Source organism: Gossypium hirsutum, chromosome D10 (assembly GCF_007990345.1).
Source record: "Gossypium hirsutum isolate 1008001.06 chromosome D10, Gossypium_hirsutum_v2.1, whole genome shotgun sequence".
In the NCBI taxonomy this organism is placed as follows: Eukaryota; Viridiplantae; Streptophyta; class Magnoliopsida; order Malvales; family Malvaceae; genus Gossypium; species Gossypium hirsutum.
In genome coordinates, this window is record NC_053446.1 from 20,376,382 (window position 1) to 20,520,560 (window position 144,179).

At 33.0% G+C, this 144,179-nt stretch overlaps 3 protein-coding genes, 2 long non-coding RNA genes, 2 other non-coding genes and 2 pseudogenes across 9 annotated transcripts; 3 read left to right on the top strand and 6 right to left on the bottom strand.

Annotated features, from left to right (window-relative positions):
- Window positions 1-23,236: 23,236 nt before the first annotated feature.
- LOC107916072 (protein LURP-one-related 10) lies at window positions 23,237-25,888 on the bottom strand. Of its 3 annotated transcripts, none has more exons than XM_016845242.2 (4): window positions 25,595-25,888; window positions 25,159-25,445; window positions 24,834-25,079; window positions 23,237-23,491 (listed from the first exon to the last, which is right to left on the bottom strand). In XM_016845242.2, the coding sequence occupies exons 2-4, from the start codon at window positions 25,438-25,440 to the stop codon at window positions 23,351-23,353; spliced, it is 669 nt and encodes a 222-aa protein (XP_016700731.1). In that variant the 5' UTR covers window positions 25,441-25,445; window positions 25,595-25,888; the 3' UTR covers window positions 23,237-23,350. The 3 variants fall into 3 exon arrangements, with proteins under 3 accessions (XP_016700731.1, XP_016700730.1, XP_040958109.1); XM_016845241.2 differs by having other exon boundaries at window positions 25,617-25,884; XM_041102175.1 differs by lacking the exon at window positions 23,237-23,491 and adding an exon at window positions 24,493-24,631 and having other exon boundaries at window positions 25,617-25,884.
- A 41,587-nt stretch (window positions 25,889-67,475) lies between these two features.
- Window positions 67,476-72,339, bottom strand: LOC121222168 (uncharacterized). The gene is made up of 2 exons (XM_041102176.1): window positions 72,133-72,339; window positions 67,476-69,725 (listed from the first exon to the last, which is right to left on the bottom strand). The coding sequence occupies exon 2, from the start codon at window positions 69,123-69,125 to the stop codon at window positions 67,629-67,631; it is 1,497 nt and encodes a 498-aa protein (XP_040958110.1). The 5' UTR covers window positions 69,126-69,725; window positions 72,133-72,339; the 3' UTR covers window positions 67,476-67,628.
- On the top strand, window positions 71,476-72,566 carry LOC107914560 (uncharacterized). Its single transcript, XR_001688924.2, has 2 exons — window positions 71,476-71,997; window positions 72,333-72,566. It is a non-coding gene; the product is annotated as an uncharacterized lncRNA (long non-coding RNA).
- A 12,192-nt stretch (window positions 72,567-84,758) lies between these two features.
- LOC121222046 (protein TIC 214-like) lies at window positions 84,759-88,964 on the bottom strand (annotated as a pseudogene).
- A 525-nt stretch (window positions 88,965-89,489) lies between these two features.
- On the bottom strand, window positions 89,490-90,417 carry LOC121222048 (protein TIC 214-like; annotated as a pseudogene).
- Window positions 90,418-90,776: 359 nt separating this feature from the next.
- On the top strand, window positions 90,777-90,848 carry TRNAT-GGU (transfer RNA threonine (anticodon GGU)). Its single transcript has one exon. It is a non-coding gene; the product is annotated as a tRNA-Thr (tRNA).
- A 1,971-nt stretch (window positions 90,849-92,819) lies between these two features.
- On the top strand, window positions 92,820-94,789 carry LOC107914559 (shikimate O-hydroxycinnamoyltransferase). The gene is made up of 3 exons (XM_016843501.2): window positions 92,820-92,966; window positions 93,173-93,583; window positions 93,673-94,789. The coding sequence occupies exons 2-3, from the start codon at window positions 93,173-93,175 to the stop codon at window positions 94,570-94,572; spliced, it is 1,311 nt and encodes a 436-aa protein (XP_016698990.1). The 5' UTR covers window positions 92,820-92,966; the 3' UTR covers window positions 94,573-94,789.
- A 4,356-nt stretch (window positions 94,790-99,145) lies between these two features.
- LOC121222786 (small nucleolar RNA R71) lies at window positions 99,146-99,253 on the bottom strand. The gene has a single exon (XR_005920157.1). It is a non-coding gene; the product is annotated as a small nucleolar RNA R71 (small nucleolar RNA).
- A 1,592-nt stretch (window positions 99,254-100,845) lies between these two features.
- Window positions 100,846-101,650, bottom strand: LOC107916149 (uncharacterized). The gene is made up of 2 exons (XR_001689402.2): window positions 101,503-101,650; window positions 100,846-101,169 (listed from the first exon to the last, which is right to left on the bottom strand). It is a non-coding gene; the product is annotated as an uncharacterized lncRNA (long non-coding RNA).
- Between the last annotated feature and the right edge of the window lie 42,529 nt (window positions 101,651-144,179).

Below are 144,179 nucleotides of genomic sequence, written 5' to 3' on the forward strand. Positions count from 1 at the left end.
TAAATGCATATATTAGTATTAACTTTATCACTCTAAAAGAAATGAATATGGAAAATTCTCTGAGTGGTGAAAAGCCTTCCGATCGAGTCCCGTTTGCCTGATGATCGGGATATGAAAAAAGTCTGGTTCAAAGGGGTTGAGGGTGTTGCTGGTGATGATATGATTGTGGAATCAGATTTGAGGCCGAAGGTGTTTTGAAAATAGATGTTGATTGTGGAAGGGGTTGCTGATTAGTGGGAGGAGAATAGAAGTGATGGGAGTGGTAGTGCTAATGAGATAGATCTTATGGAAGGAGATGTCAAAAAGTCGATCATAAATGGAATCCTGACTATAGAGTTTTCTAACCGAATTCAGTAGATCTTCTTTAAGGAAATGGAGACAATAGTAGTGTTGAAGCTGTTAGGGCGAAACATTGGATACGCTACCCGTCATAATTGAATTAGTAACTTGTGGAGACCGTCAAAATCATTTCATGGATATCGAGAATGGGCATTTTCTAGCAAAGTTCCTTTGTAGTGAGGATTTCAACAAGGTTATTTCACAAGGTCCACAGATTATTTATTGTCAATACCTTTAGTATTCAGCTATGGACCAAAATTTTTAATCCCAATAAACATTACCCGAGTGTGGGTTTTGCATGGATTACATTTCCAGGACTTTCAGGATTTATATACAAAATGAGCATTTTGGAAGCGGTTGGGGATTTAGTAGGCAAAGTGGCAAAACTAGACCTTAATACGGATAGCAAGACCAGAGGTCATTTTGCTAGAATGGTCGTCTTTATGGACCTCGACAGGCCGCTAGTATATTAAGTTTTGGTGAATTGAGAGTTACAACTGGTGGAGTATGAAACTTTGCCTACAATTTGTTTTTCTTATGAAAAATATGACCATACGAAGGAGATGTGCTTTTCATTGGTGATGACAACAAACAGTGAGAAGGTACAAGAAAATGGGGAGTCAAAGTCATCTAAATCGACTAACAGTGGAGAGGGGTTGACGTACGGCCTGTGGGTGGTGGTTGAGCGCAAATCTTGACGGGGCCAAAAAAATTTGTGAAATCATAGGGAAGGAGGTTCAAGAAAGGCAAGTTTAGGGTTAAGATTTAAAGTATTAAATGATTTTAAAAATTGGATGAAGGTGTCCAGTCTATGGATATGGCGGTTTTGGGGGAAGCTGTTGCAAAATTAAAGGGACATTCTAATTCCAAATTGAGGAGTTTAGGGAAAGAATCTTCAGGATTTAAAGAAAAAGATATTGGGGGTTTGGTGGAGTCTAATGGGAGTTTGGGCCACAACTTTTTTGCTAAGGATTATAATCCTGTTGGGAATGGTGGTGAAAGAAAGAAATATGTGGGCCAGTTTATGAGTGGGGGTAGGTTTGGTTTAGTTAATCTTAACGCAAGCCGATCCACTAAGGTGGTTAATGGTTCTTAGGTGGGCCTGCAAGTGGAAATGGACAACTCAACGAGGGAGGCACGAACCTGGGCTGCAGGTCAAATAATGCTTAAAATACTGTTATGCAATCTGCCGCACGAGATAATAGCCCAGGTGCACTTCAAACATCCCAAGAATCTGTCCTGATAGTTTTAGACAAAAACAAGTAGTTGGGTAATTGTTTCAAGGATACTTCCGATTTTTCTTCTTTTACAAATGGGTCTCCTATGACTACTACACATATTAATCCTACCTGTGAAGAATCGAAAGAGATGATGGTGGTCTTAAATCGAACGATTCTTGATCCAAGGAGGCATTTAGTAGTCGTCTTTAAGGAAAATGCTAATCCTAATGAAAATAAAGGCTCGGGTGGGGGTGGTACCTCTAGTTCTAGAAAAGGAGTTTTTAATTCTAAGGTTTAAATTTTAGGTGATAAAAGCAGTTCGAGTCGTATTGGCAGAAGGCTCAACTGTACCATTCGTAACCATGGAGATAGATTCAAATTAGTTGGTTCTGCCCGTGTTCTTTTGTCATACTTTATGAATTCTATGGTTATGTTGATTTCCATTAAACTGGACACGGATATTGGTAATGGTCCAATGGTTTCAGAAGGAATGCAAAAACCAGAGTTTAAAAGCTTGATATAGTAAGGTTGGTTCTTTTCCTTTTTTATTTTTTCTATGGATTTGACTATATTTTCTTGGAATTATCAAGGATGTGCTAGTTTGAAATTTCCCTGCATTTTTCATGAATACAATAGAGAGCATAAGCCAGGCATACTTAGTTTTTTAGAGACAAAGGTAAGTTGATCCAAAACAGATAAGATTATTGCTATATTGGGTTTTCAATTTTCTCATCGGGTGGAAGCTATTGGATTTTTTAGAGGCATTTGGGTAGGTTGGAAGGATTTTATTTCAATTGAGATTTTTCGAAGTCATTCTCAATTCATTTGTATTCGAGTTATTAAGGGGAGCAATTCTAAGCATGTTTATATTGTTTTTGTTTATGGAAGCCCTAATATGCAGAAGATGAGGGTGTTAAGGCAAGGTATTAAGTTTGTTATCCCGACTGGTAATACTTATTAGGTTGCTATTGGTGATTTCAATACGTTACTACCTATTAGTGATAAGAAAGGTGATCATACTATTGGGAAGGGTTGTCCGCTTTTTAATGATTTTTAGAGGTGTCCAAGTTGCAGGATTGGGGTTTAAGAAGGCTTGCTTTCACGTGGCAACGGGGTGTACTTCTTGAAAGACTAGATAGGGCAATTGGAAATGACGCTTAGATGAGAGCTTTTCCAAATTATGTTGTGACCCATCTTTCGAGGATTAAGTCGGATCATAGGTCGTTGCTTCTTTCTCTTAAGCCGAATGTTAATAATTCGAAGGGACTCCCCTTTATATTTGTGGCAGGTTGGGTGAGGCATCCTAGCTTCTCGAATTTTGTTAAGAAAAACTGGTGTTTTCAGTGTAACATGGTTGTTTCCTTAAATCATGTTACATGTAACATTAAAAACTGAAATTATTCAGTTTATGGTCGTATAGGGATCCGTAAAAGGAAGTTGATGCAGAAATTGGCAGGTATCCAAAGAGCCTTAAAAGATTCTAATTCTGCTTATTTAAGTCTGATAGAATTACAATTTAGAGAGGAATGGGAAGAGTTTTTTCACCACGAAGACCTGTTTTGGAAGCAAAAAATGAGATGTGACTGGCTACATTTTGGGGATTGAATACTAAGTTTTTTCATTCTCTTACAATTCAGAGAATGAAGGACAACAAAATTTCAGCCTTAAAGAATGATAATAGGGACTAGTTGTATGAGGATGAAGATCTCCAAACTGAGGTAGTTAAGTTCTTCTAAAATTTGTGTGGTTTAGGGTTTAGGGTTTAGGGTTCAGGGTTTAGAAAAAGAACAAGTTCTTTTCCAAAGGGGTAGACGAAACTTTGACAACGCATCTTTGTAATTTGTTTGGCTTTCGCAAAGTCCATAACCTTGGTACTTACTTGGGAGTTCTACTATTCCATGAAAGGGTTACTATCAGCTCTTTGATATTTGTGGTGGAAAATGTTAAATCTCAGTTACAAAGATGGGATACGAGACAATTGTCTTTAGCTGGAAGTGCCACTTTAGCATAGTTGGTTCTTCTCTCTATTCCCAGCTATTTTATGCAGTCAATGATGATCTTGCAAGAAATATGTGATGAAATTGAAAGTACTATTAGACAGTTTATATGGGGATCGATTGGAGGCAGCAAAAAGCTGGCTCTTATTAGCTAGAACTCATTATGTCAGCCAAAAGCTTATGGAGGTCTTGGGATTTGGAATCTAAAGGATCATAACACATCATTCCTATTGAAGTTGGGTTTTAACATTTTAACAAATTCAGAGACTTTGTGGGTCAGGGTCCTAATATTGAAGTATAGAATGGAGGATGGCCTACCCCAAAGTATCACTCGTAGCAACTATTATTTTCTCTAGAGATCTCTATCTAAGGTATGGCTTTTACTTTGAGAAATGTCTTTTGGTTAGTTGGGGATGGTAACATCATTTGATGTTGGAGGGATAGTTGGATTCTGAAGATTTGGCCCTTAATCAATCTTGTTCCAGCTAGTGCAAATTTTTATTCTGATTGTCCTCTTATGAAGATGGTTACAGAAGAAAGAATGTGAAATTTAGAGCTCTTTCAAGTTTGGGTGTTAGAAGAAATTATTGGACGTATTATTAGTATTCCACCTCCACAACCCTTGGCGGATCTTGACAAAATTGCTTGGGTTGACACCTTTTCAGGTTGGTTCTCTATTAAAAGTGCCTATTGTATGATTAAGAAGAGTACGTGGAATTCAAAAGAGGATGTTTGGAATCTGACTTGAAAGTTTCAAGGTCCTTAAAGGGTTTGGGTTTTTTTTTGTTGGCTCTCAAATAACAACTACTTACTTAGGAGGAGCAGTTAAAGCGTGGAATTGGCAGTGATGCAATATGTTTGTTTAGTGGACATGAAGTGGAGGATGTTAATTATGCTATTAGAGATTGTGGTGCAACGAGAGATATTTAGTTTCAGATTATCCCATCCCAAAAGCAGGCCCTTTTCATTACAAGTAATTTACAGGATTGGCTTGTTTCTAATTTAAAAAATGGTTATGATTTCTTTATGGGGAATGTTGATTGGTCGTGTTTCTTTGGTATTGTTGCTTGGCATATTTGGAAGAATAGGAATATCTCTATTTTTCAGGGTGTGTCGTGGAGTGCTGAGGAAATTGTCAAAAATACGTATAGTTGGGCAAAACAATACCTTGCTGATTGTACTGGGGGTTCGGTAAGACAAGTCTCAATTGTGGCAACAAACGAAGCAGAAAAGTGGATTCGATTAAGATTAGATAGAGTTGTTAAGTTGAACATAATATGTGCTGTCGCAGGAGGTATAGTGAGGGACCACAATGGGAATTGGATTATTGGTTTTAATCATCGTTTGGGAAATTGTTCAGTTTTTTAAGCTGAGTTATGGGGAATGTTTTATGGTGTGTTGTTGATGCAAGATTTTCTTCATCATAAAGTATATGTGCAGACAGACAACATGGAAGTTATTAGAGCTATTAAAGATTCATTGTCGAAGAGTTCAAATTCTACTATAATCAGACGCAGAGTTTAGCTTTTACAAAAAATGAAAAGTTGGTCTATTGAATATATCCCATTAGTAATTAAGGGAAGAATTCAGCTCAGAAGAAAAAAGAGAAGCAGATCTATTCTGTAATACCCAATTTGTACCCGGCCTGTACCAGGTAAACAAACAAATAAAGACACAGTCCAATTACAACAAAATAGGCCCAAACCAAAATAAAACACAGGCCCAATTGGCGGTGGCCCAAAATCGTCAGAAACCCTAGGGTTTCTAATCTTCACCAGCGCCGCAGCCAAGCTCCTCCATGCGAACTGGATCTCTGCAAATCTTCACCTGCAAGCATCAAACAACAAAAAAGGAAAGGAAATCAAATATTTGCAGAATCAAATCAAACAGATTCATATTTTATTCTTCTTTTGGCTATAAAAAAGCCATCAGTACATTGTAATAAGGGGATCCCCAAAAAATCAATAAAAAAAGCAAGCATTTTCACAACACAAACAGGGAATCAAACAATCGAACTGAAAGGTTTATTTTTAGTTTCGATTCATTTCAATTTATTGCATTATTATTGTTTTTTATCATTATTTGCATACAAAATGAAATAAAATAAGAAAAGAGGGTAGAAACAACCTTCATTCAAGTCCGAACTGCTGTGAACGGCCAAGGCAGTCATCTCCGATGAAAGACGGCTGGAAACCGAAGGGTTTCATGGGTTTTGGAGGCATTTTTGCTAATCTTTTGAAGATTTCGGGGTTAGATTTGGGTTTAATGGCCCCAATAGTATCTGATCTGAAGTTTTTTCCCTTTCCGGCCACCGCAGACGGCGGTGCCGTCGCCGGATGCCGGTGGCCGACGCGGTGGCTAATGATCGGCCGGTGACCAGACCTAGGCCGGAGGACTGGGGAAGGAGAGAGCTTTTGAAAGTTTTTTTTTTGTTTTTTTAAAGGGGTTTCAAATGAATTTTTTCTTTTGAGAATTGGGGGTATTTATAGGGTACCAAAACGGCGTCGTTTTGGAGAGCCCCCAGACGCTCAAAACGGTGTCGTTTTGGGGAGGCCGATCCGGCTCCGACTCGACCCGACCTAGGATCCGCGTGTTTTTTTTAGCAGAGGGGTAAATTACGCTTTTAGCCCCTCCGCTTTTTAATGTTTTTACAATTGAGTATTTTTATTCTTTTAAATTTACCCTTTTATTCATTTTAAAATTCAATTCAATCCTGATTGAACGACGCCGTTTAGGGAAGTAGGGAAAAGTTCCCTTTCGGTCCCTCAATGTAATACACGCGTTCAATTTGGTCCTTCGGTCTCCATTTATTTATAGATTTACCCCAAAATTCTTATTTACAGTTTAATTTAATCCTTCCTTTATATTCCTTAAAATTAATTAATTAATAATGTAATTTTTATATATGTATATATTTTTTTACATACGCATATTTATATTTATAGTATAATTTAGTTATTTTTATTTTATTCATATTTTTTTTATAATCTATATATGTATATATTTATTACTTATATATGTGCCCACGCACATATAATTTATTTATTTATTATTTAGTTTTTTTTTAAATTCTCAATTGTATATATTTTTAAACACCTATTTTATAATATATATATGTTTATATACTTTTCTTTATTTTCACAAATATTTTATGTATTGTATATATAAATCCTATAACCCAAAAATTTATTTGTAAATTATATGTATATTTTTAATCTTCATAATTTCCATGTGTATATTATATGTCTTCTTATCTTTATTTATTTTGTTTGCTTTCCTCATTCGTGGTATAAATGTGTTTACATTTAATATTTTGCATGTCATGGATTATTGTTTTTTATTTCGTTTATTTATTTATATTATTTTTATGCCATTGATGTATTTATTATTGTTGTATTTATTATTATAGCATTTATATGTATAATATAACGTTACATCATCATTTACTCAAATTTAAAAATAGAAAATTTCCAAGATTGAGATAACGCTCGTATTTAGGATTTTCAAGGAAATTGAGCCCTAATGTATTGGGTTCCGATTTTCTTCGTTAAATCTAACAATCGGGCATTTCTCATTAATCAAAAAATAAGAACTCATTATTGGGAATTCAACACGTTGTGTCCTAACGTATTGGACATGACGCATTGATTTCTCGAAATGAAAGTTTTTCTAAAAAATCATAAAAGAAATATTCCGAGTTTGGGATTTTAGAGGAATCGTACCCTAACGTATTGGGCCACGATTTCTTAAATCTTGAATAAATGGCTATTCTTTTAAATTTTTATTACACGAGTATTCTGGCCTAATTCATTTTCGAGGAAATTAGAATGTCGTGCCCTAACGCATTGGGTGTAGCATTTTCTTTCTCTGAAATAATAAGGGTCTTAATATTTAACGTTTTAAGTTTTTGCTAATGAATATATTTTTCAAATTTTCGACATTAAGACATTAATTAATTAACTTGGTACCAATTTTTTGGGCGTTATGAGGGTGCTAATCCTTCCTCATACGTAACCAACTCCCGGACCCGTTTTTCTAAAATTCGTAGACCAAAGTCGTTTTTAGGTGACCCAATCACACTTTAATAAAAGATTGGTGGCAACTCCCAATTTTCATTTTTTTTAAAAAGTCGACAACCTAAAAATTTTGTTTTTCAAAAAAACGGTTTCGACAGCTTGACGACTCCGCTGGGGACATAAAGAGAGTCGAGCCACAAAGTTGATTAATTTTTGTCTTATGGTCGAGAAAAATATTGTTTTTAAAAAAAAAACTCATGACATCCTTTCGCATTTATTATCTTATTGCTTAAATTATTTTGCATTATACATTACATGTATTGAATAATTTTTACCCTCTAAGTGGGAGTGAGAAGCTATTCCTTCGTGAGGTTTTCACCTCCGTATAGGATATTGAATCACTTTCGGGATACATCGGTACCTATGCCTTCGTGAGATTTGCATCTCCGTATAGTCATAGGGAAAATGTGTCCCCCTGAACCGAACTTGATCTATATGATCCTATAATGGGTGAGGATTAAAGAATTTGCTGGTTCGGGTACCTTTACTTTAGAGCCAAACCGCATATAATGAGCCTTAGAAGCTTGCCTTAGGTAGAACTACACTAAACCCTAGTAAATGTCCTAATAGACGTTTTACTCTTCTTTGATTATATGCTTGTATTGGATACTAACTCTTGTGCTTTATTTTGTTTGCATGACATGACATTTCATTTCATTATAAAAGGCGTCAGTTCAGATTCGGTTGCTAGATAGAAAACTTGACATGAAAAAAGGGTTTCTTGGTAAAGTGGAGGACAATGCGGCTGTTCGAACTTGGTCTGAAACAATGCAGCAAAAAAAGGGTGATAGCCTGGCTGATGGGTATGTATCGGAATTATGGGATTTTACTCGCATCAGTGTGGCTCAAAACAATTTGCAGGAGTTGAAAAAAATTTGGGATCAGTGGAATAATGAGGTTAGGCAGTTATTTTACGATAATTATGGGGATTTGCCTTATTTGCTTGATGTGAAGGTAGACAAACATTTGTTTCGAGCCCTCGCCTAGTTTTGGAATCCTGCTTACAGTTGCTTCACGTTTGGGAATGTCGATTTGGCACCTACGATAGAGGAGTATGTGGCTTTACTCCGATGTTCAAAGTTTCAAGTGGATAGAGTCTACTCAAGAGCGGTAAATGTGCCAACCTTCTCAAAGAAGCTGATAGGTATAATAGGGATGAGTGAGCAATGGGTCGCTGCACGAGTTAAGCAAAAGGGGGACAACAAGTGCATTCCTTGGAGGAGCTTGAAGGATGCAATTCTCACCCACCCAGACGTAAGAAAGAGGTTAGATATCTTTCCTTTAAGTATATACGGCTTGGTTGTCTTCCCTAAAGCCTTGGGGCATGTGGACAAAGCAGTCACCGATTTATTTGATCGGCTTGATAAGAAGGTTACACCGATTCCGATAATTTTGGCAGAAACCTTCAGGTAATTGAGTGCATGCCGAAAGACGGGTGAGGGTAGATTTATCAGATGTACACAGCTTCTACTCGTATGGTTTCACAGTCACTTTTGGAAGGTGGATAAAGTTTCGTATCGGGTCTTTTCTGAAAATTATTCACCACTAAAATAGATAGTTGCTACGCCGAGGAGGGATGACATTTCAGAGGAAAATAGATGGCAATTCTTCAAAATCTTCAAGAGGAAGATGTTCAGTGGAGAGCTCCTTGGTTACTTCCAGATGAGATTCTATATAGGTGTGGTAATTTCGATTGGGTACCTTTATTAGGTATTTGGGGAGCTGTCAGATATGCCCCATTATTGGTGCTAAGGAAATATAGGTCAAGACAGTTTATACCTGCGACCCAAGGGATATCTGATTGTGAATTTTCATACAAAGATGATGGTTATAGAAAGAAGATTCAAGAAATGTCCAATGCGTGGAAACAGACTCACCGAATGAAGAGGTTAGCTGTGGGGCCGATGACAACTCCTGAGTATTATGGATGGTGGACTAGGAGGATTAATGATAACACACCTAAGTTAAATCATGAGGACGGCCAATCAATAGAAGAGCATTTGCGAGTCATCCCTTCGTAAATGGAAATTGTAAGACAAGATTTTGAAAGGAAGAACGCGGATTTAGAGAAAAGGATAGAGCAAATGGAGACGGAAAAGACGAACTTGAGATTGGACATACACGTTCAGAAGCTTGAGAATGAGAGGTTGAAGAAAGAGAAAACAAGGCTGATGAGAAACTGGGCAGTCTAAAGACGGATTATAAAAAGTTGCATTTGTCAATAAGAACTGCTGGGCTGGGAAAGACATCAGAACAGTGGCGAGCAGAAATCCAAGAAGAAAAGAACAAGGCCGATAGATGGGAACAAAAATTTCAAGAGATGCAAAGGCAAAACGAGGCTTTAGAAAAGAGTTTTTTAGAAAGCCAAAAGGAAAAGGGCGAGTTAAAGGATTGTGTGATCGTGTTGGAAAGATCTCTTCGTCAGTATCGAAGCCAAAACTCTACGATAGAGTTGAAAGCAAGCCTGAGCAAGATTGAAGAAATGAAGGAAAGAATTGAAGAGCTAGAAATGGTGCTGCAAAATTGTGAGATCCAGATCAAGCACTTAAAAGTAAACGAAAGTCGTAATAATGAACAGTTCCACCACTTTCAGAGTCAAGTTAGGAGCAGGGATCATCTTATGGAGGAAGCTGTGGTTCATTCGAGAAGTAGTTGATTACGTATAGACTTTAGCAGTACATGCTGACATGCTTAGTATGAAGTATGAATTAGAATCGGATCGGGGGCAAGAATTAGCTTTGTTACTTAGGAAGATTAGAGTTCTGGGTACTAGGGCAAAGTCTTACTTGTAATTCGCTTTATGTAAAGAAATTTACTTTCTAGTAAGGTTTTCTTATATGGAATTAAATCAAAATTGACGTCTTTTTGCATTCATACATTGCATTACTTCATATACATTTAAAAAATTAAAAGATTCTAATTAATTTAAGTCAATCCTCAGTTAATCTGGAAACCAACCAATCAACCGAACACCGTTATAGTACCCGAGAAAGTCAGGAGGCATGGACCAAAGATTGGAGAGAATAAAGTAAATACAAATACAGATGCAAGAGCAATTGACTGAGTTTCAACAAGAAATGAGGAATCAGATGCTAAAATTCTAAATAAATATGAGCCAGCTAACCCAGTTATTGGGTAAAGGGAAAAGCCTAGTGGCTCACTTTGGGGATGATAATGAGGACCCTATATATTCCCCAGATTTTACCTTAATAAGTGTCCAGGCCTAACCAGATGCATGTCCACAAGAGGCACTCTTTACTATCAGATCCCGACAATATCTGACTGGTACATCGACACCAGTATATCACCTGAAAGACTCAAAATCCAATCCTGTTGCTCTTGACAATTCATCAGAAATAAAACAGGCGAAGGTAGAGCACCCAGATACTATAAAAGCCTTAAGGAAGAAAGGGAATAAGGGGACAAATGAAGGCAGATATAACAAGGGCCACTCAAGACCAATCGTTGTGGGCCGGCTAAAGATAGAAACCACCAGTCATCAGGGTCCTTTAAAGCAAGAATCATATGTGAAGCCAGGTACTGAAAAACTCCAGTTCACGCTAATTCCAATGTCGTACAAGGAGCTGTATCAAAGCTTATTCGATGCGCATGTTGTTTCTCCTTTACATGTGAAGCCTTCACAGCCTCCGTATCCCAAATGGTACGACGCAGGTGCACAATACGATTATCATGCGGGAATTACGGGGCACTCAATAGAGAATTGCATTGCCTTCAAAAAGCTAGTTGAAAAATTTATCAACATGGGTATTGTCAAGTTGGATGACTCATCTAATGCAGGAAATTCACTACCCAATCATGATTGATAATGGTATGAATGCAATATATGAAGAGGTGTTGAGAAGTGTTCACATACGAAGACACAATTGAAAAGGGACCTTGTTAGATGTCTGCCCTTATAAAATATGGGAGTGTTCTAAGTAATTGGATTACGGAAGAAATCTCTGTAGTCTTTAGAGCTTGTTTAGAGTAATGTTCAGAACATTCTTGTTGCTTTTAGCCTAAAAGCGATAGGCATTCCTTTGTGAAATAGGCTCATGTCTGAACATCATTATTCTAATAAAATACATCTTTGCATTTGAGCCAATATTCTTTCATTCTTTGCGAGTAATTATTCTTTCATTCTTTTGGATTTTCTTCCACATCATTCTTTCATTCATAATTATATTGTACAAATAATCATTCGTAAATTCACACATTCTTTTGTATATTCTTTTGCAATTACTATGGGTCCTCAGATATCAATGACATGAGTGACGCTGCTACTGACTAAGAATCTCCTTCTGAGCGAGACATGTGTTTAGAAGGATCTCATAACTTTGAAGATGTCATAGATCGTAGCCTATTTCTGGACCTGTTAAGGATGGTAGAACAAGTCGGAAAATGGATCTCACCCTACAAAGAATTATCAGGATACATGACTTCTCCTTATGTGAGGCATGGAGGTCATTTGGTCAATCTCGCCAAAAGAGTCTGACGATCATCAATTCATCTTTGTGATCGTCAATTACTTTACTAAATGTGTGGAAGCTACTTCGTGTGTCAATTCTTGAAGAATCATATGGAACGCCAAAAGGATCATATCTGACAATGTATTAAATTTGAACAATAGCACAATATCAAAAGTTTGCAGTCTGTTCACGATTAATGCCATATTGCCCAAAGAAAAGATGGGGGAAAAAAAACTCTGCCGGGGCAATGACTTTCTCATGGACCCATCGTGGTTTTGCCTATTGAAGACAAGATTCTTTCACTCTGAGTTTTTAGATCTAATTGAAGAGGAATGTTCAAAGTTATCCATCATGGTCAAATGCGCCAAAAGAAAATGATGCGAGCTCATAAAAAAGGTCCGCCCTAGAGAACTCCTTGAGAGGGACCTGATATTGAAGAGGATCTTTCCCATACAAAAAAAAATTTATCCAAGATGGGAAGGGCCTTATGTTGAAGGCCTTATCTGGAAAAGTGTCGATTTTGATCAGAAGGGATAATAAGGACATGCCTAATCCTATGAGTTCAAATTCAATCAAAATCATTTCGAAAAAAAAAAGAGAAAAAGAAAAGAAGAAAGAAAATGGAGAGGCCAAGGTGAAAACCCGCAAAGGGCGTCTTGAGACCAAAGGGGATTTGAGTTGAAAACCCGAAAAGGGCGGCTCAAATATTGATTAGAATGGGGCAAGAGGTGATCAGAGTAGTTCAAATTTTGACTAGATAGGGGCATGTGGTGATCTAGTTATACTCGAACCAACAGGAAAGAGTAGGCAACATTTTGAAGCATCGACAAAGTACTGTAGATCTCTCAAACACATGTCAAACTCAGAAGGGTCTTCAGAAAGTTTGTACAGAGAAGTTCAAGCTGCGATATCTGGGGCACCCAATTTTCATAATATTTATATTGAATACTTCATTCATTTCTAAGATACATATTCCCAATTGATTTCTTTGTTATCCTTCTTAATTATTTTTGATAATTTATTCCTTTTGAGCTATGCTCAGAACCAACTTTATTCTTATCCATTGTTAACCAACTTTATTCTTATCCATTGTTATGACCTTTTTGCAAGCATGTTGCATTGGAATAATGATTAATGGACCAATAAAACTTTCACAATGGAAGTTTTGCATATTACTCTAGAAGTTTCTAGATAATACAGGAACTTGAAGTAGAACTATTGTTTAGAATGCACCATGTTTAAGGGTTGAAAATCTGAAAAGGAGGGGTCTAAATTAGGACTTTCTCTTTGGATTTTGTTGTCAAAAATATTGAACAAAATGACAAGATGTCATGTGGATAAATAAGCAAATAATGATCACCAGACAATAGGAAAAGGTTTCCTCGAGGAAGAAAGCCTTCATTTGTGCATGAGTCTTTGGTATGATACCTTAGGAATAGTGTAAAAGACTAGAAAGATTTAGATCCTGTATCCTTGAATTGTGATAGGAAAGGATTGAAGAAAAGCCATATATTTCTACCCTTTGGTTACAGTGGGAGAAAATGTTACGAATTTTGGCGTCCCAGTGGATTGAACTTTAAAGTTCACAGTGGGGGGCAGCCTGGCTAAATGTTTCTTTAGAAAAGCCAGTCAAGCGAGAAGGTGTAGTAGCACGTCAGTCACAAGGCCTTAATAAACTTCGAGTAATGACAACTTAAGCGGGATCATTGTCGGAAAAATAAATTTTGCATTCATGCAAACACCATTCACACATGTCTAGTTAGGAGCATTTGATGCATTTTGATCATGCCATCCTAATCATTATGCAAAATTAGGAGAACAGATCAGTGAAAATAGCAGATCTTGCCTTCCTGCATCGACAGCGAAGCAGATCGAAGATGGCAAGTCTTATCTCCCTGAAGTTGCAGTGGAGCAGATTAAAGCCGATAATCCTATCTCCCTGAAGTTGCAGTGGAGCGGATTAAAACCTCAGATCTTATCTCTCTGAAGTTGCAGAGAGCAGATCGCAACTAGTCTTATCTCCCTGAAGTTGCAGTGGAGCAGACTAAGTAAGCAAGTCTTATCCTCTTGAAGTTGCAGTGGGGCAGACTGAAGATGGCAAGTCTTATCTCCCTGAAGCTGTAGTGGAGCAGATTAAAGCCGATAATCCTATCTCCCTAAAGTTGCAGTGGAGCAGATTAAAACCTCAGATCTTATCTCTCTGAAGTTGCAGAGAACAAATCGCATCTAGTTTTATCTCTCTGAAGTTGCAGTGGAGCAGAATAAGTAAGCAAGTCTTATCCTCCTGAAGTTGCAGTGGGGCAGACTGAAGATGGCAAGTCTTATCTCCCTGAAGTTGCAGTGGAGCAGATTAAAGCCGATAATCCTATCTCCCTGAAGTTGCAGTGGAGCGGATTAAAACCTTAGATCTTATCTCTCTGAAGTTGCAGAGAGCAGATCGCATCTAGTTTTATCTCCCTGAAGTTGTAGTGGAGCAGACTAAGTAAGCAAGTCTTATCCTCCTGAAGTTGTAGTGGGGCAGACTGAAGATGGCAAGTCGTATCTCCCTGAAGTTGCAGTGGAGCAAATTAAAGTCGATAATCCTATCTCCCTAAAGTTGTAGTGGAGCGGATTAAAGCCTTAGATCTTATCTCTCTGAAGTTGCAAAGAGTAGATCGCATTTAGTCTTATCTCCTTGAAGTTGCAGCGGAGCAGACTAAAATAGCAAATTTCATTCTTTTCAAAAGATACAGGGTGTAAGTCCTATCTCCTTGAAGTTGCAGTGGAGTGGATTGAAGCACCAAAGCTCATACATCTGAAGAAGCAGAAGGTCAGAATGAGGCTGAAGAAGAAGAGTACCAAGGTCTAGCACAACTGGGCAAAATTGGGCATTTTTAAAGTCTTTGCTCCGCTCCCGTTTCACGACAACGAGCAAAGATAGACAGCTGTAATACCCAATTTGTACCCGGCCTGTACCAGGTAAACAAACAAATAAAGACACAGTTCAATTACAACAAAATAGGCCCAAACCAAAATAAAACACAGGCCCAATTGGCGGTGGCCCAAAATCGTCAGAAACCCTAGGGTTTCTAATCTTCACCAGCACCGCAGCCAAGCTCCTCCATGCGAACTGGATCTCTGCGGATCTTCACCTGCAAGCATCAAACAACAAAAAAGAAAAAGAAATTAAATATTTGCAGAATCAAATCAAACAGATTCATATTTTATTCTTATTTTGGATATAAAAAAGCCATCAGTACATTGTAATAAGGGGATCCCAAAAAAATCAATAAAAAAAGCAAGCATTTTCACAACACAAACAGGGAATCAAACAATCGAACCGAAAGGTTTATTTTTATTTTCGCTTCGTTTCAATTTATTGCATTATTATTGTTTTTTATCATTATTTGCATACAAAATAAAATAAAATAAGAAAAGAGGGTAGAAACAACCTTTATTCAAGTCCGAACCGCCGTGAACGGCCAAGGCAGTCGTCTTCGATAAAAGACGACCGGAAATCGAAGGGTTTCATGGGTTTTTGACGACCAGATTCAAAGTTTTTTTCCCTTTCCGGCCACCGCAGACGGCGGTGCCGTCGCCAGAGGCCGGTGGCCGCCGCAATGGCCGACGATCGACCGGTGACCAGACCTTGGCCGGAGGACTGAGGAAGGAGAGAGCTTTTGAAAGTTTTTTTTTTTTGTTTTTTTAAAGGGGTTTCCAATGAATTTTTTTTTTAGAATTGGGGGTATCTATAGGGTACCAAAACGGTGTCGTTTTAGAGAGCCCCTAGACGGCCAAAACGGCGTCGTTATGGGGAGGCCGATCCGGCTCCGACCCCACCCAACCTAGGATCTGCGTGTTTTTTTTAGCGGAGGGGTAAATTGCGCTTTTAGCCCCTCCGCTTTTTAATGTTTTTACAATTGAGTATTTTTATTCTTTTAAATTTACCCTTTTATTCATTTTAAAATTCAATTCGATCCTGATTGAACGACGCCGTTTAGGGAAGTAGGGAAAATTTCCCTTCTGGTCCCTCAATGTAATACACGCGTTCAATTTGGTCATTCGGTCTCCATTTATTTGCAGATTTACCCCAGAATTCTTATTTACAGTTTAATTTAATCCTTCCTTTATATTCCTTAAAATTAATTAATTAATAATGTAATTTATATATATGTATATATTCTTTTACATACGCATATTTATATTTATAGTATAATTTAGTTATTTTTATTTTATTCATATGTTTTTTTATAATCTATATATGTATATATTTATTACTTATATATGTGCCCACGCACATATAATTTATTTATTTATTTATTATTTAGTTTTTTTTCAAATTCTCAATTGTATATATTTTTAAACACCTATTTTATAATATATATATGTTTATATACTTTTCTTTATTTTCACAAATATATTATGTATTGTATATATAAATCCTATAACCCAAAAATTTATTTGTAAATTATATGTATATTTTTAATCTTCATAATTTCCATGTGTATATTATATGTCTTCTTATCTTTATTTATTTTGTTTGCTTTCCTCATTCGTGGTATAATTGTGTTTACATTTAATATTTTGCATGTCATGAATTATTATTTTTTATTTTGTTTATTTATTTATATTATTTTTATGCCATTGATGTATTTATTATTGTTGTATTTATTATTATAGCATTTGTATGTATAATATAACGTTACATCATCATTTACTCAAATTTAAAAATAGAAAAATTCCAAGATTGAGATAACGCTCGTATTTAGGATTTTCAAGGAAATTGAGCCCTAACATATTGGGTTCCGATTTTCTTCGTTAAATCTAACAATCGGACATTTCTCATTAATCAAAAAATAAGAACTCATTATTGGGAATTCAACACGTTGTGTCCTAACGTATTGGATGTGACGCATTGATTTCTCGAAATGAAAGTTTTTCTAAAAAATCATAAAGGAAATATTCCGAGTTTGGGATTTTAGAGGAATCGTGCCCTAACGTATTGGGCCGCGATTTCTTAAATCTTGAATAAATGGATATTCTTTTAAATTTTTATTACACGAGTATTCTGGCCTAATTCATTTTCGAGGAAATTAGAATGTCGTGCCCTAACGCATTGGGTGTGGCATTTTCTTTCTCTGAAATAATAAGGGTCTTAATATGTAACGTTTTAAGTTTTTGCTAATGAATATATTTTTCAAATTTTCGACATTAAGGCATTAATTAATTAACTAGGTACCAATTTTTTGGGCGTTATGAGGGTGCTAATCCTTCCTCATACGTAACCGACTCCCGGTCCCGTTTTTCTAAAATTCGTAGACCAAAGTCGTTTTTAGGTGACCTAATCACACCTTAATAAAAGATTGGTGGCGACTCCCAATTTTCATTTTTTTTAGAAAGTCGACAACCTAAAAATTTTATTTTTCAAAAAAAAAACGGTTTCGACATATTCTATACCCGGTAAGTATAAATACGCAATGGGGGTTGATCCTATTTTTTATGAATGAACGCTTCCCTATTTGTTTGTCATTCAAAGGACCTATTGGTAAGAATTCTCTTTCATTCATTCATTCTGTCTTTCTTTATTTTATGGCCTTATTCTATCTATGTATAAAATATGAGGCCAATATTATTAAGACCATTATTACGCTTCCAGATCAAAGTGAAATATAGTATTTAATTCTTTTTCTTTCCTTTAATGCCTATTGGTGTTCCAAAAGTTCCTTTTCGAAATTCGAGAGAGGAAGATGTAGTTTGGGTTGACGTATAGTGTGACTTGTCAAATATATTGGGTCATATGGGATTCCCCCGTTCTCTATAAGGAAGATAACAAGGAAGCTGATTGTTGATGGTCACTAAACTAACTATAATTACGACAAAGGCAAGCGCACCTATCGAACAATAGTATAACTTTGGTGAGTAGGGAATATCGTATCCACGAGGACTAAAAGTACTAGTAATTACTGTTTTTCTATTATTTAGTCGATAAATTGAAGTGATTTTTTTAATCTAAATTTACTAATCTAATTTAACTACGAACGCAACAGAGAATGAAATGGGAAAATAATCGAAGACAACCAATGAGAAAGATAATAGCCAGGAAATAATCAACCTAGACTTCACTTATTATTCTGAATCTGAATTAAATGATTTATTCATTTGTGTCTTTATCCGTAGAAATCCCTAAATTATGTTTATATCTCTTTCGAAAGTAAGAACAACTGACTCTAGGTTGATTAATTGAACTCCTTTTCTAATAATAACCCCTATCGTCGTATTAACTCAATCTATGAATTCCCCTATTAGATTTGACTCTAATCCGGTAGATTTATGTCGTCCTATTTCTAGGATTGCATACAACTCCACTCAATTATGTAATATCTACTCTTAAAGAGTGACTTTTGCTCCACTGAAATAAGCACATTAAACTTGAATTAATATCTTAGAAATATTAAAATATGAAATAAGCATTCATAATTGAAAACAAGAATCAAGTATTTATCGCATAAATTAGAAATTAAATAATAAGATTCATCATAGGTTTCATATTCCCTAGGTATCTAGGGGATTTAGTTCATAATCCTGAATAGAAACATCTCAAAGTTAGGATAACAACAAGACATAAAGAAACTCAATAAAACTTTAAAAGAAATTAAATGAAGATCTTCGATCTTGAAGGATATCCGCTTCCGAGTTGATTACGATAGCGTTCTTCGAGTCTTTTCTTCAATCTTATCTAGGTGCCCCCTTAGATCTTCTTCTAATTGGTATTTATAGACTTTAGAATGCTCACAAAGCCTAAAAATTGAGTTTTTCCGCGTATTTTGGAAGTAGGGTATGATATTGACATAGGCTAGCACATGAGCGTGTGGACAGCCTGTGTGGCTCACACGGGCATGTGGCCAGCCCGAGTGGAAATGCCCAAGCCATGCGGATCTTGAAAACAACTTTAGTTATCTGATTTTGGCTCGTTTTTCCTTCCTTTTCCTCTCAAATACTCTCCTAAGTATAAAAATATGAATTTAATGGATTAGGAGCATCAAATTCACTAATTTACATAATTAATCATCCAAAAATGCATCAAGAATGAGATTAAAAATATGTTACCTTTATGGTTTATCAATTGTATTGCCAAAATGGAATTTGGTAGAAGGGAAGGTTTACAAATATTTGCAATCTCTCCTTTTGAATATTTATAGTTTTTGTAAAGTTTCTTAATTCATTCACCAAAAAAAAAAAACTTTATCACTTTAGGTTTAATTACAATAGTGTGGCACGTTATTAAAAAATCTTCCTCGATCAAATCATACTGATAGGGGCAGCGAATAAGATCATATTCAAGTTGTTCAAACGATGAAAGAATTGAATCAAAATGGATTTAAGCCCTACCTGGGATGTAAATAACCTAAAACAAATTAAAGTACCAAGTGAGTAAAAGAGGCAGCAAGGTAGCGAATAAAAATATATTTAAGAATGGATCTAAGGAAGATAATGAATATCCAATGGAATTTTGATGATTATAAGTTGGATCTAGAATGAGAAGAGGATTTTGATCCGTTCTTAAAAGGAACAAAGCTACCAAAAATCAATCAACAAGTCAACAATGAGATTCGGTCTAAACAAAATAGAAAACAAAGGAAAATAATAGAAAAGTAGAGAATAGAGTTTGGTTTGAGAAAAGAGATGAGAAACAACTGAAATCAGGGTTTCTTGATGCAAAAGAAACATTATTGAACAGAAAGCAAAGATAAACCAAATCTTGGAAAAAGAAAACCAAAACAAAATGTTATTTAATCAAGATTAAAGCAAAACAAATCAACAAAACACATAGAAGCAATCGATTGAGAGAAAATGGTAAATTTCATCATTTTGATGTGGTATTGATGGAAAACAAGAAAGAACCAAGCTTCTTGAAGGGATCTTGATCTGAAAACCGAACTACTAAGGCAGTTTTCAGCTCGTACCTGACCCAATGCCAACTACCTATAACGCTGATTACTTTGGAAAACTATCATGTTTGGATTGGCAAATTTTGGCAACAAATATGTCTAGGTTGTGATCTTCTTGATTGATTGAGATACTTGTCAGCCCATCCTTTGTATCCAATCAACTCATGTATGGTATCTTGAAGATTTTTTGGGATTGGATCGATGCCATTTATATATCTATAACTAAGGAGAAAAATTGAATCAAGTCTATTGGAAAAAAGATATCCTTAGCTAATGGAAGACTTATCTTTGATATTTATGTTATATGTATCTTACTTATTTCAAGGGCTAATTGACTGTATAGAAGATGATATGTCAGCAAGTCCATACTTAAATAAAGTACGAAAACTTGTATAGGTTTTGTACATGAGCTGAGAGCATTTATTTTGTTTAGTGAGGAACTTAATTTAGGAGTGCATGTTTTTGTAATAATCAAGTGTGTGACTTGATTAAGAGTCCTAACTTTTCAAGGGGAAAACTTAGAAGGGATATGTTTAGATCTTAGGTATAAAAGTGAGAAGTCTAAACTATTTAGTGTTTGAGTTTGAGTTCACTTGTTGTATGAGGAGCTAATATAGTGAATATTCTCTCTAGGCCGAAGATATAGGGAAACCAAACTGTGTAAACATATCTTGTCTTATTTAGTTTTCTGCACTTTGCATTTCTTGTGCATTGAACAATTGGAACGACCTTGGCACCACATTTGACACTGCTTGTTTTTGTTAACAAATACCAATTTTGACCCAACACAAACAAAAAACAAAGAATTAGAAGGAGAAGAGAAAAACTGAACAAATTTAAAAGAAAGATATAAAAACTCCAAATGGTTTGAGAAATATCGATTTCTTGATGTTTAAATTGTGTTTCTTGCAGGAAAATTCTAGGATTTTGAAACTTTGAAAGGATATGGAGTATTAGAAAAAGGATTAAAATAAACAAAATCAATATTTTAAAAGATATTAAGAAGATGGATAAATTTTGAATGGATAATCTCTGACAAGCTTGACAATTGATTCTAACCAACCTCCTAGTTCGATCACCTAGTAAATTGGAGGACGAAAAGATTCCCATGGCTTCAAGAAAAACCAAGAATAAAACATTTCTAAAAATCAAAAGAAAGATATATTGCAAAGATAAAACTCAAAGAGTTGAAAAAAACACATTATTCAATGAAAGTGTGCATAACAATGGGCGACATATGTTATATATAGGGAAAAACTAGGATAAATTTTAAGTCCTAATGCATCTAGGATTACTTGCTTAGTAGGTAGCAAGTAAAAACCCTAAGTTTAAAACATGAAAAATAACTAAGTATAAAACTAATGCCTAATAAAGCATGTTCGGCCAGCTTTAAAGTAACCACGGAATGGACAGAATTTGACATGATAAATAGTCTTATTAGGCTTAAATAAAATTGTTCATAAACCCAATTAACACTTAAAGCTTTAAAAGAAATTAACTAAGTCTTAAAAGTTACAAATCATTATAATCACTAAATTTGTGACAAACGTGAAAATAAAACAAAAAGATAAAAAAAAAATTATTTCCTTATGTGTTTGTCCAAATAATTAAAAAGTTACCATATCATCCTCCATATCAACATAAAATAAGAAAGTAAAAAAAAAAAACTTGTAAAAATCATAAATGAGAACTTATTTAACTAAAAACATGTAATAGCTTTAAGTACTTGTATAGTATCTTCAAAAAAGTAATTGTTTATTATATTAAGCATTCTTTTATTATTAAATACTAGTATGGTTCCCATGCTTCATTTTCGATTGATTAATTGTTTGTATTAGTAAAAATTTGAATGTTAATATATGATCTAGGTTCTTATATGCTTCATACCTTTGAAATTTAGTTTCCTTATTTTATTTTCTGAAATTTAGTTATTTTATTTTTCGAACTTAAAAATTTAGATTTAGTTGTTACCACCATTAAAATTCTTTAGCTAAATTCAACGACGTGATATTTAAAATCAAAAAAATTACATTGTAGTGATGTAATAAAAAATTATGTGGAAAATGCTTATGTGATTTTTTTCTTAAAAGCACACATTCGAACTCGTCATAATACAATAATTTGTTGGTTGGAATATTGTTCCTAAAAAAATGGATACATCATTCTAATTGAAATAGTTAACAATAGTAACTATTTATGCTAATTAACGACGTTATAAAAGTAGAATGATCAAATTATGCCAAAATTTGAAGTATATGGATTTAATCCAAGTTTTAGCATAGTATAAGAGCCAAAATTGAAATTTGACCATTGTTTTATAATGTAAAAAAAAATGCCAAACTCAAAAGATGTGCTTGTCTCTAAGACCCTTGGGCTTGTTTGGTTTGCTTGAAACTGGAGCGATAGCTCATATATTACGTAACTATCACATGAGTTTCAAATAAAAGCGTATTTGGTAGCCTTGATAAATAGTAAGGTCATATGAATTTTTTACTTAAGTTGGGTGATAGCTTTTTAGCTTTCACCTATGTGAATGTATGTTTTAAACATCACTCATCTTTTCCTCAACTTCAATTATTTTTGTTTCAATTTTATCCTCATCCAACAACCACATATTACAAGTAAAACTATTCAGGGGTCGAGTGACCCACCCGACTAAGTCGGCCCAGCCCACCATTTCTTATCCTTGAGTTGACCCGACCCAACCCGAATTTAAATTAAATGATTTTAATAATATTTTACTTAATTTTAATTATAAAATATATAAATATTAATAAAAATATATTTTATTATTTTATTAATTTTAAACAATATTATTTTATATATTTAATATAAAATTTAAAATATATAAAATTAACAATTATATAGACAATTTATTTTATTATATTAATATTAAAATTATACATTTTAATAGAATATTAATATATTAATATAAATTATATATTTAAATATTTTGTTATTTATATAAATATAGTTTTTAATTATTTTAGTAAATATATATTATTATTTTTACAAAGAAATAATATTAATATATTGTTTTTAAATAATAATACTTTTAATTTATTATTTTAGTATTAATATAAAATTAAATATTATAATATTTTCATTTTTAATATTTTATTATATTTTATTCTAAGTTATATAAAAAATAAAAATGTTAAAGATAAGATAATACATTAACAAATAATACTTATGTTTTAACTCATAGCAAGCACATAGTGAGAAGAGTAATAAAAACAAAAAACAAAAACAAAAAAAAGGAATACAAATACGAGAATCAAGATTTGCAATTGAAGGTAGGATGAAAATTGAGGTTGAAGTTCAGTCGTAGCTATTTCGATTTATTTCATCAAGAATCACCACCAGTGCAACAACGAATGCGTAATCAACATTAGGGTATGCTGTTATTCCATAGTTGTCTGCGTTAATTACGAGGCTTTTCACGTTTTGTTTTCTTTGCATCTGCATTCATATTAATATGCTCACTAATACTTATCCAAATAATAACATGCTTAATAGTAATAACATAAAGTTAGAAATGGCGCTGATTGAGTCAATTAGTTCGCTAAAGCGTATTATCCTCCTATTTATGGGTTGGGGAGGAACTATGAGTAATTCTAGACATTGTGTCAAAAAGAGCAGATATGATCAAAACATATAATGAGTCTTAGTTCGCTAAAGCACATTATCCTCCTATTTATGGGTTGGGGAGGAACTATGAGTAGTTCTAGACATTGTGTCAAAAAGAGCAGATATAATCAAAACATATAATGAGATTATTAAAAAAAAAGTTAGAAATGGTAAAAAAAATATCTCATCTTTATCCGGATTTTAGGGAAAAATTAGTTAATTATCCCTTATTGACATGTCTATAATTAGCGCTATTCAGAAAAAAAAACTTGGTTTTTAAGTTTGGGTATATTTCAATTACTAATTTAACTATGTTTTGTAGTTGTTAATTTTTATTATAATTATTTAGATATATTATTAGAAATTATGATTGAGCTTAGAAAAAAAAATTGTGATATACAAATAGTGTTTAGTAGGAGTGTAAATGAGACATTAGTGCTTGCAAGCTATGCAAATTCGGTTCAAAAAATATTTTGAACTCGATTTGGTAATTATCGAGCCGAGCTCAAGCTATCGTTCGAGTAGAATTCGAGCTTAGTAATACTTGATTTGAATGGCTCGTGAGCCTTATCGAGTTTTTCATATTTTCATTATTATTCTTAATATATATTATTAACCCTAAGCTTAATTATTGCGCTGAGCTAAGCTTGAGCTTGAGTACAAAAATTGATAAACGAACTTAACTGAGCTTAAAATAAGATGTTTGATCGAGCTCGAATCAAATATCAAATTCCAAAATTTTAGTCGAACTCGAACTTAAACTTGGTAGTATTCAAGCTTAAATCCCTTATGTTTAATTTTATACATCAATGAATTAAATAATACAAAATATCAAAAGTAAAAGTAAATAAATTCAAATATCTGTCGAAGAGTTTTTAAAATTTTCATCGGACACTTAAATAACATGGGTTGAAACATTTTCATCCACTTCCGCTAAAGATAAAAGGGTGACATAGATTAAACCCATGTCATCTGAGTTAAAAAATAAATAAATTAACCACCGTCCAAAGTAAGCCTTTGCAGTATTAAACTTTGTGTTAATATATTCAATTTTGTGCATAATCTTTTGGCTCTCTGAGTAATATTGATTTTGTGCATAATATTTGGCCTAAAAGGTGGATATAATTAGTGCTTTAGTAAGAAATGATTAGGATTGGAATAGTAAATTTATTACCTGTGCAATAATAGCGTGTCCTGCAAAAATAGTGCAGCTGCTGTCGCGCCAACCCTCTGTGATCTTGAAATCAGGCAGTGATTCACTGGTATTGGATGCCAAGAAAACATCTAAAGTCGTAGTCGTCGTAGTCTTCGTCCTCATCTTCAGATGAACCAAAGACGATTTCCTCACACTGAAAAGAAAATCACTTGATTTGTCGCTTTCCCCTCTAAAAACTCTCCATCTCCTATGAACACTCAATATCTAACCAAAGAACACCAAATTTATATTCACTGAATTTGAATTCACATATTGTCCAAGAAAATGGGAACCAAACCTTCACCTTCTGTTTGAGGGAAACGAGAGGATTTCCAGCAGCGTCAAGCAAAACGCGGCGATCAGGAAAGCTGAACAACTTATTTTTAACCTTGAAAATAGGGTTATCATTAACGTCGGTGATATCGAAGTTATTTTCAGCAACCGTAAATACCGTGTGTTGTATTTTAAGATCCACAGGGTATGGGGCAATGTACTGTTCACCGATCACCACAATGGGGTTACTCTCCGTCGTATAGGCATTGGCCGGTGCCGTTCCTGACGCTGGCCCTGGAAGCTTTCCTCCCATCGCAGCTGCCATTGGATATCGAATATTATCTCTTATTCTTACAGGAAATTAAAACAGTGAGGAAATTCTATTGAAAATTTGGTACGGGATTAACATTTATTTATGCAAAATATGTGTACGTGCAGATTCAATTAGATTTCTGTTGCTATATTACATGTTTTGGTTCAAATTCTTACGCCAGCTACTGCAGTTTGTTCCGCATGAGAAGAAGCTTGCCGGCCATTTCATGTTTTTTCCAACGCTTTCACCTACTAAAATACAAATTTGGCTTAACCATTTTTCTCTTCAATGAATAGAGTAAAAAGGTTGACGAATAATTAACTCTCTTTTTTCCCCAAACAGACTGATAAGCTAACTTAAGATAATTATCTAACAATAAATGAAGATTGAATGGTGGTGATGCTGCTCTTCCCCTCTCTAATTTTAGTGTGTGGTGGGTATAGACCGATTGTGTGTTTTCTAATATTGATTGTATTTCTCCGAAGTTGTTTCTTTGGTGGGAGAGAATGCGTTTATTGTGTTGGAATATAAGGGCTTCGTCTTGGCCCTATAAGAAGAAATGTCTTTCTTGAAACAGTGTAGGTTATTTTGGATCCTTGGGGCGCTGTGACGTGGGCTGGTTAGGTGAATTCATTCTTTTCTTTCGGGGTATCTCGTTTAAGGGCTTTCTAAGAAGGATGGTGGTTTGCTTCTTGGGTGGGCTGTTATGTGGTCTATCCGGCCAGTGAAGGCCTTGTCAAACAATGTGCCCTTGTTAGAATCAGTTTAGAATTCTAACCAAACATTTAGAGATGACAAAACAAATCGGGAATTCGATTGTGTTAATTTGTGATAATTGTCCACCTTTTTACTCTTTATTCATTTAAGACAATAGATATTTAAATGATGGACACCAATTCAAAGTGCATGACCAACAATTGAAACATTATCTTGGGAATATTGATCACAAGCAGGCAGAGACCATTAAATTGGTCAAAAAATTTTAATTCTTATGAAATTTATTATGTAGTTTTATTTTTATTTCAATTTTGTTTCTATTAAAGTTTGTTTTATTTTTTAATCTTATTTATTTATTTTTATTTTTGCAGAATAATTAGGTACCATTGTCGACGCATTTGGGCTTTATTGTCAAAATAGTTCATACTATTGTACTTTCACTTCTGACTCAGCAAGAATGAGGGCAGATCAGAAATTTTAGATCCTACGATTTGATCAAAAGTCACCTAGTCGTCTGATCTGTCTGAGCGAGCGCAATTCTCATTGGATGTAATTATTCCCGCCAGCTTTATTTCCCTTCAGAAAATCACGTCTTTCCATTTTCTTCTTTCACTCACTATAAACCCCTCTTCACTGTGCCGACTGTGAAACACCCAAGTAGCAATTTTTATTCACTTTCTCTTCCTTAAGTTCGTACCTTAACACCTTTAAACCATATTCACTCCACAAAACAAGAAAAATATGGCAAGAACAAGAGGATCAGTCAAGAAAACCACCAAGCCTGTTGAAGAACACTCATCCTTTGCAACTGCAGTTCATGAGTTGAAATCCTCCATGCCAACGGAGAAAAAAGAGTCGATGATGCCGGGGTAGCGCTGAAAACTGAGGAGCGATCCGAGAATCGTGTGAAGCCTAAAGAAAAGAAGAGAAAGCGTTCTAAAGACAAAAAGCGCAAGAATGAGGAGAAAAAGATGAGGAAGAAAAAATATCGTATAGCCACATTGATGGCCAAGGAAAAACGAGTTAGTTTATTTTAAGTTTTAGTTGTAGTATTCATGCATTGCATGTAGCTGTAATTTTCATTTTGTTAGTGAACATTGTCGTTGCATTTTTATTGTCATCGCATTTTAATCTTAGTGCATTGGGAACAATGCGAACTTTAAGTTTGGAAGAATGTATATGGGGTTTGGAAATACTCCCACATTTCAATTTTTTTAATGAAACATGCAAGGTTTATTTGTGGTTAATGCAAATATGTTGAAAATTTTTGTTACATTCGATGCTTAATTCTTGAATCATGTGAACTATCAATAAATGAGTCGGATAAATTTGACTGAATGTTGTATCTTTAACTCTTTGATGAATAATTTAGGTTGCATTAGTAATGGATGACTAGTAGCATTCCTTAAATCTTGAATGAATCTGCCTTTTACAGCTACTCATATGTATATATAGTTATGAATAAGAGACACTCCAAAGTGGGTGTATTGTGAAATGTTCAAGAGGGAACACTCTAATGCAAGTGTTAGAAAAATGAATCTGGTCAAAGGCTGTCGTTGCACAAGTGTGTGCCGGCGCAAATACGTACTCCTTGGGGGTTTGTTGCACTCCATCGTTACTTTTTAGGAACAATGGTATAGTAATTCAACGATATCCCTTATTCACACAAAAAAATATAAAAATATAAAATATATATACAATAAATGTTGTATTGGTAGATAGAATTTAAGATTTGAAGCATGATGCTGATTTTGATTAAGATGCAATCTTAGTCATTCATACTTATGCATTGTCGATGCAATATTCTGTCATCTGAATGTGAATAATTCATTGGAATTTTAGGTGATTAAAGTTGCTAGAATGATCATTTACCTTAGTGAATTCTTGTATAGCGTTGCCAGTTTTTGTTTTACTTGAGGACAAGTACAAACTCAAGTTTGGGGGTGTGATAGTACTAGAAAGAACATATGTTTTCTCCCTACTTATTGGTTAAATTGTTCCCTTTTAGTTATCTTCAGCACATATTTTTGTATTTTCAATCCAGTAATTTACATTTTATGACTCAATGGATCTTAGTTTATTTACCCTCAATTTTATCATATTTTTGTACTGATGTCGCTACATGAGTATTTCAGATTACGACTAGAATTGTTGCCGCACCTGACAGCTATCTGGATAATAACAAAAATGTATGAGCTATCTAGTCTGGTACAACTAACTTGTACGTATAGAGGCAGCATGATTCTGATGAAAGAACAACTAGGCTATTTGGGGAAAATATATAAATATTCACATAAAAAGAAAAAAAAGGAGAGCTTTTTGGATCATCTTCTTCAAATTACCTCTAAAAGCTTTCAGCTATGGCGGCTTAAGCTCCGACTGGTGAACTGACGTGAAAAGGATGCAGACCAGCTCTTGACGAAAAGCCTTGAGTGCGACACAAGGAGGGATAGACAGATCCAAGTTAAGTTGTCTAGGAATAGTATTCTCAACTTGTTTCTTTTATTTTTCTTTTCTAAACGCTGGTGATTACTTTCTATTTCATATTAGTATGAAACTACATATGATTTCTAGGTTAAACTTTATTTTATTCAATCTTGATTCTATGGTTTAATCTTTGGGTTTGAATGTTTTTAGCATGGAAATGTTATTGTGGTCACTGACACTGAAAGGTGTAGTGACAGTTCAAGCTAACAAGCATGACAACGGAAGTTGCTTGAGAATTAAAGGAATTTAATCAATTTGTTCTTAATAGTGTTCCATTACCAGCATCAGAAGGCGAAGTTAATGTGCATGCTTAAGTCTTAGATTAAATATAGAAGTTAAGCTTTGTAAGATATTCATTGCAGTTTAACGCATTGACAATCACTTATCCCTTTTACCTTGTGAGCACTTAGCATTCTGTTGAATATTCACGTTAGGGATCCCAGTTTCTTACTATCATATTTTATCATATTATTTTCAAGTTATTGCTTCGACAACTACTCTTACAGTTTATCTCATTTTATCTATTTATTGCACTGACATTAATAGACAAAAGCCAACCATCCTCGTGGGATCGATATCCGACAGACTTATATTTGCATCGATCGTGTACGCTTGCATATTATTGCTATGATGTTAAACAACCGATCAGTTATGAAAATCAAATTTAATTTACATAAAACATTTGTGTACGAATTGTTTTTTGGTAAAAACTTGAGGTTAAGTTTGCAGCGAAAAAACCATAAAACTTATTATTTGTAAAATCGGGATTCATTTTAATTATCTTAAGATAAGTGTCTTTAACTAGTCATAAAATGTTCAAAACTTAAACAAACCCAAAAATAAAGTTCGAAATGTCCAAAAATAAACAATATAACAAAATTCATGAAACTAATCCCAAATGTAAAACCCGAGCTTTAGAATCGCCGTCCAATCCTAAGTCGAAGGATTACCTGAAATGAAGCAAACAAAACGTGAGCTTAAAGGCCAATGTATGAGTTGACCCAAAATCACAATGCATATGAACGCCATAATCGAATCATTTCATGACAAAAATCATAACATTTCTTATCATATCGAATTTTTATGCAAATCATATCTTATCATATTATGCAGATCATATCATTTTTACCACAGCTTATCATATCACATCGCATAGTTACATAACATATCATGTGATGTCATATCATATCATATCGAATCATATCATAGCATGTCCTACTCCCGTTCGCTACACATAATCTCAAACCAACCAATCACACCATAAAGGACTACGTGAGTCCGTCCATGCAATCACACCCAATTGTGGCGGTGTGCCACTCACATATTTGCAACTGAGCTGCCATACATATAATCTGCGGTCTAGCTGCCATGTTTGTAGTGTGAACTGCCATATACACTCCTCCATCATAACATAACCCACCCCACATATATCACACATCTCATGGCATTCTTACACACATATTTCGTGTTGACCATATCATAACATATAATTTAATTGTAACTTATCCTACTTGTTATACCTTAAAAGCTCATTCATACGAAATTACGTACTAAAACTTATAGTTTTTCGGCCACATTCAATGTCTATGGATCCAAATTTTGAGTCCCTCAAACAGCCCCTGATCAGGCCCCAAAATTGGCCCTTAAAACCTAGCCCATGTGGTCCACACGGTCTACACAGTTTAACATAGCCGTGTGCTCTACACGGCCAAGCCACATGACCTGCAAGAATTCACACGGTAGTGTGGTCACTAGGAAGTTTCAAAAAAAACCCTTGTTTTTTGGAATTTTATCAAATTTTGTATGAGTTTCTGGGTTATTTTCACACACCTGATCATAAATATGACTAACCGGGCTCTTGGAACTTCAAGAAACCTATATTCGTTCATCAATTTAAACGAATTAACCCACAATATTCAAGCAATATAACCTCCTTAAACAATATTTTCAACCCTCAAAACAAAATTCAATTACTTACTTTCTCGTAACAACACCGAAAAATCGAACCTACTCTGCTGTAAGGTTAGGATTTTCACACCTTTCACTTCATTGAACATCACAAAAATTACCAATCAAAACATCGAATACAGTTATATAAATATAGACCCTCCTTGTCGAAGAACCGAATTAAAACTAACATATTAAAGAAAAATAGCAGGATAAACAACCAACTAAACTTACACAGCAGTCGTAGTAATCCACGCAAGAAACGCATTAAACAGTTGGCAATGTTCAAGGAATAGCAAAGGAGAAAGAAACCCAAAATAATAATAATAAAAAGAAACCACTCAAAAGAAGGGTAAAGAAAATCAGTAGAACAAATGAAAGAAACCAAGCAAGGGAAGATGGTAGAACGTGCAAGTGAGAGGGGGTAAACGGTTATGGATAGGAGAGAATTTAGGGATTCTTAGAATTATCATAAAAATAAAAATAAATAAAATAACAAGGTTAAATCTAATCTGAATCCCACCCACCAAATTTAATAGAGTTTAAATGAAACTTAATAACTAATAAAAGCCTAAGCAAAAATATTCCCCACTTGTGCAACAAAGGATTTGAACTCAAGACCATTGAGTAAACTAAAGCCTTGTCACTAAACCATTAGGCTCATCGTTGCCATAAATCGACGAAAAATAAAAGATAAGCTCTGGACTCAAACTTAACATTAAGCCAAAATTTAGGAGAAAAATCCAAAACCAAGGAATCAAACATGGAACCCAAAGCACACAATCCTAAACACTTAACCATCATACCAAATCGAATTTCTGGACAATCATACACATTCAAAAATCACAAATTTGGGAAGTTACATTATGGGTTCACATATTTATTCAAAGAGCTCGCATACTTATTCCCATATAGTTTTGCATATAGGGTTAAAAACTAGGGTTTGAGAAACTTGGTTATTTATAAACTATTTTCCCTATTTGCAATAGTATTAGGAATTATTTTAAAATTAGAGTTAATTTAATTTAAGGGCTAAATTAAAAAAATAGTTTTTGACTTGGCTAGTTTGAAATTTTGGCACTTTTATGGGGCAAAAATAAGGAAATAAAATATTTTGGTTGAATACCCACAAGGGTTTTCAATCTTGGGACATAAGGGTAAGCTAAGGGTTTACCACTAAACCAGCAAACTCATTATTGTCAATCTTTTAACAAAAATAACTTTTAAGACATTATAAGTTTTCTTACCTTATGCTAAATAGAAATCTAAATTTTATTCTTATTTTTTCTAAGCCTATTTTTCAAATGTGACAAATCTCCCTCCCTTAAAGAAATTTGTCCTCGAATTTTAACTTACCTTAACCAAACAAGTAAGGATATTTTTGACTAATCAAATCCTCGAGTTCCCACGTAACTTATTTGGTTCCATGGTTTTGCCACAAAACCTTAACTAGAGGAATTTGTTTATTTCTAAGAGTTTTAACCTCTATATCTATAATACTAATTGGCTCTTCCTCCAAAGATAAGTCTGGTCGAAGCTCAATCTCTTCAATGGAGACGATATGGGAAGGATCAGAATGATAGCGTCATAACATTGACACATGGAACACACTACGGATTTGATCTAACTCAGGAGGTAGTCAAGTTGATAAGCTACTATGCTGATCCACTTCTGTACTATGTAAGGACCAATGAATCGAGGACTTCATTTTCCTTTCCTATCGTACCTTAAAACCTTTTTCTATGGCGAGACTTTTAAGAAGATGTGTTCATTGACTTGGAATTAAATATCATTCCTCTTTAGGTCGACATAGGACTTTTATCAATCTGAGGCTGTTTTTAATATTTCTTGAATTAGTTGAAATTTATCTTCTATTTCTTGAAGCAATTTAGGACTCATTATTTTTCTCTCTTTCAATTTTGTCCAACATAAAGGTGTACGACACTTTCTCCCGTAAAGTGCTTCGTATGATTCCATCTTTATGCTTGTTTGATAACTATTATTGTAAGCAAACTCGACAAGTAGTAGAAATTCCTCCCAACTTCCTCGAAAGTCAATCACACAACTTATCAACATGTCTTCTAGAATTTAAATTTTTCTTTCAGTTTGCATGTTAGTTTGTGGGTGGAACGTGGTGGTAAAGTCAAGTTTCATTCCTAACGCCTAATGTAACTGATCTGTCGTAATTCGATGTAGTAGATTAAACCAGTTTTCACATTTAGGAGCTTGAAAATAAGCATTTTAGTTAAGTTTTAATTACGTTTTCATAAGTTTAGTTCAATTCAATAAAATGTTTAATTTGAGTCTTTTTCTTGACCTTAGGGGTAGAATGAGGCCTAAAGGTGAGCTAATATACTTTGTGAGTGTGTAAGAAACCATTAGAAGGCATACTAACTCGATAATGGTTATTATGTTGTAACACAGACCATTGGATGTCGCAACATTGAGAGTAGAATAAAAGAATGCCAAGACTGCCTTCGGTGTCGCGACACAGCCAAATGATGTCACGACACACCCTTGAAGATACCCTGAAAATGAGCATATTGCCCTCAATGTCGCGACACAAGACCTGGTGTATTGCGACATCACCTCTTGACGGGAAATAATTACGAGCCAGGGGCATTTTGGTCTGCACCATCAAATGTTAAGCACGAGGATAGCAACAAACCTAGAGTTAAGGATGACGGCCACTCTAAAGTCTATAAATAGGCTCATTTAACACATGTTATAAACATCTTTCATATTGTATACTGTTCTCTTTAAATTTATTCTTTATTTTCTCCCTTTTTTTTACATTTTAGGTTTTATTCCAGTTCTTGTTATTTGCTTTTGTAGGGAGATCAAATTTGTGAAACACAATCAAACTATGTGAGGATTCGATGCTTAATTCTAAATACAAATCAAACATCTTCTAAACTTTATTCTCTTCAATTATTCTCCATAGTTATTCTTTCTATCAAGTTTATATTGTTTATTTTATCCATGAGGAACTAATACTCCTATGGGGGATTAGCAAGTGGAAGTATGATTAATTAATTGTTATGATTAATTAATTGTTTTGTAGGGGTTTCTCAACAGGTCAGCTATTCATGAAGGGAAGAACCTAAACCTTAGGCTTGACAATCCTAGGAAGTCAAAGGTAGGAATTAACCCAAATTTGGTATAGCCTATCTATGAACACCTTAACCTTGAATCGGTCTGGACTGAGTGGTCGAGAGATAAGTAGTTCATGCCGACTCATTATTCTAGTAGAAGATCGAAAGACCCTATTGGGATATCGACTATTGATTGAATGAGAAAACCTGAAGTGACAGTTCATTATGAGTATTTAAGCGAGCTAATCACCCATGACCAGATTTGGTATATTTTACACTTTGATTTCTCATGTTTTATTTATTTATTTCTTTACTTTATTTTATTATTATTAGTATAGTTACCAAAATCGTTCTTTTTATTCTTCGTAATATAATCTAATTAAAGTACTAATTAGATCTATTCATGTTTAAGTTAGAATTAATTTAGTGCTCACCCCCCTTGGGTACAATCTTCAGAGTACTCACCTACTCCGTTGTAACTATATTACAACCTGACCCGTACACTTGTGAATACCATTTTCTGTATCTTTTGTGCAGGGTTTCTATTTTAGACGTTAGTACGTCTAGAGACGACCAAGTTGTTGGCATTGTTGCTAGGGAGGCAACGTCACTAATTTAATTCTAATTTTTGCATGTTGATAGAATAATTAGGTAATATTTAGATCATAGATAAAATTTTAGTTTATTTAGTTATTTGTTAACCTTACTAACACTTATCTACTCTTCAAGAAATCTTAGTGAACATTCTCGTCCAGGATACCCACAACAATAACTATAGAAATTAGTTTGGCATAAACCATGGATAACTTCGATTACATGTGGTTGGATGAGGAATTAGAATATGATAATGAAATCTATGAAAAATGAGTCTATGAGGAATGAGAGATCCAGGAGAACCAACGATTACTAATGCTTGAATGCAAAACCAAAAACTGGATAAAGAGAAGAACTCAACTGAACACACTTGTGAGAGAGGGGAACCTTCAAACAACCAACTAATTATAAGTATGGACAAGCATCCGGGTAGGTTAGGAGAAATAACATCACAAGAAGTTATAAAACCAGTTGAGGAAATAGTGAGCGAACAAAAGAATCCATCGAGAGTTGGGTTCACTTTTCCAACGATAATAAGTTTTATCAATGAGAACAACGTACTAAGTCAAGACATTACGAATCAATCTCTACAATTGGAAACTTGTGAAAATGAGCGAGGAAAAACATGTAATTTTGGGGGATACACTCAACGTGAATGTCTTTTGCAAGACATTAATATTTAATTAGACACCTCAAAAATTTAATGATTTGGAGATCTTCCGGATGCTGAAAAAGGTTGAACAGGTATACATTGACAGGATTTATGCTCACAAGGCTGACATCAATCGAACAATATTATTGGAAATAATACAAATCAATCAAGCATAGAAACAAGGTCGAAGGAGCCATGAATCACTTAATTACTACAAAAATCACTTGATAGACTTATAGCCCAATATGTAGAAAAACCCAAAAACTTTTGGAATCAGAACTCAAATTATGTGGTACATAATGACACACTAAACAAAAAGTTCAAGGTAACTCCCATAATACAAATCTTGTTAGATACATTATTTGAAAACGTTATGCACAAAAAGCATGAACAACAAACCCCGTATCTATTGTGGAACAAAGACTATAAAATGAGGTTAGGGTGGTTGCCTTACTATTTGATTGTAAAAGTGGCTAGTTGTTACGATTTGCGAAAAGAATTTTCAGTGATCAGTGCAAGTCGAAAGGGTAAATTTAGAGAGCGAGATAAACAAAGAAGAATAGAATCGCATGACGGGTGTTGGACCAATACTGACAAAACAAAATATGAGAAGTGCCGAAGTGCATATTAACCTCACTGACAGACGAGTCCGACAGCAAAACTTGACATTTTGATTTAACCTTAACCTATTGTACAATTTTGTATCTTTAGCTGACCAATTAATTAAAATTTTACAGGAACATCAAAAACAGGTCAAACACGAGCCAGAGGCACTTTGAAAATAAAAAATTTTGGAAAAAGAATGTCGATGTCATAACACAACACCTTTATGTCGCAACACCGTATCTAGAACCAGAGAATCAAAGAAATAACCTCGACGTCACGACACAGCCTCCCTGTGTCGCAACACAGAAGACATACTACCCAAGTTTTTAAAATTTCAAGGTGTGTTATGACATCGAACCCCAACGTCGCGACATTGGAATACTGATAGGGACGTCACGACATAAAACCCTTGTGGCGCGACATCGTTGCAATTTTCTGTAAGGTTGACTCGACCCGTTTGTGTAACCCGATGGCATAATTATTATTTTAATTTATTATTAACCCTAAAAACCTTTAATTTTAACTTAAAAACACTTTCACTTAACTATTAAACCCCTCTCAACTACTAAAACCTCTCTAATCTTCTCCACTTTTAAAACCCTCTTTTGACTCCAAACTCTAAACTACTCAACCATCAATTGTGATTTCTAAGCCTATATTTTGGAGAAACATCATCAACCATTTGGAGGAGAGGCAGAAATAATTGCAGGGAGATCAAGGTTAAGTATATCTTTACTCTTTTTCCAGTTCCATTGATTTTTGATTACTTTCCTTTAATTGCTTAAAAGTTGGACATTAGAAAATACCTCTTAGAAGAAATAGAAAAGCGACGGTCCAAGAAAATCTGATAGTTTTTGTCCTTAAGAAATTTGAGAACCCGAATACCGAGAAGTATTTTCTTAAGTTACAAGGAAGACCACTTATACAAAAGCAAGGGTTTGAACCCTCCCTAGTTCTTTGCAATGAGATATAGACTTTAGTTAGGTACCATAGGTGGGAGCGATTCTACGTCACTCCTAAAGAAAATGCGGTTATACCTATAGCGTAAGAATTTTACGCCTCCTTTAGATCAGGAAATGAGGAAAATGCAAGGTGAAAGTTGGAATACTGTAACAATGAGAGGAGAGGAAGTACCAATTACCCCTAGAGAGATATGTGAGTTTTATGACGTCCCTTATTATGACAAGGACTTCCTTGATAGCACTAATTTGAATAGATTCGATAACATACAGATGGAATATGTCATCAAGTATTTAACTTAGGGTAAGGATATATAGAATTATATGTCGGATACAGATTTACCAACTAATTTCAATCAAGCAATAATGCTTTCGGTAGCAAAAATGTGAATGTACTTCATAGGCACTAGAATTGCACCCACATTAAATGTTTCTAACATGAATACTTTTCTAGCTATTATGTTGTATGGCATTTTGCAGCGTAAGAAAATATGTGTGGGTAGGTGGATTTGCCGTGAAATGAGGCGATGTGCAAATAGCCAAAAAGTCAAAATCTTCTTTCCCCACTTGGTGACGAAACTGTGTCAGAGGGCAGAAGTTTCGATGAGCGAAAATAAACAGTTCATGAAGCTAACAAGAAGTATAATTGGAGATTTATTGTATACACAATATGTTGAGCTTTAAAGAAAGTAAACTATGAATTGGACTCAGATGCGGAAAGAGAAGATGGATGTTTCGGTTTCACTCAAAAAAAAAAGAGAAATCGAAAGCTTGAATAAGGGCAAGTGGAAGCACGGATAAGTTCAACCAAACACAGACACATTATGGACCTAAAGAGGAGGAGGTAACCTCAAAGGAGGAGGGTGAACAAGACCTCCCGAGAGTAGAAGACGACTATGAGGTGACATTGGCCTATCATCCGAAGCTCAACCCGCAATGCACCTTCGATGGGTGGGTGCGCCCACCAAAGATATGGCATAAGAAAAGGGAAAACATCGATGGAAAATAGGCATTTGTCTCATTTTAATGATTTTGATGAAGATTGAAACTGAATTTTAATTTTTGTTTTAAAAGACTATGCTAATTTTTGGATGATTTTTAATTTTTTGTTTTGTTAGGAGTAAGAGTAATAGTAGATTAGTAGTTGTTTTGTGTTTAAATTTTCTATGTAGGAACCCCATATGGAAGAAATAAGATGATTTTAAGCTTTCAGTGATTAAATGAGGAAGCACCCACCAATTGCTAATGACACTATCACAACTAATCAGGTAACTTCTTTCCTTATCTTTTAGAAGGCTACACATTGAGGACAATGTGTTATATAAAGTATAGGGGGTAACAAATAAAATTTGTTTTAAAATTTTATGTTTTTCTTTGATTTTCCTTGCCATTTGTGTGCTTGAGCATGTAGAAATACAAATGAGCGGTTAGGAGTAAGTACATAGGTTGATTGTATTCACGGTAAATTTGGCATGATAATAGGTAATTTTAATTATTATTATTATTAGACTATTAAGTTCTATATATTACACTGTAAATAGGTATTAAGCAATTGAAGGGACCAAATGATATAAATAATACAAGGAAACGAGCATGCTAGTATGAATGATAAATTGTTGAATTTGTGATTCTTTTGTTGAATAAACTTGTGAATATTGAGATACCTAGAGATGACCTAAGGCATTGTTTGGTATCCACCTAGAGCTAGAAAAAAACTAACCCTATTTATTCATCTTTAGTACCTACTTTGAGCCAGAAAACCATTCTTAATGAATCTCTATACAAAACCCGAGCTAAAAATGATAACGAAAAATAGAGAAATAGGAATGATCAGGGGGTATAATGATTATAGGTTAGCTTACTAGAGTGATCTATCGTAATTTGGTGTAACAGATTAAACTAATTTTTGCACTTTAAGAGCTTGAAGACAAGTGTTTTATTAATTTTAATTATTTTTTCTTAAAGTTTCCATTTAGTTAATAAAATGTGGAAATTGAGTTTTTTATTGAACCTAGCTGCCGAATGAGGCCTAAGGGTGAGTTGATGAACTGTATAAGTGTGTAGGAGACCACTAGAAGGTGTAATAGACAGATACTGGTTGCTATGTCGCAACACGGAATGCCAAATGTCGCAACATTGGAAGCAAAATGGAGAAATCACAAAACTACCTTCGAGGTCGCTACACAGACTAATGGTGTCGCAACATACCCCGAAAGATATCATAGGAGGAGTACACTGACTGCTATGTACCAAAACAGGTCCTGGTATGTCGTGACATCAACTCTAGATGGAAGATAAACACGAAACATGGGCGTTTTGGTCTACACAATCAAACTTAAAGCATAGGAATGTCAGCTAACTTAGGGTTAAGGACAACAACCACCTAAAATCTATAAATAGGCCCCTTTGGCACATGTTATAGGACCATTCATTGAATTTAGAATTAGTCTTTTAATTTTAGTTTAGTTCCCTTTCTTTCTTAGGTTTTTAGAATTTATTTTCAATTGTTCTTTGTTTTAAAGAGATCTTAGTACGTCTTAAGGTGGTCAAGGTACAAGAAGGAAAATTCAAAAAGAAAACGGGTAGAGAAAATATGTGAAAAAGAAAGAAAAGTGACAAAGTCACAACTATAGAAAATCTCATTTAGTATTGCACAAAATCTAGTGAGCTAGCCGTAATTACTATATCATGTTCAAATTTCCTATAAAGGAGAAATATGGAAGGTGAGAGAAGGAGAAATAAGGAGAAATAACTCGATATTGGTCTCTATGTTGCAATACGGCGCATTGGATGTTGCAACATAGGGACCAGAATAGAATAATGTGAAAACTACCTTCGATGTCACAACACAGCATGAGGGTGTCGCAACACACCCCGGAAGATACCCTGAAGATGAGCATACAGGCCCTGATGTCGCGACACAGGACCTGGTGTGTCATGATATCACCTTTGTATAAGAAATAATTATGAGTCAGGGGCATTTTAGTCTACACAATCTAATGTTAAGCACGAGAACGACAACTAACCCAGGGTTAAGAATGACGGTCACTCTAAATTTTATAAATAGGCTCACTTAACACATGTTATAGACAAGTTTCATATTGTATAATTTTCTCTTTAGATTTAGTCTTTAGTTTTTCCTTTTTCTTAGGCTTTAAATTTTATTTCAGTTCTTATTATTTGCTATTGTAGGGAAATTAAATTTTCCAAACACAATCAAACTCTGTGAAGATTCGATTCTTAATTCTAAATAGAAATCAAGCTTCTTCTAATCTTTATTATCTTGAATTATTCTTCATGTTTATTCTTTCTATCAAGTTTATATTGTTTATTAGATCCATGAGAAACTAATCCTTCTGTGGGATATTAGCGAGTAGAAGTATGATTAATTAACTTTTTTGTAAGGGTTTCTCAATGAATTAGCTATTCAAGAAATGAATAACCTAAATCCTAGGCCTGACAACCCTAGGAAGTCATTAAGGTAGAAATTAACCCAAATTGGTATGACCTATCCGTGAACACCTTAACCCTGAACCGGTCTTGACTGTGAGGTTGAGAGATAAGTAGCACTTGCCAACTCGTAATTCTAGTACCAGATCAGAAGATCCTGCTAGGATATTTACTAGTTGATTGAACGAGAAAACCAGAAGTGATAGTTGATTATGACTACTGAAGTGAGCTTATCACCCATGACCAGATTTGATATATTTTACTCTTTGATTTCTCGTGTTTTATTTATTTATTTACTTTCTTTTATTATTAGTATAGTTACCAAAATTGTTCTTTTTATTCTTCGTAATATAATCCAATTCAAGTACTAATTAGATCTATTCATGTTTAGGTTAGAATTAATTTAGTGCTCGTCTCCCTTGGGTACAATCCTCGGAGTACTCACCTACTCCATTGTAACGATATTAGAACCTAACGTGTAAACTTGCGGATACAGATTTTTATATCTTTTGTGCAGGGTTTCTACTTTAGAAACTACTACGTTCAGAGACGATCAATAACTTCTTCCAAAACCTCAAAGTGAAATAAGGATCTCAATACGATATAAACGAAACTGGTACTACATGTAATTTAACAATCTCCACAAGGTATAACTTTGCCAATTTCGCTAAGGGGTAATCTTTTCAGTCTAGAATGTAATGGGCTGATTTGGTGAGTCAATCCACAAGCACCCATACTGAGTCCTTCTTAGTAGGAGTTCGAGATATCTCACTTACGAAATCTATTGTTCTTCTTTCCCACTTCCGTTGTGGAATTGTAATTGGTTGAAGTAATCTCGACGGAAATTGATATTCCACTTTTACCTGCTGACATTTCAAGCACTTTGCCACACAATCTGTCATGTCTCTTTTTAATCCTGGCAACCAATATAATTCTTTCAAGCCTTAGTATACTTTATTATTTTCGAGATGCATAGAGTATGGGCTATTATGGGCTTCCTGAAGTATCTTCTATTTCAATTCTAGATCGTTTGGGACACAAAATCTCTTCTTGAAGTAAATAACTCTTTTTTCATTGATTGAGAAGTACTCCGTCGATCCATCTTTCACCCTTTTCATGTGCGGAAATAACTCAACATCCATAAGGTGTTTGATTTTTCTTTCTTCCTCTAAGGTTGGTTTAACTTGCAATTTGACAAGGATGCCTCAATCATTGTAAAGGCTCAATCTCTCGAACATTGCCTTTAGTTTCACTTTTGCTTTTCTACTTAGGGTGTCTACTACAACATTTTTTTTCCTTGATGGTATTCAATTGTGCAATCCTAGTCTTTGAGTGCTCGATCCATCTCTTATGCCTTATATTGAGTTGTTTTTTAGTTAGGAGATATTTTAAGCTTTTTTTATCTGTATAAATCATGCACTTTTCTCCGTAAAGATAATGCCTCTAAATTTTAATTGCAAAGACCACCATGGCTAACTCTAGGTCATGTTTAGGGTAATTGCACTCATGAGTCTTAATTTGCCTTGAAGCATAAGTGACCACTTTTCCTTCTTGCATTACAATGCAACCGAGTCCCTCATGTGCTGCACCAATGTAAATAACATATTATTTTCCTGATTTGGGTTGAATTTGAATTGGTGCTTGAGTTAGAACTGATTTTAACTCCTCAAAACTTCTTTGTTACTCTTCAATCCACTTAAAATGCATGTATTTCCTTAGAAACTTAGTCAAGAGGGTGACCACTACGGAAAAACCCTCGATAAACCTTCGAATAATATCTTGCTAAGCCTAGAAAACTCTAAATTTCTAAGACTCTTTGGTTGCTTCCATGCTTGGCAGATACAAAGTGACCTAAAAAGATAACTTCCTTAAGCAAAAACTTGCTAAATTTTTTTGAAAAGTATATTTTATCGTAGACTTTGTAACACTGTCCTTAAGTGTTCATCGTGTTCTACTTCAAATTTTGAGTACACCAAAATGTCATCAATAAAGACTATGAAAAATTGGTCAATGAAAGGTTGAAACACGTGGTTCATGAGGTTTATGAATGCTACTGATGCATCCATTAATCCAAAAGGCGTGACTAAAAACTCATAGTGTCCATAACAAGTTCTAAAAGTTGTTTTGTGAACATTTGCCCCATTCACCTTCAATTAATAATATCCCTACCTTAGATAGATTTTGGAAAACACAGAGGCACCTTGGAATTGATCAAATAAGTCATCTATCCTTACTAAAGGATATTTACTTTTCACGGTTAAATTGTTTAGTTGCCGATAATCAATGAAAAGTCTAAGTGATCCATCTTTCTTTTTCGCGAACAACATTGGTGCACCTTACAAAGAAATATTGGGTCTAATGATTCCATGATCTATTGACTCTTGAAGTTGGATCTTTAATTCTTTTAACTCCTTTGTCGACATCTGGTAAGGAGCTATTGACACTGGTACGATTCCTGGCAACACCTCGATTTCGAACTCTACTTCGTGATTCGGTGGTAACCCTGGCAACTTTTTGGGAAAAACGTCAAGAAACTCACTAATTATTCGAATGCCACTTACTCTGGGTTCGGCAACTTTAACATTCTTGACATAGACTAAAAATGTCTCACATCCTTTGCAAATCAAACTTTTTGGGACCATGGATAAAATTACTTCTGATAAATAACTCATTCTATTTCCTACCATAACAATTTCTTTGTCATCTTTGGTTTTCAAAGTTGCCCTTTTCAAGGCACAATCTAAGTTTACTTGGTGCTCTATCAATCAATCTGTCCCCAGAATTATATCGAACTCCCTAAATGGTAATTCTATGAGATCCGTGGAAAATGTTTCCTCTTGTAATTCTAACGGGCATCTTTTGTAAATTTGTCTACCCCAACTATTTGTCCTAGTGGGCTTATTACTATCATAACATTATTTCCTTTTTCCATTTTTTTTATTCCATTTTTCAACCATATTCAACGTTACAAACAAATGAGTAGACCTCAAATCAATTAAAGCAAAGAAAGGCACAAAATGGCTAAGGAATGTACCTATGATGACATCGGCAGCATCCTTATCCTTCTGTCTTTTTGTTGCATACACTAAGGCTAGTTGCCTCACCTCTACCTGGTTTACACCTTGTGTTGATGCTCTCTGGCCTCGAATTTTGTTGTTTCGATTGGGACCATGGTTTTTTTTGTCCTTAAGTTCAATTTTGGCCTTGATTTTGCAATTGAGTAGGCCTATTCCAATGGGTACAATCTTCAATTTGGTGTTCCTTTTATCCACACTTAAAAAAAGCACCGATCTTTTTCCAACATTCTCCCGTGTGGTGTTTTTCAAATTAATGGCACTTTGGAGCTCGTTCGTCATTGAGCTTGGGTTGTGGCTTAGCCCTTTTTGCAGGCCTATGATTTGAATTTCTTGAACCTGATTCCCTTTTATTTGAAATTTTCTACCTCTTTTCCCATTCTGTGCGTTTGATTTACTTTAGAATTTTTTCTTTTCAACCAAATTTTTGAAATTTCTCTCCTAGAGGATTGCCACTTGTACTTTCAAGTCGTACCTAAAGCCCTCTTCGAACCTTACACTTGTATCCTCCTTCATCGCAACTAAGTTGAGAGTATAGCGACTTAATCTGAGGATTTTAGCTTCGTACTCTTGATCTACCTTAATTCGGTGTAGCAGATTAAACTAGTTTTCATACTTAAGGAGCATGAATATGAGCAATTTTAGCATGTTTTAGTTATCTTTTCCATCTTAGCTTTAAATTCAATAAAAATGTATTTTGAGTCATTTTATGACCTTAGGGGCAAAAATAAGCCTAAGGGTGAGCTAACGTACTAAGTGAGTTTGCAGGACATCATTCAAAGACAAAATAGCTCAAGGTTGGTCGCAGTGTTGCAAAACAAGAACTCCAATGTCGCAACATAGGCAGCAGCGTACAAGAATTCCAATACTGCCTTTGGTGTTGTGACACACCACTAAAGCGAACTCGAATCAGAGTATATTGCCTTCAATGTCACGACACAAGCACTAAGTGTTGCGACAACGTCACTATAAAAGAAGAATTACGAGCAAGAGGTGTTTTGGTCCATAGAATGAAAATTAACACGAAAACGTCAACAAACCTAAGGCTAAGGACAACAGCCAACTCCATCTCTATAAATAGGTTCATTTAACACTTGTTTGAGGATAGTTTTTCATATTCTAAGTTTTTCCCAGTAATTAAGTTTTCAGTTTTCTATTCTTTTAGACTTCAGGTTCCTTTTCAGTTAATTTCTTTTCAGTTAATTTCCTTTAATGTTCTTTGACAAATTTGGGTTGTAAACACAATCAAACATTTGAGGATTTCTATGCTTCATTAATTGAATACAATCAAGATTCTCTAAACTTTGTTCTTAATTTATCTGTCATGCATATCGTTATCATCAAGTTTATTATGTTTATGAATTCCATAATGAACTAATCCTTTTGTGGGGGATTAGCAAATGAGGTGTGATTGACTAATTTCTATGTAGAGTTTTCTTAGTGGATCATTTGTTTGGGAGAGGAAGCACTTAAACACTAAGCTTGACGACCCTAGGAAGTCATTTAGGTGGGAATTAACCCAAAATTGGTATGGCCTTTCCGTAAACACTTTAGCCCTGAATCAGTTTAGACTTTGAGGTTGAGAGATAAGTAGTTCTTGTCGAATCGTTAGTTTAGTGGAAGATCGAGAGATCCTACTAGGGTAATGGCTAGTTGATTAAATAAAAACCTGAAATAGGAATTCATTATAACCACTGAGAAAAGCTAATCACCCATGTCTAGATTTTGTTAAGTTTAGAAATTAGTTTTCCAAATTTCATTTTATTTATGCAGTTTTTATTTCTTTATTTATAAAACCTAAAAATATGTATTTTATGTTTTATCATAATATAAATTATTTACATTACTAATTAATTATATTTACATTTAGATTAACTTTAATTTAGTACTCGTCTCCCTTGGGTACGATCCTTGGAGTACTTACCTGCTTTGTTGTAAAACTATAATACAATCTGACCTGTATACTTGCAGGCACCTCAATTCCATGTCTTTAGTTGCAGTATTCACACTCTGGATGTTAGTACATCTAGAGGCGGTCAACTTCAAAACTGACATATCTCCCTGCTTTAGCTCGATGAATTCACGTCTGTGAGCTTCAACATAACATGGACCCATATAATTTTTCTGAAAAGCGTCTTGGAAATAATTCCAAGTAATTCGTTCCGCAAGCATTCCCCTAACAATGGCTTGCCACCATCTATATGCCTTGTCTCTTAACAAGGACACGGCTCCTTTTAGCTTCTGCCCCGGAATGCATTCTAGGTCCTCAAGAATTCTCTCTATCATTTTCATCCAGTACTCTGCTATATTGGGAGTTGGTCCAGCGACCCCTTTGAACAGTTTGACCCCAATAAACATGATTTTTTCGATAGCCATCTTTCCATTTCCATTATCCGATTTGACGACTCTTTGGAAAGCTTTTAGCATATCTTGAATCACAGTATCGTCTCCCACGATTCCATCATTCTAATTTCCTATTCTCATATCTACGTTCTCATGATCTCCGCCATTGTTGGCGGTAGAATTTTTCTACAAAATCCTAGGTTGGGTTTTCTCCCTATACCATAGGCGGTTCAACAGGTACAACCGTACAAGGTCTACCCCTACCAAGTCTACCTTAAGTGTGCATACTAATATTTCTACAATTTCAAGCAAATAGTACTTTTAATTCAAGGGTTCAGTTTATGCTACGTTTCTATCTAAAGTATTTTTCTACTACTTAAAAAGTTTTCTATCGTACCAGGCATCAAGTTCCTTGGACTAGTTTTTCAATAAAACTCATAAAAATATTTTATTTTTATGCATTCATAGTCTTTCAAAAGTTCAAAATCGTGTTTAAAAAACCTAGGCTCTAGTACCACTTAATGTAACACCTCCAACCCGACCTAGAAGTTTCAGCTAAGTCGAAGGTGTTACATTCGATCCCCGAAGTGAGCATGTAAAGCCATTCTTTTAGTTACGTTGATTTGTAGGGAAATCGTTCTTTTGTTTTGTTTATAAAGAATAAAACATTCATTCATTAAATCATCTTTTCATAGAAATTTAATTATGATACTATTATCGTAGCATTTTGAAAATGGTTAAGGTTTTAAAAAAAGATATATCAAAACTTTAAGTATTTTGTAAAGCAGCGGAAAACATTTAAAATAATAGTTTTCTAAATCATATAGCGTAATAATTAAGTAACATGCTTAATATAGATAAGCTAAACAATCTCAAACCTAAGATGTAAAAGCAAGAATAATTATAAATTACAACCAAAAAAAAGTATTACGAAAAAATTTTAATGTAAACTTTTAAATATGAAGAAAAACAAACTACTAATCCGAGGTTCCTCCAATGCCATTCCTAGACCTAGTTCTTTGCGTTACCTAAGAAGTAAAAAAAAGGAGGAGTGAGCTTATGACAGCTCAATGGGAGTCTCAATTATAAATCATTATATATAATTGTAAAGACAGTAAAGCATATAATTAATAGCATAGTAGTGAACTAAGCATTCTTCATGGAGCATATAATAAATCAGTGCATAATCAATTTATAAATGATGCAATCCAATTTATAGTTTGAAGTTCCTAATCATCCATACTATCCATCCTCTAGCATTACTCGACACTCCAAAACACATAACAATAATTGACCATCTCGGGTTTGATTTTCGAAGACGATTGTCGTTCACTTGTCATCTGTGGCTAAGAATTTTACTACAATAATTTACCATCCCAGTTGCCCAATTTTAATGGCTTTTTAAACTATCATCTTGGTTTATCTGGTTTTGATGATATTGCTACCTACTTCATGTAGTACTGACTTTTGGTGTGGAGTTAAATTGCCACTGTCTCCAACAGAACTCTTCTGTTCATCATACCCAATTTCATGTAATTATACACATATACTTAGCATGATATGCTATTTTTCATCAATTGATGCTACATTAAATATTTCATACTAGATTTTGGCATGTGATTATGCATATATTCATGTCAATTTCACATAGACATATAATTTGTGCGAGTTAAAATAGTGTCACGTATGCAGGATCTTCATGTGAATTAACAGGCCTAGTTATCTAGCACGTACATACAGGTTTGCATGTAAGGCTCACGAATGTAGGGTTCGCAAGGTTGGGGTCTGCATAAAAGACATATAGGGTTTGGATACTTATGCCACATGTGTTCGCATAAAAGACATATAAGGTTTGCATAGATTTACAAACATGCTCACATGAAGGTGGTTCACATGTAACATGTAAGGGGTTTTCCTGTTAACACATATAGGGTTCACACAATACAGCTTATGGGGTTCGCATATATTTTTTAAGGCTCGCATGCTAACACATATAAGGCTTCGCAAAGCACTACATGTAGGGTTTGCACATTTTAACTAGGGGTTCATATGATTTACATACAACTCGCATAGTTCCTAGGGTCTGCATGATACATATGAATCGCATAGTTTCTAGGATTTGCATGATGCATATGACTCGTGTATAACACATATAATTGACACGCAATAATGGTGGTTCACATGTAATACTCAACAAGTGACTCGCATGTAATAATCAACAAGTGACTCGCATGTACAACAAATTAGGGTTCTTACATAATAATCTATGGGTTCACATGTTTATTCAAAGAGTTCATGTACTTATTCCTATACAATTTTGTATATGGGTTCGCAATAGGGGTTCGCCTATAGAGGTCTGCATACAAGGGCTCACCTATAGGGTTCCACATGCAAGGGCTCACACACAAGGGCTTGCGCTCAAAGGCTCGCATAGACAGGGGGTTCTCCTACGGGTTCGCCTACCTATGTTCTTTACTTTCTACTACTAAAATTATACACAAAGGTTTAAGTTTAGATCCTAGACCTGATTTGAAAACACAAAAACCTTAATTCCGAATAGGAGATATACGATACACTTGAGAGGAGAGGGTTGATTTTGAAAACCTTAAATCATTTGCTAATTGATTTGGTAATGATGGAGAAAGAGAATAATTTGGGAATATATTTTTTGAAAATTTCTCTAGGTTAAATTCTAGGTTTTGGAAAACTTGGTTATTTATAAAAAAATCCCTAATTGGAATAGGATTAGAAATTATTTTAAAATTGGGGTTACTTTAATTTAATGACTAAATTAAAAAATAGATTTTAACAGGGCTAGTTTAAAATTTTAGCAATTTTATGGGGCAAAAATAAGGAAATAAAATAATTTGGTTGAATGCCCACAAAGGGTTTTGAACTTGGGACCAAGGGTAAGTTAAAGGCTTACCATTGAACCATTAGGCTCATTCTTTTTAATATTTTAACAAAAATAATTTTTAAGGCATTCTAAGTTTTATTACCTTATGCTAAATAAGAATCTAAATTGTATTCCTATTTCTTCTAGGCAATTTTTGGGATGTGACATCTAAGTCTTAAGAATAAGTGTTCACTTAAACTTTGTTATTTTACAAGTAAGCTTACATGTGTTATGATATGTTTAAGTGTGTGAAATGAATATATGTGTTGGATACATGATTGATTATGCCTTGTGAATAGTTGGTTATGCACACGCATTTGATATGAAAGTGTGTTTGACTTATTAAGCAAAGTGTTTGCACTTGAGGTGCATTATATATATGGAAGTGACAAGTGATATGAATATGATGAAAGAGTGTGCATAAACCAGAAAATTAATGTGTGAAATGGATATATTAGCCTTGTGATCCGTTGAAAACATTGGATATAGTTGGCATGCCATAGGATTTGAGTACTCATTTATGTGTTTGTTATTGGGACATGTGAAGGGATAAGAGAATATACAGCATTGCTCCATTTATGGGACATGGTGGTGTATTGGAGAGTGCTAGCTTCACACTACACTTTATGGGATCGGTATAGACTCTATGAGTCAAGTGTGGAATGATGGAGATCTATGTATCCAATGGTTACTTTTAATATGGATTTTCATCCTCACAAGTTGCCAATGTATCATTATAATATGGTGTTTGATGATGCTATAAGAAGATAAGTTGTTTAGCATGCTCGTTTTTAACTCTTGTGTTTGTAGTTTATTGTAGCATCTTGAATACTAACTGAGCTTAGTTAAGCTCACACACTTTTGTGATTGTTTTTGTTGAGGCATAGTTTGTATGGAGTGGTCAAATGAGCACGTTGGTGATCCAAAGGCAAAAGTACCTTAATTGTGTATCTGAAATGGTTTTTAGTTCATAAGAGATCACAATATGGGTTTAGGTTTGAGGAAATAGATTCTACTTTTATTTTGGATTTGTTGATGGACATTTTATGGACTGTTTAAGGGCTTTTATATCTATTTGTGTGTATTTATACTACTTGAAATACATTTGAAGAATGTTGTAGTTGTGGATAGGTTGATAAACAGTCGAATGGATTAAGGCAGTTCATGATAAGGGTTCACCATATGTTAGTTTTCCATAGGTGAGTTCATCATAAGGGTTCATCAGTTATAGGGGTTCGCCAAACACAAGTGTTTGCCAGACATAGGGGATCGCCAGTAGTAGGGGTTTGCCAGACATAAGTGTAATACCCAATTTTAGCCCGGGCTCACAAAAAAAATAATAAACCCAAAATAATAAAACAAAGTCTAAGTCAAATACAAAATTATATCATTTGGCCCGATCGGAATGACCCATTATTTAAAAAGGTTGAAGGTCCATCTACAAGCTTATGGAAACATAATCTTCAAGGATATGCAATCTTAGAAGATATGATTTTGTAATCTTAGAGATTTAATTTGTAGATACCCTTTAATCTTAGCCGTTGATGTACTTGATCTGTACCGTTGGATTTAGGGAGGCTCAACTATAAATAGAGGCCTCTCCCTTCATTGTAGAGGGATGGGGAGAAAAATCAATAAAAAAGGGAGAACGATTGGCAGTTTTTTCAAAGGTGGCTTACTGTTTTCTTTTTTTTCGATTATTTTTACTTATTTACGATTTTAGCCCTAATAAAGTGACGCGCTTCAGAGGATGGAGATATTTTCCCATTCGAGCCCTATGAGTTATTCGCACCTTTTAATTGGGCCCTTCATTTTTTGTCCTTTAATTCTGTTTGGAGTTCAATTTAAATCCTTATTAATTCAATGTGCTTCATTTCTTACTCCACTATTTTTTTAAAAAAAATATTTAATTTTGAATCTAATACTATTTTAATGATTAAGCTTAGTATTTTCCATTTTATTTTAGGTTTTATATGTATTATGGCTATAAGTTTATTGAATTATATGTATATATATTACCCTTTTTAAAAAAATTATAATGTATCATTATTTTGAAATTCAATATATATTGCTATTATTTCGATTTATCACACTTTTTTTTATATTTTAGGTAAATTCAACATGATTTGTATATATTCTTTGATATTCCTATTTTGTAATATATTTTCGAAATTCACTTTACATATTTATATGTCTTAAAGATTTATATGAAAATGTTTTTATACAATACTATTTTATATATACATATATAATTTGTAATAAATTATTTTTATTCTATATATTATTGATTTCATATTATTTTAGCTATTACCTTTAAATTCTCTCTTAAATAGGTTTATGTATTTTCTTTCGAATTCATTTATTATTTATCATTCATTAGTGTATGTTTTATTTACGAATTATCGCTCCATCTTGTATATTATCATTTATCGCATTCTATTCGCTTAAAAGGCTATGTTCAATATCATTCAAGCATCAAAATCATTTTATTCAAAAATTTTCAAAATTGAGATAATACTCGTATTTAGGATATTCAAGGAAATTGAGCCCTAACGTATTGGGTTCCGATTTTCTTCGTTAAATCTAACTATCGAGAGTTGCTCATTAATCAAAAAATAAAATGAAAAGCTTGTTGTCGGGAATTTAATATGTTGTATCCTAACGTATTGGATGTGACGTATTGATTTCTCGAGACAAATATTTTTTTTAAAAGATGATAACAAAGGAAATATTCCAAGTTTAGGATTTTGAGAAATTGTGCCCTAACGTATTGGGCCGCGATTTCTTAAATCTTAAATAAATGGATATTCTTTTGAATTTTACTAAATCATTTTTGAGGAAATAGAATGTCGTGCCCTAACGCATTGGGTGTGACATTTTCTTTCTCTGAAATAATAAGAGTCTTAATAAGTAATGTTTTTTTTAAGTTTTATTAAGGATCATATTTTTAAATTTTCAACATTAAGACACTAATTAATTAACTAGGTACCAATTTTGGGCGTTACGAATGTGCTAATCCTTCCTCGTACGTAACCGACTCCCGGATCCATTTTTCTAAAACTCGTAGACGAAAGCTTTTTTTTAGGTGATCTAATCACACCTCAATAAAAGATTGGTGGCGACTCCTAATTTATGTTTTTTTTTAAATCGACAACCTAAATTTTTTGTTTTTAAAAAATGGTTTCGACAGCTTGGCAACTCCGCTGGGGAATTTTTAAAAAATAAGATAGTCGAGCCACAAAGTTGATTAATTTTTGTCTTATGGTCGAGAAAATATTTTTTTTTAAAAAATTCATGAGATCCTTTTGCATTCGTTATTTTCTTGCTTAATTGATCTTTACATTATACATTGCATGAGTTGAATGATTTTACCCCTTTAAGTGGGAGCGAGAAACTAGTCCTTCGTGAGGTTTTCACCTCCGTGCAGGGTAGTGGACCGCTTCCGGGTTATATTCGTACCTATGTCTTCATGAGATTTTCATCTCCGTGCATCTATAGGGAAATGTATTCCCCTGAACTGAACTCGGTCCATATGAGCCTATAATGGGTGAGGATTGAGGAATCTGCTAGTTCGGGTACCCTTGCTCTAGAAGCCAAACCTCAAATAATGAATCTTAAGAACTCGCCCTAGGTAGAACGATGCCAAACCCCTAGAGGTCACCCGAGTAGGTACTTCATTAATTTGCTTTTACTTTGTACTAACTTATTTTTTATGCTATTTTTATTATGATTGCATTGCATTTGCATCTTAAAAAAGAGGTATTGATTCACGTTCAGTTGCTAAATAGAGAGCTTGTCATAAGAAAATGGGTTTCTTGACAAAATGGATGACAATATGGTTGTCCGAATATGGTCCAAGAACACATGATAAGAGAAGGATGATAATTTAATGGAGGACTACACGACTATGGCTCTGTTGCCCAAGGATTCAAGATGGCAAAGATTATTCGAGAGCTGCTGAACCTTCTTAAAGAGAAGCCAACGAGCATCACGAGGACGAGTGAGCAACAAGTTACGGCCTGGATCGAGCAGAAAGGGGATAGAAGAGACGTTTTTTTGGAAGAGTTCGTGAGATTTATCTTAACGCTCGAATGAAGAAGAGGATCGAATATCTCCTCCTATGAGGGCAGGGCCGTATAAATATCCATTTTATGTAAACAGATTTGTTTTATAGTAAAGTTTTCTAAATGGAATTGAATCAGAATCAACATCTCTTTATGCATTCATTGCATGCATTCACATTGCATGACATCATAAACATTAAAGTCCACTAAAAGAGCCTAATCGATTAAAATCATTCCTCAGTTAATCTGGAAACCAACCAACTTGCCAAACACTGCTACGGTACTCTATCAAAGACTAAAAACATGGACCAAATGCTAGAACAGTTCCAAAAAGAAATGCAGGATCAACTTCAACAACAAATGAATGAGCAGCTTGAGAAGATTCAACAAAAAATGATAGATAAAATAATGGAATCCCAAAATAATATGATGGCAAAGCTAACCCAACTGTTGACTGGAGGAGGTGATAAGGGAAAGGGTCCCATGGCTGATGTCGAAGAGGGTAATGAGGATGAACCACTCTATCATACAGGCTTCACTCCTCCACATGTGAGAGCTCAAGCTGAATATCCGCCCAAACCTACTGTCACAATTAAGCCTCAGCAGTCCCAGGCCGGTGCTTCAAACTTTCAAGCTAGATTGGGCTCTAACCCCGGAAACAACCCTACTAAATCTACCATTCCTGACTTCGATGAAGTGGCTGAAAAGGAAAGATTAAAGGAGGAGTTACCAAAGCAGTTAGAGGAAAGGTGCAAATGGCTCGAGGAGAAATTCAAGGCAATAGAAGTCACAGAAAGCTATCACGGGATTGATGCTAAAGGGCTGAGCTTAGTTCCAGATTTGGTACTCCCTCACAAGTTTAAGATGCCAGAATTCGAGAAGTACAATGGGACAACTTGCCCAGAAGCTCATATCACCATGTTCTACAGGCGAATGGCTAGATATGTTAGCAATGACCAACTATTAATACACTATTTCCAAGATAGCCTCGTAGGGGCAGCATCTAAATGGTACAATCAACTGAGTCGTAGCATGATTGGTTCATGGAGGGATTTAGCACAAGCATTCATGAAACAGTACAGTCATGTAATAGACATGGTACCTGACAGAATCACCTTTCAGAATATGGAAAAGAAGCCGAACGAGAGCTTTAGGCAGTATGCATAGAGGTGGAGGGAGGTCGCCGTCCAAGTTCAGCCACCGCTCTTGGAAAGCGAAATGACAATGCTCTTTATAAATACATTGAAAGCCCCGTTCATCACACATATGTTAGGAAGTGCTACAAAAAGCTTTTCTGACATAGTCATGAATGGTGAAATGATTGAAAGCGCCATAAGGAGCAAAAGATTAATGCTGGAGGAAATAACAGAAGGCAAGCCTCAAAGGAAAATGAGGTGAACAGCGTAAATACGTACAGCAAGTCGATTACGGTGAATCAACCAAGAAAGGTGGTCGCTAGTCAACAAGGTTCATTGAGACAAGAACTTAGAGTGAAACAAGGTACTGAGAAGCTCCAGTTCACACCAATACCGATGTCGTATAAGGAGCTGTATCAAAGGTTGTTCAATGCACATGTTGTTGCCCCTTCCTACTTAAAACCTCCACAACCTCCGTATCCCAAGTGGTATGATGCGAACGCATAATGTGAGTACCATGCAGGAATTACGGGGCACTCAATAGAGAATTGCATTACCTTCAAAAAGCTAGTTGAAAAATTTATCAACATGAGTATTGTCAAGTTGGATGACTCATCTAATGCAGAAAATCCGCTACCCAATCATGATTGATAATGGGAGTGTTCTAAGTAATTGGATTGCGGAAGAAATCTCTGTATTCTTTAGAGCTTATTTAAAGTAATGTTCAGAACATTCTTGTTGTTTTTAGCCTAAAAATGATAGGAATTCCTTTGTGAAATAGGCTCATGTCTAAACATCATTATTCTAATAAAATACATCTTTGCATCCATTTTTGAGCTAATATTTTTTCATTCTTTTTGAAATAATTATTCTTTCATTCTTTTGGATTTTCTTCAACATCATTCTTTCATTCATAATTATATTGTGCAAATAGTTATTCATAAATACATTCTTTTGTATATTCTTTTATATTTATTATGGGTCCCTAGATATCAATGACATGGATGATGCTGCTACAGACTTAGAATCTCCTTTTGAGCGAGATATGTGTTTAGAGGGGTCTCATAACTTTGAAGATGCCATAGATTGTAGCCTATTTCTGAACTTGTTAAGGATGGTAGAACAAGTCGAGAAACAGATCTTACCCTCCAAAAAATCATTGGGATACATGACTTCTCCTTATGTTGGGCATGAAGGTCATTTGGTCGATCTCGCCAAAAGAGTCTGACGCTCATCGATTCATCTTTGTGATCGTCAATTACTTTACAAAATGAGTGGAAGCTGCTTCATATGCTAATGTCACAAAGTCGACAGTTAGCAAATTCTTGAAGAATCATATGGAACACCAAAAAGATCATATCTGACAATGTACTAAATTTGAACAACAGCACAATATTAAAAGTTTACAGTCTGTTCACGATTAATGCCATATCGCCTAAAAAGATGGCACAAAAAAGCTCAGTTGGGGCAATGCCTTTCTCTTGGGCCCATCACGGTTTTGCCTATTGAAGACAAATTTCTTTCTGAGTTTTTGAATCTAATTCCGATTGAAAAGGAATGTTCAAAGTTTTCCATCATGGTCAAATACGCCAAAAGCAAATTATGCAAGTTCACAAAAAGGTACGTCCTAGAGAATTCCTTGAGAGGGACCTGGTATTGAAGAATATCCTTCCCATACAAAAAGAACTTCATCCCAAGCGAGGAAGGACCTTATGTGGAAGACCTTATTTGGAAAAACGTCGAAAGGGATAACAAGGACATGCCTAATCCTATGAGTTCAAATTCAATCAAAAATATTTCAAAAAAAAAGAAGAAAATGGAGAGGCCGAGGTGAAAACCCGCAAAGGGCGCCTTGAGACCAAAGGGGATTTGAGTTGAAAACCTGAAAAGGGCAGCTCAAATATTGATCAGAATGGGACATGAGGTGATCAGAGCATTTCAAATTTTGATCAGATTAGGGCATATGATGATCTTATATCAACAGGAAATGGTAGACAACATCTTGGGACATCGACAGAGTACTGTAGATCTCCTAAACACATGTCAAACTCAGAAAGTTTGTATAGAGAAGTTCAAGCTGCGATATTTGGGGCATCCAATTTTTATATTGAATTTGCTATTCTTGGAATACTTCATTCTTTTCCAAGATACACATTCCCAATCAATTTCTTTGTTATCCTTATTTACTATTTTTTGATAATCTATTCCTTTCGAGCTATGCTCAGAACCAATTGTATTCTCATCCATTGTTATACCCTTTTTGTAAGCATGTTGAATTGGAATAATGATTAATGGACTAATAAAACTTTCACAAGGGAAGTTTGGCATATTACTCTAGAAGTTTCTAAATAATACAGGAACCTGAAACAGGACTATTGTTTAGAATGCACCATGTTTAAAGGTTGGAAATCTGAAAAGGAAGAGTCTAAATTAGGACTTTCTCTTTGGATCTTGTTGTTAAAAAAACATTGATTGAACAAAATGACAAAGCTTAAATAAACAAGTAAGAAATAATCACCAGACAATAGGAAGAGGTTTCCTCGGAGAAGAAAGCCTTCATTTATGCATGAGCCTTTGGTACGATACTCTGGGAATGGTGTAAGGGACCAGAGAGATTTAGATCTTGTATCCTTGAATTGTGATAGGAGAGGATTGAGAAAAATCCATATATTCCTACCTTTGGGTTATAGTGGGAGAATGATGGTACAAATTTTGCGCCCTAATGGATTGAACTTTGAGGTTTACAGTGGGGGCAACCTGACTAAATGTTTCTCCAAAAAAGCCAGCCAAACAAGAAGGTGTTGTAGTACATCAGTGTTAAAGCCTTAATAAACTTCGAGCAACGACAACCTAAGTGGGATCATTCTCGGAAAAAAAATTAAAATTATGCATTCGTGCAAACACCATTCACACATGTCTAGTTAGGAGCATTTGATTCATTTTATGCCATCCTAATCATTAGGAATAATTAGGTTCATTATACAGGTCATGTTCCCAGAAAGCAGATCAGTGAAGATAGCAGATCCTGTCTTTCTATATTGGTAGCGAAGTGGATCGAAGATGCAGATCTTATCTTCCCATACTGGTGGCGAAGTAGATCGAAGAAAGCAGATCTTGTCTTCATGTATTAGCATGAAGTAGATCGAAGATAGCGGGTCTTGTCTTCCTATATTGGTAGGAAGTGGATCGAAGATGCAGATCTTGTCTTTCCATACTGGTGGCGAAGTAGATCGAAGAAATCAGATCTTATCTTTATGTATTGGCGTGAAGTAGATCGAAGATAGTAGGTCATGTCTTCCTATATTGGTAGGAAGTGGATCAAAGATGCAGATCTTGTCTTCCCATATTGGTGGTGAAGTAGATCGAAGAAAGCAGAACTTGTCTTCATGTATTGGAGTGAAGTAGATCGAAGACACCAGCCTTGTCTTCTTGGGTTGCAGCGGAGCAGGCTAAAATAGCAAATCTTGCCTTCTTGCACCGATAGCGAAGTAGATCAAAGACACCAGCTTTGCCTCCCTGAGTTGTAGCGGAGCAGGCTAAAAATAGAAGATATTGCCTTCCTGCACCGACAGCGAAGCAGATCGAAGACACCAGCCTTGCCTCCCTGGGTTGTAGCGGAGCAGGCTATAAATAGCAGATCTTGCCTTCCTGCACCGACAGCGAAACAGATCGAAGACACCAGCCTTGCCTCCCTAGGTTACAGTGGAGCAGGTTAAAAAATAGCGGATCTTGCCTTCTTGCACCGACAGCGAAGCAGATCGAAGACACCAGCCTTGCCTCTCTGAGTTGTAGCGGAGCAGGTTAAAAATAGCAGATCTTGCTTTCCTGCACCGTCAGCGAAGCAGATCGATAACCCCAACCCTATCTCCCTGGTCAGCAGTGGAATAGGTTGAAGATTGAGAATTCTATCTCCCTGGGCAGCAGTGGAATAGATTGAAGATTGTAGGTCTAATCTCCCTAGTCAGCAGTGGAATAGGTTGAAGATTGTGAATCCTATCTCCCTGAGCAATAGTGGAGTAGGTTGAAAATAGTAGATCTTGCCTTCCTGTACTGGCAATGAAGCTGATCGAAGACATCAGTCTTATTGCCTTGACGTAGCAATGGAAAAGATTGAAACCACAACGACGAATCTTATCTCCTTGGCGTTAAGGCTTGGATTAGCTGAAGTGGAGCGGATTGAAGCTGTAGGCAGCAAATCCTATCTCTTTGGCATTACAGTGGAGCAGATTGAAGCCGCAACGGCAAATCTTACTCCCCTGGCGGTGTAATGGAACAGATTGAAGCTACGACAGTGAATCTTTTTTCCTCAACATTGCAAATTTAAAAGATTGAAGCCGCAACGGCGAATTTTACTTCCCTGGCATTGTAGCGGAGCAGATTGAAGCCACGACGACGAATCTTGTTTCCCCGACATTGTAGATGGAAAATCTTATCTCCCTGAAGTTGCAGTGGAGTAGATTAAAGCCTATAATCCTATCTCCCTGAAGTTACAGTAGAGCGGATTAAAATCACAGATTTTATCTCTCTGAAGTTGCAGAGAGCAGATTGCATATAGCCTTATCTCCCTGAAGTTGCAGAGGACCAGACTGAGAAAGCAAATCTTATCCCCCTGAAGTTACAGGGGGCAGATTAAAGATGGCAAATCCTGTCTCCAGAAAGTTGCAATGGAGTGGATTAAAGTGATAGATTTTATCTTTCTGAACTTACAAAAGAGCAGATCGCATCAAATTCATCTTTAAGTGACAACAGATCAAGTTGAAGCTATAAGTCTTATCTCCCTGAAGTTGCAGTGGAGTAGATTGAAGCACTAATTCCTATACCTCTGAAGATGCAGTAGGAAGGAATGAGGCTACTTGAAGAAGAAGAGTTCCAAGGTCCAGCACGACCGGGTAAATTTGGGCATTTTAAAAGTCTTTGCTCCGTTCCTGTTACACGACAACGAGCAAAGAGGGGCAGCTGTAATACCCAATTTTAGCCCGGGCTCACAAAAAAAATAATAAACCCAAAATAATAAAACAAAGTCTAAGTCCAGTACAAAATTATATCATTTGGCCCGATCGGAATGACCCATTATTTAAAAAGGTTTAAGGTCCATCTACAAGCTTATGGAAACATAATCTTCAAGGATATGTAATCTTAGATATGATATATGCAATCTTGGATATGATATGCAATCTTAGAAGATATGATTTTGTAATATTAGAGATTTAATTTGTAGATACCCTTTAATCTTAGCCGTTGATGTAATTGATCTGTACCGTTGGATTTGGGGAGGCTCAACTATAAATAGAGGTCTCTCCCTTCATTGTAGAGGGAGGGGGAGAAAAATCAATAAAAAAGAGAAAACGATTGGCAGTTTTTTTAAAGGTGGCTTACTGTTTTCTTTTTTCGATTATTTTTACTTATTTACGATTTTAAAAAAGGAATAAGGTGATACCACTGCGAATTTTATTTATTTTTTTAGCCCTAATAAAGTGACGCGCTTCAAAGGATAGAGATATTTTCCCATTCGAGCCCTATGAGTTATTCGCGCCTTTTAATTGGGCCCTTCATTTTTTTCCTTTAATTCTGTTTGGAGTTCAATTTAAATCATTATTAATTCAATGTGCTTCATTTCTTACTCCACTATTTTTTAAAAAAAATATTTAATTTTGAATCTAATACTATTTTAATGATTAAGCTTAGTATTTTCCATTTTATTTTAGGTTTTATATGTATTATGGCTATAAGTTTATTGAATTATATGTATATATATTACCCTTTTTAAAAAAATTATAATGTATCATTATTTTGAAATTCAATATATATTGCTATTATTTCGATTTATCACACTTTTTTTATATTTTAGGTAAATTCAACATGATTTGTATATATTCTTTGATATTCCTATTTTGTAATATATTTTCGAAATTCACTTTACATATTTATATGTCTTAAAGATTTATATGAAAATGTTTTTATACAATACTATTTTATATATACATATATAATTTGTAATAAATTATTTTTATTCTATATATTATTGATTTCATATTATTTTATCTATTACCTTTAAATTCTCTCTTAAATAGGTTTATGTATTTTCTTTCGAATTCATTTATTATTTATCATTCATTAGTGTATGTTTTATTTACGAATTATCGCTCCATCTTGTATATTATCATTTATCGCATTCTATTCGCTTAAAAGGCTATGTTCAATATCATTCAAGCATCAAAATCATTTTATTCAAAAATTTTCAAAATTGAGATAATACTCGTATTTAGGATATTCAAGGAAATTGAGCCCTAACGTATTGGGTTCCAATTTTCTTCGTTAAATTTAACTATCGAGAGTTGCTCATTAATCAAAAAATAAAATGAAAAGCTTGTTGTCGGGAATTTAATATGTTGTATCCTAACTTATTGGATGTGACGTATTGATTTCTCGAGACAAATATTTTTTTTTAAATGATAACAAAGGAAATATTCCAAGTTTAGGATTTTGAGAAATTGTGCCCTAACGTATTGGGCCGCGATTTCTTAAATCTTAAATAAATGGATATTCTTTTGAATTTTACTAAATCATTTTTGAGGAAATAGAATGTCGTGCCCTAACGCATTGGGTGTGACATTTTCTTTCTCTGAAATGATAAGAGTCTTAATAAGTAATGTTTTTTTAAGTTTTATTAAGGATCATATTTTTAAATTTTCGACATTAAGACACTAATTAATTAACTAGGTACCAATTTTGGGCGTTACGAGGGTGCTAATCCTTCCTCGTACGTAACCGACTCCCGGATCCATTTTTCTAAAACTCGTAGACCAAAGCTTTTTTTAGGTGATCCAATCACACCTCAATAAAAGATTGGTGGCGACTCCCAATTTATGTTTTTTTTTTAGCCAGACATAAAAGTTCGCCAGTTATAGGAGTTTGCCAGTAATAGTGTTCGCCAGGCATAGGAGTTTGCCAGTAATAGTGTTCGTCAGACATTGGAGTTTGCTAGACTTAGAGTTCACAAGCTAGGGGTTCATTGAAGCTATGTGTTTGTTTCTTTTTTTTTCTAGTATAAGCTGATTTTTGTTGTTGTGATTAGAAAACGCATGTTTTAGAATTTTCATGTCTTGAATTCATTCCTTGAATTTCAGTATGGTAGTTTCAATTCCTTAAAATGGTTTTTCTTGATATTTTAGGGAAAAAATTATGTTTTAGTCCTTAAAGTTTGTTTTGGAATTAAGTGAGTTTAAATATCATTTTGAACTAAAATTTTCACAAATGGTTTAAAATAAAATGCCCAGGACACTGGTTGCTCCAAATTTATGATTTATATATTTAACGTTTATGATGTGTAATATGTTGATTTTACCCTTAGACCTTTTTTGTTGTATTATGATGAATAAAACCCGATTTAGGCTTGTTTGTTTGTTTAAAATTACTTTTTAAGCACGTTTTTAATTGGTGTGATGGTCAGGTTACGGTGTGTTGGTGTTTTTAACAGAGAGTCACTTCTGTGGCTAATGTGATGTTCAAAATTCGAGTCAGACCGTCCCGGTCGGGTTTGGGGCGCTACTAGATAGCTCTTCAGAAATTGAAACCAAACCTGAAGAAAATACACAAGAATACATTATGGTTTGCACTAAAATATCCATCCAAAGGTATTTGATAAACATAAATCTCATTATAAATAACGAATTTCAATTGGAAACAATAGCCCTATTTGACACAGGAGCAAATCAAAACTATATTAGAGAAGAGATAATTTCAATAAAATATTATAAAAAAATATCAGAATCTCTTAAAACTGCAAATGGTAAAAAAAAACTAAAAGTAACTTACAAAATTTCTAATGTTAAAATTTGTATTAGGAATTTTGTAATAAATGTATCAAACATCAAACATGTTTGTTAATGGTAAAAGATATTACCTAATACATCATATTAGGAACCCCATCCATATATTTACTCAAACCCTATATGGTAACAAATTATTCAATCTCCACCAAAGTTTTAAATACTAAGGTAGAATTCCCTTTTATGAAAAAACTCAAAATAAGAAATCTCAACCTATTAAAATCTTTGTCCATCCATAATAGGCAAATCAACAATTTGATTAATCATAAACAAAAAAAATTATTTTCTAAAAGATGAAATATGTTTTAAAAAATTAACTAAACAATTAGTAGAAAGAGAAGTCCAAAAAAGAACACAATTAAAGAAGAAATAGATTCAACATTATATTTGTCGAAATCGTTTTTTGAAAAAAAAAACTTAGTTGTCGACTTTTAAAAAAAATAAAACTGGAGTCGCCACCGATCCTTTTATTAAGGTGTGATCGGCCCACCTTAAAAAAATATTTTGGCCTACGAATTTTGAGAAAACGAGTCCGGGAGTCAGTTACGCACGAGGAAGGGTTAGCACCCTCGTAACGCCCAAAATCGGTACCAAATTGATTATTTGATGTCTTAGTGTTGAAAGTTTAAAAAAAATTAAAAATAAGCTTGAATGATGAAATTTGCAAAAGGATGACCAATTGTTCAAGTCATCTACAGAAATCGGGTCCCAATACGTTAGGGTACGATTCCTCATAATCCCCGAACTTTGAATATCACTTTTATTTTATGCGAAAATCTTCATTTCGAGAAAGTAACAGGCCACACCCAATACGTTAGGGCACAACAAGTTAAGTTCCCAAAAATGATTTTTATACTAATGCATTTTGAATAAAGAATATTCTCGGTCATTTAAGATTGACAAAGAAAATCAGAACCCAATACGTTAGGGCTCAATTTCCCTCGAAAATCCCAAACCTCAAATAATGCTTTTATTCAAAAAAAAACCTTTAAATCAAGAAATAACCTTGATGAATGGTTAAAACCAAAAAATATTTTCAAAATGGTATGTTAAAGTTATTATACAATATGATACAGATCCTTTAATTTACAGCATATACGAATAAATATTCGCATATATATATACAAATACAATATATCAGTAAAGTTGCAAACATATGTACACATATATCAAACACACATACCAGCATACATCTAAAAAGAGAGAATGGAATATATCAAATAAAATAAATACAAATACATGTGTTGAAAACAAAATAAAAAACTAAAAATACGCATATATATATATTTACAAAGAAAAACAAAACAATATATATAATATATAAATAAACTACGAAAATATATACATGTATGTGAAAATATGTATGAATTATAAAATGGAAAAATGTATATGTATTATAAAATGTAAATTTATATACATATATAAACTATATATAAAAAACTAAGAAGATAATATAGTAATAAAATATATAAAATATGTACACGTATTTTTAAAACATTTAAAATATATATACCTACAAACATATGCGTGTATATATGTATAATAATAATAATAATAATAGTAATATATAATATAATAACAAAAATAACAGCAACTTAATAACAAGAACAATATTACAAACTAATATATAATCTAATTTGTAAAAGCAAATACAATGGACTAAATTTGAATCAAAACAGAATTAAAACACAAAATCAAATTAAAGCAGAGGATGAATTCGCAAAATGCGTGCAACATGGAGGGCCAGAAGGGAAATTAATCCCTCCCTTCCAAAATGTTGTGCAGCATGGGATTAAAATAGAACAGATTTAATATGTCATGGAAAAATTTGAAAACGAAAAAAGCAATGGTTTTGAAATGATGGGAAACATGAAAGGATTAAAAACGAAAATAACCCATCAATGTTTAAAAGTTAAAATCCATTTCATTTGCAGCCAATAAAACTCATTTCAAACCCTAAAAATAACTCTCCTCTGCCACTTTTGAAATTGCCGCAGCTCCTCTCCCTCTATGCCATTTCAGACTCCTTTCACTCCGATAACGACAAAACGGAGAGGTCTCCCGACGACCCTCACGATAGTAAGTCCTCCTTTGCTTATCCTTTTCGTTTTGTTTATTATTATTTTTTAAAAGGAGAAAGAAAAGAAGAAGATAGCAAAATAATAATAAAAAACCAGTAAAATCAAAGAAAAATCGGAAAAAAATAAAATCACCTTTTGAAAAATATTCTTTGTATTCTCAATATTCTCTCTGTTTTCAAATATATTTTACACCGAAAAAAATCCCTCCCCCTTGTTACAGACTTTCATCGGCTTTATATAGCTGATTAAAACTAAAAATCTGAAAAAAAAATCAAAAACCCCACTTCTTTCTGTTATTTGCTGTGCTTGTGTCCCCCTTTTTTGCAGGTTTGGTGACCGTAGAGTGCGCACGATGGGCGCGGAGCGACAAACACGGTGTGCGGGCACTGTTGCGGCGTGCGTGTGGGAGCTGCTGCACCTAGGCTTCTTGCTGGTGTTTTGGGCCATTTTCTGTTGGACTAGGGTTGAAATTGGCTATTGGGTTTTAATTTTATTGGGCCTGCTATTGTATTTTATTATTGATTGGGCAAGGCAAATAATTGGTATTACAGCTGCCCCTCTTTGCTCGTTATCGTGTGACGAGAATGGAGCAAAGACTTAAAAAGACTAATTTTTGCCTGGCCATATGGACCTTAGCATTAGTAGCCTCGTTCCTTCCCTACTGCATCTTCAGAGGTATAGGAACTGGTGTTTCAATCTACTCTACTGTAATGTCAGAGAGATAGGATTCGTACATTGTAGCTTCTCACAAGAACAAAATTTGTTATCTTTAATCTGCTCCACTGCAACTTCAGGAAGATAAGACTTATAGCTTCAACTTGTTCTGCTACAAAATAAATCTGATGCGATCTGCTCTGCTGCAACTTCAAAGAGATGAGATCTGTGGTTTTAATCCACTCCATTGCAACTTCAAGGAGATAGGATTGTTGACTTTAATCTGCTCCAATGCAACTTCAGGGAGGTAAAATCTGCCATCTTCGATTTGCTCCACTACTGCTTAGGGAGATAAGATCTGTAATTTTCAATCTATTCCACTGCTACCCAGGGAGATAGAATTACTGGCTTCAATGTACTCCACTGTAACCTCAGGGAGGTAAAATCCGCCATCTTTGATCTGCTCCACTACTGTTTAGGGAGATAAGATCTGTAAACTTCAATTTGTTCAACTGCAATGTCGGGGAAACCAGATCCGCCGTCGTAGCTTCAATCTGTTCCACTGCACTGCTAAGGAAGTAAGAATTACTGGCCTCAATGTACTCCACTGCAACTTCAGGGAGGTAAAATCCGCCATCTTCGATCTGCTCCACTACTACTTAGGGAGGCAAGATCTATAATCTTCAATCTACTTCGCCGCCAGTATGGGAAGATAAAATATGTATATTCGATCCACTTCGCTACCAATATAGGAAGATAGGACCTACTATCTTTGATCTACTTCACGTCAGTACATGAAGACACGGTCTGTTTTCTTCGACCTACTCCACCACCAGTATGGGGAGACAAGATCTGTTTCTTTGATCTACTTCATGCCAGTACATGAAGACAAGATCTGCTTTCTTTGATCTGCTTCGCCACCAGTATGGGAAGGCAAGATATGTATATTCGATCCACTTCGCTACCAATATAGGAAGACATGACCTACTATCTTTGATCTACTTCACGCCAGTACATGAAGACACGGTCTGTTTTCTTTGACCTACTCCACCACCAGTATGGGGGGACAAGATCTGGTATCTTCGATCTACTTCACGCCAATACATGAAGACAAGATCTTTTGTATTCAACCTACTCCACTGTTGCTTAGGGAGATAAGGCTTCATGATTTCACTGATCTGCTCTCTATAGAACATGACCTGTATGATTTATTTAATGAACCAATTATGCCTAATGATTAGGATGTCATGATCAGAATGAATCAAATGCCCTTAACTAGACATGTATGAATGACATTTGAATGAAAGCAAAATGTCATGAAAATGATATTTTAACGCTTGAGTTATTATTACTCCATGTTTATTAAGGTCTTATCGCTTAATGTACTATAGCGCCTTTATCCTAGGCTAAAGAACCCAATAAGTACTTGACCAAATTGCCCCCCACTGTAAACCTCCAAGTTTGATCCACTGGGATGCAAAAAATTGTACCATCTTTTCCCGTTGTAACCCAAGAGTAAAAGATTTGGCCTTTTCTCAATCCTCTGTTATCACAATACATGAGGTGAAACTTTTTGGTCTCTTACACCATTCCCAGGGTGTTGTACCAAATGCTCATGCACAAATGAAGAAATCTTCTCCAATAACAACTTCCTCTTATTATTCGGTGATCATTGCTTGCTTGTTCATTGAATCTTTGTCACCAACACGATATCTTGCCATTTTGTTAGACAAGAAAATTCAAAGGGATAGTCTTAATTTAGACTCTTCTTTATCATTCCAACCTAGTGCGTTCTAAACAATAGTCCTGTTTGAGGTTCCTATATTATTCAGAAACTTCTAGAGTAATATGCAAAACTTCCCTTGTGAAAGTTTTATTAGTCCATTAATCATTATTCTAATGCAACATGCTTGCAAAAAAGATTATGGATAAGAATAGAGTTGGTTCTGAGAATAGCTTGAAATGAATAAGTTGTGAAAGATAATAAAGATAAATGACAAAGAAATGGATTTAGAAATGTGTATCTTGGAAATGAATGAAGTGTTCCAAGAATAACAAAAATGGTATAAGGATTAGGTGCCCTAGATATCGTAGCTTGAACTTCTCTGTACAAACTTGCTGAAGACCTTTCTGGGTTTGACATGTGTTTAGGAGATCTACCATACTCTATCGATGCCCCAAGATGTCGCATACCCTTTCCTGTTGATTCTGGTATAGCAAGACCACTGTATATCCCATTCTGATCAGTATTTGAGCTGCTCTGATTACTTCATGCCCCATTCTGATCAATATTTGAGCCGCCCTTTTCGGGTTTTCAACTCAAATCCCCTTTGGTCTAAGGCGCCCTTTGCGAGTTTTCACCTTAGCCTCTCCATTTTTACTTTTTCATTTTCATTTTCATCACTTCTTTTTTTCTTTTTTCTTTTTTTTTGGGACTCAAACTGCCATTTGCGGGTTTTTACCTTGGTCTTCTCCTTCTTTAAGCAAAGTATTTCCTGACTGAATCTGAGTTTACAAGACTTTGCAGGTTTATCATCCATCTTACTCAAAATTAAAGCTCTTTTGGAAAAGACCTTCTCTATAACATAAGGTTCTTCCCAATTTGGCATCCATTATAATTTTTGTAGAGTGAGGAGCTTCTTCAGCATTAGGTCGCCATCGTGGAATTCTCTGGGACAAACCTTTTGCTATAGGCTCGCATCATTCATTTCTTGGTATATTTGACCTTGATGAATAGTTTCTAGCCTTTTTCTTCAACTAGGTTTAACTAGTCGTATCGGGATTGGATCCTCATCCTACTTTAGCTCAGCCAAAACTCAAAGAGAAAGAATTTCAACTTCAATGAAAAACGTGATAAACTGGAAAGAGTGGCATTGCCCCGATAGAGTTTTCATTGCACCATTCATGATATTCACCTTGAACATACTGCAAATTTCTGATATCGTGCTGTTGCTCAGATTGCAATGACGGCGCTTAAACCAGGTACATCCTGGTATCACCATGCGAAGGCATCTTTGAATGCTTGAAGTAACCCAACAACGTATTGCTTTTTCGGTCATGCATGTTCCCTCAAGGTCACAGTTTCTATTGTCTCCTCATGAGGTAAAATTTTCTTCCTACTCTACCATCCTTAATAAGTCCAGAAATAAGCTACGATCCATGTCATCTTCAAAGTTGTGAGATCCCTCTAAACACATGTCTCACTCAAAAGGAGATTCTAAATCTGTAGCAGTGTCATTCATGTCATTGATATTTGGGGACACATAATGGGTACCAAAAAATATAAAAAAGAATGTATGAATAATATGAATGAATGAATGAATGATTTGGCAGGAGAAATCCAATAGAATAAAGAAAAAGTAAAGACTGAAAGAACATTTGCTCAAAGATGATTGCAATAATGTATTCATTAAAAATAATAATGTTCAGACCTGAGCCTATTTCACAAAGGAGTACTTATTGCTTCTAGGCTAAAAGCAACAAATGTGTTTTGAACATTACTCTAACAGACTCTAAATAATATAGGGGTTTCCTCTGCAGTCCCATTATTTTTAACAGCTCCCAGGCGAATATTTGACCAGAAAGCATTGCATTCCCTCCATTATCAATCATGATTGGGTAATGGGTTTTCTGCACTTGATGACTCACCAAACTTGACAACACCCATGTCGATGAGTCTTTCAACTTGCTTCTTGAAGGCAATGCAATTCTCAATCGAGTGTCCCGTAATTCTCGCATGGTATTCACATTGCGCGTTCGCATCATACCATTTGGGATACGGAGGTTGTAGAGGCTTCATAGGAAAAGGGGAAATAACATGGGTATCAAACAGATTTTGATACAGTTTCCTATATGGTACTGGAATTGGCGTGAATCGGGGCCTCTCTGTGTTTTGTCCTGTACCAGCTTCCTGTCTCGATAAACCTTGCTGGTTAGCAGCCATTTTTCTTGGCTGACTTACAGTAACTGATTTAGAGTAACCCATGTTGTTCACCTCATCTTCTCTTTTCCTTGAGACTGACCTCTTGTTACTCTCTCCAGCATCGATCTTTCCATTTCTTATGGCATTTTCGATCATCTCGCCATTCATGATTATGTCGGGAAAGTTTTTTGTGGCACTCCCCAACATATATGTAATGAATGGTGCCTTCAGTGTGTTAATGAACATCATAGTTATTTCTTTTTCCAAGAGCGGTGGCTGAACTTGGACTGCGATCTCCCTCCATCTCTGTGCATACTGCCTAAAGCTTTCACTCGGCTTCTTCTCTATGTTTTGAAGGGTGATTCTATCAGGAGCCATGTCTGTTACATGACTATACTGTTTCATGAACGCCTGTGCCAAATCCCTCCATGAACCAATCGTGGTACGACTCAATTGGTTGTACCATTTAGATGTTGCCCCTAAAAGGCTATCCTGGAAACAATGTATCAATAGCTGGTCATTGTTAACGTATCCAGCCATTCGCCTGCAGAACATGGTGATGTGAGCTTCTCGGCAGCTTGTCCCATTGTACTTTTCAAATTCAGGCATCTTAAACTTATGAGGAAGTACTAAATCTGGTACTAAACTCGGCTCTTTTGCGTCAATGCCTCGATAACTCTCAGTGACCTCCATCGCCTTGAACTTCTCCTCGAGCCACCTACACCTTTCCTCTAACTGTTTCGGTAACTCCTCTTTCATTCTTTCCTTCTCAACCACTTCATCAAAGTCAGGAATGACAGAGTTAACAGGATTATTTTCAGGATTAGAACCCGGCCCAGTTTGGAGGTTCGAAATACTAGCCCGAAACTGCTGAGGCATGATAGTGACAGTAGATTTGCGCGGGTATTCAGCTTGGGCTCGTATATGTGGAGGGGTGAAACCTGGAGTGTAAAGAATTTCATCATCATTTCCCTCATCGACATTTGCCATGGGACCCTTTCCTTTATCACTTCCCTTAGTTATCAGTTGGGTTAACTTTGCCACTATATCTTCTTGGGATTCTCGCATCTTCTCAGACATCTCTTGTTTCATCTTGTCTAACCGCTCCTGCATTTGTAGCTGAAGCCGGTCTTGCATCTCCTTCTGGTACTGTTCGAGCTTTTCTAATCTCTGACCCATATCTTTTGTCTTTGCTTGAGTGCCGTATCGATGTTGGGTTGGTTGGTTGGATTCCAGGTTAATTGAGCAATAGTTTTAGTTAATTAGGATCTTTGAATAATCTTTGATGCATATGATGTAATGAAATATGAATGCATGAAATGAATGCATAAAGAGACGTTGATTCTAATTCAATTCCATTTAGAAAACCTTACTAGAGGACAAATTTCTTTACATAAAGCGGATATATATACGGCTTTGCCCTCATACTCGAAGCAAAGACATCTTCTCCTTTTTCATCCAGATGTTAAGATAAACGTCGCGAACTTCCAATGGATATCACTGCTAGCTCCTTCAGCTTGATTCTTGTCGCAATCCGTTGTCTGCCTATCCTCGTAATGCTCATTAGCTTCTTTAAGAAATTTGGAATGTTGAAAGCTCTTAGACAAATCATCTTGAATCCTCGGGCCCCAAAGTAAAGTCACGAATTCTTCCATCGCCCTTCTTGTATTTCTTGGAATATATTCAGGCTGCCGTACTATTTTCCATTTTATCAAGAAACCCATTTTCTTATGATAGGCTTTCTAAATTAGTAATCAAACTTGAATCAACATCTCTTTTCTACAATGCAAATGCAATGCAATCATAACCAAAACAAAACAAAACGGGTTAGTATCGGGTATAAACATTAAATCCAATACAATCAAGAAATAATAAAAACTCCTAGTCAGGTATCTACTAAGGTTTAGAGTAATTCTACCTAGGGTAAGTTCCTAAGGTTCACTATATGCGGTTTGGCTTCTAAGGTAAAGGTACCCGAACCAGCAGATTCCTCGATCTTCACCCATTATAGGCTCATATGGATCAAGTTCAGTTCAGGGGAATACATTTCCCTATGGCTGCACGGAGATGAAAATCTCACGAAGACATAGGTACGGATGTATCCCGGAAGCAGTCCACTACCCTGCACGGAGGTGAAAACCTCACGAAGGACTAGTTTTTCACTCCCACTTAAGGGTAAAATGCAAAATGCAAATGCAAAGTTACCAACATACTATGGTAAAAAAATGAGTATGAAGGGAAATCATGATTTTAAAACCCAAATTTGATTTTCGATCACAAGACAGACAAATAACCAATTTATGGCTCGACTCTCTAGTGTCCCCAGCGGAGTCGCCAAGCTGTCGAAACCGTTTTTTGAAAACAAAAACTTAGTTGTCGACTTTTAAAAAAAATAAAACTGGAGTCGCCACCGATCCTTTTATTAAGGTGTGATCGGCCCACCTTAAAAAAATATTTTGGCCTACGAATTTTGAGAAAACGAGTCCGGGAGTCAGTTACGCACGAGGAAGGGTTAGCACCCTCGTAACGCCCAAAATCGGTACCAAATTGATTATTTGATGTCTTAGTGTCGAAAGTTAAAAAAATTTAAAAATAAGCTTGAATGATGAAATTTGCAAAAGGATAACCAATTGTTCAAGTCATGTAAAGAAATCGGGTCCCAATACGTTAGGGTACGATTCCTCATAATCTCCGAACTTTGAATATCACTTTTATTTTATGCGAAAATCTTCATTTCGAGAAAGTAACAGGCCACACCCAATACGTTAGGGCACAACAAGTTAAGTTCCCAAAAATGATTTTTATACTAATGCATTTTGAATAAAGAATAGTCTCGGTCATTTAAGATTGACAAAGAAAATCAGAACCCAATACGTTAGGGCTCAATTTCCCTCAAAAATCCCAAACCTCAAATAATGCTTTTATTCAAAAAAAAACCTTTAAATCAAGAAAATAACCTTGATGAATGGTTAAAACCAAAAAATATTTTCAAAATGGTATGTTAAAGTTATTATACAATATGATACAGATCCTTTAATTTACAGCATATACGAATAAATATTCGCAAATATATATATACAAATACAATATATCAGTAAAGTTGCAAACATATGTACACATATATCAAACACACATACCAGCATACATCTAAAAAGAGAGAATGGAATATATCAAATAAAACAAATACAAATACATGTGTTGAAAACAAAATAAAAGTATAAAAATACGCATATATATATATTTACAAAGAAAAACAAAACAATATATATAATATATAAATAAACTACGAAAATATATACATGTATGTGAAAATATGTATGAATTATAAAATGGAAAAATGTATATGTATTATAAAATGTAAATTTATATACATATATAAACTATATATAAAAACTAAGAAGATAATATAGTAATAAAATATATAAAATATGTACACGTATTTTAAAACATTTAAAATATATATACCTATATAAAATACAAACATATGCGTGTATATATGTATAATAATAATAATAATAATAATAATAATAATAGTAATATATAATATAATAACAAAAATAACAGCAACTTAATAACAAGAACAATATTACAAACTAATATATAATCTAATTTGTAAAAGCAAATACAATGGACTAAATTTGAATCAAAACAGAATTAAAACACAAAATCAAATTAAAGCAGAGGATGAATTCGCAAAATGCGTGCAACATGGAGGGCCAGAAGGGAAATTAATCCCTCCCTTCCAAAACGTTGTGCAGCATGGGATTAAAATAGAACAGATTTAATATGTCATGGAAAAATTTGAAAACGATAAAAACAATGGTTTTGAAATGATGGGAAACATGAAAGGATTAAAAACGAAAATAACCCATCAATGTTTAAAAGTTAAAATCCATTTCATTTGCAGCCAATAAAACTCATTCAAACCCTAAAAATAACTCTACTCTGCCACTTTTGAAATTGCCGCAGCTCCTCTCCCTCTATGCCATTTCAGACTCCTTTCACTCCGATAACGACAAAACGGAGAGGTCTCCCGACGACCCTCACGATAGTAAGTCCTCCTTTGCTTATCCTTTTCGTTTTGTTTATTATTATTTTTTAAAAGGAGAAAGAAAAGAAGAAGATAGCAAAATAATAATAAAAAACCAGTAAAATCAAAGAAAAATCGGAAAAAAAATAAAATCACCTTTTGAAAAATATTCTTTGTATTCTCAATATTCTCTCTGTTTTCGAATATATTTTACACCGAAAAAAATCCCTCCCCCCCCCTTGTTACAGACTTTCATCAGCTTTATATAGCCGATTAAAACTAAAAATCTGGAAAAAAAAATCAAAAACCCCACTTCTTTCTGTTATTTGCTGTGCTTGTGTCCCCCTTTTTCGCAGGTTTGGTGACCGTGGAGTGCGCGCGACGGGCGCGGAGCGACAAACACGGTGTGCGGGCACTGTTGCGGCGTGCGTGTGGGAGCTGCTGCGCCTAGGCTTCTTGCTGGTGTTTTGGGCCATTTTCTGTTGGACTAGGGTTGAAATTGGCTATTGGGTTTTATTTTTTTTGGGCCTGCTATTGTATTTTATTATTGATTGGGCAGGGCAAATAATTGGTATTACAATATTCTTACATTCTTAATGCCTTTTGGAATAGGAAAAAAGTAACACTACCATATAAAAATGATTTTGATGAAAGAAAATTTTAGACAAAAGTAAGTCCAATACAAATGAACAAAGAAATAGAAGAATTTTGTAAAAAAGAAATACAAGATTTTCTCAATAAAAACTTAATTAGATAGAGCAACTCTCCTTGAATTTGTTTAGCATTTTACGTGATGAAAAATGCAGAACTCAAAAGAGGAACCCCAAGATTAGTCATTAATTACAAACCTCTCAATCAAGCTTTAGAATTAGATACACAATCCTAAATAAAAATACTGATTGCAAAAACTATTCAATGTCAATTTTTTTTTAAATTTGACTTGAACTCGTGATTTTGGGAAAATCAAATAAAAGAAGTTGAAAGATACAAAACGACATTTGTTGTACCATTTGAGCAATACGAATGGAACGTAATACATTTTGGACTAAAAATACTCCATCTAAATTCATAAAAATTATGAATGATATTTTTAATCCATATTCCCAATTTACAATAGTATACATTGAAGATGTATTAATGTTTTTTGATAATTTCGAAAAACACTTCAAACACTTATCCATTTTTGTCAAAGTTATAAAAAACAATAGTTTAGTAGTATCTAAATCCAAGATTAGTTTGTTTCAAACCAGAGTAAGGTTTTTAGGTCATTATGTTACCCAAGGGATCATTACTCCAACAGAAAGATCTATAAAATTTTCCAGCAAATTTCCAAATCAAATCCTTGATAAAGTCCAACTACAAAGGCTCTTAAGTAGCCTCAATTATGTCATAGATTTTTATCCCGATTTTAGAAAATTATGTAAGCCCTTGTATAAAAAGCTCAATAAGAATCCACAACCTTACAAATGTTCACACTTAGCTGATCCAATCGCCCCCAAAATAGTAGAAACAAATGCTTCTGAGATAGGGTATAGTAGGATTTTAAAACAAGTCAAATGAGGAAAAGAACAAACAATCCACTTTACATCTTGACACTGAATCAACTCACCAAAATTATAGTACAATTAAAAAAAATTATCAATTGTTTTATGTATTACAAAATTTCAAAGTGATTTATTAAATCAATTTTTTTTTTTACAAATTGATTGCAAATCAACAAAAAGAGTTTTACAAAAAAATGATCAAAATATTGTCTCAAAACAAATTTTTACAATATGACAAGCAATTTTAAGTATATTTGATTTTGAAATTAAATATATCAAAAGAGAAACTAATTTTTTGCTTGATTTTCTCACAAAAGAATTCCTTCAAATATAACCCAAAACTCGAAGACAAAGGAAAAGAAAAAGTAGAAGAATCTTCCTAAAAAAAATCCTCAAAACCCATCATATCATAGTATGAAATTTGCCTACAAGAAGAAAATGAGGGATCATCATCCTCATCAAGAATCTCTAATAATGCATCCCTCCAAGATGCACAAGATCCAAATGAAATTAGTTCGCAAATAAAAAAAATGGATTGAGTCTCTCTTTCAATTCCCAGAAGTGGCATTAGCTATAGCCCAATCCAAAGAGGAAACTCCTCTCTAACAAATTGTTGTTGAAGCAATCAAGATTTTAAAAAATAGAGAGATAGTTTTACACAAACCAAAATCTCTCAAAAATATTTCAAAAGAAACATCTCTTCAAGAGATTTTTCCAAAAGAAGTACCATCTTCACAAACTGTTGCACAAAAATCCTTACAATATTTTACAAAAAATGATTTGAAAATTTTTTCGCAATCCGTTTCTTTTCAAAATTGTGTATTTCTTAGATTTTCTTTCCTGGAATTATGGTTATGAACAAGATCAATACATGAGAATCTCATTGTTAGTTCGAAATTTCAGAAAGAAATTGTGAGACAAATTCAATGATGAAAAAAAATGATTCCAAGTATTTGTATGATCTTTTCAACAAAAACCCAAGGTTATGCAAATTCGTTGCCCCAAATCAAACTACTACAAAGTTCTTTCAAGCCAAATCAACTACCAACACAATGTTGGCTTAGGCCAAAGAAGTATTGTTTTGCAACCTTTAGAAAATTCCCAGCAAAGCAAAGACAAAGATGAACAAGGGTGATTCATTACAAAACAAAGACAAAGATGAACATGAGTGAACAAGAGTGATTCCCTGCAAAAGATGGAGAACAATAGTAAAGATTCTCTGCAAAGAAAAGACGGAGATTAGTAATAAAGATTCTCTGCAAAAAAAAAAAGACATAGATCAACAGTAAAGGTTCTATGCAAAGAAAAGACGGAAAACAATAGTAAAGATTTTCTGTAAAAGTTTTGTAATCAGAAAATATATTCTATGCGATTGTAATTATAGTCTAGAAAATAGTAATTGTATAATCCTTGTAATAATGTAAGGGATCAGATTCCCCAAAGAAAGACGTTGTAAAGAGGTAAGAACCCTCCATAAAAAGCTCTAAGTTTTATAATGAAAGGCACAACTTTGAATACGATTCAATACACGACCCAAAATACGACTCAAAATCCTTTGAGACAAATTTTTCCAAAATTTTCTAACTTTCAAAAATTTAAGTTTTTGTTTTTCAAAAATTTAAGTAAATCAAAATTAAATTTAAAAATTTCGAGGTTTTTTTTTCAAAAATTTAAATTTATAACAAATCAATTTTAAGTTTTCAAAAAAATTAAGATTTAAATTATTATTTTCATACACTTCCATCCGATCCTCAGATCCTCGGGACTGGTCTACATATATATATTTAATATTTATTTTATATATTTTAATTTTGACATAATGATTTATTTAGCCCTACAACTTTATAAAAAAAATATCTTTAACTCTCTATTTAATTTTCGTCATTTTTAGCTTTTAAACTTGGGTAATTTATCAAATTTCCACCAAAGCCATAATTGATTGAAGAGAAAGAAAGGGAATATTTTGGGTTTCTCTAGTGAAATAAGATAAAAAAGTATAGGCAAAAGACTGTAGTGACTTTGGTGATGAATATGAGAAGCTTTTTATCTGGGTTTGTTTGGAATTTAAATGTTATACTTGATTTAATGACGAAGAAAAAAAAGATTTGGGTTTCTTGAAAAAAAATTCTTTTTTGCATTTGTTTTACTAGTTTATCATTGTAAGATGATATGAGATTGAAGGATTTTTCACCTAAATAATATTTTTTTAAAAATACTGAAATGGTATGTTTCAAAAATTATGTACCAAAATGGTACATTCAATGGGGTGGAGGGTGGTGCATAGGCGGCACCACCCTGGTATTCTGATAAAATTTTCATGAAAACAAAAATAAAAAATAAAAAAATGGTGGAGGCAGCTTAATAGGCGACACACTAGGTCAAATACAGGTCGTATACGGTAAAAATCAGACCCAAAACCCGAACCGCTGTCAAAGATGGGACAGCACACTGGGTCACGCCTAGGGAAGAGGCGACACCCAGTGGTCACGGAATCGGCACAGGCAGCACCTAGGTCACGCCTCTGGCAGAGGCGACACCACCGGTGTCAGGTGGTGGGTGGGATGGGACGGGTCATGCAGGCAGTGTGTTTGATATGTGTGTTTGGGGACCTTATAATGGTCCTCAATGCTTATTTTTTACCGAAAGAGAGAATTTTTGAAGAAAGAAAAGAAGAGAAGAAGAAGGAGAGGACGGGTAGGGAAGGGAAGGGAAAAAGGAAGAAAAAAATAGGAGAATGGAGAGAGGGAAGGAGAAAGAGAAGGAAAAACAATAAATAGAAAAGGAAATGAGAGTTTGTTGTTTAGGGAAGATTAGGTGTTTAAGAAAATGTAATTTTTTTGTTATAATTAATGGATTAATGTTAATTTAATTTGTTTATGTTGTTATTATTGTTGATTTAATTTGGATTTAATTTTTAATTTTATTTTTGTAAGGTATTATTTGGTTAAAAAGAGCCATTAAGGTATGTTTGTATTTATTTTATATTTTCATTCATTAATAATTTATTTTAATGTTTATCGAAGTAAAAAAATCCTATATATGTTATGTACAAAGAATGTTTTATTTTTTTATGTAATTTATTTGTTGTGTGTGTTTTAGGTTGATTAGATTTATTTTTTATGTAATTTATTTGGCATGTTATTTTGATTATTTTAATATTTTTTTTTATTTTTTATGTAGGTAAAAGATGAGACCATTGATATGGAATTTAGAATTTGGAATTTATGAGATAAATTAGGAATTAGTTTATATGTTCTAATTTTTTAAGATTTTATAATTGAGAATAAGAGTTTATGTTTTTAAATTTTATTTTATGTTTTTTATAAATATTATAAATGAAATTTTTTTTGAAGTTCTATGCAAAAAAAAATTATATTTTTTGACAATAATTAAGTTGGCATGTTATTATATATATTATATTTTAAACCAATACATTTTACTTATTGTCATTTTAAAATAATAATAAAAATATTCATATTTATTATGTATCGCTTATGTTATGTTTTTGTTATATTTTTTATTGGCATGTTATTTTTATTATTTTAATATAAATTTTTTTTATGTAAGTAAAAGATTAAACAATTGAGATGGAATTTGTGAATGGAACCATTGAGTTGGAATTTATAAGATATATTTATTTTGTTAATGTAGTATAGCAAAAAAATATGATGTGGACAAAACTATTTGATATTTTTTTGTAATTAAAAGCAATATATAAAATTTAGGTATTTTGATAAATATTTAAAATCCATCAAACTTTGAAATTAATAACCGAAACTTGTTTTGAAATTGTAGGTATTGCAATGGGTTCATTAATTAAGAACGATAGTCACATATCAAACACAGTTAATAATATGGTAATATATTGTTATTTGTTAATCACTGGTTCCCTTGAAAAAAGATCTACGTAATTTACAGAAATAAATTATGTTACTATAACTATTTTCTGTAATTTAATACTGTCAGGGCTCGTACCGCGCATTAAGGGGTCGGGTGAATGGTTTAGGATATTTCTCGGATGAACGACTGATGGCATACTTGGAGTTAGCTGGATTCGAGTTAGCAGCATTGATCCGGATGTTTGATTTGCGGTACGATTTAATATCTGCATTGGTCGAGCGTTGGCGCCCAAAGACTCACACTTTTCATTTACCGTGTGGGGAGTGCACTGTCACTCTGGAGGATGTTGCATTGCAACTTGGGCTCCCAATCAACGGGAGTGCCGTAACGGGTGTAAGTACGATAGCTGAGCCGGCTGCCCTTTGTTATAACCTACTAGAAGTCTCGTTCGACGATGCTGAGTCCAAATTTACGAGTTTGAGATTTTCATGGCTGAAAGCCAATTTTGAACATTTATCAATTAATGCCACTGAGCAGGAGGTGATGTGCGCAGCTTGAGCGTACATTATGCATATTATAAGGGGTGTACTGATGCCGGATGCGAACAACAACAGGGTTCATTTGATGTATTTACCCATATTAGTTGATTTGCAGATGTTCGCTCATATAGTTGGGGTTCCGTAGTTCTGGCTATGTTGTACCGTGAGCTTTGTCGGACGACAAAGCCTAATGCCAGGTCCCATCTACTTGCACAAACGGCTTGTAGTGGGGAAATGCGCGTACACATGGATTAAACGTCCAGAACATCCAATGGAAATTTTTTTTTCTCGGTTGTAGTTGGTCATCCAGACCGTAATAAGGTCTTGTCTGTAACTCAATGATAGTCCCCGATACGTACTCCCGCATAACGACTATCCATCCCTGTAGCTCATTATACGACGCATCGAAATCCCCGTACAATTGCTCTATTGCCATCTGTTTAGCTATCCACGCCTTTCGATATGATACTCGATACTAGAATCGTGCCTTCATTTCGGCAGTCAGTACCGAAACTTTAATGGCCGGCATGTCCTTCACCATTGGCATGATACACGTACATATATTTTTGGAATCAAGTTTTTGATGATCTTCTGTCATACGTGTTGGTATGCATGTGTGAGGCCCAACAAATTTTCGTATCTCACACATCTACGAATTTTGAATAAATACAGCTTGTACCCACCAATTGCAACCTTTTGTCGACTTCCAACACCTCAAAATATATAATGTCGGTTTAGACACTGCGACTTTGTAGTCCACTAATATATTCATGTTATACCGCTTAATAGCAAATACACACTCTTCCTTACTTTCGAATCTCTGGCCTACGAACAACTCTTCAGGATCAAAATTTACGGCTAACCAGTGAGCAGGTAGTATTTCAGGGTACTCTGGGAACTCAGATACGTGGTCGCGTCGGGGTCTATGAGCGACATGTGTGGTCCAGGATTATTGTGTATCACAATACGTCGAATCTGGTTCCCGACTAAAGACACGTTAATGTTTCCATTGTCATTCACGTCTTCGTCGTCAATATCATCGGGGACCTCGTCCACATCAGGATCACTATCACTATCGACCTCTTGATCACAAGGATCACTACTATTGTATCCATCATCACCAACCACATCAATATCGGGTGCAACATTAAGATTGATATCGATCTCGCATATAGTTGATTCACTATCAACGTATGATATTGGAGCCACTATACACAGTTCTTGAGCTCCATGTTTTTCACCATATGCAGTGAGATTTTCAGTTGGCTCAACACCAGCTAACTCAGCAAATAAGTGAATCGGTGCATTTTGGTCACTTCGATTCCAACAATAAAGAGTGATTATTGTCTCTACGTCTTCATCGTCTACAAGTTCCATTCAATTAATTTGATGGGATCTATCGAAATTGGAAACTTGTAGAAAAGTTTCGAGATCCTTCTCCCACAACGTCTAAGAATTTTTGCGCTAATCCTTTCATTCATATCATCGAACGAGGCATTTCGATTAAATCTTATTGCTATTTGTTGCTGAAATTCAAATATACATTCAACGGTAGTTGTCAAGATGATTCCATCGAAATAAACGCATATGAAAAACTGATTATCCATCTTCAATACTCAATCTGTTAAAAAATAATCAAAAATTCTCAAAACAATTTCAAACAACATAAAAATACTTGCATAAAAAATTTAATGAATAAAAAGAGACCATTTCTAACAATATCAAACTTATTGTCATTTCTAACAATATATATGACAAAAATATTTTTAGTATTTATCTATTTTTTTCCTGTTGTTAACACTAACTAACAATTACTTTATAATAGTTACTAACATAAAAACTTTCAAATATATTAAAAAATTTTAAAACATAACATTCACAATAAACATGCCATTAATCTAAACACAAAACTTACTAACAAATCACAATGAACAAAATAACTTTAAAACAAAACATAAAAATAACACTAAACAAACTATATAATACTAACAAAATAATTTTTTCTTATCATAATCTATTATATTTGAAAATAACAATAAAAATAATAATACATTTTCTTTCTTTTCTTTTCTTTCTATCTTCTCTTCCCCCTCTCTTGTTCTGCTATTTTTTTTAAACCGATGCTTTAAAATAAGTCGGATGGGGGAGTGTGGGGAGGGGGGAAATACTAGGTGTGTTGCCTATCATATAGGCACCACCATTACTGCCTATCAGATAAGGGTCACTAGTGTCGCCTATCAGATAGGCACCATACCTCCATACCCCTTTCGTATTTTTATACCCCTTATATACCAGAATGGAAAAATGGTGTCGCCTATCACTTTGGCACCACTACTAAAATATTATTATTTTTAACTAAATTCTGTCATAATCTAGGGTGGTGCCGCCTATGCACCATCCTCCACCCCTTTGAATGTACCATTTTGGTATATAATTTTTAGAACATATCATTTACGTTTTTTTTAATATTATATAAATAAAAAACCGAGATTGAATTTTAGAATTAAAAAAATATATTTTGATTTTGATGTAAACATAACTGATGATGATGATGGAGATGATAATAGAAGTTGGGTTTGTTGCTTGGCTGGGTTTTCATTAGTTGTAAGTTTGATTTCTACCTTAGTCAATGTTAATGATTCATGCTATTAATCGCAAATCTTTTAAGGTAAAATATCAATTAATCACAAATTTTAAATTTAAGGTAAATGAAGCAATTAAACATAATATTTAAAATTTTGTTTCCAAGAGAACTGATTAATTTAATTTTTGTAGTTTAAAATTTTAATTTATAATTTTTTTATGATTTTAAATATTTTTATTATTTAAATTATTGAAGATATATTATGACATCATCATTGTCATGTATTGAAGTCTAAAAATGATGTGTCTTGAATTTAACATTATTATAATAAAATAAAATAAAACTTTTGGCGCAATAAAAATTTAGATATTTTTTAGGTGACAAATTTAAATGATAAATTCTTATAAAGAATAATTTTAATGGAGAAAAGTAGACCTGTTCATGAGTTGGGTGACTCGGCTCGGCCTGAAGGCCTGCTCGAAATGTGAGAGGATTTGAGTAAAAATATAGATCCGAAAAATAGGCTTGGACAAAAAAATATGGCCCATTTAAAAAACGGGTCATGCCTCAGATAAGTTATTTTTGGTCTTGGCCCGGCCCAAATTCACTAAATGAAAAAAAAATATCTACTATCTTTTTATTTTTAATGCTATTTTCTTGTTGTTTTCTCCTTATTTTGCTACTATTTTACTATTGTGTTGCTATTATTTTATTGTTATTGTTTGAATATTGTATAAAACTTATTTTATTGTTAATTTTGTTATTATTTTATACTAGAGGTGATCATGGGTTGGGCTACTCGGCCCAGCCCGATGACCTGTCCGAAAAATGAGAGAGTTCGGGTAAAATATAGGCCCGAAATATGAGTTTGGGAAAAAACGAGGCCTGTTTAGAAAACAGACCGGGCCTCGAGTAAAATTTTTTGGTCCCGTCCCGGCCCTAATTATATATTAAATATATATTTTTTATTTTTAATCAAATATATTTTTTAAAATTTAATATGCTATTTTCTTTTTAAAATATACTATTTTGGTGTTGTAAAATTTAATATGGGCCGGGCCGAGCCGGGCTCAGGCTTATCAATTTTCTTTTGGGCCGAGTTTGGACAAATTTTTAGGTCTATATTCCAGGCTGAGTCGAGCCCGAGCCTAGAAAACGGGCCTAAAATTTTATCTTGGCCACCTCTATTTTAGACGCATTTGTTAAATTTGTTATTATTTTAGAAACATTTGCTTGTTAAGTTGTACCTATCTTAGTGTTATTTAAGTATATATATTTTTTAAAATTTTTTTTTTAATTTGTTAAGAAATATTTATTTTGATGCTTTTAATATTTTTGATGTATTATATATATTTAAAAATTATATAAAAATAATTTCGAGTTAGATTTGAGTAAAATTTCGAGCTTATTTTTTAAACTTGGGCCTAATAAGCAGGCTTAAATTTTTAATTAGGTCCCACCCGAATTCAACCCAACTCATAATTACACCTCTAGAGAAAAGTACAATGAGATGACCTTCGTGGCTACCTGTCTATCTCCCGAAAGCAAGTGGTGGAGAAAATTCTGTTAAAGAAATGGGAAGAAAAATTAATGAAGACAGACAGTAACATTAATTGCAAGACGTGTCCTAGCATTGAATTGCGAAATTACAAAAAATAAAATAAAATAAAATGTGAGGTTTATCATGAAAATCGTGGCTTGTATTTAAGCTTAAAATTAGAGTTGAGTAAAACTCGATTTGATTTGAAAAAATTAAAAAAATTTAAATTTCGAATGAAACGAATCGAGTTATTCGAGTTAATCGAGTTATTCGAATCAACTCGAATTTTTGTTTTCAAATTTCGAGTTCGAATCGAGTTGAATTTTCGAATTCGAATAACTCGAATAATTTGAATATCAAACTATAATATTTTACATTTTTACCCCAAACTCTCAAATCTTTTTACTTTTCCCTCAAAAGTTTTACTCCTTCCCACTTTCCCCCCAAAACTTTTACTCCCCTCCCCTTCCAACCCCCCAATCTACCCAAAATCCATTTCCCACCAAAATTTTACTCTCTCATTTACTTTTTCTCAAAATTTTACTCTCCAAAACCCTCAAAACCTTTTATTTTCCCCCAAAATTTTTACTTCCTCCCACTTTTCCCCTAAAACTTTTATTCCCTTCCCATCTCACCTCTCATCTACCCCAAACCCTCCCCGCTCCAATTTTTTTTTAATATTTTCCCTCCAAAATTTTACTCCCCCTATTTACTTTTCCTCAAACTTCTATTCCCCAAAACTTTTTATTTTCCTCCAAAACTTTTACTTCTCACCCTTTACTCTCAAATAAAAAATCAAAATTATCCAAAAAAATCACTAAACATAAATAGTAATAATTTTATTTATATCTATTATTTATATTATTAAATTAAATTTCACATTTTATATTATTTATATTATTGAATTATTTAGTCATATTGAATATTTATATTAAAATTGAATTATTAATTATGCCATAAAATATTCGTGTTAAAATTTTATATTGGTATCAATTTCACATTTTATTTTTAAAATAACTTTTATTAAAAATTATATTTTTACATTTAATATATTTTTTAATTCTAAAATACATAGTGACAAGAATCTGAAGATAATTGAAACAACTAAGCAAGCAAAGAAGCTAACCAATATATAAAAAATTAATAAATAAATTATGAGTTGATGAAAGTTAATAAAAAATTTGATTAAGGTGGACAAATTTTATTATGATAGGTGACAATGGTTACAAGGACTCAAAATTATTTTTTAAAATTTAACTCGAATAAATATATTCGATTCGATTCGATTCGATTCGATTCGAATTCCATCTCACTCGATTCGATTCGAGAAAACTTCAAATAAAGTTAGGATATAAAATGAGATTCGAAAACTCGATTAACTCGAAAATTTTTGATTCGATTCGATTCGATCGAATGCTCACCCCTACTTAAAATATGTTTCGATTTAAAAATTTTGATAAAAATTTAAATTTTAAATTAAGTAATTTGAATTATTTGAATTAATCAAGTTATTCAGATCAATTCGAATAAAAAATTACTTTTTTTATTTAACTCGAATATAAATTACACAATTCGAGTTATTCGAAAATCTAAATTATAAGAGATAAAACTATTTTATTTTGATAAATATTTTTCTAGAAGTTAAAAATCAAAACCATTAATTAAAAGACAAAATTACGTTATTTTGATAAATATTTATTCATTAAGTTAAAAGGAAAAACTATTATATTGTTTATATAGTTAAATAATATTATATTTCGTTTACTAGGTAAATAATCGGCTCATGTAAACGCAACATTGAATATAAATAATAGGATTCGTTAACTCGGCTCGACTTCATTCAAAAATTTTTTACTAGATTCAATTTAATTCTAAAAAAATTTAAATTAAATTCAGTTACTAAAATAAGATTCATTAACTTAATTAATTTAAAAAATTTTGACTCGATTTCACTCAATTAAATGAGGCTAATATTTTTCTGCTAAATGCATTGTGCAAATGTCTAGAAGTCGGACCACAGAAACGGATTTGTCGTTTTATTGCTGTCTGTTCCTTTAATATATCGTTTTTGTATCCATTAGGAGGGTTACGTTTCAAAACTAAGTTTGGAGACAGAAAAGTAAAAGGAAGAATTGTGATTTATAAGGTTTATTCCATTTAGTTTAGTAAGATTTTTAATTTTAATGTTTTACTTGATACATTTCGGATTAAGTAATTTGTTTTCGTATTTAATTAATAGGTTTTTGTTATAAATACTTTTATATTATATTTGTAAGATTTTTTTTTGAACATATTAATACAACTACAATACAATTATAAATATAGGTTCGAGATAAATAGTTTTTTTTTGTGCAATTCCAAATGTGAAGTAAGTATTCGTATCTTATTGGTGAAATTAACTATTTGAAATTTAACAGAACTCTTGTTTTCTTCTTCTTTTTTTCTCTTGAAAAATAATTGAGTTGAATGAATTTTTTTACCATAAAACCAAAAAATTTCCCCCTTTTTTTGAATGTGAATTTTACTGAACAGTAATAATAATACCAGTCATTTTGATATGCACGGTGATTTTAAGTTGGCTATGAACTTTATCATTTTTTTTCAAATAAAATTAATCAATTCGGTTCTCGATTTGATTCGTATAGGGATACAAAAGAGTGAGAGATTTCTACAAAAGAGAAAATTTGAGAGTTCAAATAAGAGGATTTCGTTGATTCATTTGTCGATCTAGTTGATATGTATGTCATTAAATTAGTATCGTGTATCAGAATAAAATGCAAGACAATCCTTGTGACCATCTATTTGTTTTCATATACCCGGCACGATACATACATAATATAGGGGAAAATGTACCATTTAAATGTACCATTAACGAATTTTCAGACGCGGATACATACGGATCATTATCATACTGAAACGACTGCCGTTATTAGTATTAAACCAATATCGATTCATACAAGCTAAATCTTCTAATCGATAATTGGGCCAAAGAAAGAACTTTAATTTAATTAGTTTCTTTTTATCACTATCAAGATTTTTGTTTTTAGTCAAAACTTGACCACAGTTTTTTACATTATTTAAAAATACTGCATTTCTATGCATATCATTTTTATCCCTTGAATTGAAAGAAATTCGAATTCGCAATTCTCGCCGGTGGTTAGGGGATAAAATATTTTCACGAACAAACAAATCATAATGATTTTTGTCTTTATTTTCAGTCATTTTTGATGTCTTGCAATAAATTCATAAAAATGATTTTTATTAATATAGTTTTTTTCTTGGTATCTTTGATTATTTTGGTGTTTATTTTTATTAACCAACAAAATACTTATAGTTTGATATAGAATAAATTGTCCATTATTTTTTACCGGCAGACGAACTGGATCGATAATCAATATTCTTTTTTTCATTAATTCTCTAAGAGTTAAATCATTTTGAATCATCAAAATATCCAGATTCATTTCTTCGTGTTGAATAGAGGATATAACAATTTCGTTTGGATTTATCAGTCTAAGCAGGAGGCAATATGCTTTGATATTATTGATTATTCTTTGATTTAAAGAATCATCCCATCTCAATTGAAAACGCAAATACCTTTTTAGGAAGAAATCAAGCTCTGCTTTCGTGTTGCTCTTGTATTGCTTTTTCTTTCTACGTTTTTTTTGTCTGATTTATAATAATCTTCTTCAACATCTTTTTCTTGGTTTGAGAGAACGGATTTAAAATTTCCTTATTTTTGTGCATCTAATACAAGACCCCCTTCACCTATTGGTTCTTTTTCTTCTTGATTTCGATTCTCTAATCCAATAATTTGTTTTTCGTTTGGTGCTATAAGGGAGTCCCTTTTTTTATTTTCAATATTATTTCTATTAATGTTCCTATTTCCACTAAAATTGAAAAGAAGTAATTTTATTGGTATGATCCATGTTTTAACCTTATATGCATTATATAGCAACACAAATTCTGGGAAGAACCAAAGTTCTAGATTCGGTATAGGATGACTTAGTATTTCTTCATTCAGTCCCATCTAATCAAAATGGCTTCCTTTTTTATTGGATGGGTTGCTTTCTTGATCTTGATAAATTGTGAAATAAAAAAGGTTCATTTTATCAATTATTTGATAATTCTTAACCACAGTCTTAATATTTTTGTTACTCTTGGTACTGGTATCGACCCAGGACTCAATATTGACCTTATCTCTAAGACAAAAATGAAGAATTCTCCAATTCAAAAACTTTCTGTGCGAAAAATTCCCCATAGCATCTAGGATATCGCCTTCTCCTAGATAATTATGGATAGGGATATCCCACAGTGTATCAATTTTTTTTTGTTTATCCATGTTGTAATGATAAGAACTCTCTTTCCTCTTATTTACTTGGAATGGTGATCCATAAGCATACATGTCCCTCTTATCTTGATAATTAACAGATTTATATGATAAAAAATCATATCCATAGTGTTTTTTAAAATTAGATTTTTTATATTTTTGTTCTTGATTCAGTTTATATTTTTGAGTCAGTAATGAGTTCGCTTGAAAATCTTTTTTTTCCGTAATGAATTAATCTTTCTTTTTCATCTGAATCCTATTTTGTTAAATCTTTATTTTGAGCCAGATAGTGTTGATTGACTCTATTTCGCCATTTTCCTATTACTAGTTTTAGCCATCTATTTTGAACTAAATCGTATTGATAACGACTCCTTAACCAATTTTTCCATTCATTCATTCCAGAATGCCAAACGATTTTCTATCTTAACCCATAATGATGTCTTAATTTGGAATGAGATACTCCCTGATCTTCAAAATAATCTTTTGTTTCATTTTTAAGAAAAAGAGATGTTTCATGATATTGAAGGATAGGTTTGAATTTATAAAAACTAATAACTTGGGTTTGTGATAATTAATAAAATGCATATGCTTGTGAAAGGGAGGATAAGTCACAAAAAGCTTTTCATTTTTATTTCTAATACTAATATTAGAAAGTGAAGAAAGTGAGGTTTTTATAGTTGAAATAAAATGAGTTGTATTTTTAGTTGTTTTATTAATTCTTTCTTGATTTGCTTCATTATTGTGAATGAAGTTCTCAATCATTTTTTTGTTGAATCAAGAAAAAGTTGGGTATTGGTTCTTGGAATATTAATGATATATAGAAGAATATCCATGTATATCTTTTCAATGAAAAATTTTATAAAAAACTAGAATTTCCAGATTAATCGAATATTTCTTCTTTTTACTATTTGTCAAATTTTTTTTTGCTGATTCTAATATTTTATCCTAATAACTTATTTTGTTAGGACTACTATTTATTTCTTGAGTTAGAAATTCATTTTTCTTGTCTTTTATAATTAGAATTTTTTGTATTTGATTTTTGATTGTGTTTGTTCTCTTAGTCAGATCTTTTTTTTTGTTAATGAATAATTTGTCCATGCTATAGATTGAATTTGAAGGGATGATTTGGGAATCATCTTATTACTGATTATCGAATCCTTTTTAGTTTCGCCCAATTCATATGATTTTCTCAACCAAAAAATGGAATTGGGTTTATTTTTTAAAGTTCTTTTATTATTCCCTTTAGAAATAGAATGCTTTGAGTGATCCATTTTTTTTTGTTTCTTTTGAAGCTTTTCGAAACAATTTAGTTTTTTCTTTTAAAATTGTTAAAGCTATAAAACATTTAGTTTTCCATTTTTTTTATTTTTTTAGTTCTTTAAAAATAGGCTCAAAAAACAAACGCCGTTTTCGAGGAGAGCCGAAAGGTAGTTCCGTTTCCATTCCCCAAACTGTTAAAAAGTAAAAATCATTCTTTTGACCTTTCTTTTTTTTTCATTGGATCTTTATGAGAGGGTTGTAGTTTAAATCTGTGCCAAGGTTTCAAGCAAAAAGGAAATAGGATCTTTATATGAATACCATCTATTAACCAGTTTTTTGGAAATTCTGTTGGATAATTGAACACCATTATAAGTGCATTTAACATGCATTTCTCGATTCCAATCATTAAATCCTCAAACCACTCAGGAAATTAAAATAATAACATACGGGCAATGTTTTTAACTATTATCAGTGAAGGTAATATAACATATTTGCTAAGAATTGATTGGGTTATTAACACGGAGCCCCTTATTACTTGAGCAAGTAAAAGACTATCCCAAGCTTATGCTATTTCTATCCTTATTTTCTCTTCTATTTTGTATTTTTCTCTTTTCGCCTCGTCTTTTTTCTCGATCTTTTTTCTTTATAATCAGAAATTTTTGATTATTTGTTTTTACATATCCAATTTTGAGATATTTGTTTCAGCGGTCTAGAAATGTCAAAATAAAAAAAGAGTGGTTTGTCTACTCTGTCCAAAAAAAGAGTGGTTTTACGCCTTTGGGCACGCATGGAACCTTTTATTATGTTGCGCCGAAAATCCGATTGTTCCGAATAGCGTATCAAAGCCACTTCGTTTGTTTGATCAAGATCATTAGCATCATTGGTATTAGTATAAGTATCGGCGTTTGCCTGGTTATTAGTAAAACTCACGACGCGCTTGGATTTTCTTGAACGAATTTCATGCTCTGCTATTACATTTTCCTCGTTTTCTACCTCCTATTGTTCTAAATCGTCGATTAATTTGTATGACCATTGAGGAACTTTTTTACTTATTTAATTTATTCCAATAGATTTTTTTCTAATTATTTGATTGTTGGGATTAGTTATAACTATATTGAATAAAAATTTCAAAATTTTGACTCGATCCTCATAATCGATATTTTCCTGTTCATCTTCTGTCAATGTCAATAAAGAGAGTTCTTTTTCTGTTGCTAATGATTTTATATTGAGTGTATCTAGTGTCTGTTCAAGTTCGTGATAATCAGTACTAAGAAGTAGAGCATGAATCTTATTTATCTAAAATGGATCCGTGATTTTTTTATAAGTTTGATTTATGCTTAAAGGAGAACCCCATTTTTCTATTCTTTCGCGGTAGGGTCCATGCAAGAAAGGATCATATAGTTTAGGCAAGTATTCTCTTTTAGTTTCATTATTAGAGAATCGAGTCCTTTTTTCAAGTATGCCCAGATCTAAAGATTCGACTCTTTTTATAAACTCCTTACTAAAGTTTCTTTTTTACAATTCATCAGAAAATAATTTTTCTAGTGTGAAAAAATATATTTTTTTTTTGCATCATTTCCCCAAAAGTTGCTAAACTAGGTGGATACGTAAAAGATATTTTTTCTTTTCCATCACTTTGACATGTATAAAAAAAATATTGTGACATTTCATTTTTTATAGCATTTTCAACCCGATCATTTTTTATATATCGCAAAGGTCGATTCCATCATTTAGAATAAAAAAGAAGTGTCACAAGATGTTTTTCAATCCATAATAAATATTTATCTTCTTTCTTTTTAATATTTCTAACTTCGAACTTTCTTGATTCCCATCCAGATAAAAAGTTTCATAAACCAGTCTATTTTTATAGTATATATCTTTAAAACAAAAGTGGAGTTTGCCCTTTATTTTTTTTCTTTCCAGTCACTCGTAGCTTTTCTGTTTCGTCGATTTTGCTTGGATCCACCTCTTCCTCCAAAAAAAGGGAAGAAAAATTATCTTCTTTGGTCCACTGTTTCTGATTAGCCCCTCCTCCTTTGGAAATAGTTTCTATTTCGATGTTATTTTCTTCCTCACTTTCCCCCACTTCTTCTGTTTCAAAAATTCCTTTTAGTTTCTTAGTTAGAATGGGTGACAGTATTCTGCCTAAATAGTAAACACAGGTAATAAATAACAAAATACTAAAGATTCGAGACATCGAATTTCTAAATTCTGATGCAAGATACTTATTAGATCGAATAAGTACATTGACTTAATTAAATTATTTTGTTGTATCCAGACTAATACCAACCCAACCCATTTCATCAATAAATGACCAATTAACCAACCAACAAAACTACTTGTTACAAATAACATATTGTTGTTTCATAGAAACATATAGATGTCGACTAATCTGGCTAACATTGAACTTGGTAAAATGAAATGGTTGATTAATTGAATAATGAGATTATTTAGGAATACGCATTGAATGCTAAGATTACGCATTGAATTTCTGGTAGGACGTCTATGATAAAAAAAAGTCTTTGTGATTGTTCCAGAAGAAATGAAACAAAATATACGGTAGAGCTAGGACAGTTATTGTATGAGGTTTACCCAATGCTAAATGCAGAGGTACATAGTAGATTGATATGAACATCATGAGTTGGCTTGCAATAAACCCAGTTGTTGCTTATACTCTTTTCTTAGTTCATTCTTCTCCTTCTTCCATAACCCGAGCTCGTAGAAGGAAGATTAAGAGGGACCTATAGATATTTGGTCAAAAATCCATAATAGAGTCTGACCATAACGATCAAATTGATTATCATCATGTACAAGGATATTAGATTCCCTGGTATAAAAGATTTTAAAATCATCATTAACCTCCCTTTCTTTTCTATTTCTGGATTATTATATGATGATTTTTGAACTTTCTATATCCATATATAGAACTAGAAAAAGATAGACTAGAACCAACATCTTTTATGTCATGTCAATGACAATATAAAAATGGAATTGGGATTTGGATGGAATATAATGAAGTAGAGCCACTTTGAGGTTCCCTATGAAATGAGGCATGGAACGGAGCCACTACGAAGAAGTTTCGGGGGTTACGAAGGAAACTTCGAGTTCATATTGGTCATGGGTTGAGAACAGGAATTAAACTCTATGAGATCTAATCTCCCGTTGTTCCTCAGTAGCTCAACGGTAGAGTATTCGGCTGGTAACTGACTGGTCGTAGGTTCAAATCCTACTTGAGGAGATTTGATTCATTCCGAATTAAAGAATTCAAAATGTCAGAATGAAAGGGTTCGTTTTGACCGTTAAGAGCAGGTAACCCGTTCCCTGTGTCTTTGTTTCTATTGCATTCTATCTCATCATATCACATTCAGTTCTGCGATATTTGAGAATCACCGTCAATGCCTCAGTGTAGGTGTCCGGGATAATCCTTTGTTCCATAGTCCTGGGGCTATTTACAACCAGCCAATTAAGAATTCTCAAATGTACTAGTACTAGCAAATGCCTTAAAGATGCAGTCATCGATTCTCCCAAGAGGCCACAATTACCGCGAGCAAACACATTAATTTAATGACAAGGAACGCATTTTTTCTACTGTAAAATAGAATCAAACCAATATAAATTATAAGCAGATAAAAAATCAAAATATAATCAGATAAAATCCACGTATGATAATTGTGCATGATAAAATTGATTATCCACACATGATAATTACATATGTCACAACTCAAACTTCGATACTTGAAAACTTAGGCTTTAACTTTTACCAATAATACTATGACATTTATAACGTATTTTTATTCGATTTATATTTTGTAAGATTTATTATTGTAATTGAAATATGCATTCCTAATACATTTTGTGATATATTTTGAGTAATTTGTTTAAATTTTAGAGAAAATATTGTGAGTTTTTAATTTTGTATAATTTATTTACATGTTAATTTTTTTTATAACTTTATCTTTATATTGTATTTATATTATGTTCCCATCATGTATTAATTATTCCTATATCTATGTCATATTTTAATTTATTCCTATTTTATGTAATTTGTTATAAGAATATAATTAAGACATTAAAAACCAAATTTCTCACATTAGATGAATTAATCAATCAATTCCAACAATTTTATAATTCTAGTTGGTCTCACACAATTCAAAATATTGGTCATAAATTTAATTAAAAAGTACATGTTTATATAAAAATAGTTATTTAATATTTATGTGTATATATTAATAAGGTATTGGTATTATTAACAAATGTTGAAATTTCAAGTCTTTGAGTACTCGAGTTGAGAGTCATCATGCATAATTACCATGCATGTGTCTCTCGTCCAATCATGTGTTGTTACTATATATAATTTTTAATCCAATTAATTGGTTTTTACTTAATTCGTTTATACTTTATATTAATTTTAGTTTTATTTTATAATTAGTTAAACATACCTTTGTAATTGTACTATAATTATATTATATTTATACTTATAACTTTTTATGAAATATAGAAGGTTTTTTTTTTAAAAAAAAAGAGGAATTAAATCAAATTTAGATCCGGAATAAACTAAATCATGCCAATAATTATCATCTATAAATATGGATTTGTAAATTAAACCTAATTTTACCTGAAGACTGTACCACCGACCGGGCAATAAGTATTTTACAAATAATTAAAATTTACATTAGGTTATTTAATATTTTTTATTCATAAAATTATTTAGAAAATAAAGATTTAGTTGAGTTATAAATTTAATATTTTTAATATTACAAAAAAGAAACATAATATTATATATAACAGTAAAAGAAACATAAGTAATTTAAGATTTGTATTAAATATTGCAATAGTTTTTATTTTTCTCATTATGAGAATTAAGCAAAAGTATTGGCAAAATTATACTATACTTAAAAAATGATGTATAGTTAAAATTATTATAAATTTATCAATTGAGTTTTAATTCAATTAGTATTGATATTGGTACTGTTTTCAGTGTAAGAAGAAGTGAGTTCAAGTGTGTTGAAGCATATTATCCTTCAAATTAATGTTTGAAGATGGACTATAAATAATTTTGGATATTATTTCAAAAAGGTGTTATCAAATTTATAAATTTTACAAAAATAAAATTGATAATTTTGTACTTTAAAAGTTCTAGAAGGGCCAAATTTAAAAGTTCAACTGTTCTTTTTATTGTAATAAATACGCAAGGTATTGAATTTAGGGATGGAGACCAGCTGGCACTTGACAATGTGATTTTGGTCTAATTCATTAAAAATCTGGATCTATAAATTAAGCGCAAAGGCTTCACCAGGGACTGCTCAAGTCTCCCTTTGCGCCCTTTACACCCTTGTTCTTCTAACACGATTTCAAGGTATGAATATTCCAATCTTTCTCTTTCATCATTCCATTTTTTTAATTAGAAAAATCACTATTTTCTCTCCTTCATCTTTCAAACATTCAGTAGAAGTAGAAGTTTATACATGTTCTTATCTCATTTTCATTGATATCAAAACCTGCCTTTTCATACCATTCATTTGAAGATGCGATTGACAATGGAGTTTGTTATCTAATTTATAGATGGAGATTACTATAAAGGAGTCTGCTATTGTTCGTCCAGCTGAAGACACTCCCAAACGAAGTCTATGGAACTCCAATTTAGATATAGTGATGATAAGATACCACATCCCTACTGTATACTATTACAAGCCAAATGGTTCTTCTGATTTCTTTGATACTGGAAGGCTTAAAGAAGCTTTGAGCAAGATTCTTGTCCCATTTTACCCTGTTGCTGGAAGGTTGGGGTATGATGAAAATGGAAGACTTGAGATAATATGCAACGGTGAAGGAGTTTTATTCGTTGAAGCTGAAACTACTGCAGTCATGGAACATTTGATTGGTGCTTTTGCCGAGAACCATCAAGTGTTACGTTTAGTCCCTAAAGTCGACTATTCTGAAGGAATATCTTCCTATCCACTTATTTTATTGCAGGTAATCCACAAACATTTCACCGAAAAAAGGATATAAAATATAAAGAATTATATAATAATAGTTTATTTATTGTGTGTGTATTTTACCAGGTAACTAAGTTCAAATGCGGTGGAGTTTGTCTTGGAGTAGGGATTCAACATACTTTAGGAGACGGCGCAGCGGCTCTTCATTTCATCAATAGTTGGGCTGACACTTCACGGGGCTTGACGCCTGCCATTGCACCATTCATTGATCGAACTCTTCTTCGTGCTCGGGACCCACCAACGCCTAAGCTCCACCATGTTGAATATGACCCTTCACCGGCATTGAAGTCTGCATTAAAATCTCAATCAGATGATCATAAGCCATCCATTGTCTCCACCTTTAAGCTCACAGCTGATCAATTGAACACCCTGAAAGCCAAAGCTAATGTTGCAAATGCAAACGGTGGTATAAAATATAGCAGCTTCAACATCTTGGCTGCACATATATGGCGTTGTGTAAGTAAAGCAAGGGGTCTCCCAGCTGATCAAGATACCAAGCTGTATTTTCCAGTCGACGGTCGATATAGATTGGATCCTCCGCTCCCACCAGGCTACTTCGGCAATGTAATCTTTACGACTGCATTAATTGCTCAAGCTGGTAATCTCGAAACCGAATCGTTTACTGACACCATAAAGAGGATCCATGAAGGATTAAATCAGATAAATGATGAATATTTAAGATCAGCTATTGATTACATTGAAAAAGTGCCTGATTTAAACACCTTGGTTAGAGGACCGCATACTTTTCGATGCCCAAACCTTGTTGTTGTTCCATGGAACTGGTTGCCTATATATGAGGCAGATTTCGGATGGGGTCGTCCCATATATATGGGGCCAGGGAATGTCGTCCAAGAAGGCAAAATTTACATACTACCAAGTCCAACTAACGATGGGAGTTTGACACTGGCAGCTCGTTTAGAGATCCCTCACATGAAAGTTTTTGAAAAACTTATTTATGAGTTTTAATAGTTATGTTACCGGTGTGTCGCGCATTTTTTTTTTGTGGTTAACGGATTATAATGGAAGTTATTGCAGTGGTTGATCTAGAGGATGGATCATTTAATGATTGCGTTAGGAAGTTTGGTGATTTCCTTTTTCTTTGAATGTTGGAAGCTAGATTAAGTTGCATTTCTTAATGGAAATTACTTTTTTGGGTAAATAATAGAAATGAGTTTTTAATGCATTTGCTATGGAAAGTTGAAATGATAACAATTTCTTACAAATGTTAATCATCTTTTGGGGAGGATGTATGACTAAGCCGTGTTAATTTAAGAATTAAGAGTACTACAAGGTTACAAGGTTATTGCGTATGCTCCGATTTTGTAAATTGAAAAATCATATTGATTATATATATTGCAAGTTAATTGATTTATATTGTTACATTCACTTTAGGAAATAAAGGAAATTTAATACAATAATTAACTTGCCGTCAAATGTTGTAGTTAATTCGGGTCAATTCTGCATTTAAAGATCTTGTTTCTATGCAATTTAGTAATTGATATTATGTTTTTAGTATTTAAGCCTTAGGATTAAATATTAGTAAAATAAGTGTTTTTTAACACATTTTATAAGTGCTGTGACCCAATAGGCTGACACAGACCTTAGGTATTACTAATATGTTTAATTAAGTGTGTAGGATGAAGATTTACGGGGCCTAATTGACATGGAAACAAAGGACGAGTGATGCACAAGCTTCCCAGTATGTCAAAGCACAAAATGAACGACACAAGGCAGAAATTGTGTGTCGTGTAGCGCCATAGGCATGGTGTGGCACGGCACAGGTCATCGACTTCCTACCCAAGTATGTCGGGGTTATTTTTGTAACAGCTTAATTTTTAGTGGTGTCAGAAACAGTGATTTGAGATCACTAAATTCGACCAGTGAGTTTTAAAATTTAATAAATAAATACGTATGAGTGAAGTGTGATTATAGAAGAATTTTAAATTAGTGAATTTTGTGATTTAAAAAGAAATTAATAAGTAAATTGGGTCTAAAACGAGGTATCGAAACTTCAAACACATAAACCGAGCCATAAATATTTTTAAAAATATTTATAGAGTGTCATTGAGTTGGTATTAAAATTTCGTTAGAAAATTCTAACGATTGGATGGTCAATTAATTAAAAAGGACTAAATTGAGAATAGTGCAAAATTTGTTAAATTATGATTAAATAGCTTAAGTGACTAATAAGGAGGGATTTAAAAGACAATTAGGCCCAAATTGTATGGGCTGGACGGTTTGGGAAAGAAAATCAGCAATAAAATAAGGAGAAACAAGGGCAAAATTGGAAATTTTACAAATTAAACATATAAAACAAAGACAAAATTGAAAATCTAGAGATTTCTTTATAATTCATCAGCAAAAATGCCATAGAAGGTCTGAAACAAGCTGGTTTCTCATATTTTTATACCACGTGAGTTCAATTCTTGCTTGTTCTTTGAAATTCTTATGTTTTGTGACTTTTACAACTAGATCCAACTATTGAATTCATTAGTTTTGATTCCATGGATGATTTTTCAAGTTACCATGAAGAAGTGCTAGAAGTTTATGATGAATTATCATAGATTTGAAGCTTTAATTTCATTATATTATGATTTTATTAAGTGATTTTAGTAGAAAATGATTTTTAGGACCTAATTGTGAAAAAGCTAGGAATTGGGGTTTTGTACTGAAATTATGAATATTAAAGGTTGTGTAATAGCCTAAAATGATTAGATAAAGTGTTATTTGAGGAAGAATTAGTTCAATTAAAGTGTTAATTGAGTAGGGACTAAATTGTAAAAACTATAAATTTTGGGGTAAAAGTGTAATTTCAAAAATTGAAGGGCATAAATTGAGAAGTGAATTAGTATTGAATTAGATGCTAATGAATGAACAATTTTATATTATAGATCGAGAATCCAAAGATAAACGCGGAAAAGAGAAAATATCAAACTAGTCCCTAAACTTTTACAACTCCTACAAACTGGCCCATGTAAGTTCATACGACTGAAATTTTATGATTAATTGTTAATGTGGGAATGATTTAATGTATTAATTCGTGTATTGTTGTTAAATTATGATTATTGTAAAAATGTGAAAATCAAATTGTAAGTTCAAATTAAGGGATACATAGGATTGAGTACGTACGTTCAGTAACCAGTGATGAATTAACGAATAAGTCCATGGTGGATCCATGGCAAAGTGTGGAACGTAGGTATGGTAATTCAGGAAAGAAAACCATATTGAGTTGTGGAACGTAGGTATGGTATTTCAGTGAAGAAAACCATACTGAGTTGTGAAACGTAGGTATGGTATTTTAGTAACGAAAACCATACAGAGTTGTGAAAAGTAGGTATGGTATTTCAGTGAAGAAAACCATACTGAGTTATAGCATTGTAAAGGATTCAAACATATCGTGGCACCGGGCAAATGATGTACTCAAATTCGTAAGATGATTATTAATTTGACAAGTATTTGTAAGTGCAATTGAAGCTAAATGTTGGAATATAAGTTGATATTTGATATTAAGCTCGATTGAGTAAATTGATTATTTGAGATTGTGGTTGGCAGGAAATGTTGTATTATACTTGTTTATTATAATTGTTAGTGAAATTTTGGTGAGATTTTATTATGAGCTTATGAACTTACTAAGCTTTATGTAAGCTTACTTGTGTGTGTTTATTGTTTCTTATAGATTGATGTATATATATATGTTCGGAGGATCGAATGTACATCAAGGATCACACTATCCAAATTTACTCCGGTAGATTTTGTTAAACATCTTTTTTATTTATATGGCATGTATAGGGGTTGAAGTAATAAAGTAATAGTATGAATGATTAAGTATGCAAAGTAAATCTGAATGTGATGGTTGTGGTAGATATGGAAATATACATGTTTTAGCTTGAAATGGTTGATTGTGTTTAAGTTCGGTAGTGCCTCGTACCCTATTCCGGCGTCGGACATGGGTAAGGGGTGTTACAAATTTCGTCCACACAATCTACCTTATACGAAGACCTAGGACGTGTCGAAGACCTAATTTATATTATTAAATTATTTCAATTTATTTTCTTTTGCATTTGGTTTAATTATTTATTCCAATCAATCAATTTGTTACTTCGTTCCTCATTCAATATCAAATCAATGATTATTCAAATTTCTTTCTCTTTTGAACCAACCGTGTTTTTCATATGATTTATTTAATTGGAATTAAAATTATGAATAGCATAAATGACTAACGAGTGAATGGGGATGTGATTAATGAAGGATTTAGGGTTTCTTGAGAGGGGTTAGTTGGTATGAATTGTGTTCTTAAACCACTAGGATTGACAAACCTAAGAAGTTATCATAGGTTAGACGAGGTCGGGAGATAAGTCGAATCGAGTAAATCATAAGTTATCTTGGTTGAGAAAGTTAGGTCGGGAGATAAGCGATTAGAAACCAATTGATTAGTTAATTAGAGGCCGGGAAGTAATATTTGGTTAATTGGTAGCTAAGCCACTCTAAAAATCTAATCACAATATAGTTGCAAACCTTAAAGCGAGTTAATCTTCTGGATTGGTTTATTGATTTTTATCATTTGTTTATTTTTCTTATTTATTTATTTTTGCTATTTAATTTTTCTCCTTAGTCTATTTTATGGTTTATCGTAATATAGGAATTAATTACTACTACTTAAACTTGTTATTGTAAAAAGGTTTTTGTAATTTATTTCATCCTTCATTGGGTACGATTCTCGGAATACTTTCAAGTATTTCATTGTACAAACTATATTACAATTTGACTCGTGCACTTGCGGACATCTTCGTTATCAATTTTTATACTTTTGTTGTTATATTTTTACTATAAACGATAACTCATTTATAGGCGGTTAAGTTGTTGGCATCGTTGTCGGGGAGATTTTGACAATAAATTTTGAAAATATTTTTTATAATTAATAAGATAAGTAGGAATGTTAGGACCTATAGTTACAATTTTAATTTTTGTTTATTTTTATTTTCTTTTCAAGTCATTTATGACCGAAGCTCTAGCACTCCAATCTAACCATAGCCAGATCTGGAGCAACTTATTAGGTGCAATCGTCAAGCAATGAAAAATGATCCATTGCGGTAATTAGTTTACTTGGGAAAACCCATTATTCGAAGGTCTATGAGAGCAACAAGGTAATAACCGAGAAGAAGTCCCAATGGTTTAGCGAATGTTGTGCAAGTATGCCCTACCTACATTAGATGTGGTGCGAAGAAGCATGGAATGGCTGACGATTAGCGCCAATAATTTCGAGATAAAAATGGTCACGATTCAAATTATCCAAAACATGCTACAGTTCAAGGGCAACATGGTTGAAGACCCGAATCAGCACTTGAAGCGATTTCTTCAACTATGTGACACTTTCAAGTATAACGGGGTATCCGGTGAAGTTGTGCGTCTTCGATTATTCTTGTTCTCCTTATGTGACAATGCGACTGATTGGTTGGACTCATTAGAATCGAGTTCCATTACAACATGGAACGATCTAGTGGAGAAATTTTTCTATAAAATTTTCCCAATTAGTCGAACCATTCAGTTGAGAAGAAATCGCCAACTTTAAACAATAGGAAGATGAGTCCTTATACGAGGCGTGGGAGCGTTTCAGGACTATGCTAAGGAAGTGCCCGCACCATAGACTGCAAGCATGATTCCAGATCCAAATATTCTACAACAGTGTTGATGGGCACATTAGATCTAACGTAGACGAAGTATCTGGTGTATCTCTCATGTTCCATACGTACAAACGAGCTCATAAAATCATAGAAGACATGTAACACACTATAACTGGCTTGGTCGCCAAGCTCGAATATCAAGATGCCATACCACCTAATGCGAGTCTTAGGGCACAATTTCAAACCCATGAATGTGATGGGCTCACACTACCTCAAGGCCCAGCAACAATGTCAAAGGCTAAGCAAATCAAATCAAGATTCGATCAACGACAAGATTTGAGGACGAATATTTTTTAGGAAAGGGAGAATGATACATGTATAGATGGGGTGAAATTTATTAAATTCCAATCACCAAAGTTGCCAATTTTCAAGCTTGGGTAATCAACAAAATTGCGACGATTTTTTGGATGGGATCCTAGCATTTCTGGGCTGAGATGTCTCATGGTGTTTGAAGATCTATCTCTTAGCTTCGAAACGCATTTTGAATCACTCGATTTTGAGTTTGGGAGCTCTAATTATGATCGTTTTAGTGAATATTACGTGAGCAGAATTTCTGAACGAGATTATGACGGGAACTACGAATTTTGGGCTTTTAATTCGAGTTTAAATCATATTGGGCTTCGGTTTTAGGCTTAATTTTTATACATGAGCCCAATATTGTATTTATCAGCTCTTATTATTTTTTTATTATTTTATTCCGTTTTTTTATAATTATTAAGTATTTTAAGTTATTTAGGAGTTTTATGTTAACAAGAAAGTTTAGTTTAAAACTACTTCTTATTTAGATTAAATTAGAGTTCTAGTATACTTAAGAGTTTTATTTTGATTTATTTAGTTAACCTATGTATAGGCCTTTGTATTGTACACAATTCATAAAATTCATTATTATTCAACTTCTCTTTTGAGTTTATAAATTCTATTGAGTTTCTTCTAGAAGAGTTTTAACAATCTTTTCAGATTGTGAGAATTATTTTCAAACTTTTTCTTGTCAAGTTTTCTTTCTTGGAGGAGAAATTAGAGCCGCTTGAAAGGGGTTGTGGATTTTTCGTGTTTTCAAGACTTCTTAGGACTTCTACATATCACGTTCTATCTTTCCATCTATCTTGGTGCATTAGCAATAGCAGTAAAACAAGTCTTATGACTCATGAGTGTTGAATTTTATTTAAATAATAAGAATTATATTAATGGAAGAAGAGCCTCTCCAATATTATTTGTATTTCTTAATTATAAGCATATTATTTGAATGATGAAGTAGTTGTCAAATTTTGAAAAATCAGAGAATAGGTTGATTTTTGGTGTTTTGTGACAATAAATAAATTGATTTGTTTTATAAAATAGAACAAGAATTGCGATGTCATTCTCCTTTTAGATATTTTATCTAATGTTGCCCAATTTTATTGGTTATCTTTTCAATTGCATTTGTAACTTTTTTTAAAATATTTTATTGACATCAACTTTGAAAACGTTTATATATTTTCAACTAATATTTATAAAAATAAATAAAACTTTGATAAGTTATTAATCCCATGTGTATAAAATTAAATTGAAAAAAATTGGCTATCAAATGCATCTCTGGTTTAATATAATAATATGTGGTGGTTGGTGGTTTCTGTAATTGCCCAATATTCGCCCGGCCCAAACACCAATACCAAACTAGTATAAAAATAAAATATATAACATCAGCCCATTTTTGAATGTCCATTTACAAATAACGGCCTAATAGCCCAAACTAACCAAAAACCTAATGGCCCAATGGCCTAGCACCTAAAGGCAGTTAACAGAAACCCTAGCAGCAACAAACCCCCAGCGATGCAGAAGCCCCAACTCCTCCGCGTATGTTGCGCCACGTCCACCATCTTCGTATGCTAGCTGGCCTCCGTACCTACAAAGAAGACGAAGACAACACAGCAAAACAACAACAATAGGCCAACATAAGAAAAAACAAAGAAAATAATAGAAAAAAAAGAAAAAAAGGGATAAACGATTTTTGTAATATTTGGCAATATAAAAGCCGATTGATTCACTTTTGTAAAGTTTACACAGACGAAAAAGCAATACAAAGATGAAAAATTTCAAAAAAGAAAAGAAAAGAACAGATCATTTCAGGTGGTGTTTCGACTTCGTTTGATTCTGATTATTTTCTTTTCTTTCGTTTTTTTTGTTTTGTTTTCATTTTAGATGCGAAAAATACAAAAGAAAAAGGGAGGACTCTTACCTTTGTAAACGCAACGCTGGAGCTCTGTTTACTCCGTCCAAATCGGAGTTAGATAGGGTTTAGGTTTGATGCGACGGCAGGGAAGAGGAGAGTTTAGTTTTTCTGCTGATGAGTAAAAGAGAAAATGAAAGCCCTTAAATTTTAGGGTTTCAGTTAGTTCTTGTGGGGTGTTTAAACGGTGCCGTTTGGGGCCTGTATCAGTGGCCCCAAAACGGCACCGTATTTGCTCAGATTATGCAAGACCCGATGACCCGACCCGAACAGGATTAGATCCGCGCGTTCTGGGTTCGCAAGGGTTATTTGCGCATTTGATCCCTTGGTCTTATCCCATCATTTCAATTTCATTTTCGTTATTCTTAAATCTTCCCCGTGTATTTTGAATTTGTGTGAATCCTATCCAGATCCAAACGCTGCGTCTTGAGGGCGAGGGATTATTTCCCTTTTTGGTCCCTTGTATTAAGCGCGTGTTACTATTTGACCTGGTGGACCTTGTTTAATTTCGTTTCTTTTCCTTTAAATTTAGTTTTGACTTCGATTTAGTCCCTTTTGCATTTTTTAGTTTACTATTAATTATTATTACTCTTATTATTATAGATTACTATATTTGGTCATGTTTTCATTTATCTTTATATGTACTGTTATTTTAAGTAATTATCATATATTAGTATTTAATCCCAATGTATCATTTTCCTTTTTTAAATGTATTATTATTAGTATTATAAATTTATTGTGTATTATTATATTAAGTATTTATATTATTATATATTAATATTTAATTTCATCATGTATCATTTTATATATTTTCCATGTTAATCTAATATAATATATATATTTTGTGTGATCTTATTTATAATACCTCTTTTTTAAAACCCATTTATATACCCTTGTGTTTTAAAGATTTATAATATTTTGTGTGCAATACTATTATACATATATTTAGATATACAATTTATATTAAACCATTTTTGTTATACATATATGTACATATAATTTATGTTTTAAAACCTTGTTTTATTATATTTTATTTATTTCAGCCTTTATATGCATTATCATATGTATATTATCCTTTATATTAAATCTTTCATTTCACATATCTTATATTTTTTAAAATCAATGTGTATTATTTTTCTTCCTTGTTATTTTATATTTAGTGTAACTTTTTAGATTGATAATTCATTTAATCTTTTATTGTTGTACGATGTGAGACGATTGTTATTACGCGTATTCCATTACATGTTTATATTATTTGATGATTTATCGTCCACTAGCATGTATCGTACTTTACGAATTATCATTTTGAATTACGCACTACCATTCAATCACCTTACATTTGTTTAGAAAAACATCAAAATCGTTTTGCATAAATCTTCAAAATACTCGGTATTCAAGATTCTCAAGAGGTTTGTGCCCTAACTTACTGGGCTTCAATTTTCCTTGTTGAATTTAGATAACCGAATATCCCTTCTTCAATTTAAATGTAGAAATTCCAAAATCAAAGCTTATCTCAGGAATTCGATACATCATGTCCTAACGCATTGGACATGAAATGTTGTTTTCTTGAGACGAGAATTTTTCTAAATAAAAATAAAGGTAATATTCGATATTTAGGAATTTTGTGGAATCAAACCCTAACTTACTGGGTTTTGATTTTTTTCATTTGACCCAAATAATCGGATATCCTTCTCAAAATGCATAGGTTTTAAAAGTCAAGAGATAAACTTAATTTTGAGGATTTAAAATGTTGCACTCTAACTTACTGAGTGTGACAATTCATTTCTTTGAAATAAGTGAGTCTCATAATCCAATTCGTTTTATTCAAATTTTCTCTTCAAAGGATCGTATTTTGAAATCATTTCAAATTCTTGATGCTAAGGTATTAAACAATAAATTCGGTACCAATTTTGGGCGTTACGAGGGTGCTAACCCTTCCTCGTGCGTAACTGACTCCCGAACTTGTTTTCTCAAATCTCATAGACCAAAATTATTTTTAAGGTGAGCCGATCACACCCCAATAAAGGATCGGTGGCGACTCTAATTTTTATTTTTTAATCGACAACTAAATTTTTGTTTTTCAAAAAAGGTGATTTCGACAGTTTCCATTGTTTCTTTATTTTTAAATAATAAAGAAACAAAAATTGTTGTATGGAGAGCTGCTTTATCTTCACATGACAGCAAAATTTAGCATCAAACCAGATCAGATCACCCTAATAACTGCCCTATTACATCTCTCATCCCGTCTCTTTCTTTTTAAAAATATATCTTGAAATCAATTTATCAATGTTATATTCTTGTTTTTATTTTATCTCTGCTCTATCTTCATGGTTAAATATTCCATTTAATGTTTCTTTAGCCCTTTGCCCAGTGGGTCATACAATTAATAAATTAAAACTATATTTACCTATTTGGCTCTCTAATTTTATAAAAAAAATTATTTTAGTTCTCTATTTAAATTATTTTATTATTTTTAACTCTTAAACTTGTATTTTTTTTATTAAGCCATATCAAAATGGTTGTAAAAGATAAACATTTTTTAACTTGGTTGATGTGGCGTGGATGACAAGTCAACGTTTAATTAATTTTAAAATTTTTAAATATTTAAAAAGATATAAGATATATTTTTAAAAATAAAAAATCATTAAAGTTATTTAAAAAAGTATTAATATATTTTTATATTTTAAAAAATAATTAAATGATGACATGTCATCCATGTGGCAATCCACATGCATCACTACAGCAAAATAGGTTTTTAGCGGCATTTTTTGGCCTATCAAAGCGCCGCAAAAAATGCCGCTTAGATAACCCCACTAAAATTTGCAGCGTTTTTGAAAATGATCTTTAGCGGCACATTTTTTTAAAAACGTCGCAAGAAAGTCGAGCATGTTGTGGCGTTTGTAGCTGGAAGCGCCACAAGATTATGTTCTATAGCGACGTTTGTGGGAAAGTGCCACTAACATTAACAGATTTTACCAACCCATTTTATTTCATATAGAACCTCAATTTTCAACATATTTTCTTGTAACTTCAAATCCAACAACAAACTTCAAATCTTAATGATACTATCACGAAAGAAATATGTATATGATCTAAATTAATAACTGAAATAACAAAATATATTCAAGAATGCATATAATTATTAAAAAAATGAAACACACCCATTTAACGATTTCATTAATTTAAGTTCCTTATCCCCGAAAGAAAGAACAAAACAAATCCATAGGAAATTTAACCATAAATTCTTACATTGGACACATCTATATGCAAAGGGATCAAGGACAAAAGTATAACAGAAGTATAACAAATGACAGTTGTTTAATATTTTAACTACCTTTCTATATTGTAAATCAGGGTTTCCAATTACAGGCGAGTAAAATCAAAGGCAAACAAAAATCTCAGGTCTTCCAATTTCATCTTGAGGCTTTGCTTGGTTCCCCATACCTAACAAGAAGCTACCTCTCCATGTTTATTGCGTCGACAACTGAAAATGCTTGTGGAAGCGCTGCTGATTCTAATATCCATTAGCAAAGTTCTAGTCACTCTTAATGTTTCTGTAGATCCTCCTTACAAATAAATTAGAACCAAGATAACCAACAGCTCCTATACATTGAAAAGGAAATCGTCAAAAACCCACATGAAGCTGAAGCAAATGATGCCATAAAACTCTACTTCTATCTGTCTCAAACAAACAACGCTAAATAACTGCAGAGATGAAGGGTATACTCCATATTCCATTGAAAATTTCATGAGAGAAAATTTTATTTGGAAAGAAAACATAAAAAAAAAATAGGATGGATATATAATATATTTCAAAACTCGCCGCAAAGGATTCCCAAACCAAGACAAAACATTAAAGTATATCCGAAATAGAAACTGGTCTGGAAGAAGCCTGACATCTTGGTTTTCACATAGTAGTAGTATACATAGTACAAATACACATACACTGCTGTCGAGGCAGCAAAGAAAAATGATGTCCACTTCCAGTGATAGTTTTCACCGTTTAACAAGAAATATGTCCCCACAATTGTCACACAGACAGTTACAATGACGAGAATCGGGAACACCAGCAACATAAATCCATAGACATAATAAACCTGCAAAAGTCAAAGGCTTGTTGAATCATAAATTACTAGAATACGAACACAATTTCCAAGTATACATGAACCTAGCTTTAAAGAGGAAGCAAAACTCCTATATGCTATTAAACTACATAAATCTAAATAATTTATGACCCCCACCAAGAAAATTATAAACATAACAAGGAAATTAAATCCAAATAATTTACGATCTTGTCAAGCTTCGAAACAAGAGTCAGACGAGCAGAGGACTATCGAGCAGCAATGGACGGAGCAGCGTCGACAAAGGAGACGAAGATCGATGGCAAATGCACTGTCGATGGTGATGCAACAAAAAAATAATTGGACAGACGACCAGCAACAGACGGATGGGGGGAAAACTAAGTTAGGGATTTGGGGAAAAACTAAGTTAGGTATTTGGAGGAATAAGGGTTGGGGGTCAGGTATCAAAACGCGCCGTTTCAATAAAAATTAAAAATATTCGCGGCATTTATAAGCAAAACGCTACTATTTACCTTTAGCGGAGTTTATGAGAAAAATGCCACTATTGTTTTTAACCTTTTGTGGCGTTTATGCAAAAACGCGTTATTGCTTTACCTTTTGCGGCATTTATGGGAAATGCCGCTATTTCTTTAGCTTTTGTGGTGTTTATGGGAAAAACGTCGCCAACGCTGCTCCCATTCGGTATACCTTTGCAGCGCATAGCATAAAACGCCATTAAATATGTACTATTTGCGGCACTATTTCCACAAACGCCACTATAGAACGACTTATTGTGGCGTTTTTCAATTAGTACCACTAATGATATATATATTTTTGGCATTTTTCAATACAAACGTCGTTAAAAGCTTAGTTTGCTTAGTGCATGTCACGTCAACAAAATTAGCAAAGGATAAATTTTCTATTTATTTTGGGATGATTTGATAAAAATACAAATTCAATAACAAAGAAACAAAAATTTAAATGGATGCGGACTTTTTTGGTATATTAGTCGATAAAAGGAAACATACGTAATCAATAAACTAGTGGCAGAATCTCTTCCTTTTCTTATTACTTTATTGTTTCTCTACAAATATGGACGGATGAATGCTGAAGTGGATCGTAAAGTTTGTCAAAGTCGCAGATTTGACTTAGGGCTCTAGACGTTCAGAAAGAAACTTAGATTTTTGGCACAACCTGAAACGCAATCAAATCGAAGTTAGATAAAACAATTAAAATAAATAACTAAGATAATTAAAATAGAATAACGAATCTACGATTAGAACAATAAGGAAGAAATTAAAGAAGATAGATGGAAAGATAGTGTGTAGAAGTATTGAGAAGCCTTGGAAACACGAAGAATCTACAACCCCTTTCAAACGGCTCTAATTTCCCCTCCAAGAAAGAAAACTTGGCAAGAAAAAGTTTGAAGATGATTCCTACAATCTGAAAAGATTGTTAAAACTCTTCTAGAAGAAACTCAAGAGAATTTATAAACCCAAAAGAGAAGTTGAATAATAATGAATTGTATGAATTGTGTACAATGCAAAGGCCTATATATAGGCTAGCTAAATAAATCTAAATAAAACTCTTAAGTATACTAGAATTCTAATTTAATCTAAACAGGAAGTAGTTTTAAACTAAACTTTCTTGTTAACATAAAACTCCTAAATAACTTAAAATACTTCATAATTATTAAAACTTTAGAATAAAATAATAAGAAAATAATAAGAGCTGATAAATACAATATTGGGCTCATATATAAAAATTAAGCCTAAAACCCAAACCCAATATGATTTAAACTCGAATTAAAATCCCAAAATTCGTAATTCTTATCCTAATCCCGTTCAAAAATTTTGCTCGCGTAGTCTTCACTAAAATGGTCATAACTTAAGCTCCCAAACTCAAAATCGAGTGATTCAAAATGCGTTTCGAAGATAAGAGATAGATATTCAAACTCCATGAAGACATTCAACCTAGAAATGCCAGGATCACATCCAAAAAGTCGTCACAAGTTTGCTGATTTCCCAAGCTTGAAAATTGACAGCTTTGGTGATTGGAATTTAATAAATTTCACCCCATCCATGCATGTATCATTCTCCCTTTCCTCAAAAAGATTCATCCTTAAAAATTGTCTTTGATCGAATCCTGATTTGATTTGCTTAGCCTTTGACATTGTTGTTTGGCCTTGAGGTAGTGTGAGTCTATCACATTCATGGGTCTAAAATTGTGGCTTAAGGCTTGCATCATTCCCCCTTCCTCAAGAAGATTCATCCTCGAATCTGTAGCTGCATAGAAATAAAAGGAATTAGAATAAATAACAATAAAATGAATAAAATACTTACCAAAGCTTTCTTATGCGCCAAAAATATCTCCATGATCAAAGATATGATTTTGATCTCCCAAATTAGTATGGATCAAGTGTCTCTCCTTCAAAAATAAACCATCAACACTAAACAAAGAAATATTCAGCACATGAGTGTTCAAGTAAAAAATGACTTGGAATTTTCTTTGAATATGCATAGTCATCCATAAGAATTTCCAATGATGTGTCAAGAATTTCACATAATTATAAAAATCAAGAAGTTTAGTATTTTTATGTAAAAATTCTTCGTTAAAGGTCAAGATAGAACTTTTTGTTGCAAGAGAAAATCTATAAAATGCTTTCAAAAACATATTTAATGCAACAAAATTACTATTTTTAATCTTTACAAAGGTAGATAAACCCATAAAATTAGTTGAACTTTCAGACTAAGGTTTAATGAAATTTGACCAACGAGAAAACATGTTATAAGGAAATATTTTATAAACAAAATCAGTAGCATAATTATCAAAAACATTCAAGGTATGCCTTCTTAAATTATTTTTTATTGTTTCCTTACCTTTGTTACCTTGTAGCACTTATGGAGAATTATCAATGTTCAACTTACCTCTTTCCCACAAGTAAAATCATCTATCAATTGTAGAGTAATATAATTAAAAGTCCGTCAAAGGATTCTTGAAGTCCTGTAATGAAGAAAAACCACTAAACAAATTTGAGTTAAGGTTTGTTAAAACATAATCACTCCTCACTTTTGTATGTGTATTTTCTTGCTTTTTATTTTTTTTTCCACTTGAGAACTCTCCAATTTTAACTCATATGGATTTTCACTCACCAAATTTGGACCATCAAGTAGACTTTTAGCACTCAAGGTCTCTTTTGTCTCTGTCTTTTCACATGATTCTTCCTCACTTCCCATATCCCCCTCACAAGTATTATGAATATTCAATCCAATACAATATATCTCAGTAAAAGAACATGACGTTTCTATTTCATCTAACTCTATATATTCAAGGAAAAAAAATTTCATTATCATTTTTTTCGATTCACAAAGTTCTCCATCTTCTTTGATAAAAAAAATTCTCAGGTTGGCACAATCATGATTATAGTGTCCACGCCCTTTACACGTAAAACATTCAATTTCACGAGCTCTTTGTTGTTTTGGTGAAAAATTAGTAGAAGTGAGCTGTTTGAAAGATGTAGAAGAATGTTTTGTAGGAGCCCCACTTTTCCACTCAAAAGGTTTAGTCTTAGCATGTTCTGGTAGCAACCTATTAATATCATAAGAAGGTTTCAAATTCTTGAAAGTAGAATTAGAAATTGTACCTCGATAATAATGTGATGCGCCAAATGGACGAGATTGATGTTGCTAAAATTGTTGCTCAATCTCAATTGCCTTGTGTACCATCTTCTCAAGACCAATATAGGTTTGAAGATTAAGAGCATTGGTAATTGAAATGTTCAAGCCATCTACAAATCGCACCATGGTAGTTTATTCATCCTCTCGTATTTTTACTCTTTGCATAAGCATCTCCATCTATAACAACTCGTTTTTCAATGGTGTCAGAAACAGTGGTTACGGGGCCACAAGTCTAACGAGTAAGTTCGTAAATGTTATTATTTAATATTTACGAGTTAATTATAGTGTTAAAATAAATTTTTAATTGGTAATTTATACTATTTGAAAGAAAATAATTAAGTTTAAGTGGTAAGACCCTAAAGTAAAATGATTTTAGAAAATAAGGTATCGGGACCTCGTTTCTATAAACCGAGCTGTAGATATTTTAATAAATATTTACAGAGTATTATTGAGGTTGTATTAAAGTTTCATTAACAAATTTTAATGTTTAGATAGTTAATTAATTAAAAATGACTAAATTGTAAATAATGTAAAATTTGATCACTATTAGATTTGAATGATCAAATGACTTAATGGATATAAGTGGAAGGATTAATATGGTAAATTACCATTCTTAGGATTGTGGGACGGTTTGAGATTTAATTTCTTTTAATTTTAAATGTTTTATATGTTATTTTTATTATTAAAATAAAAGTAATAGTGTTTATAATATGAATAAAGGCCATCTTCCTAAATTAGTTTCTTTTTCTTCAAATGAAAGCACGATTGGGAGGTTGAAGCTTCGATCATGCTATAGTTAATGCATGTAAGTCCATTTTGATGCCGCTTCTCGTAATTTTTATGTTTTTGAGATCGTTGTAACTAGGTCCAGCTAGTTCTTGCCTTCATTTTTTAAACTATTAAAGATTTTAATTGTTGCCATTGATGAATATTTGTGATTTTAGATGTTAAATGATGAATTTGAGGTATTAGTTGCTATTTATAAGTATTTTGTTAAGTGATTTTTAATGAATTTAATTATTCGGGATTAAATTGTGAAAATAGTAAAATTCAACGTAAATATTGTGAAATGATGATAAAAATATGCTGATTATGAACCATATGAAAATTGGCTAGCATGAATTTTTTAACTAAAAATGATAAATTTATAAGTTTCGGGTTTAGGGACTAAATTGCATAAAAGGTAAAACATTGGGATAAATTTGTAAAATATTTATGGAAGGACTTAATTGTATTAGACATATTATTTAAGTGCTATAATTTTATTAATTGAATAAATAATTATTATTTAGATCCAGAAACAAATCAAACGGATCTAAATAGAGTAAAAGCTAATGTGATGGATTAGTCGTCGGCCACGTTTTACAATTGTAATTATCGAGGTAAGTTCGTAGGTATATAACATAATATGAATGTATACATAATTTTACTACTGATTTATGAATGTATATATATGATGTGTAATATGTGAGTTGGAAATCAAAATATTATAACTGAATATAAGGCGAGAAAGGATTTATTTGAAAACTATTAAATATTTATGAAATATGATATATGTGATTTTGGAATGATTATGAATTGTTATAGCATGTGTATTGAGAAATATGAAAGTGCCTCTGATTCATGGAAGTTATAATTTTGTTAAAATGCCCATTTTGACATAGTAAACGATTAGGATACGATTGGCATGTTAATAGGGTTAGTATGTGCACTTGTACAAGATTTACACTTCGGTGCCTCTATTTACACTTCGATGCCCCTGTATACACTTCGGTGTCCCTGTTTGTACATTTGTGCCCCTTTCTGCACTTCAGTGCTCTTGTTATGCATCTATGATGCCTCTGGTGTGGTGTAGTTACCCGAATATCTGATTCAAGTTACTAGTTCACCGGGCTAACTGTGAATAGAATTTACCAAATTATTTAAATGTTAAAGGCTAATGTATAGTCAAGATATTAATAAATTTTGAATGTTAAATGTTCAATGAATTACTTGATCATATGTGAGTATCATTATATTGATGATTATTTGGTTAAAGATAGATGTTTATACACGTGTGTATGAGTTTGGATTGAATTATTATAGTACAGAAAGCATACGATGAGCCATTTTTAGTACTAATCCTATAAATGTTTCGTAAATGAATAACAAGTATAATTAATCTATTTATTTAGCTTTCACATTGTTTAGAAAAAAAAAGTAAGTGATTCTGGGATGATATGTTTATATGAATGTTAGAAACGAAAGAATAATTACAAAATGATTATATGTTAAATGTGTAAGTGTTATGGTAAGAAGAAACGTTTAAGTGAAATGGTTATATGAAATTCTTATAAGGAAAAATATATATACATGTATATGTAAGGGTACACCAATTATCCATGAGAGGTGTAGTGAATAGAAAACGAAAGTTAGCTTATATTATAATAAAAATTATGTTTAGTTGTTTATTCTAATATGTCAGCAGTTAAGTTACCTTATACGAACTTACTAAACATTATTGCTTACGTTAGTTGTTTTCTTTTCTTGTAGATCATCAGAAGGTTCGATTTGGTTGGAAGCTCGTCGGAGACCTATCACACTATCCAGTAGTTAATTCGGTAGTTTTTGAGCATTTTTGGCTAAGGTTTATAATGACATGTATAGGGTGGTTTATAATGATGTTTATGAATGGTTGGTGGACTTAAATAAGTCCTTATGGTCACTTTTATGTGATTGTACATAAGGTTCCTTTTATGGTATGTTTGAATGGTTTAAATTGTTCATTGATGGAATGCTTTAGTATCTATTTGGTTTAGGTTGGTTGACATGAAAAGTAGCATTATTGGTATGTTTTGGCAGGTATGAAACTAGATTATGATGTTAGAAATATGGTAAGCTTGGCTTGATTGGTATGTTATGTTTTGGTGTATATATTGAGGTGCCTTGTATGACATATTGGTTGATTGAATTTAGAACTTGAAATGGCATATTAATGTGTGTTTTGTAAGTTTTTAGGCTTATAAAAAGTGTGTATATATTGATGGAAAGGTCTTGTATGAAATGGTTTGATTTTAGGTACATTTTGAGTCCACATGGTGTGAGACACGATTGAGTCAGCCTGGCCACACGACCGTGTATCGTCTGAGGGTTACTTTACATGCAAGTCTGTGAGTTACATGGCCTAACGCACGGCCTGGCACACGAGCGTGTGGGGAAATTTCGAATGTTACACGGCCTAAGACACGGGCGTGTGTCCCAGCCGTATGAGGCACACGGCCGTGTGACCCCTGTAGTTAGAATTTTACAAATTTTTCTTAAACTTTCTAAATATTTTAAATTTCTCGAATTGTTTCTATGGTGTTTCTAGGGCCTCGAGGGCTCGATTTAGGGACAACATGTATGAGAATGGTTTTTTTATATTATGAATGTTTAAATCTTCTATCTGTATGGTAATGTTTCATAACCCTAATTTGGCGATGGATACGAGTTAAGGGTGTTACATTTAATGGTATCAGAGTTATTGTTTAGTCGATTCTTGGACTAAATGTAGCATATATGGAGTCTAGAAATCATGCTATTATATAACCTGTGATAGTGTGATATCGCTTGACTCAAAATGTGTAACACCCCAAACACAGACTAGAAGTCATGTCCGAATTCAGGAATGCTACCAAAACAGCAAGCTCACACTCTCTCCACGGAGCAATCAGAATCCTTAGACTATCCCTCAAACTGTCCTAAAAAAAGATGCATTTCTCATACTCAGATGCCACCATGCCTCGAGCGTAGCGGCTCAATCTCAGAAACTCGGCCTCATACTTAGCCATAGACTGATCACTTTACGTGAGGTTTATGAACTCATGCCTATGAGCATCAACATATTTCGCACCCACATATTTTCCCTGGAAGACAGTCTTAAAGTAGTCCAAGTTTAGAAAATTCGATTGAGTACCCTTCTCAACCGACAACCACTACTGATATGCCTTATCGTGAAGTAAAGAAACATCACATTTCAATTTCTGCTCAGGAGTGTAGTCGATGTCGTTCGTAATCCTCTCAGTGGCCTCAAACCAATACTCGGCCACAGTAGGGGCTACTTCAGTGACAACCCTAAACAACTCAACTCCATTGGACCAGAGTCATTCAGTTATCAACCCAAGGCCCCCAGATCTAGAATGGGGTCCAACGACCCTTTCCAAAACTCTCAACATGGCTTGGGACAGTGCGTCATCCATAGCCGAGCGGCTTTGAGATCTAGTCTTAGTAGCAGGTGAAATCGGTGTCTCACTCGTGTCTAAATTCGGGATACTGCCCAGAGAGGAAGACTCAACTCGAGCTCCCCTACGGCGCCCGTCGTGCCCACGAATACCACGACCGCGAGTTCCACGAGCACTTATTGTAATTTGAAATTTATCTACATTATAAAATTTTTATGCACCAGTTCCAGTGTTTATTATCAGATATTTTATGCTTAAATTATCAGAAGTTCAAAAGTATGTCAGGGGTTTTAGTCTCTAACTAACTTAATACAGTTTCAGAAAGTACTAACTACAGTTTTTTTCTAAATTCAGAGATACTTACAGGATCGGCATCGGAGACTCGGTATACCACATACTCAAAATAATCTAAATTATTTTCAAACCAGTTTTTTCTTCAAAGCACAATTTTGGAACCCAAAATTCACAGCCCGAGTTTTGCAACTTGACTCTGATACCACTAAACGTAACACCCCAAACACGGCCTAGACGTTATGGCTGAATTCGGGAGTGTTACGAAGAAGGGTTTCGAAATCGATGATTCTTTGATAAACAATGTTTAGTTATTTGATAAAATGTCCAAATATTATAAAACATATTCATTATTGAAACTGTTATAAGTTGTTCCTTAAAATTAACCGTTTATTTCGCAGCGAAAGTTTGGAAATCATTTTAAACAAAAACCAAGCTCGTGTTCTCAAAAACCCATTTGTTGCGTAAAGTGCTTTTGTTAATGTTGCAAAAAAATAGCAAAACAAAAATCCAAATCGAAAAGTTAAAACCAAATAGTCCAAAGAGTCCCAAAAATTACAAACTCTCAAGAAAAATCAGACTTTAAAATTAAACCATTAATTACTAAATAAAAACACTTCTTGGTCGAGTGGTCACCGCTGAGCCTCCGTCGCACTGACCCGCCTAATTCTGTGGATTACCTAAACAGAACAGAAAAGTAGATGTGAGTTTTTGTAAACTCAGTGTGTAACCCAACAGAAATAGCCATGCAACATACACAATGTTTCTTATACAGTCAGATACAGATTTGGACCAAATTCCATAACAGATACAGATATCAAAATCAGATAAATAGAATAATATAAAGAATCCTACCCCGATCCTCTAGACACCATCTCGACCATCTCATCACACCATGTGGGGTTAAAAACAACCACCCATCCCTACACACCATATAGTGTCGATGCGGCACATAACAGATAATATGCAGTCAAGCTGCCAGAATATAAGTAAAGAGTCGCCATACAGATCACTTCCTCCACATATACAATTCCAACCCCAATCATAGATACAGAGTATAGATGCAGAGATATCATATTAAACATGTTTAACATGCTTGTATACAGATAGATACATACTTAAACAGTACAGTCAGACATACATATCAGTATCCTACTCAGATCAGTCTACCAGAATATCAAATTAAATGAAATAAGGTTTGGTTAGTCCTTACCAACCCTACGGTAGTCCCACAGTTGATCGGAATAATCTGTGTGACCCTAGGGAAACATTCAAAATTCTGGGCCTACATGCCCGTGTGGGCCCATACAAGCGTGTGGCCCACACGCCCACATTGACCTTGCCCGTGTGGGCCTACACGCCCCATTTGGCCTAGCCTGTGTGGCCCATACAGCCACACTCACACCATCACACGATCGTGTCTTGTACATAGCCAACACACGGTCGGCCACACGCTCGTGTGGCGTAGACAGACTCCATTTTCAACTTTTGTCGAAACTTAATTTTTCGTGTTAAGAGTACACACCTGGTACAATTTTGACGTGAAAACACTCCTGAAACCACCAGAACCCGATTCCCTGAACGATACCGACTACGATTTCGCAAGAGAAAAACTCCGTACCTTACGATTCGCTACTGCCAAAACCACGATTTTAGTACTTAACGAAAAAGACTAACATAAAAAAGAGAGAAACTACTTAAAAGAACTCACCCCCAACCATGACTTACCAACCCGCACAAAAAACTAGAAACTCGAAACCTCAAAATTAAAAAGAGAAAAAAATATAGCAGAAATTCAGAAGAGTAGAATGAAAAATTATTGGCAGAGAAGGAAAAAGAAATCAACAGAAACAGAGGAGAACAAAATTGACGTCAGAAAAGTTTTTGGGAAGAAAGAGAGAAAATTAAATAAATTCCAACTCCCCACTCACTCAGACTTTCAGTCTCATCCAAACTCTCTCAGACAACCGAGACAAAAATTAACACTCCCGCTCACGCAGGGATTCCAACAGAGGACCTTCATCATACTAACTCCTTACCACTTGAACCAGCAGGCTCATTCTGATATGAGTTTACAAACAATTTTATATAAGCCCACCTTACAGTGAAGAGGCTTGGACAAAAAATAACAAAATTTGCCAAAAGGGAGACTTGAACCCAAGACCTCATACACACACCTAAAACACTTAACCACTGAAGTAGATACACAATTATGTCAAATTTCAAAAAAATTATACTTAAATTATTCAGGGTGTTACAAAATGAATTATGTTTTCATATAAATAAATATGTCTTCCAATCAAGCTAATGCCGATGATGTTGAAAGTAATATTCAAGTATCAGAATAAAAGGTTGCTATTGATTAGCAGAATCTATGAAGGTTAGAGTAGAGAATCATAGTGTTTGTGTTAATAATGAATGTTATATTATGTATATTTATGAGAATTAAATTTTGTGGCATTACGATCTCCACCCCTTCGTTCTTACAATTTTATATCACGACACTAGTGAGAAGCTGGAGAGTTCAGAGATTGAATGAGTAATAATGTGGTTAGAGCCGAGATTTGGTTAGCAAGTAAAGAGAGTTCTAGACAAGATATTAGATTTTTCTGAAGATTATTTAGGATACGCAACTTCGCTGTTAAAGAATAAATTATTTACTGGTAATAGATTTTATTAGGTATGGTATCTAAAGAACGGGTTAACCGGGGTTTCTTCTGAATTGATTACTTTAGTAGAATAGAATATTGTGAGATCATCGATGATTTTAGTGGACAGTGGAGTAATGTTTGAAATGTATATAGATCTGTATGCAGTCGTTATGGTCGACTATCTTACAATCATCTCATCTGGATATTCTATGTATTCTTTTATCTTTTTGGCATATACAAATGTTTTATTTTCAGATGTGGTTCTTATCATGTGGGAATGGTCTCTACTCATAATGTTAGGTATAAGTATTGTTAATTTGCCTAATTAATGATTAACAATTACTCTATTATTAGGATTCTATTCAACTATGTTTTGATAGGGGACTCGATGACAAAAATCATGTATTGTTATTTTTCTACTTATACTGGTTGTTGCTTCGCTTTATGTGCATGGAATTTTTGTTGCTTAAGTTACAGCTGGTTCCAGTACATCTGAATGGTATCCTCCTTCTAGGTTTTCTTGGGCAAAAATCATGTGTTATGATGTCTGAATGTCTAGCTATGCTAATATGCGATAAATAAACGTAGAATGGACATGAATCGAGCATTGAGACCACTCAGCAAAGTTTTCCACAAATATTACGTAGGTATCGTTACCGCCCCTATGGTATCAATATTTTATTTAAGTGGTATCGATACCACCTGAAAAATCGATACCAAACTAGCATTCTGTTTCTCACCAAATTTTAAAGTGTCAAAAACTATCGGCACCTTTCACAAGGTATCGATAAACTTATCCCGAGTATCGATACTTAGGCAAAGGTATCGATACCAAATCTTTATTTTGACTCCCTGCACATTTCAAAACATAGAGATATCTTTTTTAGAAACCTGAATATCGATACCTCTACCTCTAAACATAGAAACACAACATACAAGTATATATATACATCCCAAGTAAGATCCTAATCATAATGCATCAACTACTAAGACAAATAACCATCCAAACAGTTTAATCAATAGTTCAAAATACCAAAAACGTATCCGAGTAAGTATCATCATGTCATTATCAATATTCATAACCCTCAACAAACATACAAACTCATAAACCTCTAAAAATAAAACAAAAGCAAAACCGACAAATAGTCTAAACACGTCATGGCATTAAACAAGTCTACCACATTAACCTATCACATTGTCTTTATTCCCCAAACACAAATAAACATATAACATCTACTAACAAAAGCTAAATAATCAGTTTAGATTACTCCCTTGAAGGCCACACCGCTCACACCAGCACTACTTATCTGCAATGGTTAAAAAAGAGTGAGTGAACTTAACAAGCTCAACGAATGCTCAGAATAACCACTACGTAAACAAGTCATTATGCATCAACAAAGCAGACATGCAATATAATCATCGTATCTTCTAATCCTATGTCATATTTTACGCATTTAATCATCTTTCATGAATATTTACATATTAATCACATGAATGCTTAAGCATATATCAATAACGTTTAATCATATTCAATCACTTTTTATGATAATTTGACTCTTGATATTATGAAACATAAAGTGGACTCTATCGCCACTTACTGGATATGCTGATCTCTATCACACTAATAATGACTCAAAGAGTCGAACATTTACCATAAGTGAAGCATATAGCTAACACTCTCTAACACACCACACATACATATCCCGATGAATGGAGCTTAGCTCATATTCCCTTATCTCTCTGAAACTGTCCCTGGGCCTCAACGCCCCATATATATATCACAAAACAAAGGTGAGTACTCACAATCCTATGACATACCAACTATATCCAATAGTCTCATAAGGTCACAAGGCCAAACTATCCACATTATTATCACATATTTATTTATCGATTTTTCGCACATATTCACTGCATATTCACATTGGTAGCACAATATAATAACTGTCATATGGCATGAAAACATATCCATATTTTTAGTGTCACATGGCATGAATAACATACCCTTTTATTCACTTTCACAATAGTCATCACATGCTTATAGCATATATCATGGCAACTCATATATGTTCATGATTTCACAAATTCACAAATTCACAAGCAAACATATTTCACATTTAATCATAAGCGTGAGAACACTTACACTCAGAATTCAGAGTAGGGGTTTAGGCTACTTCTAAACTCCTAACTACACAACGAGTTATCTACAAGTAGCAATCCCAAAACACTCACCAGAAATATGCTTTCACCGAAAAGCCGAAAGCTTAGATAAGCTTTTCTTTGCATTTGTCTCTACTCGTTGAAGGTTCTATAGACTCTGACACTTCAACAAGACAAACCAAAAAAAACACACAATCAAAAATCAGTCATTGAATAACATTAAATAATAATAAAAATAATAGCCTAAGCTACGTTCAGTATTAACTGAAACCTTCGACATGTAAAACTTTAAATTCAAATATATCAGCCTACACTTAATCTTTTCGCACGAAACAAATTTTTTCATCTGCATAATCATCTACGACTAATTCTCAACCTTTAAACTACACAAAACTACAAGTTTTAAGGTATCAACAGTTTTCGACAAGTTTTGGCCATAATAATGAAAATTCATTAAAACATGATGAACTCTTAACGAAACTTCAAAGTAATTTTAGAAACGTTCTAATTATGTTAAAATAAGTTGAAAAATAGTTTAAAACTAAGTTTTAATCCACAAACCCGAAATCCACCATTAATGACCAAAATTTCGGCATTTATCTAAAATATGCATTTTAATGGCTAAAAATTCGATTTAAAAGTCTAGATAAAATTTAAAACTAATAGGAAGATGATTAGTTACCTTGAATGAAAGGAAAACAAACTTTGGTAAAATTCCAAAAAATCTACTCTTGAAGAATATGATGAAATCTATGGAGTTTTTTTAGTGTTTTCTTGGTTTCAATGGAGATTTATAGTTCAACGGATATTGGAATCAAGAGGGATTAGGAATTGGAGTTCAAAAGCAATTGGGAGAGAATAGGAGAGCAATGGACAGCACAAGTATGATGAATGAAGAAGCTAACGTGAAAATAAAACTATAAATGAGGTTTTTTAGGTTGAAATTTAAATTTTGGTCTAATTGCCTCTTAAAAACTCACAATTTTTACTTTTTTACAAATTAGTCCAATTTTCAAAATTGAAGGTCTTTAAAACTCATTTTCAGAAATTGATTTAATTTTCGAAAACCATAGTAAAAAAACATTACCGGTAAATCATGTCGTAAAATTCCAAACACTCTAAGGCTAAAATCCCTAAAATACCCTTAAAACTTTTAGACCCAATTTTGGGGTGTGACAAGACATGACCATGAATTCGTACATGTAAAGACCCTATATTCAGGGGTGTTGAAAAAATTTACGAAGCTAGTTTTATAGTTAATTAGGTTTCGATAAGCGAATTTGCTTGAATTATAAGTTGATTAAGTGTAGGGATCAAATTGCATAAGTGTTAGAAGTGGATTTATAAAATTAGAATTTATTAAAGGACTAATGTAGTAAATATACATTTACTTAATGTACTAGATGGCATATGTTATATATATTTTATAATATTAAGAAATTTTTTAATAACCAAATGAATATATATGTGTATTATATAATAATGACAATAGTTATAATGATAATAATTATAATAATAGTACAGTAAGTGGAAACATGCAAAATTAAGAAAGAAAAAGAAAAGAAAGGGAGAAAGGAAGAACCACGCACGACCTAGGGTTCCAAATTTTTCCAAGTTCAATTAGTTAGTCAATTTAGTCCATTTTTTGTAATTTTTATGTTTTTTGAATCCTAGTGTTAGGTGCTACCCGACCCATGTTGAAATTTTAGCATTGATTAAGATTTTAAATGTTATTAATGTTGAATATTTTTAATATTAAGGATTAAATTGATAGATTTTTAAGCTAGAAATGGAAAAGGATTAAATTGTAGAATAAATTATAAATTTTGAGTAATAGGGACTAAATTGTGAAAAATTCAAAATTTAGGGGTTTAATTGAAAATAGAGAGCTAAATTTAGCTTAAAGTGAAATTAGTATAAAAATATAGGATTAAATGTGAAGAATAAAAATTAGTCTCGATTTAAGGACTAAATTGGAATTTAGGAAAATATTGAGTAAAAATTGAAATATTCAATGTGAAATTGAATTGTGTTGTATTGATGTATTTTAATTATTTTAACTCCGTGGCTAACGTCGTACCGGTATCCTCGACTAAAAAGGGGAAGGATAAAATCAAAGTCAAATAGCTCGGAATCCACGGTTCGTATTTCTATAAATCTGAACCTAGTTGTTAATTATTGTAATTCGATTTAATACATGTTGTAAGTGATTGAGGTGAGTATTTGGCATTTTGATAGTTGATTTAAATGGATTGAATTGGTATATACATTATAAATGTATTGATTAATTGAATTGAAATGAATATATATGCAAATATGAGAATTGAATATTGGTTGTATTTGAAATGTGAAATTAAACCATATTAACTGTATCAAGCTGAGTCGGATATAGATGGCATGCCATAGGATAGGAGGAGTTCAGGGATTTCTTCGGCTTCGAGTTGATGAGGCGCTGGGTGCCAATTTGCTTCGGTTTAACCGATGAGACACTAGGTGTAAATTTATATAGCGATGGGCGCAGTTATTACTTCAGATTTATCCGATGAGGCACTGGGTGCCAAACTGATGTGTTGGTTAGATCTGTGTATCCGTTCGAGTCCGAGTCGTGTTAATAGGGGTAATTAAATAATAAAGTTCTATAATCGATATTGAATGATATTGTATGTGAATTAGAAATGAGATAGTGAATTGAAACATGAAAAATGAGATATGTTGTGATTAAATGAAATACATGAGTTATGTACTCATGAATGGAATATTGAATGGATAATGCCAATGTATAAACAAATGTGGTTTGATATGTGAAAATTTATTTATATAACAAGTGGTGTGAATCGAGACATTTATTAAACAAATTAAATATGATAGCATGTGTAAATTGAATATAGTATGAAATGATTTGCTACTATGTATGAATTCAAAATTTTAGTATATGGTAGTTGCAATCTTAGACAATTATATGTGTTTATAACTTAATTGTGCATTTTGTATTCTCTTGTCTTTAAATGTTCGGATTATAGAAATATCACTGAGTTTTACTCAGCATACGATTTTGTTTTCCGTGCGCAGGTTAGGTACTTTTCTTTTGATCGCCGACTCAGCATCCAACAACGATCCCTATCTCAAATGTGGTGATGTTTATCTTTTGTAATGTCATATACCTAGGATGTGTTTGGGTTTTTAATGAATTTGGTATATGTTATGTAGTTGAGTTTGAGTATAATGTTGTTTAATATGTATATAAACACATGTTGTGTTTGAAGCCATAATTTGGGCATGTTGTTTTGAACCTAAGATTTTTAGGTGTATGTGAATTTACTAATGATGTTTAAGTGGTTATGAACTAGGCTAAATGGAGTGATTTTGGTATGTTTGGAACTTTGATTTGAATGATGTATTGATGATATGTTTTGATGATATAAATGTGGTACTAATGAGGGTACATTGGTTAGGCACCTAGGATGATTGTTTTGGCATGTTTTAAGTGTGTTTAATCATGTTTTGAATAGGTTAAACGAATGGTTTCTGAGTTGCTTAATGCCCAAGCAAGTAGGAAATGGCAAACTTGTGGTTTAAGGTACAATTTAGGTCCACATAGCTAGACAGACAGGCGTATGACTTGGCCATGTAAGATACACGGCTAGCATACAGGCGTGCGAGACCCTTTTGAGAGTTACACAGCCTGACACACGGGCATATGGCTTGGCCGTGTGACCCAAGTCAGAGAGTTACACAGACATGGACACGAGCTGGGGACACGGCTATGTGTCCCTACTTTGAGTGCCCACACGGCCTAAGACACAGGCGTGTCTCTTGACCTTGTCACCCCTGTAGTTAATTTTTCTAACTTTTTCCTAAATTTTTTAAATGTTCCTAGATTAGTCCCAAATTGTTTCTAAAGTGATTTTTAGGCCTTGAAGGCTTGAATAAGGGATGTTATGCATGTCCATGATGAATTATATTATGGGTTAGGGGTGTTACAATACATGTGACCTAATTAGAGGTTTATGTATAAATCCAAGCCACCAACGGTAAAATCCATGAAGGAAGAGAACTATGATAATTGCTTCCAGCGAATTCTTGAAAAGCTTAGCCATTTAGAGACACTAGTCAAGTTGACAAGAGTGGAGCCATATTCCAGTTTGAAATACTTACAATTAGAAATCCCTATTCAAATAAATGCAATTCTAGTTGGAGGGATCATCCAAACCTCAAGTGGAGAGGTAACTATGAAGGCGCAAATCAAGCTCAAACTCAACAAAATCCTTATTAACAACCTCCACCATTGCAACAAAGAGTCAGGGGTAATGGCCATGTTACATGTGGTCAAACATTCAATCAACTAGAGAGGGAGATGCAAACAATAAAGACTGGCATTCGACAAGTCCAAGCTATATGTGGATGACTCGAATCCCGAATGGATAACCTCTGCGACCAAATAAGCCAGCTAATGTCGATGTTTCAAAAGCAAAATGGTCAAAGTCTCTCAAGTAATACGGAAAACAACCCTTAGAGAGATGAGAAAGAGCGCGTAAAAGTGATCGTATTGTGATTGGGCAAAGCATTGAAGCAGCTAAACAAGCCCATCCATGAAGAGGAGGCAGTTAACGAAAAATTTAACAAATCCACGGAAGAGGAAAAAGCCAAGCATCGTAAGCCAATTAAGGAGGTAGTTGAACTGCTGTCTGGTCCAATGATTTCAAACTCGAGCATAGCGAAGGTACCATTCCCAATGAGATTAGAGGACAAGCAAAAGAAGGACAATGTAGATTTTATAAATTTTCTTAATTCATTTAAGTCTTTCAATGTCAATTTGCCGCTCTTAGAATTAATCGATAAAATCCATAAATATGCCAAGTACTTAAAAAATCATAAAAAGGCATAAGAAAATGAAAAAGGCACATTGACATTGATACCTCGTGTAGCATGCTAACCGCAAGAAAGGTACCCTCGAAATTAAAAGATCTGAGGAGCTTTACAATTCTAATAGAGATAGGAGATCAATATTTTAGCAAAAACCTTTGCGATTTAGGGGCTAACATAAATTTAATGCCATTATTGATCTACAAGAAACTCGAATTTGGGGATCTTAAAAATACCTCGATAACGCTATAGCTAGCCGATAGATCTTTAGGACACCCAAAAGGTGTGCTGGAGGATGTATTGGTTAAGGTAAAAAAATTTATAATTCCCATCGATTTTGTAGCCCTTAACTTTGAGGAAGATTGAAAAATCCTCATTCTGTTGGGTAGACCATTTTTGGCCACTTTTAAATCGATGATTGACCTCGAACGAAATGAATTAATTATAAAAATTGACGACGAGATAGAAGTGTTCAAATGTGGCAACGATTCCCAAAGTGAGGGATTAGTTAGGGAAGAGTCTTTTGTCTTATTCAATTTAACCACTAATGACCTCAATCGAAGGTATTTTTTGAGCCGTGTAAGTGTAGGTACCCGTAGTGCAAGAGAAAGAGATAAATAGTAAGACTTTGATGGAAAAATAAGTGATTGGGATAACTGAGACGAGTGAGACCAACAACTAAAATCAATGGTAAAGTTCAAGAAATTGTCGGACAAGTTCAGTAACACAACATAAATTTTAACCATCAAACTTAATCAATTTTTAAATATTGTATATTACTTTGTTGTTGACTTGTTAGAATAGGAATTAGATTTGTATTTTATGTTAGAATTAGAAGGACCAGGTTTCTGATGACAACGGAGGAGCTAGACGTTAGTAGGGTGCATGTACGACTAATATAGGACCTTTTACAATTCCTGAAGAGGCCAAATCGAAGCCATATCGTCACACAAAATTCCCATGGTATTGTATTGGAAGATATGTTAAGAGGATATATTATTGAATTCTGAGGCATTTGGGAAGAACATTTATCCTTAGCTGAATTTGCCTATAATAATAGATACCAATCAAGCATCCAATTGACACCTTATGAGGCCTTGTATGGTCGCAAATGTCGAACACCTTTGTGTTGGATTGAACTGAGAGAAAAGAAAGTTTTAGGTCCCGAGTTGGTATAAGAATCTGAGGAGAAAATCAAACTGATTTAGGATATACTGAAAGTAGCTTTCGATAAACAAAAGTTGTATGTAGATTTAATTAGAAAGGTCATTGAATACAGTGTCGGCTATCAAGTCTTCCTGAAAGTGTCCTAATGACGAAATGTGTTAAGGTTCAGTCTAAAGGGTAAGTTAAGTCTGAGATTTATAGGACCCTACTGAATCTTTAGGAGAATTAGTCTAGTTGCATATCAGTTAGAGTTACCTTTAGAATTTGATCGAATTCACGACATTTTCCATGTCTCCATGTTGATACGTTACCACTCCGACCTTTCTCACATTATTCCGATAAAAAAGATTGAGGTACGACCGAGTTTGTCCTTTGAAGAGGAACTTCTGCAAATTTTGGAACATGATGTAAAGGTTTTGAGAGGGAAACGAATCTCTCTTATTAAGGTTCGGTGGCAGAACCATGGAATCGAGGAGGCTACGTGGGAACCAAAAGTGCAATTCTTCAATATTATCCTTATCTATTCGAACCAGGTAAATTTCGAGGATAAAATTTCTTTAAGGGGGAGAACTGTAACACTCCAAAATATATAGGGTTAGAAGTAATAATTAACCCAAAAATGAGCCTTAATCTTGAAAGTTAAGAGCTTAGTATACTCCCTAGAGGTCCTAGGTTCAAGCCTTATCTTTCTCCTTTCTTTTCATTTTACTTTTAGCAACCTGTGGTAAAAACCATACTAGAATATGTATTGAATTGTGCAAAAACATGTTAAGTGTGGGTAGCAGCCCAATTGGTTAGGCCTTTGTATCTCCTCCCTTACTTCCAACGTTTAAGTCATTCCAAACTCTTTCCCCAATTCCATTCTTCTTTTTATTTTCGGTAAAAAGGGGAAATTTCCATCAAGCCCTTCAAAATTAAACTACAAAGAAGGGTTTGGTTTCACGATATTTATACACGAGCTAACGTTTGGTTTCAAGATTTTACTAGACTAACAAAAGATTTGGCAAGAACAGTAAAAGAAGATTAATCGAACTTAAGATTAGCATCGAATTGAATTATTATGAAAAATCAAGATTTAAACATCGAGAACGAGATGTACTTATCGATTATTTGGTAAGAAAAAGGATGCTATTAATGGTAAATCTAAATCTGGTAGAAAACGATTGAACGGGGATGATTTGATTTGGGGAAGCAAAATAATCAATAACATTTAGGATGAAAATATGGTGTAAAGAAAATAAAAAAGAGAATAAATAGAAAGATTGAGAGCAAATTCTATTAGGAGTTGAAAAGGGGCAATATGAAAATCTAATTAGGAAAAGAAGAGAAAAAGATGCTAGAATTCTAATTCTATTAGGATTTTGAGAAGGAGCAAGTTGTGAATTCTAATTAGGAAAGAATTGGTTAAATTCCTAGGGTTTGTAAACCCTAGGGGTGTCACCTGTAATTTTTCCAAGATTTGCTGAAATTGAATTTAAAATGAAAGGGGAGGTGGAGGAGGCTCGTACTCAAGTTCACAAGGGGAAACTAACGCTTTAAAAATTGGGTTATTACTCATTTCTTGTTAGTTTTTATCCATGACAATATATATTTTATTGTGGCTTTAATCTAAGGTTGCTAAAAATAAAAGGGAAAGAAATAGGAGGAATGGGGTTCAAACCTAGTACTTTTAGGAGAACTAATGCCTTAACCATTGAGTCTGTTGCTCAGTCCTTATTTATTTTTTACGCTTAATCATATAAATATGTTTTGGGGTGTTTTTGGCAAAATTATGAAATAAAAAGGGTAAGAGGGGGCTCAAACTTGGGTTTAAAAGGGCTCTAGCGTTTTAACCATTGAGCCTATAACTCATTTCTTGCCTAATTTAGACATTTAATTGTACATATTACTTTTTTTTAGACTTGCCGAATTTCCCAAAATAAAAAAGAGAGAAAGGATTCAAACCTGAGATCATAAGGGAGGAAAGCTAACTCTTAACCATAAGGCTTGAAATATATTTCTTGTTTAATTTTATTTCTTAACTGTATATATTTTTTTCGGGCTCAACTTACATATTCTTTATTGGCTTACACATTTATTCAAATTTTTTTATTAACTTATTTAACTTATAGCTCTTAGCACATTCCACTTTAGTTTATATAACAATTAATACTCATAGTCAAGTTTCATTATTAATATTTTAATTCATTTCACCCTTAGTAAATTCTAATAAAATGACTTAGATACACGAAAACCATCAAGCCTAATATTCATTTCTTATTTAACATATTACATAAGTAACATTCGTAATTCAACAATTAAATCATCTACAATATAAAACAATTTAATAAGGGCAATAATTGAAAGAAAATACTAGAACTGATAAGTAAAACTCATTTAATTTTTAAAGTAAAGTTCAAGGACTAAATCATAATTTTAGTAAAATATTTTAGTAAAACCCCTTTTTGTAAAATTGAGAGTGAAAATATGGAATTATCTATATAATATTTAATCATGCAAATTTTCAAGTCATTTCATAGCTTTTAAGGACTCCAATTGCATTGTATAAAAATTAGGACTCAATTGCAAAGATAATGTCACATTGACACCTATACATACTATTTCGTGTTTTCATGTCAATTTTCCTATTCTAACATATCTTATTTCATACATAGATCATACAAATCATGCTCAGTTACACTAAAACATACATTAACACACTTTTAACACTCTAATCAGTTAGCTATACTAGCATGTAAACCTAAAGTCACAATCCCATATTACTCAGCATGTCAAATTTGCATCTTATACATTTCTAAGTGCATTATACTTTTATACCTTACCATTTGATCATTTTAAGCTTTTCTCAATGTTCAGCAAGTCATTCAAGCATCTATAACAATAATTCGCTAATCATATGCATATCATCCATCACACAACCAAAACTTTAACTATCATGCACATTCAAGCTTAAATCCAATCAATCAATCAACCACAGACTTAATTCTTCCAACCCCATTTTTGGTATGTGACACTTTTACCCTTTGAAATTTTTACAAGATAGGAATCTTTATGTGTTTAATTAGACTTAATAAATTTGTTCTAAATATTTAATATGAATGAAAAAAAAATATTTTTTAAAAAGTCTACTAATAAAGTAAAAAAAATAAAAAATACATTTAAAAATTTTAATTTTTTAAAAATTTATCTCACAATCCAAATTTCCAATTTCCTAACTATACCTTGTTAATTTAATATTTATGTATGATGTTGGATTATTTAATTCGAGTATGATGTGATATGAATATTTGTGTCTAGTTTGATTGAAATGTTTTAAAGTTCGAATAATTAATTGATTAGAAAGTTCAGAAAATTTTCATAAATCATAAAACTTATTTTAAAAATATTTTCTAGAAAATTAAAGAAAAGGTTGCAAATGATTGACCCAAATATTAATTGGTTAGCTGGTTTTTTTCTGCTAGTTTCTATTATTGAGTTAGTGGAGTCCTATTTAGAGGTGCTCCTGGGCTGGGCCGGGTCGGGTTCAGGTCAGACCCAGAAAAAATTTCGGCCCGCGTCTTAGGCCCGGGCCCGGCCCAGCTCATTTTTTAATAAATACTAAAAATTTATTTTAAAAATAAAAAAATATTTTAAAATTAAAAAAATAAAAAAAACAAATATTTATTATATATTCGGGCCGGGCCCGAGCCAAAAAAGTAGTGCCCGAGGCCCGACCCGTTTTCTAAACGGGCCTCATTTTTTTGCCCAAACCCATATTTCGGGCCTATATTTTTACCCGAACCCTCCCATATTTTAGGCGGGTCGTCGGGCCGGGCCGGGCCGCCCAACCCATGAGCACCTCTAGTCCTATTGCTATCTATTTGCTTCTTATTGCATAAATGATTTAGGGTGAGTTTGGATGGGCGGTGTGTTTATCTGCGGTTAGTGTAAAAATAGCGGTGGCAGTGAGATTAGATATTATAGCAATACTGTAGCGTGAGACAAAAAGTAAGCTAAATTCACCGCACCCAATCGCCCATCTAAACTCACCCTTAATGTTTACGGTTTTTGTTGTGGTATGAGCGTCTATTGTGAGTTGAAGTTTCAAACGATAGATTTTTTTATATTAATTTTATTATATGTTTTTATTATATTTATTTTTTTACATAATACATAATATTAGGGGCTTTTACCAAAATAGTCCAAAAAAATATTATATTTACAAAAATAACCCATATTTATAAACAATCACCAAAATAACTTGAAATGAACAGTGAAATGAGGTTGTGGCCTGTCAATGGCCGGAATTACCTCGTATTTTGCACCCATGATTGCCTGATAATTGTGTCAGACTTAAGAAAAATGATTTTTTTGGTTTTGGCCTGTCAATGGCCGGAACCAGTGTATTTTTTTTAACAATTGCATAATACTGATATACAAAAATTTTGGGTGCTAGCCACCACCAAAAAAAAATTTGTACTTTTTTCGTATACTGGTACATGCTATTGACACGAAAAAAGTAAAAAAAAAAAACAAAATTTCTCCAAAAAAGGTGGTGCCAGCCATTGGCAGGCCACCACCCAATTTTTTTTTACTTTTTTCGTATACTGATACCTGCTATTGACACGAAAAAAGTAAAAAAAAATTTCCAAAAAAGATGGTGCTGGCCATTGGCAGGCCACCACCAAAAGAATTTTTTTTTACTTTTTTTCGTATACTGATACCTGCTATTGACACGAAAAAATAAAAAAAAAATTCCCCAAAAAAGGTGGAGCCGGCCATCGGCAGGCCACCACCAAATTTTTTTTTTACTTTTTTCGTATACTCATACCTGCTATTGACACGAAAAAAGTAAAAAAAATTCCCAAAAAAGGTGGTGCCGGCCATTGGCAGGCCACCGTCAAATTTTTTTTTTTTTACTTTTTTCTTACACTGATACCTGCTATTGACACGAAAAAAGTAAAAAAAAATCCCCAAAAAAGGTGGTGCCGGCTATTGGCAGGCCACCATCAATTTTTTTTTTAACTTTTTTCGTATACTGATACCTGTTATTGACACGAAAAAAGTAAAAAAAATTTCCCCAAAAAAGGTGGTGTCGGCCATTGGCAGGCCACTACAATTTTTTTTTTACTTTTTTCGTATACTGATACCTGCTATTGACACGAAAAAAGTAAAAAAAAAATTCTCCAAAAATGGTGGTGCCGGCCATTGGCAAGCTACCACCAATTTTTTTTTTTACTTTTTTCGTACTCTGGTGCCGGCCATTGACAAAAAAAACTCGAATTTTTTTTTCCTGTACAGGGGTGCCAGCCATTGACAGGCCAGCAGCCAAAATTTTTTTTATTTTCTTCTTTTTGTATATCAGTATTATACAATTTTAAAAAAATACACTGGTTCCGGCCATTAACAGGCCAAAACCAAAAAAATTATTTTTTTAAGTCTGACACAATTATCAGGCAATCATGGGTGCAAAATACGAGGTGATTCTGGCCATTGACAGGCCACAATCTCATTTTACTGTTCATTTCAGGTTATTTTGGTGATTATTTTTAAATCTGAATTATTTTTATAAATATAATATTTTTTAAAACTATTTTGATAAAATAGTCATAATATTATTATAATTCAACATACTCCAATACACATATTTTTATATTGATAATAATATTAATATCAATAATTTAAATATTTTTGTGATGGTTGGTGGCAGCATGATGTCATGAATGGATGTGACTTGAAATACAGGTATGTGGTGGAGGTAAGGTGTGGATTGATAGGAGTAATTTTTGTCAGATATTTGAGTTTATACAGATATCTAGGATAGCCTATGGCATTTGTGGTGGATACGGGATGGAGTGCCATAAATATCAAGGTCTCAATGAGCTGGACAGTGAGTCCGTGATGAAAATTTTGTTGCCTAAAGCTGGTCTCAATGAGCTGGACAGTGAATCTGTGATGGAAATTTTGCTGCCTAAAGCTGGTCTCAGTGGCCCAGAACTTCAGGAATACGAGCTGCCCATGACTGAATCACAACATCTCGGTTTTTTTTACGTAATTCATCTAAAATAATTAATTATTTTAAAAAATAACTTAAGTTAAATTTTTTTACGAATATGACCTGTTTTGTACAGTATTTGTTGGTATCATCCGATACAACGACAGTGCTATCTTCAATAATGAATTAATTATCTGCTTTTTAAAAAATAATAATTTTTTGTGCTGTCATTGTGTTAGGTAGTATCAATCTTTATTTTTCAAAATATTCAATAAAAATATGAGTATTTAAGGAAGAAAAATAGAAAAAAAACATTTTATAATAATTTTTTTAGTGTCATCAACATGTCAGGCAATACCGGTAAATATTTTTAAAAAATAAATATTTTGTTGTCGGTATGTCAAGCAACATCCGTTAAATTTTTTTAAAAAAAATTAGGTGGTGTCGCCTGTCAGTCGGCACCGATGATATTTTTTTAAAAAATAATTGTAGAAAGAGTAGTTCAAAACATTGGTCATTGTTTTAGAAGATTTGAAGTCAATTATTGAGAGATTTGGATCTTAGAAGTTAACGAGAAGGAGGAAATATCTTCTTTGGTGTCGAAATTGACACAAAAGGCCATCATAAACGGCGACATCGATGGCTATTGAGTATGGCAGTTTAGGTTTTCAATTGAGAAAAAAAAGAAAAAAGAAATATAAAAAAAGGACAACTGAGTAGAACGGCTAGAGTTCTCAATTGAGAAGAAAAATGAAAATTTGAATGGGAAAGAAAAATAGAGTATATGGAAAATAGAGTATATATATCTATTTTTTATATATGATATTCTCTTTCCTTTTTCATATTTAACTTTCTTTTTCCCATATCTCTTTCTTTCCCACTCTCATTTCATCTAAGATTATTTTTTTGAAATAATATTTCATCCATGATACTGACAAGCCAAGAAGACAATAACAACCTCTGAAGCAAGCATCGGTCATGGGCTTCCCCATTTATTATTATTTTTTCAATTTTCTTTCCTTTTTCTATTTCAACTGTTTATTTTCAGCTTTTTTTTCTGTTTCACTTGTTTATTTTTAAATTTCTATGGTGCCGCTTGACATATTGCCGACACTAATTTTTTTTTAAATTTACTGATCAGTGCCGTCTAACAAATCGACGAAACCCATTAAAAAATATTTTTTCCCTCCCTGAATACTTGTATTTTTAACAGGTATTTTGAAAAATATAAATTGGTGCTGTCTGATACGGTAGCGACACTCAAAAAAATTATTAAAAAACTGATGATTGAGTCATCATTGGGGGCGGTACCGTCGATGTATCAAACAACACCAATGAACATTGTAGAAAACCGGTCGTTTTCATATATAAATTTTAATTTGAGCTATTTTCATAAATAATTAATTATTTTGAGTTAAGTTAATAAAAAAAAACCGAACAGAAAGACTCGGAGCTTGCTACTGTTTACCTATTTAATATGATTTGATTAGTTTTTAGTATCCCTCATTATTTTTTTTAAAAGCTAGATTTTAGATACAAAAATTATAGATTTTTAGTTTTTAGATATAAAAATATTATCTATAATTTTTAGATTTATCATTAAATTATGAGGATATTTTTATTTAGTTAAAGTTTATTATTAATTCTGTATTTTGATAAAATTTGACATTTAGTTTATTTACTTAAAACATTAAAATAATTTTTTTTAAATTTTTTTAATTTAAAAATATTTATACAATCATTAAAATTGATAGTGTTTTTCATCAAAATTTGTCAAACTTGAGATGTTATTAAATTAGTCAATTGATAGAAAATAAACATATTAAATTAATAAATTTGACAAAAAAAATACGAATAGTATTAATTGTTAGATTATAATTTAATTTTTTTTCTGTTGTTTTTGAAAAAAAGGAGAACCAAATTCCTTAGCAAAAATTCAAGCAATAACAACTCTAGGAAAAGTCACTCTTCCCAGAATTTGCTAATAGCAGATTTACAAGGCCAGTAGGAGCATAAAAAATTCAAAAACCATCTTCTATACAGGTGTTAAACTTAGATAATCAATCAACCACATTATTATTCTATCGTGGAATATACTGAAGAGTGAAGGAACAATCTCTATTGAGCTGACTTCTTATTTCACATACCAGAAAAAAAATGAGGTTGTTCATCATTAACACCTCAGCGAATCATCTCAATAGAATTTAAAGAATACGATTCTATATTTTGATCTTTCGAATACCCTTAATCCGCTAAATCAATTGCATATAGAATACGCCTCAATTCTGCTAAATCAATGTTGTAATTCCTAATACTAATAGAAAAGCTAGAGATCCATTGTCCATATATGTCTCTAATAACTCCCCTTGCACTCACAGTTTATATCTTGAAACCAACTTCCATCAGTGTTTGATTTGCACCACCCATTAGCTAGCTTATCCCAACAGAGAAAAAGCTCCTCCTTCAATCGAACAGAACTAGAAACATGAGACCCATGGCCATTTTCTTTAAGAGCTCTGCAAATAGCATCAATTTTATAGTTGATAGGTGGAGAAACACTGCCAAAACAGACATTATTCCCCCATTTCCAAATTATCCAACAGAGAAAACAAATGGCCAATGCCATTCCCCAATTAGCTTTGAATTATTATGCTCTATAGGATTCAAATGCGACCATTGTTTAACAAAAGCAGTAAAGGAAATACAAAGATTAGCAATAAATTTTTATTCTTTTTTACCTCGTAACTATGAAAAATTACAATATAATCACTCTTATTATTAAGTTGTGTAGAGGTTTCTATGATAGAGAGAGAAAGCGTTGCAAATAAGTGAACAAGATACACCAGAAGAAAGCGGAGAGGAAGACTGGAACAAATCTAATAAAACTAAGCGTAGCGATAGGTGATGGTCACTAGAGTGGAGAAAGGGAATTATGATTGACAATTAAACTCAATAAAGAAACAAATTGAGAGAATTTTACAGAGAGCTTTGAGAATCTCAAATGCCAAAAGTCTCTCCACTAGTTGTAAATGTCTCCGGTTTATAGTGTCTCAAGAATGAAAATTACAAATCTAACAATTAATGAGAGTAATGAAATTAATTTTCAATTATAATAACATTAATGGTTAAGAGGAGATGTTGAAGAGTTTTGTTGGTAAAGGTGATAGTGAATAGTGAAGAACTCACTATGTTTCTAAAAGAAGAGAGAAGAACTCAATATTATAGAAAAGATTAAGAGGAAGTCTCTTAACTACCTCCATATACGATCCACCAAGCCAAGCTTTTCGAAACATCCCAAGAGTGAAGATAACTCGAGAACCCTACCATATTTAAAGGTTACTTCCACTTCAACTTCTACTTTGGTGAAGTAGTACCATGTAAAACATCTTTCGCAGAACATTTTTGAAATGCAAGATGATGGTGGTTATTGAATAATAATATTTTGGCTTGTTCCAAATGCAAGTTTCTCTCAATATAGAATACAATTTGGAAGAGCTTATTTTGAATAATGACTCTTTTGGAAGAATACAATTTTTCAATATCAAAGCTATTCCAAACAACGGTTGTTCTAAATATAACTATTCTTGAAACATCTTTATTCTAAACAAGATTCGTTTCAAACTTTTGTTATTCTCAATACATTAGATGGCAACGATTTTAAATTGAAGTAATGTTCTAATATAGTTATTTCAGATGTAATTATTCTCAAACAACTACTGTTATGAAAACTAATTATTTTTGAATAATTATTGTTCTTGTAGAAGAGATAATAAATGAAACAATGTTGATAATAAATGAAACAATGTTGCTACTTGTTTCGAGCTTGGTAACACAATTTTCTAAAATGGTAATCAAAACTAAGTATCTATGTTTTACCCCTAGCATGAGAGTTCTTAATCAAAAAATGTTCCCAAGAAAGAAAAATTGTAGTAAAATAAAATGATAAAAAAATTATACATTTATAACTAAAAAATTCATGTTGTATAAATTGTAACATGCCAATTTTATCCGGTCCAAAGGAAAAAAAAAACAAAACAGATAAACAAGTCCATCTTACAAGCCTTAATAGCAAAGTCCATTTACAAAACCCTAACTCAAACCCAGTGTTGCACAAGCAAGCCCACAACCTAAAATTTTTTCAAAAAATAAAAAAACCCTAGATCCCCTATGCGCCACTGCTCCTGGTCATGTCAGCGAATGCGTCGCCCGAGAACTGCCTCCCCTGCCATCGTTTTACCAAAATGGCAAGGGTGCGACTCCCTGTTGCCGTTGACCACCATCCCAACCTGCAAGAAGAAAGAGACAGAAACAACATAAACAACAAAAAAAAATACAAAAATGAACATTATGCAATAGATTTGGCTATAAAAGCCATAATAACCACATGTATTATTTTACACAGAGAGAAATCGAAACATAATATGAAAAAAATAAACAGATTAAAAAAGGTAGTCTATTTACTCGATATTTATTTTCTTTTCAAAAAAATATAAAAGAAATACAAAAAAATAGAAAGTTTAAAGTTCTTACCGATCTCGTTGTGTCGCCGCCGTGGGTGGGGAAGGTCATCGTCCCTGAGGAAAGACGACCTCTTTTCGATGTAAAAGGCCCTTTATTTCCTCTGGATTTGCCTGGTCTTCATCGGAGGAGAGGGCGTGAGGGGTACGCGTTCAAAAAGGACGGGTCGAAAGTCGTTTCTTTTTGGATTTTTTTAAATAGAAGGCATTGCCTTCAGATCTAGGTTTTGGGAACCAAAGAGGCTAAAAAGGTAAAAAAAAAATTACAACTCCGGCCACCGAAGGCGACGGTCTCCATCGCCAATAACTGGTGTCCACAGAGGAGCGCCGACGGCTTTGTGGCCGGACATGGAAAATTTTTGAGAGAAAAAAAAGGCTCAAAGTTTTCTTTTTTAAAAAAAAAACTGAATCGGAAATGAAATTTCTATAAAAATTTTGACTTATACAGGCGTTACTAAAGGGCATCGTTTTGGCCAGGTTTTAGAGGTCTTAAAACGGTGTCATTTCAGGCTTGACCTGTTGACCCAATCCAAATCCCTTAGGATCTGCATGTTTTCATGGAAAGGGGCTATTTATGGCCCTGGTCCTTTCGCCTTTAAGTTTTTTTAATCTAGTCCTAATTTCACTATTTTTTTCTTTTTAGAAATTATGCCATTTAATTTAGATTCGCTTTCAGTTTGGTCTTCAGACTGCTGACCCTTCGAGGAATGACACATGTATTGTTTTGGATTAATTGTCCTCGAAGTCCCTAAACTTTTATATCACATTTTAATTTAGTCCTTTATATCCTATTTTTTTAAATTTAGGCATTTGATTTTGTTAGAATTTCAATTTAGTCCTTTATTTCCCCTTTCTTTATTTATTTTGCAATTTATAATTTAAATTTCGCTTAAATTTTAATTTAATCCCTCATTTGATTAATTTTGCCTCTTTATTTACTAGATCATTTATTTTATCACTTAAAATTTATGTTATTTACATTTTCTTTTATTTTTATTTTACCCTTTTTATTATTGTTATCATTATTTTATTTATTCATATTATTATTGTACAAGCCCAATTTTGACTTGGGGACCAAAACCCAAAACCACAACCCAAATTACAAACAATCCCAGCAACCTACCCAAACCCAATTACAGGCCCATCAACCTACCCAAACCCAACTAAGCCCAATAGCCCAAAATCATCAAAAAAACAAAAAAGAAACCCTAACCCTAGCCTCTGATAGCCCTACCGTCGCACCTACCACTGCCGCCGCCTGTCACCGTCGTCCACCTGCTCTGCCACTGCTGTAGCCACCAACTCCACCAACTCCCTGCAAAAGTGGCAGCAAACGTAATAAAAAAACTTGTAAATCAAGCTATAAAGCCACAATTTCAATGTAAAAAAAGGGGGGATTGATTTTTTTTTGAATACAAAAAAAGATTCAAGCATAAAATCAGTAAAAAAGCAGATTGAAGAAGAAAAGCAAGAAACGTGCAAAGGTATTTTTTTCTTTATTTTTCCCTTTTTTGAAACCGTTATATAAATATTTTTTGAAAACTATTTATATATAATTATATTTTAAAAGTGCAAAAAAAATTATTACCTTTGATTTCACCGAAAAAAATGTGACTTTTGACCTTCTGGCCGCCGTGGAAGGCGGCGCCGGCGACGACCGAGCGGACTCTCGCCGGATCCTCAGCCCTTCAGAGAAAATAAAAGGGATGGGGGAATCTTTTTTTCTGAACTATGCTAAAATGATTTTTGTGATAAAAATTTTGCCTTAAATAGGTCTCCGAAACGACGCCGTTTTAAGCAGGCCTTTCAGGCACCAAAACGACGCCGTTTTGTATAAGACCCGAGATCCGACCCGCTCCGAAAGGAAGATCCGCGTGTTTTTGAACGGAAGGGCTAATTTCGCTTTCATCCCCTCTACTTTTTAATGGTTTTACAATCAAGTATTTTTAGTGTTTTAATTTTACCCCAGAAATATATCGCATTTTGAATTTGATCCCCATCGAAGCTGTCCGTTTTGGAGGCCTGGATAAATTTCCTTTTTGGTCCCCCTCCTTTCGCGTGCGTCACAATTTAATCTTTTTCTTTGTTTTCATTTTCGATTTCGCCTCTAAAATTTTGTTTATTTTCAATTTAGTCCTTTTCTATTGTTATTTTATTATTTAACTATTTAGGTTATTATTATTTTTTTTTCTTTATATATATTTTCGTTTTATTTTATTATTGTATTTTTTACTTTTTTTTAAGTACATAGTTATTATTTAATGATATTTTAGTATTTAAAATTGTTTTCATTTTTTCATCTCATTTATTTATTTATTTGTTTTCTTTATTGTTATTATTGTTTTACTTAATATTTATTCATTCATTTATTTATGTGTCTATTATTATTATAAAAAATATTTTAGTTCTATTTGTTTATTTACTTGTTTTTTTTATATAATTGATTTGTCCTTTTATTTATGTATTTTATTTTTGTTGTTGTTACTCGTATTATTTATGCGAACATTGTCATATTCATTATCGTTTTGTTATACACATTAATAACGTGTTTTATTTCTACTATTTCGAGTTAGATTAATTTATCTCGACGCATAAATTTTGACTTTTGAATAAGCAAAATCTCGTGTTTAGATTCGAGAAGGTCGTACCCTAACTTACAGGGTTTCGATTTTCACAATAAATCTAAATACACGAATCTTTTCAAACTCAAGTTTTAAACGGTCTCGGGAATTAAGAAAAGATCGTGTCTTAACTTGCTGGGCATGATCCCTTTTTTAAATCCGAGATAGCTAAATATCTTTTAAATAAGTAAATTTTTGGCATTCAATTGCGCATCGGGAATTCAAGACATTGTGTCCTAACTTACTGGATATAATTATCTTTCTCGATTAACGTGAAAGACGCCTTTTTTCCGAAAACTTTCAACATTTCAATAAATGATCGTATTTTAAGTCTCTTTAAAGTTTTCAATCTTCGACACTAAGACATTAATTAATCAACTAGGTGTCAATTTTGGACGTTACGAGGGTGCTAATCCTTTCTCGTACGTAACCGACTCCCGAACCTGTTTTTCTGAATTTCGTGGATCAACATCGTCGTTTTAATAAAATCAAATCGTTTATTAAAAACAACCACTTTTCGAGGTGATCCGATCATACCTCATCAAAAAAGATTGGTAGCGACTCCCATTTTCGTTTTCATTTTTAAAATCTAAGTCGACCCCGTTTTATCAAAAAAATGGTGTCAACAATTATGATAATAATTATGATGTGATTATTGATGTTATTGTTATAAATCGATATTCATATTACTATTATAGTTGCATTATTATCGTTATTTATCAACATGATACTTATTTTATTATTTTCCTAATATCATCCTTTCATTTTTTACCCACATGGCTACTTTATTTTATTTTCCTATCACCATTCCATGTGTCATATTACAACATATTTATCTTTTTTTTTAATAAACTAAATGCATATCATTTTAAAAGTTACGTTCGTTTTACATAATGCCTAGGAAATAATTAAAATCAAGGCAATGTTCATTATTTTTGGAATTTGGAGAGTCTTGCTCTTAACTTACGGAGAATGAACTCTTTCTAAAACCGAAGTAATCGAATATCCTATTTAAAAATAAAAAAAACGAGATTTAAGTAATGATCAGATGATGATTATTTTTGTTTTCGAGAGTTCAAAGCATCGTGTCCTAACTTACGGGGCATGACCTTTTCTTCTCGATTAACTTGAAATAAGGCCTTTTCGTAAAATTTAATTTAGTTAAACGATATTTTAATTAAAAAACATCATGCAAAGAGGGATCGTATTTTAATTTCTCTTCAAATTTTCAACTTCCGACATCAAAGCATCAAGTAATCAACTAGGTACCAATTTTGGGTGTTATAAGGGTGCTAATCCTTCCTCATACGTAACTGACTCCCGAACCCATTTTCTGAATTTGTAAGACCAAATGTTACCGTTTTAGTAAATCTAACGAGTCTTAAGGTGATCCAATCACACCTAAATAAAAAATGATTGGTACCAACTCAAATAACACCTATGTATTTTCCATTTTGTTGCCTTTGCATGAATTTTATTTTTCATGAGAAAAAAATTCATGAATAAAATGAAGTGCATGTTGTAATAGAATGATAATATTTTATCTTTTAAATTAAATTAATTTAATTGTTATATATATATTTAAATTGATTTATTTACACTTAAAAAAATTGATTTATTTAACCCGTGAGATATCAAATCTCTATTTATTTTGATTTATTTAACAGGTGAGATCTAGATGCACATTTTTTTTGTTTTATATCTTAATTATTCTAAATCCACCATTTACTCCTTTTTTTATATCTCAGTTAGAATTTAAAATTATAATCCATCCTTTACTATTTTTAAATTAATAGAAGATAATTTACCAAATTTACAATACATTTTTTCTTTATATGTAACTTTTGTTTAATTCGTAAAAGATAATACACAAGATAAATTTGAAAAAAAAATATTTTTTAAAAAAATATGCAAGATAAATGAAAATATAAATTTAATCTTCACAATTATTCAAATTTAATAATAGAATTATATCAATATAAATAATGATGTTTTCCTAGAAAATTTTTCTAATTTTTCAAAAGATCCGAGTTCTACTATTTGAAGTGAATTTGGAACATATATGCAATATCATTTATACATACTACTATTATTATTAATTTTATTTTTTAATTTTTATTTCTATACAGTAAGTTTTAGTGATGGAAAGATCTAGTGGTTCAAAATGTTATTTGCTTGATTTGAAGTCAAAATCTCTTCAATTCGGTGAAGACAAACTAATCAGAAAAAAAAATGTAAATTGATAGTTTCTCCCATAGAGTTAAAATCATGTATTATTAAATCTGATTGCATTATATTAAATGAATAGTTTGTATTAAAAATTGTTTATTTTTTAATTCAATTCATATAAAATGGAAATAATTAATTATAAATTTATATTTTATTTATTGTTGAATCATATGAAAATTGAATAAATAAAAAAAATAAAAAGAAAAATGAATTATTTAAAAGATCAGTTTTTCACTTTTTGTCATTTTAAATGGAAAGCTTTTATCGGTTTAAGGCTTAGTTTGGATGGGCGGTGTGTTTAGCTCCGGTGAGGTTAAAAACAGCTGTGGCAGTTAGATCAGTTATTGTAGTAGTGAGATTGGATACTGTAGCGATGAGATTAGAAACAACGGTGGAGTATGTGTTTGGATTCAAATGCAGCTGTGGTGGTGAAGTGAGAATAGAAAATGACTTTTAAGGACATCAAATTAGAATTGATATATATCAAAAGTTTTTTAAATTATTTTACTTTTATAAAATTATTAAAGTATGTGAATTTATAAATTCATTTAATAAAATATTAAAATGTATCTTTTCATATTTTATTTATTATCCTATAAATTATCGTATTTGTATTTATTTAAATGATAGTTATAACCTTAAAACATCTTAATTGTTATTTACTTATTATCCTATAAATTATAATATTTATTAATTTATTATATAATATAAGTATTTATCCAACCTAATCTAGAGATAAATTGCTTGGGCTTTTCAAATATTGAAAGGGAAAGAAAAGGTTAAAAAAATAGAAAGGGCCATGGGTAAAATTAGAAAAAAGGCCTGCGTTGAGTGCACTGAAGCAAAAAGCATCAGTGAGCAACTGGAGATGCAGCACAGTGAGAACCAGTTCAGTGGGCAACTGCAGGTATTACCCAAACACCTCATCAGTGAGATTGAACTAAAAAAGTGGTTCAAACGCACTGAAATAGAGCTAACTGGTCATCCAAAGGAAGCCTAAATTTCACACCCTACTGGATTGGTAGTCAAATATTTACGCATTTGCGACCTATTTGTCTTTACAAACTTTTCTTATTAGTAACTTTCGTTGATTTCATTATATTTCCTTTTGTTCAATATAATTTTCTATACAATATTAATTTTGTATGGGTTTAAATCTTGTTACTCTTCTCTTTATTTTCGAAATTGTTCAATATAATCAAATTGTATATTTTCATTTTTTATTTTTTTTATATATCAATCAATCGTTTAAAACAATAATTGCTAATGGTTATTTTGTTATAAAACTCGAAAGAAAAATAAAATGAATAAGAGAAAAGAACAGAAAAGAAAAGGATGATTCAACTTTTTCATTTGCATCCAATAAGCTTATACATGCCCTCTATTTATAGGGCTTCAAAAACCATAAGTTACAAAGCATTAAGGACCAACATTAAGGTACCCTATAAATGATTTAAGGGTTATGGACATTCATCTTTTAGGGGTTACAATAGAATAAATTTGGACCATTACCCATTTAAACACCTCCAGTTTCTTTCCTTTTTCAAATAGGTCATTACTTTTCAATTAAAACCAATTTCCAAATTATTTTCAAATCAAACCTCATTTTTATAAATCTTTTTACATCAAGTAAATTCTCGGACACCTAATTTTAATTTCCTAACCTAAAATTATTAATTCTAATTATTCTAATATTTTATTTAATTAATTCCTAATTATTTAATTATATAATCTAATTATGGTTTCCTATTCACTAACCCCCGATTACGTACCCAATTATCCTAACTTAATTTTTGGGATGTGACAAGTCGTGTTCTATATCTTACCATTTTATTTTTCTCATTTTTTTGCATAAATACCCATTTATATCTTACCGGATTTACGTCTTTAGGTGTTTGGACTACATGTCATTTAGAAAATTCAATTTGCTTGAATTGTGCCTTTCCATTTTGACCAATCTTTTCTATTTTTATATTCCTTGTAACACCCCAAAATCGGGCCTAAGAGTTTTAGGGGTATTTAAGGAATATTAGTCTTAGAGTGTTTGGAATTCTATGACATGGCATACCAGTAATGTTTTCAATTATGATTTTTAGAAAATTAAATCAATTTCTGAAAATGCGTTTTAAAAACCTTTAATTTTAGAAAAAGGACTAATTTGTAAAAAAAAATTCAAAATGGAGAGTTTTATGAAGCAGTTTAACCATATTTTAAAATTCAAGCTAAATACCCTCTCTTCTCCAAGTTATTTCATGTAATAACAACCCCAAATTTTGTGCTTGCCGTCCCTTGCTCTCTCTTGCAATTTCAATCAATTTTAAACTCCAATTCCTAATCCTCTTTGATTTCTATCACCCTTGAACCTCAAACCTCTATAAAAGACCAAGAAAAACACCCAAAAATACCATAGTTCTTCCATTGTCAAGCTTTTGAGTTTTTCGGGTTTTCGATCAAACACATAGATTTTCTTCATCCAAGGTAACAATTCAACTTCTAATTAGTTTTAAATGTTATTTAGTCTTTAAACCAAGTTTTTAGCTGTTAAATCGCATGTTTTAAATAAAAGTCGAAAATTGGGTCTTTAATGGTGAATTTCTGGTTTGTGGATAAAAACGTGGTTTTAAAGTGTTTTTCAACTTATTTTGCAGTTTCCTTAAAAATTTCTTGAGTTTTAATGAACTTTTTGAAAATAGCCATAAAACATGTCAAAAAAGTTGATACATTGAATTGAGTAGTTTTGTGTAGTTTAAAGGTTGAGAATTAGTCATAGGCAAATTATAAGATGAACGGAATTGGTTTTAGGTGAAAAGATTAAGTATAGATCGAGATATTTGAATATAAAGTTTGCTATGTTATAAGTTTCGGTTACATGAGAACTTAGTTTAGGCTTATGTTTTATATGATTTTAATAAGTCTTTGGTTGATTTTTGGATGTACTATTGTGTGACTTTGTTGTGTTGAAGTTCTGGATTTGATAGAACTTTCTACGAGTAGAGATAAAGACAAGGAAAAACTAGTTCGAGCTTTCAGCTTTTTGGCAAAAGCGTAATTGGTGAGCTTTTGGAATAATTTCTTATGGATATGATTCAATGCATTATTTGGGAATTTAGTAGTAGCCTAAATCCCTACTCTAAATTTCAAGTGTAAGCTTTCTCATACCTATGTTATCTTGTGAACAAAGTGCTTATGTGTTTGTGAATATGTGAATTGAGATGGGATGTTATGACATGTAATATGTGGTTATGATAACTATTGTGAAAGTATAAATATGTACATGTTATGTATATGTTATATGACCATGCTAATGTTTTAAAAAATATGCTAATATGCAGCATTAGTGCACGGATAACTGGTAAGTAATATGTGTTGTTTTTTTGGATATTTTGTCCTTATGACCTTGGAACCATTGAATATAGTTGGCATGCCATATGATTGTGAGTACTCACCTATATGTACAGTGATTTTGGGCATTGAGGCCCTGATACATTTTGGAAGGATAAGGGAATGTGAGCTAAGCTTCATTCAACGGGATATGTGAGGGGAAATAAGGAGAGTGTTGGCTTTATGCTTCACTATTGAGACATATTTGACTCTATGAGTCTATGTTTGGTGTGTTGGAGATCCGCGTATTCGATGAGTGATGATAGAACTCACTTTTATGTTTCATAACTGTAACGCTAGGGTTTGTTCAAGTGTACACAGTCGTTATCAAGTAATAAGTAAGTATCGAGTTATCGTCTCCACAGGGATTGTATTTGTGCCAAGTCACTTAATTTGTAAAATTATATTAACAATTTGGTAAATAAAAAACACAATATAGTTGAAAAGTGGTGATTAAAATATATTAAACTAAATGCAATGATCCCTAATGCAAATTATCCTAAGTATGCAAACTATATAAATGAAATAGATTTTAGTAAAATTAAACACAATTTGAAACAATTATAACATAAATAAACAAGGACAATTACTTTAATTAAACTTAATTTATTATCAACATGCTTAATAACATTCGGAAAAACATTCCATGGCAACTCGATCTTTCATGAGTTTGGAAACCACATTAGGTCTTTTTGGAATCCTTTACTTAGTAAATACGCATTTTACTAATTTTTTTTTTGCTAAGGGTTTCTTAGCATTCGTGTGAGGTAACAGGGACGTGTTAGGTTTGAAACAATTTAATCACACAAATCTAAAAACTATGCAGATAACAGAGCTTGGTTAGAGTTGTTATGCAACCTACAATTTAATCGTATTAGGATCTAAATTGAGCATGCAC

Excerpts from the sequence above, each read along its gene's own strand:
- LOC107914559 (XM_016843501.2), top strand. The coding sequence starts at position 93,173 with ATGGAGATTACTATAAAGGAGTCTGCTATTGTTCGTCCAGCTGAAGAC. Across the intron at positions 93,584-93,672 it reads ATCCACTTATTTTATTGCAG|GTAACTAAGTTCAAATGCGG; the intron begins GTAATCCACAAA and ends GTATTTTACCAG.
- LOC121222168 (XM_041102176.1), bottom strand. The coding sequence starts at position 69,125 with ATGGGTCAGAGATTAGAAAAGCTCGAACAGTACCAGAAGGAGATGCAA.
- LOC107916072 (XM_016845241.2), bottom strand. The coding sequence starts at position 25,668 with ATGAAATGGCCGGCAAGCTTCTTCTCATGCGGAACAAACTGCAGTAGC. Across the intron at positions 25,446-25,616 it reads AACAAACTGCAGTAGCTGGC|CTGCGATGGGAGGAAAGCTT; the intron begins GTAAGAATTTGA and ends ATCCAATGGCAG. Across the intron at positions 23,492-24,833 it reads GACACGCTATTATTGCACAG|ATGCAAAGAAAACAAAACGT; the intron begins GTAATAAATTTA and ends ATATGAATGCAG.